At 38.0% G+C, this 144,179-nt stretch overlaps 9 protein-coding genes, 1 long non-coding RNA gene and 1 other non-coding gene across 25 annotated transcripts in view; 7 read left to right on the forward strand and 4 right to left on the reverse strand.

The window, feature by feature from the left end:
* Positions 1–9,059: 9,059 nt before the first annotated feature.
* LOC126857450 (uncharacterized) lies at positions 9,060–34,945 on the reverse strand. 2 transcript variants are annotated; one of them, XM_050606888.1, is made up of 5 exons: positions 34,668–34,945; positions 21,643–21,741; positions 21,366–21,479; positions 19,247–19,428; positions 9,060–11,234 (listed from the first exon to the last, which is right to left on the reverse strand). In XM_050606888.1, exons 3-5 carry the CDS (start codon positions 21,415–21,417, stop codon positions 10,317–10,319), a joined length of 1,152 nt encoding a protein of 383 aa, XP_050462845.1. In that variant the 5' UTR covers positions 21,418–21,479; positions 21,643–21,741; positions 34,668–34,945; the 3' UTR covers positions 9,060–10,316. The 2 variants fall into 2 exon arrangements, with proteins under 2 accessions (XP_050462845.1, XP_050462844.1); XM_050606887.1 differs by having other exon boundaries at positions 19,247–19,434.
* A 1,143-nt stretch (positions 34,946–36,088) lies between these two features.
* LOC126857436 (DNA primase large subunit-like) lies at positions 36,089–38,328 on the forward strand. The gene is made up of 7 exons (XM_050606858.1): positions 36,089–36,326; positions 36,406–36,743; positions 36,823–37,050; positions 37,128–37,265; positions 37,351–37,729; positions 37,802–37,969; positions 38,044–38,328. The coding sequence occupies exons 1-7, from the start codon at positions 36,179–36,181 to the stop codon at positions 38,310–38,312; spliced, it is 1,668 nt and encodes a 555-aa protein (XP_050462815.1). The 5' UTR covers positions 36,089–36,178; the 3' UTR covers positions 38,313–38,328.
* Positions 38,320–42,201, reverse strand: LOC126857451 (L-threonine 3-dehydrogenase, mitochondrial). Its single transcript, XM_050606889.1, has 5 exons — positions 41,800–42,201; positions 41,112–41,375; positions 40,351–40,611; positions 38,871–39,137; positions 38,320–38,797 (listed from the first exon to the last, which is right to left on the reverse strand). Exons 1-5 carry the CDS (start codon positions 41,945–41,947, stop codon positions 38,637–38,639), a joined length of 1,101 nt encoding a protein of 366 aa, XP_050462846.1. The 5' UTR covers positions 41,948–42,201; the 3' UTR covers positions 38,320–38,636.
* Positions 42,202–44,079: 1,878 nt separating this feature from the next.
* Positions 44,080–54,702, forward strand: LOC126857419 (protein artichoke). 3 transcript variants are annotated; one of them, XM_050606819.1, is made up of 11 exons: positions 44,080–44,302; positions 46,429–46,635; positions 46,701–47,871; positions 48,063–48,769; positions 49,558–49,882; positions 50,117–50,383; positions 50,757–50,910; positions 51,088–51,300; positions 51,595–52,369; positions 52,618–52,979; positions 53,316–54,702. In XM_050606819.1, the coding sequence occupies exons 2-11, from the start codon at positions 46,472–46,474 to the stop codon at positions 53,807–53,809; spliced, it is 4,632 nt and encodes a 1,543-aa protein (XP_050462776.1). In that variant the 5' UTR covers positions 44,080–44,302; positions 46,429–46,471; the 3' UTR covers positions 53,810–54,702. The 3 variants fall into 3 exon arrangements, with proteins under 3 accessions (XP_050462776.1, XP_050462777.1, XP_050462778.1); XM_050606820.1 differs by having other exon boundaries at positions 51,604–52,369; XM_050606821.1 differs by having other exon boundaries at positions 51,610–52,369.
* LOC126857454 (26S proteasome non-ATPase regulatory subunit 7) lies at positions 54,499–56,268 on the reverse strand. Its single transcript, XM_050606898.1, has 5 exons — positions 56,001–56,268; positions 55,755–55,847; positions 55,488–55,666; positions 55,196–55,399; positions 54,499–55,101 (listed from the first exon to the last, which is right to left on the reverse strand). Exons 1-5 carry the CDS (start codon positions 56,173–56,175, stop codon positions 54,790–54,792), a joined length of 963 nt encoding a protein of 320 aa, XP_050462855.1. The 5' UTR covers positions 56,176–56,268; the 3' UTR covers positions 54,499–54,789.
* A 260-nt stretch (positions 56,269–56,528) lies between these two features.
* On the forward strand, positions 56,529–59,701 carry LOC126857464 (inosine triphosphate pyrophosphatase). Its single transcript, XM_050606917.1, has 2 exons — positions 56,529–56,625; positions 57,151–59,701. The coding sequence occupies exons 1-2, from the start codon at positions 56,621–56,623 to the stop codon at positions 57,719–57,721; spliced, it is 576 nt and encodes a 191-aa protein (XP_050462874.1). The 5' UTR covers positions 56,529–56,620; the 3' UTR covers positions 57,722–59,701.
* Positions 59,702–60,386: 685 nt separating this feature from the next.
* On the forward strand, positions 60,387–68,104 carry LOC126857418 (uncharacterized). The gene is made up of 16 exons (XM_050606818.1): positions 60,387–60,512; positions 60,921–60,959; positions 61,619–61,917; positions 62,009–62,149; positions 62,217–62,390; positions 62,475–62,617; positions 62,694–63,071; positions 63,308–63,636; positions 63,789–64,408; positions 64,646–65,526; positions 65,702–65,831; positions 65,905–66,141; positions 66,236–66,586; positions 66,868–67,186; positions 67,301–67,592; positions 67,670–68,104. The coding sequence occupies exons 1-16, from the start codon at positions 60,398–60,400 to the stop codon at positions 67,857–67,859; spliced, it is 4,638 nt and encodes a 1,545-aa protein (XP_050462775.1). The 5' UTR covers positions 60,387–60,397; the 3' UTR covers positions 67,860–68,104.
* Positions 68,105–68,483: 379 nt separating this feature from the next.
* Trnan-guu (transfer RNA asparagine (anticodon GUU)) lies at positions 68,484–68,557 on the forward strand. The gene has a single exon. It is a non-coding gene; the product is annotated as a tRNA-Asn (tRNA).
* Positions 68,558–69,097: 540 nt separating this feature from the next.
* On the forward strand, positions 69,098–70,798 carry LOC126857459 (protein l(2)37Cc). Of its 3 annotated transcripts, XM_050606909.1 has the most exons (5): positions 69,136–69,223; positions 69,532–69,566; positions 69,627–69,727; positions 69,810–70,231; positions 70,341–70,798. In XM_050606909.1, the coding sequence occupies exons 3-5, from the start codon at positions 69,640–69,642 to the stop codon at positions 70,647–70,649; spliced, it is 819 nt and encodes a 272-aa protein (XP_050462866.1). In that variant the 5' UTR covers positions 69,136–69,223; positions 69,532–69,566; positions 69,627–69,639; the 3' UTR covers positions 70,650–70,798. The 3 variants fall into 3 exon arrangements, with proteins under 3 accessions (XP_050462865.1, XP_050462866.1, XP_050462867.1); XM_050606908.1 differs by lacking the exon at positions 69,532–69,566 and having other exon boundaries at positions 69,098–69,223; positions 69,623–69,727; XM_050606910.1 differs by lacking the exons at positions 69,136–69,223; positions 69,532–69,566 and adding an exon at positions 69,234–69,348 and having other exon boundaries at positions 69,623–69,727.
* Positions 70,799–71,145: 347 nt separating this feature from the next.
* On the forward strand, positions 71,146–73,882 carry LOC126857474 (uncharacterized). Its single transcript, XR_007688518.1, has 4 exons — positions 71,146–72,387; positions 72,517–72,752; positions 72,848–73,067; positions 73,151–73,882. It is a non-coding gene; the product is annotated as an uncharacterized LOC126857474 (long non-coding RNA).
* A 38,770-nt stretch (positions 73,883–112,652) lies between these two features.
* LOC126857443 (transcription factor Sox-2) overlaps positions 112,653–144,179 on the reverse strand; it is a 264,526-nt gene continuing 232,999 nt past the window's right edge. For 7 of the 10 annotated variants that reach the window (XR_007688507.1, XR_007688511.1, XR_007688506.1 and 4 more), the window contains one exon: positions 112,653–112,813. Coding sequence is in view for 2 of the 10 variants with exons in the window: in XM_050606873.1 (XP_050462830.1) it covers position 112,813 (1 nt within the window). In the remaining 8 variants the exon portion in view is untranslated. Of the gene's footprint in view, positions 112,814–119,716; positions 119,844–144,179 lie in introns of those variants that run through there. The other 3 variants (XM_050606872.1, XR_007688509.1, XR_007688504.1) reach the window with 3 other exon arrangements.

Below are 144,179 nucleotides of genomic sequence, written 5' to 3' on the forward strand. Positions count from 1 at the left end.
GGTTCTCCGTCTCGCGTAAAGCGCGTATATACGAGTACGGTGTGTAATTAATAGACGAGTAAATTTAGAGCGAGTCTGGTTTGTTGTGGAGACACAGCGTTACATTTTCTCAGGATTTCATATCCTGCAAGCGAGCACGTATCGCGCGCTTTTGCGCATTCTCGGCAAAATGTCATCTCGAGAGGAGAGAAGCATCCCCCCGGATGACGCTCGGATTCCACGCGCGCTTCTCCCTTTGTCTTCGCCAGATTAGGTGTCACCGTAGACGTCACCGTATCTTTCTACCCGCGTTTTATGTTAGACGATCCCGGAGGTTCGTTTCTTTTATCGACTGCCTTTCCACCTACGACCCTTAAAACTATCCCGTAATGCCCTTGTCGAAGGAAAGATCTCGGCGTCAACGCACGTGGATGTAGCTAATTTTAGGTTCGTCCGCTTAAATTAAATTTGTACGTAAGATTATGCGAACCTATTCTATTTCAGAGCCATTATATTCCGCGAGGTAGTTTTGAATAATTCACGATTTACATCAGATACGCAAAATCGCCATCAAAATTATATCGCTAGGATTCAGAGAGAAAAGTCTATTCAATACGAGTTTATAAAATTAAGAATAATGATAAGAGAGTGTTTGTCAATTGTTTCACGAGAATTTAATAATTTTATTTTAATTCTTAAATTTAAGCTTTTTTGTCGGATTTTTTATCGGATTTTCTATCGGATTTTCTATATCTTGTGATATCCTTTATAATCAAACAGAGAGTTTTCTATAATTGCTATCGATGGAGGAACTGCAATTAATAAAAGCAATCGTGTGTTTAACAAATGTTGCTGTAAATTACATGGGAACTCATCTATTTTCAATTATCCGTCTGCAGAATGAATGATGTAATATTAATTTCCGATCAAAGTGAGCTAGTGTGTAAAATGGATAAATAGATGAGGAAGATACAATGATTACTGATGGCAACATAATGGACGGAATATTTAATCAATTTAAATCCATCAACATTTTATACTATAATCTCTCTTTCTCTCTCATTTTCCTCCATGACATTTAACGGCATAACGTGCTGCTGTATAATTAAAAAGGATTATATTGTTACATCGAATAAAACAAAGATCTATGTACGCGTTAGCGCATTAATTATATTCCACAGAAATTAATTTTTTAATATAACGACATAGATTATTTTCTTAATGTCACAGCTGCGCGAGAATTTACTAATACATGCAAAAATCGGATAAATAATTTTGAAGTCCGACTTCTTCGTTGTCGCTTTCTCGTTAATTAATTCAAGTCATTAGCCAGTCAGTCGCCAGACGAGATTTAATTCCTTTCAAAGCTCTTCATTACTAATTCTTTTAATCGGCTTTTTTTTGGCAAAAGAGTTTTATTTCCAGTCGAGCGTCGAATTAAAACTTGTAACTTGTATGAAAAATGTCTATTCAAAGAGTACAATAGAGTGTTTTGGTCTATCAGTTCCGTTAAATATACACACAAAGCGGTTAAACTATCAAAATGTCTTTCGACACAATACATTTGTCGGTAAAAAGCTGACGGAAGCGATCAATGCACAGCGCTATCTCAAGCTTCCTTTCGGAATAGCGGCTATAACTCACTCATCTTCGTACAACAAAAAAGCAGTTGGTGTGCCTTGTAACGCTATATTCCGCATTCTCCGCCGTAAACTTTTAACAAGATATAAAGAACGCTAGCTAGATCTATCTTGGATCCCGTCTTCGCGCGACTTGTCAGAAACGACGGCATAATTCTGTTCATTCGCAGTCCCCTTCGCCAAGGGATGAATTGTCATCCGCCGCAGTAATTTACGGGCTAGAAGTTCACGCGTCGTATAACTTCTAACGTGTCGAGATCAAGACCTAACTCCGCTGAAAGAATCGAAAGCCTCGATTCCCTTCATCGATAAAATCCAACAATTCTTTTCTCTCTCGTAGAAAAAATAATTATAATTATAAATATAATATTGTAATTGCAATTATAAATAATTATATTGTAATTATAAAATATATAATTATACACATACACGAATAAATAATTTTTAAACGTAGCAGCATGATAAAATGGAAGTACAATGTAAGTGAAATAAAATGTTTTTGGAGTGCCATAAATTGATTGTTGATTTGGAAATGATATAATTCTTATTCTGAGAAGGAACAGAAAGAGAGAGAGAGAGAGAGAGAGAGAGAGAGAGAGAGAGAGAGTGATAAGAATCTCCGTTCTAAAATGGTCCGCAACTTCATTAAGAGTCTGTGTCGGAAGCCAATGGAGCTGTCTGATGAAATTTGTTAGCCCGTGGCTAACGAGCTAACGTAACGACGTGACGACTAAATGAAATAGTTTCAGCGAAAGGGGCACAAGCCACGTGCACACAAGCTTCGTTTCCCAAATTTTCATTTAGACCGCAAAGAACAATACACAAGATCTTTAATATTTTTCAGCATTTGGCAAAATATTGATTTTAATTTGAGCGTAGTATATGTCTACGGATGGAGTAGTGAATAATCCTTTTCGGGTACTCTGCGTAAAACGCACGTTATGCATACAAACATTTTTTCCGTCTAAAATTTTCTACTTCGCTCCAACGCCGCTTTCTTTAAATAGTTGAAGTGCCCAACTCTTAAAAAGCTCAGTAGTGGCCTCAGGCTAATGAGACCAACCGCTGAACGACGTCAAATAAGCCTAACACAGCGCAACGTGATGTGCACATTGCGACAAGTACATTTTGCCTTAAAGTTGGGGTTTGCAATTGAATACTTGACATAAAAAAAAAAAAATCTACCATAGAAAGTTATCTTGTGTCGGAAAAAATTTCGTACGCTGGGGATGAAGCGAGCATCGTTTATAAAGCCACGTATATCTACTTATTGTTAGATATGATGGACTTTAATATTTACAGCAGAAAACAAAGCGCGTGTGCGATGCATGGATACAATTTGTATCTTCAATCCGTCTTAGAGAAATCGCGCAGATTTAGAAATGGAATTTTATATTCCGTAGATGGGATTGAGGGTTAAGTATTTCGTGCATCGTAACCCTCGGGAATTTACGTTCTCGGTGCGCGAATTGGCCATCATCTCGTCCCAGTCCTATATCCCGTCATCTTTTTATTCGTAAGAGCGAACCGTAGCGAAGGCATCGTTGAGAACAGGTTCGGCTTCTTGAGTTGGGTGTGTTCCTTCATTTTATTCTCTCCTTTTTTCTTTCTTTCCTTCTTTTCAAGAAATCCTCTTGTCAGCAGCGCCCACGCCTTTCTCTCCTATAACGATACGTTTCCCTTTCCAAGACAAACATTTTCCTGTTTTTTGGTCAAACCTGCCCGGTATTTTGTAAAAATAAAAATCATGACATTCGCCGTGTGAAAACGGAAAAATGCGAACGATTTCTATCCTTAAACTTGGCGAAAGTAGAAGAGGAAAGTTAAATATAAAATTAAAATTATGTAACATATATATAAAAAAAAAATATAAAGGCACTGCATGAAAAAATTGATAAATGTAATTAATAAAATTTTATTACTTTTAGTAATAAAATATGATTTCTCAAAATAACTATTGAATTAAAATAATTTATATAAAATAAAAAAGAATCATAATAAATTTGCAAAGAGATATTATTTGACATTAATAGCTAATTGACAGCTACAGCAATTGTAAAATATTTGATTAGCAATATCGGATATTATGATATTATGTAACAATATCGGAAGTAATATAGTTAATCCTTGAACTATTGGATATGAAATGATGTCAAGGTGAGACGTCGTGTCCTTGAATCGAATCATATACAATAATCTTTAAAAGGAGGACATTATTCCGTCACCATCGCCATCATAAATGCCCGGCCTTCATAAATCATATCTATTTCATTGTCAAAAACAGAGCCTGAGATTATTTCCTTCCATCGTTGCCGCTAACTCGCCTAATTGTGTAATATAGCGCGGGAACTGTCTTCGGGTTAAATGAAGGCCACTTTACAGTACGATATTTACTCATGGCGATACAAATTTTATGTGCCCTATGCTTACTTTAACTTTATTGTTTTTTGACTGCATTGAATGATCTAAATCACAAATAAGATAGCTTCACAATAAGTCGTAAGTAGCAATTATATAATATTTGCAATGATAAGAACTTGGCGTATGCATGCATCGCAAAGAAAACTCTTAACTCTTATCTGGACCAAGTTTTAAACTAATAAAGTATCGCAAAATCAAAAATTCTTTATGCTAAATAATTTCTTAAATTTATAATCCAAAAATGATATATAAGAGAGAAAATAAAAAATATATATTTATTTTTTTTTTTAATATCAATTATAAACGAAATATATCTTCTCATAAAGGACAGAACTACGAAAATAATATTACGAATAAACGTTAATAAACGTTAATATTATATCGCAATATAACAAGTTGAAAAATTTCTACTAGTATACCTGAGTATCCTTCTCTTTTTCTTTGCAAAAGAACCGCCAAGTTTAATAAAATGCATGATTTAAAAAAAAAATGACTTACCTTCCAGAAAAAGAAGATCTTCTGGGACATCTTCTTTTTAGTCGCTATTTTGTATCCTGTCGCAAATGTTTCCACGAAACTTTTAATAGTTGCCAGCGAATTGTTTCTTTGCCAAACCCTCATCTCGCAAGTTTACCTGCATCGAGGCGCTTAGTTTTATTTTGCCATTTCCTTTGACTGCAAACCGCAACAATGAAATAGTTGTCCTAGTTTCCAATTTGTCCGAGAACTGTGAGGAAACGGTCTTAAGTAAAACGTGCAAAGCCGATTTTATTCAGTCCACGCGAACTCTTGATCCCTCTTGGATCACATGCGATTCGAAGCACCCAGTGAAGATCTTACAGCTGGTCCATCCGTTAAGTATCTGAGAAAACTTTTAAATAACTGCAGAGAAAACCGATTATCTGCACGGGACAATTTTTTTTTTTTTTATTTTAGTTAACTAATTCAAGTTTTGCAGAATTAACAAAATTTCTGAAGTACATGTGTGCAAAATTAATAAAATGATTAGAAGCAATTTAAAAAATAAAGTAAAGTAAAGATTACCGCGTATTTTTAATATTTTACTAGATATTTTGTTGCGAAGTTAAGTTATAAATTTCTTAAAGCTCTGCTCAACGAGGAGAAATTTTCACGAGAATGTTAACTCTAATGATAATCACACAGCGTGTTACTGCCAGCCTGTGTTATCTTACCAAGCACGGAATGTGAAATATTCGTTAAATTTTCGCGAGATAAATAGATGAAAGTCTGGAGATAAAAAAACGGCTTCAGGCACTAACGCTTTCCAGCCAGTCGAATGAGAAAACTTTAAGTTTAAAATTTAATTAAAATAAAAAAAAAAACAGAGAAAAAAACTATTAAATTTCTCTACATAATCTATTTAACAAAACGGATAATATAAATGAATAAAATAAAATAAAAAATCAGTACAATGTAATAAATGTATTTTTAATGTGTTCTCATATTCTTTTAATTCATATACAAATATTTTTCTTTTACGTGTTTCATAGAATCGTAATCGCTGAATCGCGCGGAAGCAACGAGCGTTTAAAAAAAAATGGAAACGCTTCTCGGTAAACTATAGTTTTGCCACGTATTATGATACATTGGGAAGATATCTCACGATAAAAGATAAAAATGCGTCATATTGAAGTTAGAGAAAAGTATCGCATACATCGTTTAAATATATTGACGTTTCGTCAATAATATTGATAGATCGTATTAAACACAGTTTGAGGCTTTCTGTTTCCTTCGCGTTCAAACAGTTTGATCGTAAAGGTAATCCAGGTGTCGACATTCAATCGATATCGAACTATCACGCTAACAATAAATATAATATGAAGGGATAGTTCAATTGTGGCAGTTTTCAATTGAGCCTCCTTACATATGAATTAAAATCCAAAACTAAGCGCAAACAGTTTAATGAAAAAATGTTCATGCCTGAATTTTAAAATTTGGAGAATTGGATGGAAAAGGGTGCTCTCCTTCCACAATAAAATAGCTTTATTTCGTTCGTGTCTCTTTAAAAATGCAGAGGTTTAAGGATAACGTGTCTCATGATCATTATAGGCGCAGTGCGGTCTGCCGGAATATTTCGAAATTGAGGGCTTTTAGGAAAATTTCCGGTTAACGGAAGAGCCACTGGTTTCTTCGCGAAGCCTGTGCATTACTGTTGCTGCGCCGCATTTTAAGGAACGATAGCCACTGGGCAATTTGCCCCAGCTGTTGGTGAAATCGTACAAGCGTTTATCTCTGGCGTGTCATTTCGTATCCTTTGGAAATAACAACGGAGATAAAATAATCTGTGGAATTAATCTATTAGCGACCACCACATTTAAAAATTGTCGCAATAACAACACGCGAGAGAGAAACTCTTTTATATTCTCCATGAAATTTAAAAAGAGACATTTTTTTAAAAAAAAGCTTTTATTTCCGATATCGTTTCAAATCATGTTTATTGTACAAAAGTCATATCCGTTATTATAACATATTCATAAAATTATTCTCCCCTACAATCTAAAAGTTGCACACTTACAAAAATTATTTAAATAGTTAAAAGTATAGAATGGTAAATTGTAGGAAATAAAAGCTGATGATTAATATAAATACATATCAGAGTTTTATGTTTGTAATTACTTTATATAACAAACTCTTTAAAATGATATGATTAAATAAACGTCCACAAAACATAGCATATAACATGATGCATATATGCGTTAATATTAATGCATGTAATAAAAACATTTTCATTCCAAATCTCATTTATTCGCTCGCTCTGAGTAAATCGAAGTTCTTTTTTAATTATTCATGCTTTCATACCAAAGCCTAGCAATATTCTCATTCATACTTGATACTTTGGTATTGTATCCTTCTTGCAAACTTTATACACGAGGATAAAAAGAAATAAGAAAATAATTACACATAAAAACATCCATTATTTTCGTAGAAATTTTCAAAAAATTTCGAGTGTCATATCAGAAATATTTCTCACATTACTGAATAATTAAAATTATTTAGCAATCTCTATATTTGAAAAACAAATTTACGTTCTTCTGCTTGTCAAAAGAGAGATTTAATAAAATAAATGCAGAACATTATTTTTCAACTTTTTATTTTTATGCAAAAAATGCATATCTAAGTTTTACGTCTCAACACTTATCGGACTTATCGGACATCTATGAAAAATACATATATCCTTAGAATTCTTTTGATTGGAACAGTCTGAGTCGAAAGTTTCAAGTAAGAACATTGTATTAGAACACGTTTCAAAATGTGAAGATGTCACGAAATTAACGTAATCTATAAATAGTCTTTACTAATCTTTATATTATTTAGTCTTAAATTTAAAGCTTATATTTGGTCTGAATATGACTACATGTATAGTGTATCTCATTAATCTACGTCTTATTACTGACTAATTAGAAGGTCCCTTTGTCAATGAATTTCGATTCTGAGGGAGCTAACTATATTCGATAAAATTTGATAATAGCAAGATAATGCACGCGTCCTTTTTTTCTCGCGCGCGAAAAATAGTATTTTATTTTACAAGAGTATATCATCCCATAATTATCATCGATCGGTTTAAGATAATAACATATTAATTGCTGTAAGCATATTTTAAACATCCTTAATGCTGAGAATTTTTTAATTATACAATTATACAATTGTATAATTAAAAAATTAAATGGTGCAATTAAAAAAAAAAATTGGTGCAATTATGCCAGAGCCCAAATTAAAGTATAATTAAAGTATAAATAAATATCAGCAAAGATATTTGCACTCTCAGTTTTATATGTATATATAAATGGGCTCGAAAATTTTACAGTAATTTCTTGCTTATAAAAACTGTTTTCTCTGCGCTAGAAATTAAACATGCCTATTTTTTTCTTTTTGTATGATGACTTTGCTGCAATCTTAACTAAATTGTCAAAAAAAGAGAGAGCAAAAACAAAAATCTTTAATAAATTCAGAAACGCTCGCTTTGAGCCTATTAAATCTTTTATTTCTCTTTTAATTCTCTTTAGCAAGTGACTTTTAGATTGAAAGGAGATAATATTTATATCAGCAGTTCAAAAGTGACATCATCTCGTTAATTTCGAACGCTACCAAACACTTATACGATTATTAATCTTGCTGAAAATCTTCTAGCATCGAACGCAGCTCTTGTATCATATATATATATATATTGTTTTTATATCATATATTCTTCAATATCGAAGAAACTAGATCTAAGTAACCTCATTAAGAGTGAAATGCTCGTCTTATCTCGACAGATAAAAATATGTAGGCTCTCCGAAAATATCTGACATTATTATTTGCGCGCATATATGTATGTACATATGTATGTACGTATGTGCATATATATGTAAATCTATCATTTATTCAAAATATGTCATTATATTTTGTTATATATCGTAACTCGAATATTCGTGGATATGACGGCGAGTATTATTTGTTTCTCTATTGCATACAATGGCTTTAGAATAGATATATGGTTTGAACGCTTTTGTACTTTACGATAGCATTAAATGACGGAGAATGACATTTCCGCAAAACTTGAAACGCAGAATCACAAATGTATTAAACAATGATACTTAAATAGTTGTTAAACATACGATCGTAACATGTGCGAAATACGTGTCATATTTCGCATATTAATCGGGCTATAAAGCCCGATAACGAGTGCCCGACTGATGTTAATCTGTATTCAATATCCATTAAATTAATAAGTTTACTGTTTAATGTAACGATGTTTAATATGTTAACTGCCGAATACGAGTTAACTCAACTCGATCTTTTGAAAGAAAAAAATATAAAATTTTATCATAAATGTTGATGAAAAATTAATATAACTTTATAAATAGTATATTAAAATAACATGCTGATATCCACAATTATATAGTAATTATACAGCGGCAATCAGTAATGTTAATCGCGTGAAGAACTGATTTGCTTCATGATTCTATATTAGTGTGACAGACTATTTTCGACGAGTGAAGATTTTTTAATAATCCCTGAGCACATGTCGTTTCTTTCGTCGCGTTGATGCTCGATGACAAGTTGACAAGTTTCATAAATCGCACGAGCGAATTTACGCTGCTTCGTGTGCAGAAAATTTGTGAGAGCCTGTATATACATACGTTTACGAGTAGAGAAAGTGCGTATATGATATCTCCGAAGAATAGAATAATCTCTACGACTTGCATTTACGTGGATTACATTTCAAGGAGAAAGTGAGAGAGTGAGAGAGAGAGAGAGAGAAAGAGAGGAGAGGGATCTCCGCTTATAATTATGTCTACGAGAATAAAGAGAGAGAGAGAGAGAGAGAGAGAGAGAGAGAGAGAGACAGAGACAGGAATAAGGAAAAAATTGATCAATCAATTTTTAAAGCTCCTTTTCCGTAGGATTAATCTATACGCTAATTAGGCTTGGCGAATTAAACATTCCGAGCCGCTTCAAGGCAAAAAACGATCTCGTTCGCGATCGCGATAATTCCGCGCACGTATTTGCTCGTTATGGAACGGTGTTACACTCGCGGCTATATCCCTTAGAATTCTACGGCTTCATTATTCGGCGCAGAATTGTCGAAAATACGGTACGGTTAACGAATCGCCGAGTAACAAACGGAAATTTAACGGCGCTCCCCTGGCGAATCCATTCCCGTCATGTATCATTCATGAGGCGGGCCGAATCGAAACGCGGTAGGTGGCTTCATTATTAGCCTGCAGCGGAAAAAAAATAACAAAAAGAAAAAAGAAGATTACAACGAAAAACGCCCTTTGTCAATCGGAGCGAAGCGCTCCTATTGCGTGACGCGCCTTCAATTTTTGCGGAATTTTCAAGATCCAACGCGTTTTCACGACACGCGAAATATCTTGAGGCGCGAAACGACGCTCTGACCGAGAACAGATGTTTCTTTCAAAGCGAGCCCGAAATCAACGTTTATCGCGTCAGAGAAAAAACGAGGGAAACCGCCATTTGGAAACCCCCCCTGTAACATCCTGTTGGAGGAGATGATAGCTGCCGCACCCTACTTTGATAAGGATTTTCGGTGAGGGTATTGGTGGCTGTACTTGGGGCCGGTGCTCTTTTTTACAGAAGAGAAACTTATAAAGTATATAAGAAATATAGGCGATAAAGATGTCGAGAGAGGCGAAGCGAATAACCAAAGGAGTTTTCACAGCCGTATTTCGTTCGAAGGAGATCCCGGGAACCGTTGTCAGAGAACATATAGCGTTATTTCCTTCGCTCCAAACGGTGTGGCTAGCGGGTGGGTTAAACGCACGTCGCTTTGTATCCGAGAACGACGTCGGGCGTCTTGCTGCATGATGGACGATCGTAGTGATGCACGGAGATGTTCCTTTCCATGATCGCGCTACATCTCACGAGACTATCCTGCCGGTTGTCGAGGGCGTTGTTAACGCTACCGCGAAAATCCCTGGGTGACAGGGATCTCCCCAGAGTCTCGATCTTGTCGACATTACTCACGCTCAATCGTCGGTCGCGTTGCAACGAATTCCTGCCGTACGGCGAATCCTCGTACCTCTCCAGGAAGTTGCACACGCTGACGCGTCTCTCCCGCAACAGAGATTTACCGGACGGAAAGATGGGCCTCGCTAGAACGTCCGTCCTGTCAAAGTGACAGACGCTATTGCCGCGATCTCGCTGCGGTCTCGCCAGAACATCCGTCCGGTCGAAGTGACAGATGCTCATGCCGCGTTCCCGCTGCAGCGTCGGTCTCGCCAGAACGTCCGTTCTGTCAAAGTGGCAGATGCTCATACCGCGATCCCGTTGCAGCGTCGGTCTCTCTAGAACGTCCGTCCGATCGAATTGACAGACACTCATGCCGCGTTCTCGCTGCGTCGGCCTCGCCAGAACGTCCATACGATCGAACTGATAAGCGCTGGATCGGCGCTCGCGCTGCAACAGCCGCGACGTTTCGCCGATGGATTTGAGGGTCTTTAGAGTATCGCCGTCGCGTTCCTCCTCGTCTATGCACTCCGCGTGGACCAACGACTGTAGATCGAATGCGCTCTTGGCGCGTCTAGGAGTTTCTTGGCTGGTCAACAATAGCGATGTACTCGAACCCACGAATACGCTATTCTGCCGCAGCCTGGTAACCGGTCCACCCGCCGGCACGCAGCTCGCCGGATGCTCCAGACAGTGAATATTGAATTTCGAGTAGCTCCGATGCTGCGAACAAAATCCCAGCCGGATCCTGACTGTCGCTATCTTACTGACATAGGTGGCTTACGATATCGTTATTTGTATTCACAAAGAGCGAGTTATATTTAGAGGATGAGAGAGTTTGATGAGAATACAATGCGATACGATATTATATATATATATATATATATATATATATATATATATATATATGTATGGATTAAAATTTTTATCTTATCAAGCGACTTTAAAAAACGCGTAATTACGATATGTCAGAGTCATTATCATTAAAACTATTTTTGATCTCAATTTTTGATAATACACTGATCTCATTTAAGAAAGGCGATGATAAATTAATGATGCAAAGATGAAAAAATATCTCATCGATGATTAAAAACTAAAAAAAAAAACCAAACTATAGATATTGCAATTAAGCGATAAAATGCTATAACTATCAAATTCGTAATTATTATATATTGAACGAAGCAGGACCGTCTATAAGCTCTTTTTCTTGCTTGAATAGCATACTAAAAATTGTAGATATATTTTCCTAGCACATTCTTCCAAATGGTTTGTACATATACCCATAGTTATAGTTGGGCGAACCCAACGGTGATATTCCCGTAGAAATATCTGGATCAGGGATGCGTAACAAATTACATGGTCGGGGTTGTTTCTCAGTGAAAATGTATTAGTAAATATGACTCGGAAGCACGGGTACATGCTTCCGGATATGTGCGTTGACATGACTTTTCTAGCAGACGAGGCGCGCATCTATTTAACGATCACGAGTATTGTTGTGATAACGAGAGGAATTTGTAAAGCTCGGTGGCTAGCATACCGCGGCTAATATTATTCCTTCGTAAATGAGATTTTCCCGCGAAACGTCAAAAGAATCCAGATTTCGACACGCGACATTGACATGATATCGATTGAAATAGTTTATTCTCTGGAATTCTGTAACACGCGAGGAAAGGAGATCTTGCCGTACAAGATTCCCTCGAGGGACGCAAATAGGGCAACTCAAGAGTTTGGATTTACGCTATCGCTCCATGGCGGAGCTCGCTCGACTATACAGCTCAACCGGAAATTCTCGTATGCAACGTGAGTACGTTATTCCAGACGTTGCGTAAGTCGATATCGCGTCGCGTTTTATGAGATAGGGGCGTTGCATCTTTCCAGATTACGGAACGGTGTCCCGAGACGGTTGAAAGAGCAAGGTATGATACTGCATTTACATGTATTATGCAAAAGCGGATGGAAACTTCGCGATACTCCAGTCAATTTTAAATCTTATGCCTTCGAAGTAATTCGATGCAGAGCGTATTAAACAAACAAAATTAGATATGCCGATAAAATGTCATACTATGATGACGAAAGTGCTCTCTTAAATTGAATCGGTAAAAATCGGATTAAAGCGGTGATGCAAGATTTCACCGAAGATCAGCGAGTATTTTAATTTTTTTATTATGCTAATAAAAAATATAAAGAAAAATAATATTATAATTAAAAAAAAAAAAACAAGTTTCCCAACTAGAAAAAAATATTTCTTTAATAAAATATGTTATTATAAATTCATCTCATATATAATATATTGTGTGATAATGTACATTTTAAAATATCATCGAAACAGCTACTATCTTTAATTAATTCTTTTAATGAGACTTTACTGGCATGCAGTGCTCTATTTAGAATTCATCATGATTATTCTCTGCTTTTCAGTAATAACATACTGATTCTATTTAAAAGGATAATTCGAAACGCTTTACAAAAATTTTATTGTAATCTAATTTTTCGAACAACGTTGAAAAATTTTTTTTTTGACCATACAACTATATATCGCATCCGCATCCGTAGTGGGACGATTTAGTGAAACTACTCAAGTCCTGAGTTATCTATTTCTCTAAATCCCGATCGGACGCTTTAATGAATTCTCGCGAGCCTAATTATCGGAAAATGTTCGGCGAACGGACGAAATTCGGCAATGAAACGCCAAACACATCGGAAGCCGTTAAAATGTCTCCTTCAATTTATGCGATGGGGATGGGTCATCTGTCATTAACTTCTCGCGTGATTTTCAATCATTCTACTACTCATAGAAGGAACGTACAAAATACCTCGCTGAATTTTATTGCATAATCGTGTCATTTATATTTAGAATTGGGACTATCATGATTAATCATTGCTTTTCAGTAATAATATACTGATTCTATTTAAAGGAGTAAATCAAGACACATTACAAAGATTTTATTGTAATCTAATTTTTTAATCAATGTCAAAAAAAATTTTTTTCAACCAACTATACCGCAACCGTAGTGGAACGATTCGTTGAAACTAATTATTCAAATCCCGAGTTATCTATTAGTCAAATCCCGATCGGATGCTTTGAATGAATTCTCACGAGCCTAATTATTGGCAAATGTTCGACGAGCGTACGAGAATCGGGAATGAGACACCAAACACGTCGAAAGCCGTTAAAATATCTCCTTCAATTTATGTGAGACAAGCCATCTGTCATTAACTTCGCGCGTGATTTTCAATCATTCTGCTATTCATAGAAAGAACGTACAGAATACCTCACTCAATTATTGCATAATCGTGTTATTTATTGCAGCAATGCGCCGGAAAGTAATTTCGCTTCTATTATTTCATATTTACGATTTACTTCATCGCCTTCTTTATTAGAGATCCCATCAGTACAGCACTAAACTTGACAGGAAAGCAACCGCGCGAAATGGATTTGCTTGTACGATCGAAAGTCACTGTAAGCTCTCTGCTCGCGCCTATAACCCGCAGTATCCTCATCAATCATGAAAATTACACGAGACAGCGATATCGCTTATAATGCGGCTGCATCGGATTACGGATCCGAGAGCGCATCGGGATAATATTTTCTAAATGAAAGATCGTATAATACATATATATGTATAACACTGCGCTAACGCTTTGATGGAACGATGTAAGTGCATATACCGCCCTGAGAATGACAGATTGCGCGTTTCATACGCAGGCGTATGTAGTGTCTGACATATTGCGTCATTATACAGATGCTGCCTTGAATATTGCATGTAATATCATACCATTAGTCGCGACATAATTGTCTCACCTTATATAGGTTCGAAGACTTAAATCTAAACTACGATCGACTATTATTTCGATAGATTTAATTTTAGGTTCTTAGAATTTTTTTTATATAATGCGTTTCAAAATTGATAGCATATTAATTAATTAATTTATTTATTCCCAAGTGCACTTTGTGAGCAAAAACATAAATTGTTACACTCTGATAATTCCAAGATCCACGGATCTACAAACACGGGAAGAATCCGTGAGATTTATGGATGTATTCCGAAATTTGCTTGATTGAGGTGGGAAGATATTCGTTTGCGTAGCGTGGAATATGTATGACAAATGATTGTCCGAGGTGTTAATATGCCAGTCTGTATGTACGCGACACAGGGTTGCCTCTAGAACCACTGACTGGTGGATTGTAATCCCTCGAAAGCTCACTGAGTACACTCGAACAATTTAGAGAGAACAATAGTAAATCCCATCGCACACATCCCAATATCGCAAACGAGCTATCAATTCTCCTTTGAGTATATTGAATCGAATATTTGAAAGTTTCTCGCCGGCTTCTCATTCCAAATTCAAGAATCCCGCATGAATTATATTTTGATAATTCATCCTGGGATCGATCCCGCGCGTTCGAGTATCCGTCTGTGAGTTGACGTCGGGGCACAAAGTCTTACTAATCAAGAACATTCAGAACGATAGTTTGCAAGCCGAAACAGTCGAATCGAGTTACCCGAAGTGCGTTTTCCCCGAGAGAAGTTTTCATCTAATTCATTAGAGTATCGATAATTAATTGGCTTGTGAGCGAAACTGGCTTCAATTTTCTACGTCAACAGTAATTAATTAACGCGCCATTAAGCTCAATTTTTTATCGATAATTTGCATTGTATCTCTACCTTTTTTTTACCTCATATTATATTTTATGACATTTGAGCGCCAAAATTTCAAGTAATTTTTTTTTTATACGTATTCAATGCAAATTAAAATTTAAACGCACATACACGCTTAACTTTTCTTGAAATTTGTCAACAAATCGAGATTTTAAGATATCTTTGATATTATATCTTCGATTTGATAGAATCGAGGTCAGCTGTTTCTGACATGCCAATGCAATCAAACGTTTTCACGATTGAATTACCATAGACGTAGAAATACATATTGACGAACGATGATTCCAATCTAAAAGTAATTGCTCGGAATTCACGGACGCAATTGTTCGTGTAACGTTGTGTATGTGCGTCTTCCTCTGTATTCGTACCTTTACAAGCAAAAATCTCCTGTACTATCGCGCAAACATTTAATGTATCTTTTACACAAAGCCCCTGGAATTATTATACCATCTATGAAAAACACCGGTACAATTAATTGATGCGATAAAATATCATATATATGTAAATATTTTACATCGAAAAGATAAATTTTACGTAGAACAAATGGATGACATACAATGAATTTACAATTCAGTCGACATGTACCACGGGATGATCGAGATCTCGTAAACCTTGTTGAACATCCATTTTGCCGGACGTTTCCCATTCATGTCGTGATTTATATATTCCGTTGTACAGGTAAATCCGATACGATACGATTGACGCCGCGAAAATATTCGGCGCATTCTATGCCTTTAAAAATATGCCGATGCAATGCATTGTTCGCTCGTGAAAAAATGTCACTAAGCCGCATCACATAAATAATAGAATGTATATGTCAATGCGATAATATAGTAAAAAAGAAACTGTCTCAAAAAAATTGCAATATTGCACTCGCGCATCATCTCCGCGCATCAAAATCCGCAGAAAGTCTGTAAATTTAATTCGGGTATAAATAAAGAAATAAAAAACGGTTCGCGCTTTAATTAAAATCCCATTCATATATTTTCTCGTTATGGTTGAAGCAAATATATTTGCAGCATTGTAATCTTCGAACCGCTGAAGCACATGCGTTCGTATCATTTATAGATTTATTGTAACACATGCTACAATTCGTAGTCTCATATTTTTCTGTAGAGTCCGGCCTGATATATTATAATATGTTTTTTTAATGTCCCCTCCCCCGAGAAAAAAAGTTAAGTGAGATTAAATCGAAGAAATAAAGGCCAAAAAATTGATTTTCCATGCCCAATTCACCTATCCAGATAGATATCATTTAAGGGCATTTCGTCATGCGTTGACTTTATTGACTGAGTACGTAATCGAGGAATAAATTAAGCATTGTGACTGCTAGAAAAATAAAAATTGAATATCTCGGAAACTATTAGTTGTAAAACACACGTATTTTAATATTTTCTTTCTTTTGTTGCTTTATATAATTCCATCATTCAAAAAATTGTCATTCGATTTTAAAAAATAAATTTAATTTTCAGATCTTTCTTATGCTTCCACCTATAACAAAATTATTGTTATCATAATAAATGCAACTCAAAACCGTAAAACCCTCTAGTTTCAATATTTTTGTATTGTTTAAAATAGCAGAAATATTTTTGATACATTTGAAAGATAGAAAACTACTCGTGTATTGCATACGTGTTGTATATTTTTGTTTTGAAATAATAGATTCCGGTTTAGAAATTCTTTAGAAATAATCCGTGAAACGCGAATATCAATTATGCTGTTACCAAACAGCAACGTAGCCGATCGATCGGCGAAGATCAAGTAGTCCCAGGACGCTTGCAATAGTAAATCGCTTCATATTTGCGCATTGTTCTCCTTTGTATAACAAAATCCTGAAATATACAGGATATTTCATTAATTCCGTTATCCGCCATTTTTTAAAGAATTATTGAAAATATCGATATAATCTTTTATTCAAAATTTTATCACATAGAAAGCTCTTTCGTAGTAAAACAAAAATAATAAAAAATAAAATTTTAAATTTATTGTAAGGGATTATTTATTATTGTAAGAAATTATCAATTTCTTTATTTCAGTAAATATTCAAAATAATTTTCATTAAATTCTAAATATTTATTGACGCGATAATAAAATAAACTCGTTATTATTTATTATATTTAGAATTTTTATTACTACCGATGATAGCATTATTATTAAAATTTTTTTTAGTAAAAAATATCCAGCATGTATAAGAATTTAATCCCATGTGGCCTATATTTAAAATTTTATAGTTGTTCTTCTTTTACTTGTCTTATAAATAAATTTAAAGTTTTGTTTATTACATAATAAAAGATCTTTTTATTCAAAATTTATAAAATTAGAAATTTATATCGATATCTTTAATCGTTCCTTAAAAAATACGTGTAATGAAATTAATGAAACATCATGTATACAGGCATTTGAACGAGATTGAATGATGTTATAAAATATACGTTATGATAACATATATTATCTGCGGTCGCGATAAAAAACGCCCATTTCGGCAGAGAAAGAAAGGGAGAAAAAAAGAATATTGGAAAGATATTTCATAAGAAACACAGAGCGCATTAAATCTTTGCTTATTTTGATGATCTTCCCATAAATTCTCTGACAGAAATATAATTTGGTTCGGTTCAGTAAAAAAATACTATATAATATAAGATTCAGGAATTCCAAAATACGCGGTTGAAGTCGCACGCCGGTAGTTAACGATATCGACGGCTTTGAATTATTGCATCTGCATTCAATTTAGGGTCACTACTGACGTATATAAAGTATCTTTAGGTGGTGATTCATTTAACGCCCGTTCGAGAAAAACTAATATTTTACAGAGATAAAAGTCATGACATTTCTTGGAGAATTAATTTCGATTTTTATTACTTTTTTTTTTATAATTGGCGTCTCTCTTTATAAAACGCGATTGCACACTGTTTTGTGACGATCTCGATTTGATTCGCAAAAACGGCATGATCCGTAAGCTTGACATAAGATACACCATGAGAATCCGATGAAAGATAGTGAATTTACGCTCGTCTACGTAAAGCCAACCAAGGTTTATCGTCTACGGAACCGGCGCACGTAACGCATAGAAAATGCGTTATTTCTCGCTTTGGTAGTGTCACGTCCGAGCTATATGCTGATACTTATGCCGTGATATATGGGACATCGTGTATGCATGTCAGGTTGTAAATCTCATCGGGGGAGAAAAGATTGCTATAGCGCAAGTGACTTTATCTTTTATAGTATTCCCTTAAAAAGAAAAATCTCATTAAATGGTTTGATAGATCTGCGTTATTTCTACTGCAAAATTATATCAATACACTCCGGAACTCATGTATGCAATCATTTTGGGTATACATCCTAAGCAGGTTTATCACTAGTCTCCACGAGTTTACGAATCCCTTCTAATGGCTGTTTAACGTATAGCGCTTACGGCAATATATACTACAACATGCCGTATTTTGATAATTAAATGGGAAATAATCAGAGTACTGCTACCTATATATACTGTATATACTATAAACTGTAATCTCCATCACGCTAATTGCAAAATTTGCTTCGTGGAAGACAGTGCTTGATTTACGTATCGCAGAAATATTCTGCAATATTGGATTTAATTAATTAAATGATCCGTAATGAGCTGTATTAATACATCTCATGAAATTATATTAAGTACGAAGAATCAGCTGATGAGGAAATATTAAATTAATCGTGATAATTGTAGAAACTGCCTTGCTAAAGTAAATTTAACTTTATTAAATAATCGATGAAGATAACGATCCCTCTCTCTCTCTCTCTCTCTATCTCCATCAAAGCATTTATTAAAATTCAATACATTTAAATGAATACTGATTTATTCTTGTTTGATAATCCATTAGTCGCGCGTGTCTCTGATATTTCGAGCTACATGTCCATGTCTGGTAGGCAGAGAATTCTGTCGCGCGTTTGATCATGTCATATGCTAATCGGACGATGCATATGTCGACGGAGTGTGCAGACATTTCTGTATATTGACTATCCATGCGAAATAAAGGGGGGTTCGTGGAGAGACAGAGGGAAAATCAAATCAGCGAGCGCGCAAGAGCGCACACTTACCTGAAGTGGAGCTGGATCGACTACGCTGCAGCTTTGTCTATGTTGCTGCTGAAATTTCGGCTGGTACGGCTCGAGCATGCGAATCTTGCCCCATCGATTGAAAAATAGAGCGATCGCAGCCACCCACAGGACCAAAACGAGAATGACGATCAGGGCCTCCTCGGCACGCACCACTACCGCACCTGTTCCTGCGTGCGTATGTATGATCGCTGATTAAATTCGCTCTTTATCATTGCCAACGTAAAATGTAGTACGAGTAGTTGACGGATAAGATCAATACAAGAGTTTGCATTAAAAAAAGATACCTATTAGTGGTATTAAAAGAAAGAGTAGGTAGACAAATATTTGCACAGAAAAATGTCAACTTTAAAAAATAAACCCGATGATCGCGATATAACGTGACCTAATTTTTCATATGCGTCCCATGATCTACGAGCCAACTGCACGAACGTGCCAGACCGACTGTATAGGTAACGGAGAAAATAAATCCAAGAAATATCGCTCAGGAGTGCCGGCACAATTCGATGCTCGGTCATACGTGAAGCTTTGTTGGCGATCCTTCAATGCCGTCTAACGATTTCACAGTGCGCTCGCACGGGGTAGACGATCGAACTGATAAATTGATATTTGTCGCCGTTATTCGAGATCGAACCTTTCGAACAGAGTGCTCGTAGATATGTAGCATTACATGGGGAATCAAAACAAGAGGAGGAACTAGATGGATTCCATTATGCAACGCTTGACATACTTGTTCCTGGCGACCGTAGAATACACGGTTTCTTTTTGTTTCCTTTTTTAAGACGACACATTTTTCTATACATAATTTATATACTGCTTTAAATCTCTTTCTTCTCTCCTCGTCGCTAGACGACAGGATATTTCACATGCCCTTTGCATTTCTCAGAATGTTAAACTTTATTAAAGTAACTTGAAAAACATAACACGCTACAAAAAGATGTATTACATTATATGCAAGACACGTTATGTTACGAGAGAGTTCCCGCGATATTCCCTTTTCTTCATTTCACACAGTATATCATTGCACAGATGGCATATGGCGAATTGCATCGCAAGTTCGCCAAATTTACGCGAGATTTTTTACTTTTTATATCCTTAAAGAACGATTGTACGATCGATTTTCTGTCATCAACGCGTATTCTCTGAAATATCGTTACGATTGTATGCACATTCGTTTATAAACGTAAAATCAAAATAAAGTGCTACGAAATATATTCAAACTGCGGATTAACAACCTAATGCTATTAGCGAAAACAGAGAAACGCACTCGACATACGTACTCATTTCGTGATAATGAATTATTTATCACACACGTATAACATCCGCATATATTTACGCATTGAACCGTTACTCTGTGACATTCGCAAGCGTAAATTTTGACGGAATGTGAAATCAACCGTTCTGTGAATAACATTCCGCTGATTGATGAAGGTAAAATTGAATAGACGCGAAAACTCGAAAAGTAAACACCGGGCAAACGAAGTTATCCCACGGGTCATTTCTTTCCCTTTGTCGCGACAGGGAGAATCGACGCGTCAAAAATTCAGGGCAAAAAGACGCGAATATATATGAAAAATCCCTGTAGGAATCCTTGGAAATTGAAACATCATATACATGATCAATGTTTCATAGAACTCGTCAAACTTTTGGCCACTTTTTTTTCCCCCAATCGCGTCCCCTCTCGATACTTGTTATTGATGGAAATCGTGATGCCGATAAGGATAATATCCGATGCAGAAGTTCAATTTAACTTCTAATTTAAAGCACAATCATGCGGCAAATATAATTTACTTGTTTTGTAGATGTGTAACTCTTTTCGTGGATATTTTCTAAAATTGAAATATAACATCGGTTCTTTCAATTTTAAGTAAAAAAAAAAAAAATGAAAAAGAAAAATTACGGAATAACTTCATAAACTCTACCGTTAATTTTCATTGCGTTCTTGGGAGAGAAAGGAAGGATTGAAGGAGAAACATTTCGGTATGAATCTTGCTTAACAAGATTTGGCAGAGAACATCATGAAACACGATAAGGTCCGAAATAAACAAGGGTTACAGTTTCTTTCTCTTGTATTATATGAAGAGATATTAAACTCTCTCACCGTCGGGAAAGGTCGAATTGAGCTCGTTGGCGGCTTCCAATTCCGATGACATGGATCCGACGACGATAGCGTCCGGTGCCTCCCTGAGCTCCACCTCGATCTTTGTCACGTTATCTGTTAAGCGAAAGTATCCAGACCTTTAATAAATCTCGTTACTCATCTCGCACTGTCATAATTATGTGCCAATATTACACAGCGGTAATTAAAATTGAATTTTAATGAGATTTTCGCATTTTTATCAGTTCTCTCCCCATGTACATATACATTCCACACATACCGCTTCCATTAGCATCGTGACGTTTGCTCGACGTAACATGCCCATGTCGTCTGGGTCGATCGCTTCCCTCCACAATGGGATACTCTGTGCCGTAACAATCTATAATCAGATAGACGAACGTTTGCTAATAAAAATATTGCATTGTAATTAAAATTATAAAATTTCTTTTTCAACGCGCGATTTCATCTTAATCAAATATAAATAAAAATAACTCGTTTTATCAGTTTTATTTGGCTATCTCCAAGAGAAAAATTCAATTTCCCAGAGCTGAAGATAATGCAATGAAAGATATTCTCAGAGAGGCAGACGCATCTATTATTTGGACAGGCGGATTTACCCAGTGAAAAATATCGCGTTGCGTTTGCGTGACGCAAAAATAAGAAACAGCGATACATGCATCTCGTGGAATGTAAAAAAGGAAGCACCAGTGATGTTGAAAATGTGCCTCTTTCTCTCTCATGCATTATTCAGAAATCCATGCGTTGCATATATATATATATATATATAGATCTATATATAGATTATATTTCTCCATTCACGGTTTCATCGTGAATGATCGCGACGGTGACATTCGTTTGCACTTTCGTCTATGGCGTATGCAATTTCGACATTTTGATGTAACGCGACGCGGTAAATCTTCCGACCGCGTTCCCCCGATAAAGCGACTTTGAAATCCGCTTAAGTTTCGCCCGCCATACGTTTATCATCCACCAAGAGCGCGTAGCATAAATCACGCATCACCGTATGCCTATTAGACTTGAATAACACGCGATTAAAGGATCATCTATTATTGGCTTCACCCCCACGAACTCTCATTATTCTTCTCGAAATTGTCACCACGTGACTTTCGCGAATTGTCAAACGCGTACGCCGTTAATAATGAACGTATCGACCGTGCTGCAATTATGTAAATAATAAACGCGACTAATATATGATCGCATTTACCCGTGCTGTGTATCTATTAAGGCGATTGCCGTGAAAGGAAGGCCTGGCGATCGGTTGTACATTCTCGAGAGGCGGTTAAATGGGCGTCATAAAAAGCCCTGTAAAAAGTCACGTACTGCGATCATCGCTAAATAAATTTAAGTTAAAGAGTGGAAACTTGCGCCCGATTTCGTGAAGCGACTCTGCAAGCCCGCGATAACAGCCGCTTGCAGGTCGGGGGGGAAAAAAAAATATTCGACGAATCTCGTGGGGTCTCGTATTTCAGAGTGAAGACTCGTTTACCGCTAAAAGCTCCGTAGACAGTGGATAAGGGGTGAGAAAGTTGTGCCGATGACACAAAAGCAGGGGTTACGCGCGAGGGTAATTACATCTGGGAGATTCTCTTCTCTCTCTCTCTCTCTATCTCCATCCCTTTTTACTCATCTTCTCGTAGCATCTCGTAGCATCTCGTGCTTCATTCTCCCATCGAGGCGACGATGATAACGGAAGACGAGATAATCGCGACGCTTAAGCGAAGCGCGAGATTTAATGGAGCCGCAAAGTGGCAAGTGTTTTTTTCTTCTTGTTGTCTTCTTTAAAAAAAAAAAAAAAATTACGACTTTGGAATTATATAGTGTACACAAGTGATAAAAAACTTGGGAGATCAACGCGCATTTATTCATAGATTATGGCTTTTTACTTTGCGCCGCGCGTAAAGTTCTGCGTATTATTATACACGACACTTTTATTCTTATATCGTTACGTATTATTTCCAGGCTACAATCATGACATAATTTTGGCTCGCCTACTCGTATGTTTGATTGAAAATATAATCTGCTAGATAAATTTATTGCGTGCTGGAACTAGCTCAATTACATTATGTAAAGTCGATGCGCATAAGTCGATTAGATAACAGATAATAAGCAAGAATAAGGCGAGGCCGGCTTTCAAGCATACACGCTTGAGATGCTTTCAGTATTTCTGAGCAAAATTGTCCTCCTTGTTTTCTAATCAATAATCGATAAAATACAAATATGATAATGGAATGAATATACAATCAACACTATAATTCTCATAAGCATAAAAGTGATAAAAACCTTTTCCATCGCTATATATTTATTGTCAAAAATGTTTATTATCATAAATATATATATTTTTTATTATTAAAAATCTTTTATTATTAAAATAGGTCTATTGTTAAAATCTTAAACGCGTTTAGCGTTTAAGCACTTTATGATATTATTATTATTATTTCTAAAAATTATATATTCATGAGTAAATCTCACTGTCTTGGTATTCTCATTCCATTATCATATGTAACTCCGGCACAGAGAAAACTGCAAATTGGGATGCTTCCAGGTAGATCCTAACCGCGGAATGTATATGAAACTCAGAAATGTAGGAATTCTGTCGAGAACAAATATGTATGAGAAAAAAAAAAGTGAATTCTTTCACTGAAATTGTTCCTTTTTACAGAAAACGTATAAAACGTGATTTTTCATATAAATAAAAAAATAACAAATTTTCTTCAACGATGTTGAAGATGCAGATTTTTTCGAGAAAATTTATTCTTGGAGAATGATAGTCGAGTCTACAGATCGCTGACTTATTTGAACGTTCTTGCGTTTTTTGCTCCATAAAATTTATTATAAAAAGAAGGAACGAAAATATTTTATGGAGCACGTCTCTTTTACAGACATTTATTCACCTTATCTTTTAGAATAGAAATCACCGCACGTATAATAATGGCAGACACTATTAGCAGAAAAAACTCTGACACATTTTTGTGTAGGAAGAATTGTTAGCCTATATAAACTAAGGCTTTCTTCCCCTTTGATGAGTATTATGCTAGTTTATACTGACAGTTTTTCAATATTTCACCACGACAATCTTGAAAAATTTCATAAACGAAGAAAAATAAAGAACATGACGATGATCGCCAGAGCTAAAAAGATTCCACTGACTGTAAGTCTTAGTAATTGGTATACGCGGTAATGAAGATTTACATGCAAGAAAATACTGTATAAAATCAGCATTACAGACCCCTGTCCCTTATTCAACAGGAGCGTTCTTTTCACGAAACTGAGAAACGGATACTCTTTTATTTCATGGGAAGAATATATAATCATTAGAGTCATTGTAGCTTAAAGAGAATTGTGTGACTTTTTATTACAATGTTATTAGCAATTCTCTTCCATTCATAACGGTAAGATCCATTAAGCACAGAACTGGACATTAAAGAAAAAACGATAAAAGGATTAAAGCTTTTTAAATCTAATAATATAAATGACATTTAAAATGTAATGTTTTTTTCAAATGTATTCTGAAAAGATACGCGTTTTGAAATTAAAAACTCAAGTTAGAAATAATTTTTGCAATCTTCCTTTATATTAAATTTTATAATCACAGTCATTGTGCGTGCCATTCAAAACCGGGTTATTAAAGCGCTGCCACTATTACGTAGCATTATTCACCTTCAACAATAATGTGTACAATACAACAATTTGCTCTATTCAATGAAATATAGGTGTCTAAATGCGAGAATTTGCGAGAATAAATTGTAGGCGAAAGTTTAAACGGGTGCGATCACTACTTAGCAAGGAAGTGCGAATAAATATCGAAGTCTAATGAAGTGCGGCGTACATTCCGGGGTTATCAAAGTTTGCCGCCACACAACGTGCTTCGGTCACAGACACGATGGGTGTGTCTTGCGGTAAAGTACAAACATTGCTACGTCCCTTGGGAAATGCGCAGTTGTCTCGCAACTCTGATAATTTCACAGTATTATACTGAAGAAATGATGCAATTTTTAAGCGCATTGATTTTGATCGTGAATTAATCAAAAGCGAAGAAAGAAATTAATCCATGCGATTTTCTAATTAATTTTTTTTAATATTATTATATCATCACTTCTAGCACTTTTAATGATAGACCGCAAGATGATTTAAATGTATCAAGAAACTTGACTGCGTTCTTCAAGATTTAAATATTTTCGAAAAGATGTGCATTTCAGTTTCAATTTAAAAAATGATTATTATTTTTAATGGATGAAAAATCATATCTTACGTTTGTGTACAAAATTTTTTCACTACATAAGCTCCATTAGAGTTTTATTCAAAGTAACATTTTAGATTATGTTTGCAGAGTGAATATAGATGGTCGCTTCTCTTCGAGTTTCAATATTTAATTACTCGGTATGATGTCTAAAATAAAGCTGACAGATTTTTTATCCATTTTCTAAAGATAAAATTATGTTGAATTTTATTTCAATTATTTCAGCGTTTTTGTATCTACATATTTTCTCTACCTCTGGTAATATTTGTTTATTGTAAATGTAAGATGAATAAAAGATGACTGATGTGAAAAGAGCGTTCTTTTCTATTCACGTTGTAATAGAATGACGATTATTTCAGTTAAATATCACGTTGAAAGAGAATTAGTTAATTTACAAGCAAAACTCTTTCCAGAACTGCAACCTCACAAATACGGAGAGTAAAACGAGTAATTACTCCGAGTTTTCCAACACTATGATGTAGTATAACATTAAAGTTGTTATTTCAAGCATGGCATAACGTGATTTATGTCAAAATCACTCGTCTTTTTATAAGAATAAGTTATTAAATAACAGTCGTGTAGTTTAAAGAAAATTGCAATTGGATTATAAAAGATAAAAAAATATTTATAAAAAAAAAGAGAGAAAGTTTTCAAAACTATATAATTGTTTGCAAAGAAAATACTGCTCAGAAAAGAAGCTTCCAAAGCATTATGTCAGATTATATTTTCTCGAACATCTGTCATAAGCATGTGCCAGTTTCCGTGATGAGCTTGTTCTCAGCGATGATATCTTTCGAATTCTATAAACGGTCTCATGATTACGACTCCGTTACGATATTTTTACGTAATGTAACGTGTGTATGACAATGAAATCTACGAGTGAACGAATTGGATCGTGCGCCCTCATTCTTTGGAAACAATACCCGGGTTGGAATATATCTACTCTTAAAAAACAATGGATGTCATTCTGTAGCATCGATTCAGATATTGCTAAAAACGTCACCTTATCTTCGCGTTTCGAAATCTTTCGGTTTTATTGTTGACCACATCGAGTAACTAATTCTTGAAATTCGAAGAAAAACGATGATCTATTTTCGTTCTCAATTCTCTTATTTAAAATGTCATTTTAAACACAACTCTAATAGAGTTACAGAAAATCGAGAAAATATTCGCACATTTTGTTATTGACATAATAATATTTATATAAATGAATTTCTATTATATTTAATTTCATTTTATTTATTTAAATAATAATGATTATTATTAATATACGACATTGTTTAAATCTGATACAATGTTATCATATTCTTCGAGAAATGTGCGGGATAAAAGTCGCAAATAGAACGCGCATTCGACTATCCCGTGCTTATCTTTATATCCGGTTGGTTTACGAATAGAATAGGAAAAGATAGCGAATGGTTGCAGAAGCTATGTTTTTCTTTTCAATTTCAGAAAGAGCGATCGGAAATGGTTTGTCTTGAAGCGGAGGAAAAGAATCGCGAGGAACGATCCGGATGAAACGATGCGCGCGAAAGATACACATAATTTTTTTCTGTCATCTTATCGGTCAATGCGGGAATCCGCGAAAATAAAAGCGAGATCGCAAACCTTGGATCAAAGTGCCTCTTTGCACTTCGCTTGTGTTTCACATCTCTCGTAAAACACTTTCGCGCGAGGACGATTCTATCGCGAATTGTTCGATTTAGCGGAAAAATACCGCTAAAGACATCGGCGTTGTCGTGAAAAATAAATTATTATAATCCATCTATTTGATATACATACACTTTCTGAATTATATTCTGATGTAATTATTTGTAAAATTTGTATAAGCTTAATATTGTCGATATAAAATATGTAAAAATATAGACAACTTCGATTTTAATAAAAAATACTGCAGTTGAAGGAAAGTTTAAAAATAAATACATTATATCGTTACGTTGAATCCTCAATGTATATTTATGGTTTCTCAATCTTTTATAAAACCATTGAAATATCTGCCGTCTTGGAGAAAACGTCAATATTTGCATCAACTCTGTTTCTCGCTTTTTAAACTCACGATTCTATACGTATCGACGTTTTATATTTTTTTTCTTTTTCCTATCGTTTTTTATGCAAGGTTTCATCAATTGCAAAACATTTTACAGTCTTCAGTTATTTTATAGCAGGAATGGAACCGTTATTTCCATGAACTTTATGTGGTACTTGTTTATGCCTATGAGTTAATAAAATTGACTTGCGTTCTCGTTAAATGTTAATGAAAATACTAAGAGAATTTAATCAGCTTGCTTGATCGAATGATCTCCAACACGTGTAGATATTGCCAACAACGTGACGAAAGATCGATGGTACTGAAGATGCAAGGAAACTGCGTAGTGTCAAATCTTTCGATTGCTCATCCCTTAGCTTTCTGTATAATTAATCGCACGTCACGGAACATAATTAATCAATAGCAAATCTTTATTAATTAAGAAGAAAATCTAAATGCGTCAGAAAAGTTTTTGCCCCACTTACAATTATAGATATCATAAAGATTCTTTTTACACGCATATACTCTTTACGACTCCTATAAATAACGATACCAGTGTTGGTGCAGATCTATTGAAAACTCATATCGCAAAATAAAACTCTTTACGACTGCGATAAATATAACGGCCGATTAATGATGATACCTAACGTCGACAGGAAGCGCAAAAAAAAAAAAAAACACAAGCACCGTCAGAGAGAGTTATCTGCGTTTAAGGTGGGTCTTTTTTTTTATTGGAGGTAAACAGAAGAAGATGAAGAGAGACATGATAGACAATAATTGATGGAAACTGATTACGCTTGAGGGCATTCCGACTTTTTTCTGTTCTTTTTTTTTTTGGTCGCAAAAAGAAAAATGTTAGGTCAGACTCTTCTTCCCTCGCTAATTCGATCCTAATGATGCAACGGAAAAGGAAACGTGAACAATCTCACGGTAATACCCGCAATTATTAAATCGGGATTTACACAAGAAAGGAAAAAAATTAATAAGATTGGTCTTGTTTATTTGTGCAATTAAATCATTTTGACAATCAGAGCCGAGCAATTTGCATGAACGTAAAGGAAAATCGATGCCACCGGAATCTACCGATGAGAAATTTATGAGATCTCGCAGGTTAATCCATGCTCTCGTATCCAGAGATAACGAAGATGAAGGTAACTTAAGTCCAGAGGGGAAGATATATATATATATATATATATATATATATATATATATGTAATAGAGGTATGTATACTCCTAACTGAATTCTGAATCTCTCGTAATTACATTGAATTTGATTTTGCATTACAGCGCGACTTCGCGCTCAAATTCAAACATCTGTATAATTAGCGACAATTCCGCGAATAATTTATTGCAAGGAAATAAATTGATGCGTTAATTAAAGCGTAAATGACGGGATTGCAATTACGAATAAATTAAATTTCACAAGTCTAATTCTCACGGTATCGTAAAGAACTTTAAATTAACATAAAAATCAACATTGTACTTTCATTAATAATTGCGATCAAGAGTTTATTTCACAAGTTTACGTTTAACAAAAGCGTGTTTTAACAAAAGCGGGTATAAAACACGAGATTAACCAATATTGACTATGTCTTTGTACGTTACTTGGCTGAGCAACGAGGGCTAATAATAGTTTCTTCGAAAACGAGGGAAAAGGTTGTTAGTTTAAAGAACGAGTGAAATTGAAACGGTACCGCTACAACCAACAAGACACTGAAACCATTAGACGAATTCTTTGATGAAATTAAATAGTAGCGAGTCACTGTGAATCCTCTATGTCTCCCGCTTTTTCCGTTTCTTATCATTAGAGCAGCTGGTTGCTCTGAAAACTTGCTTTATCAAAACAAAGTTTTATCCTATCCATTTGCGTGAAGCTGTGTCACAGTTTTTCATGACGCAAATTTTTCTTCGCGGAAAAAGAATGGAAAACTAAATGGCTTGATAATGGAAATTAGTAATAAAATTCAATTTTTACCGAATAAACAGCGATACAGTAAATTTACGGGAAAAGATTAATTGCTAGAAAGAAAGAGAAAGAATTATAGTATTAATAATATAAAAGCTTGTTAAAATGATTTGTGTACATTTTGCTGTCATTATTGGGGAATAATGAAGGCTAAAGTATTTATGTCTATTTAATTTTAAGAGTTTGTGAAAGTTTTAGCGGTAATATTGTCGTGACGTTGTCGGTTGGACCAATGTAGTTATTCTCCGGGATACTAACAAACTTGTTACGAGAAAATGCACTTTTAGTGGCTTCCACTTTACTGGCGCCTTTCTATCTCTTTTTGCCTTGAAACGCCATTAACGGAATCTGAAGCGACGTGGAAGCATGCGGTTTCTTTGTCATTCGCGAAAACAGACTCGATCTTTGTCGAGCAGGAACTTGAAACATCCAAATCTAAAGAGCTAATAATTCCTTAAAACTCGTTATATATCTGGTTGGTGGAGAGAAAAGAATTTTTGGGAAGAAAACAAGCTGGAATTACAAAAATTTCAATTCATTAGCAATATTACTTTTTCGTATTACTTCTCGCTTGACAAAAGAGCAAGATGTAATACGATGGAAATGTCTTTCATTTTTATCCACTCGGGGGGGTAACGTGCGCTCATTCTTTTTTATTTAAAACCCCCACTATCGCTCGGAGAAATCCGAGAATAAGTGAGATTAATGTGTTTGCTTTGTGTGCCTTGTGTGCTCGCGTAACTAATCAAATTATTTGTAAGCTGAAGCAATTTGCTAAATTCCAATGCCAAATAAGATTAATTTCTCGAGCGTGCAAATGTATAAAGTGCGGCCGACAGGATCATGATTCGTAGAGACGTGCTGCACGACCGTGTAAACAATTGGTCGTGGCATTTATTATTTCGAAGCAATCGATGGCCGATCGACTGGCCGTCGAAAGAAGAGAGAGGCGCCATCGACGTAATGACTCGAATATTTATGACAGCTGAATTTGACATATACACATTTTTAACGACTTCTCGCATCATGGATAATAATGTCCTCTGCGCGACGATTAATACGGCAAACAGATCGTATAATACGAGGATAAATGTGCCAAAAAATTATTGATCGCGATACGAAAATCCCTTTAAATCCTTTAATTATCAATTTTACAACAGAGTAATTATTGCACTTTATTCTCCAATTCTCGCGTCACTATCGCGATTAAATATAGAGTTTATTTGCAGCAAGGGTTGGGTTTATTGAAATTACATCGGTTTCACCTTTGCCTGAAACGCTCTTATTTCCACGAAAAAATCGAACGTTTTTACGTCATATCGGTCATAGTAGCCGGGCTCATAACATTGCCTCTCCTAACGGGTGATCGAAAGTAATCCGCCGTTCTGCGAAATTGCGATTCGAGTCTATTTTTTATGAGACACAAAGTTCAATATCTCTTCGTCTAGCAACCTAGACGAAGTTTTATATGCAAAGTTTTGCGTCGGCCAATTTTCTATAGAGCGCCGTTTTTTTAACGTTATTAACAACTCGGATCCCACAAAGGGACTTCAATATCAAAGCGGATGTTGCGTTTCACCCGTGAGTGATCGCGTTGAAAGGGGTAAAAAATTTCTTTAATTGCGCAATTGGGTGCACAAAACATCCAATTCTCTTACTTTCCAATCCTCCTTACATTTAAATGTGTATTTAAAAATATATATACATATATTAATTTAAAATGTCTTAAAAATATTTAAATATATATATTTAATAAAATGTCTCAAAAATTCGTCCTTTTAATAATAGATTCTCTAGCCAATCGATTTTTCCTTAGCAAAAATATTGTTTTTTTTTTGCAATTTCTTCCCCGTCATATGTTTTTGTAATTAAACTTAAAAATTCAAAGTAAAGCTGGAAGTAACTGAAGAGTGTAGTTTAAACCTTTGGACTTTACAGAGTTTAATTGGCAAAAAGCTCTTCTTTTTCAATGATTTATAATTCGAAAATTATTGATACTTTGACATTTTTGCTAAGAAAAAGTCGCTAAATTAATTAGATAATCGATTATTTGAAGAATACCTAATAGTTTTTAAATATCTTTTTGTATCTTTATGTATATTCACATTTTTTTAAATAGTATAAAATACTCTTGTAAAAATTTCCATGTATAATTCTTTTTTATATCTTCTTTTTATTTTTTTTTATTTTACACTTTCGATAATCAAGATTGTCTCTTTGTATTATATTTTTTATTTTACACTTTCGATAATCAAGATCGTCTCTTCGATAATCTCTTTGTACGCTGCAGAGATTTGAAACAATCGATGAATTGCAACACCCTTGAGATTTCGCCGGTTCGTTAATCTCTATCGGGTATCAGAGATCATCGCAAAGGATCGGGAGCATCAAATATCTTGTTCACTCACATTTCGTTGTATCATCAGATTTCCCAATAAAGCACACACATATCTCGCTTACGTTCGCAGTTTATGGATTATAAATACTTATCGCTAAATTGGAGTTGTAAATGTTGTTTTAAAAAAATTCACGCGCGTCTAACATCAATCTATGGAATGTTGAAATTTGGAAAATTTTTTAAATTCTTATTAAAAAAAAACAAACGCTTTTCGAAGAAATTTTGTAATAAATGACATTCTTGCAACGAATGACATGTGCATTTTTCGTACATTAAGTTTGCAATAAACTATTTCGATTCATCAATAACTTCGGCAATTTTCAATAAAATACATTCTAATTACACGTCCAAATTGAAGAGCTCAAAGAGATTTGGTTACGCAAACACAAGAGAAAATGTCGAAAACTCGCCGTTTGACGAATGCTCGCAAACACGCATAACACGAACACAGAGAAACATGTTCGCATGTGACGCGCAAAGGAAGTTTTCCTTTGCCTGTTCCTTTCGCTATTCGCTCATGTTTGATTCGAACTTCGATGTTAATCTAACCCATGAAAAAAAAACAATATTGTGTTTTTTTACAAAGCAGCGTTTATCATCGCCGATAATATCGAGAAATATGTTTGTGGTTTTATGCCTCTCTTTTCTCTCGGGCTGCAAATATCGCGTTGATATAAAAATCAAAATTTTAGATTGGTTTGTTGCATACCATTTCGTAATTACGTAGTAATACATCATATTGTTGTATGTATCGTTTATTGGGGATATTAATTGAGAGTACGGAAAGTAACAAGCCAGAATATAAATCTGCTGTGTATCACGCGTCAATTATATTAATTGGGGAATAAAACTAATTAATACGACTGATGCGTATATGGTGTGACGCAACAAAAATATTGCTGGTATATCTCGATTTATAAACTATCGTCATTATGAGAGAAACAACGAGAAATTTTCTAATTAATTAAATTTGATTAATTTACTCTTAAAAATCATACATGGCTCATTTTGATTTTATGTCGATATTTTAACAATGTATAAGTATATAAGTAATCAATCCAAAAAAATGTTAAAAATTTATTTTTTAACTTTTATCGTATATGATTATTTTCTACAGGTGTCAAAAACATATATGTCAGCTTTGTAAAATTTTTCAAGCACTTTGAGACAGCTAAAATTATGACATGATATTGTAACTCATATATGACCAGGAACAGAGCAAAAAAAGTGTGACCTACAAGAGTTAGTAATAATTCTAATAGTAAAAAAATTTAAAAACATAAATTGACGTTGCATGTCGTAAATTTAATCTGAAAATTGCGTAATATATATATAAAAATATAGATTAAATTTGCCATACGTTTCTATATTTTATTAATATGTACGTTAAGGTTGAATAACAAAATATTGGATACACAGTATAACCCGCGTTATAACTTTCAAATATTAAATGCACGAGGAATTCTTTTCAAAGACTTTTTCAAAGAGATGTAATGAGATTCGACAACAAAGTTTGTTGTCATAAAGCAACGCATAAGAGTCGTCTAGTTTATATTGTTACAAGGAGTTTTCTGCTTCTTAAAATATCATCTACTCACGAAATAAGCCAGCAGTCGTCCCAAGATACAGTGCCTCTAAGAAGAATAAATGGCATCCATTTCCGAAGAAAAGAATATTGTGAAAATCGCTCATTTTTCTCTGAAGTATTTTCGAAAACCTTCAGCTGTAGTATCATCTTAAAACTAAGACGCGATAATTTAAAAATAAATGCAAATTACGCCTATTTATATACAAGTTATTATAATATCAACAGAGAGAGACATAGCATTTTTCATGATAACATACTTTTATTTATAATCTTATATAATTTTTTTTATCAATATCACTAAAGATCACGTACTTGTATTAAAATTCTAACTGTGCGTTTAATTAAGAAATCTTAAGAAAAAATTTAAAAAAATAAGACTTTTAAAAAAATAAGACGTGTAATGTAGATAAGACATTTCCTTTTAATTTTTCGCGTCATTCAATTATAATTTCACGTCACGTCCGTAATTTCGCTTTTATTAGGAGAAGGATTGCAGAAGATATGGCGAGTTATGCACGCGCAATAAATTAGTATTATAAGATATGAGATCTCTGATTGTATGAATAAATCTCTTGACCAACGCAATTTTTGCAACGAGAAGCCGAAATCTAGAATAAATTTAAAAAAAAAATGCATAAAATCGATAAAAAATATAAACAACATGACTACTGCACTTTTTTGTAGATTTTATATCAACCCACGAGACGTTGCACTAGGTAGACTGTCAGTAAGCACATCGATGTACATTGTATTATTCAATACGGTAACTAAGTTCCATCGGACTGAAACTGTTCCCAGGTAGATATTAGATTCCAAATGTAGGCGCTCTATGTTGCACGATATCGACCGTGTATATGTGTCTAGTTTTACAGTACATTCTCGCCCTTCAAGATGATAACGCACTTATGTCAAGTGACATATTATCCTGCCTATCAAATTCTTATATTCTTTAAACAAAATTAATTTTTGAATTTCTACAAGCCGCAAATACATATAAAATCACAATTTAAATGCGAAATTTTCAATCACAATAAGACAGTGCAATAAGACAGAAAGATTTTGTCTTTACCTCGGACTTTAATTTCAAAGATGCGCGCTGATCCGTGTTGAATCCGACTGGCTCTCTCGATGCGGGTCCCTTCCACTTTGGCTATCGCTAAGGGATTAATCGTAATACCGAGAGAAAGGAAGGCCAAGAGATAAGGGAACGCGATCCGTACCCGCGAAAGCTCACCACGTGACTGGCGGGAATAGGTGAATCCCGCCGCTGCCGGGAAAAGCCAAACAGAAATCTCCTGCAACGCGCAGACTCGTTAACGGATGAAGTATGTCAAAATAAAACAAGAAGTATATGCTCTTTAGATCTGTTCATCTTAGCTGTGCTATATCTGAAACATTCCGTTTAAGTTAATTTCAAAAAAGTATAGTAAGTATACACGACAAACACACACGCAAAACAGACTGCTGATAGTACATTTATAGTATTTCTGTGAGAAAGGATTTAATCAATTTCGAAAAAAATTGTGGCAAAATTCTTATTTTTCAAGAAACATAGAAAAATATTGAACACGACTTAATATAGAAATATTTTATTTTTTTGAAATTATTTTATTTTATCAAATCTATATATTACGTTGCGTATAATAGAATAAATTAATTTCTGACAAGTCGTTTGACAAATAATTTATTTTTAGAATAAAATTCTTTCTCTCTCCAAAATAAGTATTTCAGGTAAATTTGTCGCAAGATCCTAAAAAATAATGGGAAATGCAATAATTTTTTAAATTTTTATTGTTTAAAATTTTTATTGTTTAAACATAATATCATGATATCTACATTTAGAAAAGAGAGGTGGAAAATAGCTGATTATAATTTTAGTTATTTATAATTTAATAATTTAATATTCAACTTGTCAACATATAATAAATCACTTATACAATATCATATTTACGCCAAATTTACAAGTAAAAATTCTTACTTTTTATTCTTCTACGCTTTTTTTTGTTATTATACATTTAATTAAATAAAAATTATTTAAAAAGGTATTAATCTTTTGTAAAAAATGATCCTAGTAAATTTTTAATTTATATATATATATATATTTTTGTTTCACATTTCAGCAATTTATTATTTATTATCAATTATTACATATATATATATATATACATATATATATATATATATATATATATATACATATATATAATAACATATATATAATAATAATAATAATAAATAATTGAAACAAATGGCACATTGTATGCATAAAGATTCCAATAATATACATCATAACATATATTAATATTTACAATGTGTTGAAATACAAAAAGATCACGCGCAACTAATTATGAATACAATACGGATACATGCGTACTAATCGATAATTTTATCGACATTATCGATAAATGATTGCGACTACATAATTCCAGCTTTTAAAATGAATGTAGATGACGGCACTAAGCAATGTTTGATACTGTGATAAGTGTTCCAGAGAAATGGCGGGAAATGCTTTTATGTTCCTCATTCTTTCTGTTAGTGGCATGTGGTGTAAAGTATGATAAATTGTGAAGGTTGATTACGATGGATTACAAGACACGTAAGCGTCATACAACTGTCACAGATGCTCACGAAAATGATTATCCTCATGATATACAAATGTATGATGTGCCCCCAGTGGGTGAAATGTCATTGGAAGAGTTTCAAGAGTTGGGATTTGACAGATTAAAAGGTGACTTTTCGACACTATATGATTTTGCACATGCAATTATTAAAATAATAAAGTTAAATTATTATCAACTTTCCTATAGTATTCCGATTGGTCGAGACAACAAACTGCAGAGGTGATCTGAAAACATTGGAAGAACGGAAGAAAGCTTTGTACGATTCTTTGAAATCTGACGGACTGAAATACTATGCGAATTTATTGTACGCTGATGGATCTAATCCACAGTCAGAAGAGCATTTACAGACCAGGAAAAAAGATCACATATCACATTTTATTTTGAGACTTGTTTATTGTCACGATATGGAGCAAACTAAATGGTTTATTAATCAGGAGGTTGAATTCTTTAAATTAAGATTTAGTTCTTTAGAAAAGAAGGGCATCGAACATTTATTGAGTATTAGTAACATGGATTGTATACCTGTATGTTTTATTATATGCTCTGTGTTTATAAGATTATAATGTAATATATATTCTAATTTAGCAATTAATATTTCTTAAGATTTCACAAAATGAAAAACTAGAGGTGAAAGAAGAACTTAGCTTATCATCTGGGAAGGTTACAAATATAGATATTGCAGATATTTATAAAGTGCCTTTTGAGAAAGTCATTGATTTAGTCAAAGGACGTAAAGTCTATCTCAAAGCAGGGATGGCATATGTTACTCATATGGATCTGAGTTCAGTATTCATCTCTTATTTTAGAGAGAATCTAATTGCAGGATTAAAGGTATATTTATATTTTACAATATTTTAATTTTAAAGAAAAAGATTAAACTCAATTAATTTATATTGTATGTTTTGCAGAGCGCAAAACTTTTTTACGATAATATATCTGATGATGAAAGATTGACTAGATACTTAACAGGTCTTCCTTCAGCTTTCACTGGAATGGCACGTGTCGTGTGGTCAACCACAGCTACGCCCATTGATAAACTCCATGATGTATGAATTTAATTGTCATTTGTTAGAAGTTATGATTTCTTAAATTTGTCCGATTTTTTAAACATGTGCATTGTAAAATTTTCAGTTATCCAAAACGTCATATCCTTTATGTATGCGAACACTTCATGAAGCACTTTATACCAACAGTCATCTGAGAAACTCAGGACGTATGCAATATGGGTTATTTCTAAAAGGTATAGGTGTGACTTTAGAAGATGCTCTACGTTTCTGGAGAGATGCATTTTCGAAAAAGACAGATGGGGCAGCATTTGATAAAAAATATGCATACTCTATTAGGCATTACTATGGTAAAGAGGGAAGGCAGACAAATTATACGCCGTACGGCTGCCAGAAAATAATATCGAGCTCTGTTGGGCCTGGAGAATATCATGGATGTCCTTTCAGACATATGGACCGCGATTCGTTATGCCAAAAGTTAACTAGTTATGGAGTATTTGCTTCTAGTAAGAACCTAATTAATTTTCTTTCTATTGTAAGGTATTCTTACATTCAAAACTTACATTAATATATGTTAGATATGACAGAAATATTAGACTTGGCTAAGGATGGACAGTACCATTTAGCATGTGCCAAGTATTTTGAAGTTATGCACAATAAGCCAGCAAGCAAACCACTTTTACATCCAAATGCATACTTTGCTGAAAGTCGTGAAATTTTAACTGAAGACAATAGTAATGGCAGAGGTAAACAAAAAAGATTGGAAGAAAAAATTGTATGCAGAAGAATAATAAAAATGCTTATAACATTTTACTTGCAGATTTTGACAATAAAGATAAATTTTCTCAAAATACAATTGGAACTCCTGGAGGCGTATCTTTAAGAAAAAGTGATAGACATTCTACGCCTTCTAGAAATTCAGATTTTACTGGCACGCCAAAAAGAAACACAATCGACACATCTTTGAGAAAAGTCCAGAAAACAAATCATTATACACCTTCGAAGAAAACTAAAATGACTCCAGTAAATATCGCAGAAATGCTAAACGATGATTTTATGGATGTAGACCTAATGGATCAAAAAAATTAACAAATAATTGTTCTGTATTACAAATTTATTTATACATGTTCTTTGAATCCTTTGCAGAATTTTTTCAAATATGTATTTTTTATCTTATTTATCAATATTTTTATTAATAATTGTTCAACTATGTTGATTTCGTAATAAATACTGTGCTTATAATTTATGTAATGGAAGGACACATCAAATGTGCGTGTGCGTGTTTGGATTCTTACATAATTGACAACATTAACTACTGACCTCTTTCGATCAGTATTTCAGTAATTCTATGAAAGTTCGCAAAGCGTGTGCACCAATCGAAAGAAGTCATATAGCTACATAAATCTTATGTAATTATACGTAGCTATTGACTTCTTTCAATCGGTGTTTCGATAAAAAATTGGTGCTAACATCTTGTATCATCGATTTCACCAGCCTCTCTAAATCATACTTGTTCTGCCAGCCCCAATCCTGTCGTGCTTCGCTATCGTCGAAAACTTGCGGCCAATTTTCGGCTGAAATAACGCGTCAAGGTATAATCAAATTTTTAATATTTAGATATCTCTTTACATATACATACATACATACCGATATACTGTCGTTTATCTGGCTTATAAGTAATTTTTAAATCTGGTATATACTTGAGAAGTTCGTCGAACAATTCCTCGGGCGTGAAACTCATGGCTGTGACGTTATAAACTCTCCTACGGAGTAATTTGTCGGGTGTGTTTAAAAACTGAAAGAGCGCCGACAGACAATCTTCGATGTATATCATCGGCAACCTAGTGTTAGGCTCCAAGTAACACTCGTATCTCTTGTTTAATAGCCCTTCGTGGAATACCGCTACAGCGTAATCTGTGAAAGATATAAAACACAAGGGAAGATTTATTGTAAGAACGTTGAAATATGCAGAATACGATGTCTGTTGGAAAATGAATAAAACGAGGAATGTAAAACTTTTCAAGAGACGGTATATCAAAATTTTAAGTCATTATTCTTGAAGAAACTTGTAGCCATTCTAATGATTTATTTAGACTCCATCTCGCTGAATGGAATCTACATTTTCATTTTTCTTATTATAGCGGTTGAAGTTTCTCTAGAAAGATAATTCATGAGAGATAATGGAAGCTCCTTTCAATTTGCGAAGTGTTCAATGAAGATGAATGAATAAATAATGTGTTTTTATAAAGAAACATGTTTTTACAACAACTTGTCATTTGCGAATGCTGATTTTTTTATGCATTGGACATTAAGGAAAAAAATAGTTAAGGAAAAAAACAGTTAAGGAAAAAAACAGTCACGAACCAGAGATCAAGACTCGATGCATTATTTATGAATAGTATTGTCCTTGAAAAACGATACACGCACATACGCAACTCAATGCATGTTTGTATGCAGTTAGCTTAATCACGATTAATGCTCTAGTTCTTCACAAACAAGGTAAAAACCTCTATCAATTTTCATATATCTGCCTGACAATATTAAGCGTTTTCTAATGAACATGATTATCCTATTATGCTATTCGAATCGAAAAATTTGAACACGCAAGATTTTTAGTTGAAAAACATCTCATTTCAATATTTAAATACGTAAACATGTAATTACGTTGTCTGAGAAAAAAAAATTATATAAGACAGGACATCTGTTTTTTTTTGTTTTCTTTAACTATTGATACATGAAAATTATTATTCACATTAATTAACATTGAGACAAAAGCCGGTAATTCATAGTTCTTATATTTAAGATTGTCTTTTAAGTAGTGTGGTTTTAGGTCGTCTTAAAATCCCATTCAACTAATGAAACTTACTTGTCATGATCTTAAGTATAAGAATGGACTATGAATACCGATCAAAATGATAAAAACATGTTTTTACAAAAACATGTTATTTAATTCAATCATCTTACACGATTTATTAAAGCGTTTCTTAACGTTGCCTTTGATAATTTTAAATAATTTTATTTGCTTTGAAAAAAATAGTTTCAAAATTTTCATGTTTAATTATGTTTTAATTTTATACATCAGAGATAGTCGCGTGAAATGTGCGATAAGAAAAATGAGCTTCCTCACCGGTAGTACCGCCGCCGGGTGGATCACAGCTGATTACGCCGGGAAATCGAAGGCACCGAAAATCGAGACCGAATCGATGATGATAATATTCTCCTAGGAGCTCGGCATGGACCTTGCTGACGCCATAAATCGTACGCGGTCGTTGTACCGTGACATTCGGAGTCGGATTCCTCGGTGAATCCGGTCCGAATGCACCGATCGTCGACGGTATGAAGATCCTTAGCTTGTATTGCTTCGCTAACTCGATGACGTTATGCATTCCTGTCCGTGTGCGAGAGAAAATAATAAATTTTTGAGATATCTGATATCGATTCTAAAACATTTTTTTTTGTTCTTCAAGTATGTATGTCTATAAATCGTAGAAGAATTCGCGATATCATCTATCACGTTTCAACTACGCTTTCTCTCCCCGAACACTTTCTTCCCTTCGCGGACGCGTTAGAATTGTTATCGTAATGACAAATTCACTCGTCACAACATTCCATTTCACTTGGACGCATGGCGCGGAAAGCCGAACATTTCACGCGAAAAATGCGAGTTTCGTTAAATAATGAAGTAAAAAAAATAGAAATATTATTTTTAAAATTTAAAAATAGAAATTATATTTTTTTATTTAAATAATAATAAGATGCCAAAGACATTTTTATGCACGCACTAATATGTCAAAAGCTTTTCTTTTTTTTTTTTAATTTCTTTTATTCCAAGCACTGTTAAATTTCAAATGAATTCTACTGTCCTGTTTACATTTCAACTCCTCTCACCTTCGATATTGACTCTCACTGCTAGCGGTACGTTTTGTTCGCCAACAGCACTAAGCAGAGCGCTGAAGTGGATGAGCCAGTCGATTCTGTAGTCGACGACGATTTTCTGTAGACCTTTAAAGTCAAGGATATCGGCGAAGATGAAGGGCCCGTTCTCCAGGCTCTCTTCCGTCGGCTTGATAATATCCGACAGTATGATATTCTCGTTACCGTAATTCCGACGAAACAACTTCGCACATTCCGTACCCAATTGTCCGAGGCCCCCTGAACAAAAATCATATTTTTACTCGACGAATACAAGTTTTACAGTTTTATTATAAACGCGAGTAGAGTATGATGTTACTTTGTGTAATACTTTTCGATAAATCTCAAGTTATGAAGAGAGAAACAAACACATGATTTAATTTATGAAATATTATTTTTTTATTTCTCTAATCTTCTTTAGATAAGATATATCCATATAATATGATGAATTAATGAATTAAAGCCATAAACTTTGTTTAATAATTGTTATTTTTTCAATGAATTATAAAATAAAAAATGCGAGTATATAATCATCGTGCGTTTCATCTTTTAATCATGGCATTATATATTATCAATTTAGACCAATTTGTCGAATTAATTTATTGATACATTAATTCATTGAAAGCAAATATATATAATATTATTTAATTATATCAATGCTTACCTGTTATCAGTATCCTTGGCGGTTTTTTTGTATTATCGCACTTGGCACTATCGTTTTCTTTGTAATTGGAATTTCCCGACATGTGAAAGCTCCTGCAAACGTTTCTCGTGAGGCAATACGAAAATCGAACGATATTTTTACACAACATTATTTTATGCAATAATGCAACACGATTCGCAAAAGGTAACAGATCTTGCGATCACAATGCTATTGATTTGATTGTATCTTTTTTTGTGATTTTCAAGTTTTTCACAAATCTTTATTTAAGATATCAGAAAAACACATAATGTGTATGGTAAACAGAGTTTTTATTACAAATTGTAAGTCTACTGTATCAAGAATGAATGATTTTATAGAGCGTTTTGTAAGAAATAGAAGGATTTAATCCCGCTTCGCTGATGGTTGATAAATAACTGATAGATCCTTGAGCAATAATTCTATTAAAACGACTCGTTCTCAAAACCAGTTAGACCAGATGCTGCGTGTGATGGCTGCGTGTGATGGCTGCGTGTGATGGGCGTGTGTATCTGTATATTATGTAAGAAAAATTTTAAACGTAAGATTTAATCTTGTTTTCTCAATTCTATGCATATATCGATTCTTTTCTACTCTCTTTTAATTGCAATTATAAAAATTCGGGCTTTTTTCATTTATAATAAGCTACATCATCGTACTTTAAAACACGATATAAATGTGTTTCTACTTATTTATAGATTTATTTATACGTGATATTGATTTGATTTATTTATCACATTTTTATATTTTTTATGGTACTTCTTACTTCCTTAATTAACTTTTAGATTTTCTAATATATCTAACGTAAATTTTGTGTAAAAAATGATTTCATTGCTGTCAACTATTTCATCAAAGTCATACGTGAAAAAATGGGATAATGATGTCCAGCAATAAAAATGGATTTCTCTATAAATTTCTCTTAAATACACAGTCTTGTGTATAATTCAATATATTTCTATATAAATTTCTCTTAAATATTTAGTTCAATGTGTAATTCAATAAATTGTTTTCATATTATTTTCCATTTGTACTCGATTTTAATCGATACAAAAATGTCATCACATTATATTGATAAATTAACCTAGATCTCTACTCTATTTCTGTCTGTCGTATTTGTAAATATCTGTCGTCAAGTATTGTTAGTTTTTTTTGTCGGAAAAAAGCGAATTGGAATCGATAATACTGTTTACGCGTCATTTACTTGCCTATGACGTTTGCGTTTACGGTAATCGACGGAGGCTTGGCAATAAGAACCAATGGCGAGACGATGTTTTTCTTATACGATTCTAAACCGGTTATTGCCATAAATTCCACATCATAATGATTAGAATAAACAAGTTACACTTGTATTCTTTTATCGAGATATTTATATAGCCTTCACATAAGTGAATGTTATATGAATATTTCGATAAAAAAACTTTCCCAACAACGTACACCTCCTATCGAATGTCCTTCCTTCCATAGGAAAAATTAGAAAAAGAAGAAAAAATAGAAAAAATTCTTGTAAATGTTTATTTACAAATGAAATAATAATGTGGCGATTTAAATGAATGCATTACTTTAAACTAAATAGGTAATGAAATTCTAGAGTTTAGTCGCAACATACTACAGGATTAGCATAATCAGTTCTGCGACAAGTGCAATTCATTAATTTCATAATTCAAAACATATTGATCACAAATTTTTTCTATGCTTAATATATACATAAATAATATTTAATTAACATTAAATGTGTATTAGTATTATATAATCGATAAATTTTATTATTTATCTTGTTCATATTATATATATGTGTTATATCACCTCTCTTTAGCTAGTCTACTTTTACTGATGATTGTATTACATGTCTGTGCATATATGCATATGCATTAATTTATTGCATTTTTAGAAAGCGTACATTGTATGATTAATCAATGTTTGGTTTCACAATTATCGAATATTTCTTACAATTGGTTCTTTTTTTTTTAGATTCTTTCTATTCAATCGGGATGCGTTCGATTCTAGTTGTTTTATCAGGTGTGCGAGAAGGAAAATGAAAGGAAGGAGATTTTTCACCGACGCCGAATTACATTCGGCGATCGGTGAGATTTGTGGGGAAAGGGAAGAATTTCCTGGAAGCGTGTCTTCACGGTGGCTGGACACGCGCTTCGCAATTCTCTTTGCGTCCTTCCCGCCACACCACCGTCATCTTCTCCCCTCGAGTTTGTGCAGACCACCATGCTTTTGCGAACAGCCTCTTCGGTGCATTTAGTGTGTGCCCGTAACGAGATCACGAAGAGTCGCGCTCTCCCAACCGGGAGGTATCAATAACGAAGTAAAATAAGTCCGTAACGCACCCCTCGAAAGAGAAAACACTTTTATGCGCGAAAAAATCGAGTGGAACTACTTTTCTTTTTTTTGTGGAGATATTGTTTTTATTAAAAAAAAAACTAGGTTTCTTCAGGATTTTACAGAAGAATTAGTTTGGCAAGCAGCGCTGATGTAAAAGGTAAAGAGAGAAAAACTTTTATATTAAATTTGACATCTTTTTTAATTAATTTTGATAACATGGTGATAGATTTATTTGAAGAGTAAATCCTTCTATATAAATAAAGATTTTAATAGAAGTAATTAAAAGACATTTTTTACAAAACGTAATTAGAGAGCCATTACTTGATTAAAATTCTCGTATTATCAATGACCCCCATATTGCATTCAATAGTCGCTTGAGATATATCTTTATAAAGGTGCACAATCTTCGTGCAATTACATAATGACATGAAATTATCATTCACGGCAGAAAATGAGATGCACATATGTTCAAGAATCAGTGACGGCAAAATATCAAGGAAGTGGGAATCACTTTCACTGAAATTACGTCTTATTGTGCCTTATTGTTTGATCAAAATTCAGGATTATGACGATAACGAACTGAATGGAACTGAAAAGCAATTAATTGCCCTAGTTATTAATTCTTAGTATACTTTTCCAAAGTAGTAAAATGCTTTCGTAGGTGAACATCATATTTATATATAAATCTGTTAAATGTAACTTTATTGCTACCAACACAAAAAAATACTTCTTACATCATGCGTTAAAAAAATGTTATATAAATATGAATTGGGGCGATTAGAAGCGATTTTCAGCTTTCTAAAATTTTACTCTCACATTTTTTATTTCATGAGTAAGTACTCATAATGCAAAATATCTGCTTTTCTCGACGAAAACGCGTATTTTTATAGCGCACATAATTAATTTTTGTTTTATTATCTAAGTCTGAAAATGAAATGATGATATCAACATACTCGCGGAAGCTCTCGAAATGCGGAAACAGATGTGTCAGAGAGAGAGAGAGAGAGAGACGTTTCTTTTCATTGATGCAACGAAGCACAATCTCGAATCGTTTATCGTACATATCGACGTTTTTCACATGCGAATGACTTTTCAGGCCGTCCGATTGTTTTGCTTCTTAAAGACCGGTACATTATGAAATCCTCGCGTTTCCGCGTAACAAGATCTCCGTAGTGAGCGTCTTCCTTATCTTTCTACACACACACACACACACACACACACACACACACACACACACACACACACACACACATACACACACACCAAATTGCAATCTTTTTTTTTACATTAATCGCGACTTGTTCTTCTCACATGGCGATTATGCAAAATATTATATCCCAAAATATTATTTGCTAATTAACTAAGCAGACAAAATAGAACAAAATATTATTTCATAATTCTTTACACAACTTTTTATACAATCATATAATTTTATATTTTATATTTAACATGCGACTTAGTCAATACCTTATTAAGCAAACGAGCGCTGCTTATAAAATATGCAACAATCTCTCTGGCTTTCTTTTTTTTCGAGGTGCGAATTTTTAATTTTTAAATCGTTCTCCGCTTCTCTATTCGTCGTTACTATATAGACACATCAAGAGAGCACTCGCGCGATGGCAATTATTACGGACAACGATTGTCCTAGCGGTCTTTAACTTTGCTTACGGTACGGGGCATCAATTTTGTCGTCTACGACCGTGACTTGTGTACACGTTGACTTGTATACAGATGCTTGGGACGTCGCACCGAGGATACTAAGGCATACCGTGACGTCCGTGAAGGGCTCTTAACGCCTAAAAATCCGACAATTATCGGTCGTTGTTTCATCTCGCCGTAGACGAGGAAACGACGTAATTATTTTTATCGCGCCTCTCGTCACATATGTCGAAACTGTTATTTTTTTAACGGTCTTTTGACATAAATTATATACATTCAATGCGTAAAATGCGCTCAAAAGAGCGATCTCGTAGCGCTTCTGAGATTGAAGAAAATTAGGAAAGAGCTCGAATGTGTGTTTTTATGCTGTTTAAAAATAATTATTAAATTATTTAATATATAATATAATAATTATTAAATTTAATAATTATTGCATTATTTAAAAAATAATTTAAAAGAGTTTTGAATGTGTAAGATTTAATTATCAACTTTTAAAATGTATGATGTACGATCCATAATTGATATATCGAAAGTTTCGATAGATTGATATATATTCAGCGTTCAATTTCTTCAATTTTTCTCCAAATTTGTATTTGTCCGTTTGCGTGCAAATGCATTTTTCAGAAAATGCGGAACTGTTGCTCGTAGACTACAGTCCAAATGCGCGATGGTCAGGCCGTCGGAAGGCGGTGGGCTTCTGATAGTCGGCTGGCTTCTGGCACTCCGTTCCATTGGTGCCGGTGCCCAGTTAGATTCCGATTACGGATGTCCGCCTCAGGAGAGAATATTGCCCTGCAGATGCTCGACGCGCGATATGGAGATTCAGATATGGCAAGTCGATGAGAGGCTATTAATCCCGTATGCTGAACAAAATGCCATAATAAATTTATGCTCAGGTGTAGCCATAGCGAGTTACCGAAAGTGCTGGAAGGCCTGAAGGCGGTGAGTCACTACATGGACCAACCGGTGGACGAACTGATCTTGGAGAACAACAACTTACCTAGTCTACCCGGCAAGGTGTTCGCGACTTTGCGAGTTTTGCGTCTGATGCTGCGTAACAATCGGCTCGAAAGGGTGTCATCCGGCTGGCTGGAGGGTCTGCATGATTCCCTTCTGGAACTGTTTATTGTCGAACCCGATCTGCGGTCTCTGCCTATGGACAGTCTGGAGAATCTGCAGGGTCTCGAGGCAGTGACGTTGCAGAGTCGCGTGATGAAGCGATTGCCCAGGTTCACCGGTTTGCCGAAGCTGAGGTACCTGCAGATCAATTCCCCGGCCTTGCTGGAACTCGCTCCGAGAAACTTTCGCGATGTTCCCAATTTGGAGCAACTGCATGTATTCGGTAGCCCGAGGTTGACGAAACTAGAGGCCGGCCTTCTTCGTGGTCTTCCTCGATTGGAACTGATCAACATTACCGATTCCGGGATTCACTGGATTCATCCGCGGGCCGTGATCGATTTACCGGAACTCAGGGAGATATCGCTGGTCGGAAACGCTATAGTCGATGCCAATATGGTCGGTCGGGCGTGCATGGATCTTCCGTCGTTGTCAGTGATACGTCTGGATCAAAATCGCATCAATCGCCTCAGTGAGGGCTCCTTCGTCGATCTCCCTGTCTTATCACGTATTTATTTGTCGCGCAATCACATTACGGAGATATTCGCCGGGGCTTTTCAACGGGTGCCGGCTCTCAAATCCGTGGATCTGAATCACAATCTGATCCACCGCATCCATCCGGAATTCTTTCCGCATCGAACGGGAAATGCGTTAGAAGAGATATGGCTGATTAATAATGACCTTAGCCACGTGGCCGAGATACGATCAGTGCTTGAAGCTCTGCCAAGGTTAAAATTTTTAGACGTCAGTCACAATCAGTTAGAGGAAATACCCTTCGGTGTTCTAAGAGGCCATCCCACTTTGGAGAGGCTCCATCTGAACCATAACAGGCTAGCATTTTTACAGAGAGAAACGTTTACGGCAATGCCGGCGCTCAGGGAGCTCAGACTGAAGAATAATTCCTTGTCGAATCTCCTGGAAGCTCCTTTCTGGAATCTGCCAGCGTTAAAAGTAAAGATTTTATTGCATTCTCTAAACATTAGTAATAGAAGCAAAAATTAAAAATAACATATTCTTTAGATTTTTTATAAGTAATTTTAAATAAAATTTAATTCTTAGAAATCACACACTCTTTTGATTGAAGCATCAATCAATATCAAAGATATTTCATCATTTTCAGTTAATTATGTCTTTGATTTCAGGGTCTAGATCTTTCAGAGAATTATTTCCGTCATATAGAGCCGCGCTTATTTGATAATTTACCGAATCTCAGACGACTGGATCTTAGCGGTAACGCCATTGGACTCATCGAACCTGAGTCCTTCCTCAATACTCCGGCGCTGGAGCACATCAACGTCTCCAGGAATGCCTTATCCGTTCTTCATCCCTTGACCTTCCGACATCTGACAAATCTATACGAGCTAGACGTCGGTTGGAATCGTATGCTAGAAGTAGTTCCTGGTCTGCCGAAGGACATCGAGCACCTTCACATGCCCATGAACCGTATCGTCGTTTTGCCGGTCGTGTCCTCTCAGGATCTAGCCCTACCTGCCCTACGATCGCTGGATCTAAGCGCGAATGGAATTGAAAGAATTCTGCCCGGCACGCTGGCCGATCTGTCAAACTTGAGAAAATTAAGTCTAGGCTATAATACCCTGAGAGTTGTAGACGACGGCGTTTTTGACGGACTCTCGAGATTGGAGCAACTGGACTTGAAATATAATCGACTGGTAACATTGCACGGACGAAGTTTTCGCCCTTTGAAATCGCTAATGGACGTGAATCTTCGGGGCAATCGAATGGAAGTCCTACGACCGGATATATTTCAGGAGAATGCACGATTACAGAGGATTGATCTGAGCAGAAATAATCTTGCTCAAATTCCTCACGCTACCTTCGCTAACACCAGGTAAGAATTTTAACAGATTTCATATAGAGAATTTAGAAAAATATATATTTGCAATTTATTTTTAAATACCTTAATAGTTTATTATTTAAGATATTTTATATATTTGTTTTTTTTTTGCATACTCACACACACATATACATATAATTATATTGTATATATATCATCATGTAAAAAAAATATCAATTTATATTTCAATTTTAATTCTTAAAATTTATATAGTGACAGTAGCAATTATGTATTAACAATGGAGGCAATTTTCCCCTCCTTTGTTACCTCGTGTTCTAGTGAAAAAGCAGTTTCACTCGTGGTTACTTGATTGCATCACTTTTAAATTAGTACCTAGAAAGTTCTTCATGCACACGCTAATATCTCTTTCTTGTCGTTGTGTAGCATCGGCCTGGCATGTCGACTAATTTGGGAATAACTTGGTTCACTTTTATACATAATTTTATTTAATCTTGTCCATCAAGTTTAATTTCATCGTATCGAAACATGCTCTTTCACAAAAAGCGTACTCTAATATAATATACTTTAATTGAATTTAAATGTAGATATATAAAATCCGAATAAGACAGATAACTTTTTAATAATAATCTATTTATACTAAATTTTATTTACAATAAATTTACGATACACCTTTCGCTCAAAGTTGGTTCAAATAACGCTGTAAAGAAAAATTGAAAAGGCATCCTAATCTTTTATACATTTTTGAATGTCTTTTTGGAAAAGAGAATAGATCGTTTAATTTTCATTCCCCCACCAAATGACAACGATAATGTTAATTACAGAGACCTTCGTGAACTATACGCCTCGCACAACACTTTGACCGAGTTACCCGGATCGCTGCACGGCTTAAAAGTTCTTCGAGTTCTCGACTTGAGCTTCAACAAGCTGAACATTTTATCGCCGGAAACGTTAAGCAGCCTTTCGTCCTTGCTCGAGCTAAAACTCGTTAGAAATCGCATACGAGAATTACGGGAGGGTGCGTTTGACGGGTTGCCGCGGCTATCTCTGATCGATCTCGAGGATAATGATCTTAGAGTGATCGAGAGGAATGCGATCAGAGCCTTACCGGAACTACAGGCCGTCAGACTCGGCAGGAATCGATTGCAGGTAAGATTTTTAAAGTATTTAATTTTTTAGAGTCTTATTCAATAAAACTGAAATAATTTTTGTTTGATCAAAATAAACAAAACTTTGCCCCTTCATTAAATTGAAAAGTTTAAAAAGCTTCATATGTATGATCTATAATAAATGCATAATATTATTATCTGATTTTTATATAAAAAATATTTTATATATAAATATTGAGTTGAATTAGCTGGGATCCAATGCGTAATTTTCTAGTCTATCCCAAGCGGCGCTTTCACCGAACTACCGCTGCTGCAGAGTGCGGAATTACAGGAAAATCGAATCCAGGAAATTGCTAGTAATGCCTTCATTAACGTGCCACACTTGCTATTCCTTAATCTAAGTCATAATAATCTGCCGGGATTGGAATACGTCGGCTTGGAGAGTCTACACTCGCTGGAGGTTCTCGATCTCAGCTACAATCGTTTATCAAGAGTCTCAAGCAATAGTCTGGCAGCTATGGAGTGGCTAGTGGAATTAAAGGTATAATAAAAAAATTTTTACAATTTAAATTTTAAGACATAAAATATATCACGTATCTGTCTCGCTCCAATATATATAAAATTCGTACTTTCAAAATATTTGTGGGTGTGTAAAGCGACTGCGCAATTTGTGAAACGTTCATTTTGTGCGAGAGGTAATCTGTAAAGAATTACAAATGAAATGGTTAGAGCGCGAAAAGCGCTTCGCTAATAATGGAGAATACTTTCTCGTCGAGAGTGAAACTCCTTGCGTGAACCATGGTGCGAGACGAGCCGTTCTGCTGGCGGAGCAATTATTCGTATACTTGCATCGTTAATTAGGGGAGATAGCCGAGGCCGCGTTTTACATAGGCCGTTTTCCTTTCTGCATGCAGATGGACAACAATCGGATTTGCGCCGTGCACGGTTCGCCTTTCGATGACATGCCGAGATTACGGGTACTGAGCCTGCGAAGCAATCGGATGACCGCGGTTTCCGAAAATGCTTTCAAAAGACTCAGATCGAACATTGCTGTTTTGGATATCGACGGTAATTCGACATTAATTGAATAAATAAAAATAAAAAGAAAATTAATCAAATTAATTATATTTAAGATAAAATATATCGATTCGCAACGGTTTCTCTCAATAAAAGCATCGTTTAATATTTGCATATTTTATCATATTTTGCCTTTATATTTACATCTTTCTCTTATTTCCGAGAAAGGAAATCCATTATCCTGTTCTTGCGGCATGCTTTGGCTACGAGGATGGCTGCAACAAGCTTCCTCGGAGGGTCCTAGATGCGCCGACGGTTCTCTTTTTAGAGAACTTAGATTATCGCGTCAGGATTGCCAGCGTGAGAGATACGTCGAACCGGTCCATCCAGGATGCGAATCCGAAATGATTAACGTTGCAACGCCTTCGGTTTCTTCATCTGGTAAGCCAACTAATAGCTGAATAGCTAAAAAAAATTAATCAGAAAGTAAATTCAGAAAAATTAAATCTCATATATCTATATCTCACATTATCTATTATTTAAAATATTTAAAAATCACGTATTATATATTTAAAAATTACGTTACAATGATGTGTTTTGTGATTACGCTTTAACTATTTTAAATATAATTCATTGATTAATTCTGTGTGATGTCATCGCATTTAAAAATTTATAACAAATAATTTTGCCATATCTCATTTTTGCGGTTTATTAAATTATATTGAAACTTGTCAGTGTTTGGAGTTACAGAGACGGTGCCGTTATGGATGAATCTAAAGGACTCGTCGACCCAGAAGCCTTCCATTTCTCAGGATTCTGACTATTTATATGAATACGTGGACTATCACGACAATGGAAGCGACACGAGCACATCCACGCCGTCCAGCGTGTCTACCATCAGAGTGCCCACTCAGACCGTAAAGATCATTCCTCCACCACCGCAAACACAAAAGAATCAGATCCAGAGGAACGAAACGTCACCGGTGAAAAAGAACCCTATGATGCCACCGTCACCCAGCAGCTCCGGCTTCACCTTCTTTGGTCTACCTCTGCCGAGCATGAGTTTCGATTTGTGGGGAAATTCGAAGAGGAAAGCCGAGAGGAAGGAGTCCTCGGTGTCATTGGGTAGGCCCAACCGAGGACGTTACAGATCCTTTCCTCCCACGGAACCGGAAATTCACAGAGGTGGCTTTGTGCCGCTGCCGCGTGCTCAGAGCGGATTTGTGCCGATCGCCGATCCTAGATTAATGTACGAGAAACAGGAAGCGAAGCGCGAGAACATTTCAAAATCATTGAATACGAGTAATAATACGCAGATGCCGGAGGAACGTCCACGGAAAAGCGGAAACAGCACTGTCACCAGGGTGGAAAAGATCGTCTCCAGGACCGGGAAGCCTCGGACGAGTCTTCGGGAACGAGAGGAATTAATCACTGCACCGACATTCGACCGATCGACTAGTTCGAACAACTTCAACTCTCGTAAGATCTTGCCCGACGTCAATAAAATCAAGTAAGTAAATCGTTCAAATTACTTTTTTTATAATATTCTAAATTTAACATAATCCGATAAGAAAAAATATTTTTCAGACTCTTTGTCACAATTGTTTAAATTAATTTTTATTAATGATTTATAATTTTAAAAAATATACATGTATGTATATCTTGACATTTAAAAAATTTTTTATGTTTAAACTTGCTATTGTTACCGATATTCGTTCCTGGCTAAATTCTTTAAATGTTATTTTTTTCTTCCTTTAGCTCTGATGTGTCCAACGCAACGAAAAGTAGTGCATCGATAATTGTGGAGGAGTCATCACAGGAAGCTCACGAAACGTCGGTGTCCACCGAGATTTATGAGGATGAGAGTCTAGAAATAGACTCGAAAGAAGTTAAATTCATCGAGAAGCCACAGATGGAAATTGCCAGTAGAATAATTTGGACCACACCTAAAACGATAACGACGGGAAAATCTATAATTACCAAGGACATTGTGACGGCAGCGATGGATGTGGCACCGTCACCGAAAAGCAACATCAAAGATTGGGATATTGAGATATCCGAATATGAAAAAAATTCAACTCGCTTGAGCACTACTACAACTGATTCTTATGATGAATCTGGTATGCTAATTAATTTTAATAAATATTTTGAAATGTTTAATACACTTAATATCAGATACATTTCATCATTAGATCGCTTGGTTGTTAAATTTGTAGTGGTCTGCTAAAATAAAATCTGATCTTTAAATTAGCAGACAAACGAGACAATTTTGCTATTGATTTGTGAATTTTTGATCTTAATTAATGAGACATCTAATGCTAAGAATCCGTAAATAGAATTTTATATCAATAAAAAATCGGCTCTAAATTTTTATAAAATCTCGCGACTGATATAAATAAATTACAAATGAAATAAAGAAAAGAATTTTAATAAATAAAAATTTGTTTATATTATAGACAATCCACAAGTGGTAAAAACAGATGTGCCGCACTTCTCCGTATTCACGTCCTCCACATCGAATCCGCGCTCGAGAGAAACCACGACTTCTCGAGAAACGGAAGCGTCCGCTTTGTCCGCGCTTCTGGTCCCAGGGGGACAATTATCATCTTCGGGATCCTTGGGAAATTTACGTCCGCTCGGTAGATCCACGATAACCAAGGTCGCATCGCCGTATCTTAGTCACAATACCGAACAATTGCGGGAGAGACAGAAATCGGCCGCTGCTCAGAGAAGCGCCGAGATCGTCGATCACACGACGACTGAGATTCAGAACGAGGCGTTCGTTATCGATGAAGAGGCCAGAGTGCTAGATGACAGTCCTTTCAACTGGTACTTTCAACATTATAATGATACGAATTTGGAACCTTATGTAGGTATAGCTTACAGTGGTGCCGCAAAAATCGATATGTATCGATGGTTACTTTTACTCACTCTTAGAATCCTAATATAAAGAGATTTGGAATTCTCTCATAGAGAAAAATCTATAAATAGATTTTATAAATAGACAAATTTATATATCGCTAAAAAAATGACGAAAGAGAGTTCATAAAAGGTAACATAAAGTGTAATGTATCTTAATGAATAGAGCTATATGTCTCTCAGATCACAAATCATACATGTATAGGCATGCTGTAATAATCCCGTGCAATGTATACAGTTGAACTATATATGTATCTATATATATTTTGTTCGAGACGTATTATATGTACAAAGATCATGCTCGTAGATGTATTTGTGTTTATATATATATATTTTTTTTTTTTTGGTAAGATATATCTAAAGCATTTCTGATAAATTAATAAAGCAATCTAAGCAAATAATCATTTTATTAAGAACATAATACTTTCTCTTTTTTAATGGAACGATTTGTCTATTTTCTCAGAAATATATTATTTATGATATCTATCATAAATGCTGCTGAAACTTTAATTTATTTCAAACATATCTATGGTAATTTAAAAAAGATATTTCTGTAACATCAATTAATCTAATGTTTAGGAGAATTAATGAATGGATTGAAAACAAATATGGAAAATTGTCTCTTTTTTATAGAGTACTATTGTTTATATATATCAATGAATATTTGTTAATTAAAACACTGAAAATATAATGGTTAGAATGATATTCTATAAAAATGTCTTAATCCTAAATTCTTCGGTATATTTACTACACCATTCATTACATTCAAAATATGGAAGTGTTAAGTTTTCTATTCTTTTTTGTGCCTAATATTTTAAAAACTCACAGAATTATGCCGGAACAGTTCAAAAATCACAATATGCTGTTGTAATACATATTTAAACTGTCATCATTATTTATAAATTGGATGTAATTCTGTACAAATTGTGAACAGACTTGCTTATTACACACAGAATCGATAATTGTCCTCAACTTTAACAGTTCCAATCTTGTAACTGAGCAATGTTCCAATCACTGACTTTTAGTTTTCGCCTTTTCCTCTCCTTTTTTCTCCTCTTCTTTTTTCTCTTCTTTTTTTGTATCCTTCTTTCCATCCGTTTCTTTTTTCTCAGCATCACGATTAGTCAGCTTGTTGTTGATCAAATTGTGTAATGCCACTATAGACCTAACGAGAGCTGCTAGATATACAACCAACATTTGATCATTTGTCTTTACATATAGTGAATCAACAAAGCTACTTTGAGTCATGTCTGGTAATAAATTGAATATATCTTGAAGCTGGTAAACAATTTGATGATTTATAGGTAATTTTCCACTGCCAACCTACAAAAACAATTTATTTCCGGATTTAATCAAATAGTTAATTATATCAATTAATAACTAACTAAATTATTTTCTTCCACAGATCAATATATACCTGAAGCAAATAATCTCTAATTTCCCGGATTTGTTCGTGAAGACCTTTCAAGCCAAGTAATTGATTGGTGATTCTTTGACTGAGTGTACCAACTGTGGTATCTTTGATATCTCGCAATAAATGCTCCACTCCTACTTCTTCTGCTTCTTCAGCTCCAATTTCACTTGGGATGTGTTCAAATGTTTTGGAAGTAGGGGAACCATCCTATGGATAGATTTTGTTATTATATATTTTTTTAAAACAGATAACAGATAACATATAACATAATGTATATAATGTATATGAAACATACATCGTGTACTTCTTCAACCGCTTGATACGCCTCTGTAGGAAGTCCAAGATCCTTTGGTTTGGCATCAATAATCACCAAGACTGAATTGGCGCAATATCTTCTTATTAATTCGTTAATGGCGACATCATTCTGATGTAGCTTGGGTCCAGTGTGGTACCAGCCTACCACCTTTTCACGAGCTAAAAATCAACAAATGTGGAATTATAATAAAAAAATCCTTTCATATAAACTTTATAGAACTTGCACACATTATTCACAAGTCTTTACCATTGACTTTCTTGAACATTCCGTACATATTTTCCAGATAATCATGGTCAAGGAACCATACACTTTTATCCTTGTCATCCTCATCAAAGGGCACTGAAACATTAAAATTTATTATTCAATACTGTAAACCTTAAAAACATTTGCGATTCAATTTTTGACACACATTTTTACACAAAAAAGATCTTTATCTTATTGTATATACAAAACATTTCAAATAACATTGCAGATTATCGTGGAAATCTTAACCTGCAAAACTGTTTGATACATCCAAGATTCCCTTGGCTCTCCAGCAGCCTAAAAGTACACCAACCACTCTCTTTTGATTTCCGATTTTTCCCATACGATTAAAATGATCCACCACGCTTAATAGTACCAGCGGGTGAACCACAACTTTCGTTGTCACAACCTCTTGACTCGGCATTTTTAGGAGCAATTCTGAAAACGATACACAGAACAGAACACAGACCGTGAAATCACCAGCCGCCACTAAACGCGGTCATTTGAAGATGACAAGAGTGGCATGTGGCTGTGGCATGTTGTACTGTCAAGTTCCTCGAAAAGCGCCATCATATACAGCTGAAGAAAAAAATACGAACATCTATATGTATATTTTTTTTTTTTTAAAGAAAAATAATGAGACAATTTCTTATATGTAAAACGATACACATTTTATATTATTATATAATATAATTTCTCATTAATTTATCAATTCAATTTTTGATTAGCGGAAACTTGTCTTTCACGTCTCGTTTTTCGTTAAATAACGTTGGTAAGCATGGATAAGCATGAATGAGAAAACAACATACTGTCAGCATTGTCGACAAGTTAGAAGTAACAACAGGTTTTAGCGAAAAATATTTCAATTAATGAGGTAATACATTTTTGTCACGTATCAAAATATATACCTAGTAAGTAATTAATTATTTGGAGCACGTGTTTGTATATTTTTTTTAAATTAATTCATATTAATAGAAAGATTTGACAAGTCAGATCCTATAATGTAAGTCGTCACTAGATGAATCTTAATGCAGATGCTACCAACCTCTGAAGAATGTAAAAAGCGCGAAATTGGAAAGATATATAAACAGCAAAGATAAGATCTATAAAAAAACTATGTAATGAATACGAGTATAAAGTATAAGTAAAAATATGTTATTATAATGTAATTATACATAATCGAATTTTTCAAGAATATTTAATAAATTGGAAATATATTTAACAAAAGTCAATATAATGTTATGTTTTATTAATTTTTATATGAAATGATGTGCTACAATTATTTTAGTAAAATGAGAATTAATTCTAGAGTAGACTTTCTCAACGATGTGGCTTATTGACCAAGGAATTTTTAATCGAGATAATACATTGTACTTATATAACATTCATGTTATTGCAGGATGTCGAAACCCATAGTGTTCGTGACGGGCAACGCGAAGAAGCTAGAGGAATTCACCGCCATTTTAGGAAAGAACTTTCCCCGGCAGATAACGAGCAAGAAGATCGATTTGCCCGAGTATCAGGGCGAGATAGACGACATATGTCGAAACAAATGTCGAGCCGCGGCGGATCTAATCAAGAGTCCGGTAATTATTGAGGACACTTGTCTCTGCTTTAATGCATTGAAAGGTCTTCCGGGGCCTTATATCAAATGGTTCCTCGAAAAACTCGGCCCCGAGGGTCTTCACAAAATGCTCGATGGATGGGAGGACAAATCGGCAGAGGCAGTTTGCACGTTCGCCTATTGTTCCGGCGAAGCTGATGCCGAGGTCCTTTTATTTCAAGGTCGAACTCAGGGTACCATCGTGAGTCCACGGGGTCCCCGAGATTTTGGCTGGGATCCTTGCTTTCAACCACAGGGCTATGATATGACTTACGCGGAATTACCGAAGGATAGCAAAAATAAGATTTCTCATCGCCGCAAGGCGCTAGAAGTATTGAGAGATCATTTTATAAACAATACAATTTAATTTATATTATTTCTGTGTAAAAAAATTACCGTTTCTTTTACGTATTTTTTATCATTTTTGTTTTTAAGTTTCTTTTTTTCCGAAAATATATCTAATATCGTGCTTATTATAATTTTTTAAGAGAATAACAATTTTTCTGACTATGTTATATCTTTGCAAGTTATAATAAACATCATTAAATCAAAAGAAAGGTCAGTCATCTTGATTATAACATAGAAAATAAATCTTACAAGATGTAAAAAAATGTGCTTCTATAATTATTGATATATTAATTATAATAATTATTATAATTATTATAATTAATATATCATTAATTATAGAAGCACATTTTTTTACATCTTGTAAGATTTATTTTCTTCGTTATAATCAAGATGACTGACCTTTCTTTTGATTTAACGGCGTTTATTATAACTTTTAATCCTGAGCAGAGTATAAGTTGTTTTGTCTTTATTTTATAACTTGTGCTCTGACCTATAATGTTAACGTTCGATATCCATTCAATTTATCAAAGGTGATTTTTTTCCGAAAACAACATATGAATTTCAATGTCTCATTACGATGATAGTTCGAGTCGCACCGGAAACATATGGAACAATTTGCTGATGAACTTGAAACTACTATGGTACCACACGATTGAAGATCTGATAATTTTAATTTCCACAAATCACGCGATGTGTTTAATCGACGACTTCCATCTTGCAAATCTTACGTGACGCAACAAATTGAAATATAAAGTCATAAATAAATATATTGTAATCGCTCAGTGGAAGATATTGTTAATCATACGAACCGATACCTCTCGTACACACATACTCATAATTAGAACTGTAAATCGTGTGTATATGAATAACTCGAATCATTGTCGCCGTTTATATTTTTTATTTAAACAACATGATTACGATTACCATTTATACGTATGTAAATAATTTAGAATTAAATGCATGAAGAGTTAAAAAAAGTAATCTTTTATGAAAAAGGTAGATTGGAGAAATGTAACATATAATATCGCTTTCTTAAAACATCAATCTTAATAATTTTTATGACATGTATATATTTCAAATTGCTGGCAGTACGCAAATAGTGTTTAACACAATTTTTACATACATATAACATTTTTAATAAGATTTTGCATAAAAATGTTTATTCAGTTAAAAGATTTGTGTACCTAATATATTACTGAAGAAGTTAAACTGGTTGTTAGTAATCGGTATCAATATAAATAGAAGCCAAATATATCAGCTAATCATTGAACGTTTAAAAAAGTAATATCTCCCGAACGAAACCCGACCCATTGAAGAAAATCATTGTAAATTGATTTTAATACATAAATGTATAAAAATGTATAATTTTGCATAAGTTTTTAATAACATGTCACTTGAAAACTCGATATAATTCAAAGAAACTATTAATATATTTAATATATTAATATATTTAAATTCCACTGACAATGAGAGACGATTATATATATTTAGCCAGCATAACGAGAAATGGAAATAATTGTTTCCCGGTATAATTATTGTTTAATAAAATGAACAGCGTGATGCTTGCGAATGAAACTACATATAACATAATGATAAGCATATATAATATATATATATATTATACGCATAACACAACGAAACGCGACAGATAAATGTACTTTGGCATGTTGTTACGTGAAAGCACTGGTAAACAGACAATCATAGTACGTTTTCTTTTTGTATATTGAACTGCCCGATAATTATTTTTAATTTATTTGGTATTAATGGAAATTGCTCATTTAATTTATCGTAATTACTCATTATCATTTAATGCAGAAATATTTGGCAAGAGAAGAACAGCTCTCTCAAAATTGTTGAATTATTTTGCAGTACACAATAAAAGATGCATTGAAAAAATAACAGAGAATATGACTGTATGATAATTGAAACGAGGAAAATTGCTTTACGCTAAACCTGATCCTCTCTATTTTCTCTGTTTTTTCTTTTATGCTAACAAGAGATAATAATACCTCATATCTTACGTAAAATCGCGACGGTGTTCTTTTAATAGCGATTCGCGCTTTGAAATCAACAAATGCAAGAAAAAAAACAAATCTTTCTACCGAACAGCTGCAATCTCTTGTGCACTTTCATCTCGGCTATTCATATCTCGTTATTTTTGCGAAGTCGTTTTTTTTTAACAACATTGCTCTTTGCAATATTGCATGCACTTAGTTGCATCTTATGTGATTATCTCATAATCGTCGAAATATTTTCCGACCGTTCGGATTACAGCAGCATCCGACTGAAGAAGTGTGCGGCGATCGTTTCTTATCGTTGCATATGAATCACAGGTGATGCGATTACATGGCATGCAAACAAAGATAAGATCGCTAAATAATTATCTCGAGAAAAAACAAAAAGAACTAACAATAAGTTTTGTCTGTACGAAAAATAAAACGATTGAAGAAATGCAATGACAGGATCAATCGCGATCGGACGGAGATGCTCACGCCCGATATGGCGAATTATCTTTGACATAAACGCGCGTACGTTTTTATGCGTTATGCGTTATTAATATATACAAGCGCGACAACTGTAGAGCCCGATGGCCGGAAGGGTTATCTTCTTGATTATACCGGCATGATCTTTTTTTTTCTCTCTTTTTCTTTACAAGCGCGGCGCATAACACCCTCCTGTTGCCGGGTTATCGGCTATGCTTTTGCATTTTACCGGCAATTGCAAAACTTCTTGCCCTATAAAAGCGAGAGAATCGCGCGTACGCTACCAGTTTCGCGACAGGGGCCACGCTACGATGAATGCCCTTACTGGTAAGTCACTCGCCGCAAAGAATGTGTCGCCGAAAAGTGTCTTCGCGTTTATTATATCGGTCCCGCAAGATGCGTTTCAACGAAATTTGTCCTCTCTCCTTTTTTTCGCAATTTTGACAGTGTTCTTTACATGAAAAATACACGCGTTTTCTTTTGATTACACAATTTTAAAAACGTTTGGTGATAAAGAAAAAAAAAAGAGATGTTTATTTTGTGAATTTCGTAAATTTTCGCAAATAAATAACTAAAATTAACTGAATTTTTATACAGCTTATTCGAACACACGATATAATTTTACAATTTATTAATGAAAATATCATTATGTCAATAAAAATTGTATATTCTTTAAGAGAATACTTTATGTTTTTTTTTCTAGTGCACAGTACATTATATAAATTTTGTTTACAGTATTGCTGCTGTGCGTAGCGGCCGCATGTGCGGTGCCAGGTAAGTTACATTTTATATTCTAATTTTATGAAACATTAGAAACAAGATGTTTACAAATAAATGAATTTTATATTCAATAGTCAATAAAATTATATTATTTTATTTCTTAAAAAATATATCCGATTTCTATATACAAAATAATTTACGGATTAAAAAGTCAATTTAATTAAATAAAGATTATTAATATGTTACGCAGAAATTTTTCTTTAGCAAGATTTATTTTCGGCAACATTATCCAAAAAAATTTATCTTATCGTCATATGTTGTGGTATATTTTTTCTTGTAATAAAATTTAATTATATCGAATATCATGCTTGGAAATATTGAAATATTTCTTTAGGAAAGCTCAACGATTTCTGTATATTAATTCACTACTTCGTAGATTGCATTGTTTTCTATAATGTAATTACTGTATATGTAATATAATAACCATAATTGTTTAATACATATTTTAAAATAATTAATAAATACAATTAATATTATTAATTCGAAATATTTTTCAATATCGCAGAAGTTACGAATTTTTTAATATTTAATAATAATCAATCAAGGGCATCTTGCTTTAATTAATAAATAACTGTTATAATTATGGATTATGTTAAGATATATAAATGTAGAATTAAATATACGTTAAAATTTATAATCTCATTACATTTTAGTGCACTTCCCTGCTGAGAAAACGGTGATCTACAATTACTATGCCGATGTTAAAGCCGGGATTATCCAGCCAACGCAATACGCTTCCCAGTTCGCTCTCGTCGGACAACTTCACATAAAGAAGGACATCAGTGATCCGACTTTAAACAATGCCTACTACGTTAAATTGAACAATATAAAGTATGGCATGTACAATGGTATACTCGTAGATCATGAGCCGGTTGAGGTGGTTCACGAGCTCGGAGAAGCCACACAGCAAATTCAAGAGCCATTCGTGATTGTCTATGACGATCATGGCAAAGTAAACGTTCAGATTCTTAAAGCAATAGTGTAATAAAAAAAATTTATTATTTGTGCAGAAATAATCAAACGGTTTCATATCCTGATTTCAGTTCCAAGGCATCAAAATGCTGGAAAGCGAGAGCGTTTGGTCGAAGAATATGAAACAGGGTATCGCCTCGATGCTGCAACTGGATTTAGCGCACATCCAACTGCAAACCCCGATAAAGCCGCATAGTTTCATCACGCATGAGGTAGGTAACGACTGATGGGAACATCCAGCGAAATGGGTTTAATGTTCTCTTTGGTTGTTACCACTAGAACACCATTCACGGTACCTGTCAAGTCGCTTATGATGTTCACTCGGCGAACCCGATGAATCCGGAAACTACTAACTTTGTGGTCACGAAGCTACACGACCTGAGGAACTGCAGCCACTTTGTTCAGCGTGTCTTTGATCACGTCGAATGCGAAAAATGTCACGTGGAATCTATGGTAATTTCCTTGTCTTTAAGAATTCTGTTCATTGAATGTTTTATCTAAATTCAAGCTAATTCTAATTAATATCTTCTTTTTCAGAATGATATAACCACAGATGCCAGAAGAATTTTCCAGGTCGAACGGCAAAACAATGACATTCTCATCAAGCACATGGTTGCTCATTCAGTTATCAATTACTTTCCTTTCAATGCTCAATCCGAAGCTCACTATCTCTTAACCAAGTAATTATATGATAATTATTGCACGCGCTATACTAATCGCAAAGGTGTACTATACTAATTCTATGTCTTACTTCAGCATTACTCTAGATCTGCATTCCGTGGTGCCATTGATGGAAACACCTGTGTCGAGCATAAATTTCCAAAGTGTGCCTATAATTCGCGATATCACTTTCAACAAACCTATGGGAAATTACGCTCTCCATGCCGCCGAAGATCTTACTCATGGTCGACATATTGTCAAATTAGATGCGCTCATTCCCAAACTTAAGAAAATGTTAGTTGAAGCCGCTGATTATCTTGAGGAGAATCATCTGGAGGCCAAAGAACCCGAATGGAAGCATGGACAAACTATAAACAGGCTACAGCATACCATGAGTTACATGGATCTAGGTTCACTGGAACAAGTTTACAACGCCATTCAAGATCCAAAGACACCGAAAGAAGTCACGATGACGTGAGTAATATATACTTATCTTTCATATTATAATGAAATCAATTAAAAACAGAAATGCTATAAAATGATATAAAAGAATTAATTATAATTTTTTATATAATAATAATGTAATAATATAATATAATTTTATATATAACAATAAAAATAAATATATAAAATTTTATATAATATAAAAATAAATACATGATTTTATAAGAAAAAAATTGATTATTATAATTAATATTGTAATTTTAAAGGAACATTTTCCTGCGAATGGTTCCAACTGTGGGCACGACCGCTGCCTGCCACTTCACGCGTAATGTCATCCGCAAGCACAAAGTGACCGATGCGACCGCCGTCGCAATGTTGGTTAAATTACCAATGCATGTGAAAGTACCATCCGAGAGATTGCTTTTGGAAATGGAAGAGCTGTTGAAATTGAGCAACAACGTGTCATCCAATGTCAGGAAAGCTAGCATCCTCTGCTTCTCGATTTTGATTCGCAAAACATTCATGCATCAGCAAAGCGAAATCATCAATCCTCTTCTCGAGAGATATCTTCATCGGTTTCTCGATCATATCAAGAGTAAGTGTTATTAGCTTTGATTAAATGCTGAAAAAAAATTATAATATAAAAATAGATTTTAAGTTATAAGATTTGCATTATATACATTATAGATTATTTAGAATAAATTTTATAAATTATATAAGCACGCAACATTTTTATAAATGTTTTAGACGACCCATCATACGAGATGAAAGTGGTGTATCTAATGGCGATGAAGAACGTTCAAGTGGGCAACATCGAGAAGCTTCTGGAGCCAATTATTCGCGGTGAAGTTATGGTATCCGAAAACCCGCATCATATTCGCGTTCAAGCGATCTGGGCGATCAAGAAGGCGGTCGCCGATAAAGTCGAATATACTCACAACCTGCTCTGGCCTATTTTTGCTGATGTTACTCAACCATTACCCATCAGACTCGTCGCTTACGACATTTTGATAAGCCAGCTGCCGAACATGCAACGACTCATGAACATCTACTGGCTCATGGTTAACGAACAGAATGATCATCTGTACAATTATCATTATACTACTTTGAAAGGCCTCGCCAATTCCGTGGATCCTTGTCTTACGCCAGTTCGCGAAATGGTCAGGAAAGTTTTGCGCTATACAAAAATCAGACCGGTCGCCATTGAACTTTCGTCCAAACATTTCGTCGATTACATAGATCCTGTATACGAACATGGTGAATCCTTCAACACTGCTTGGGTTCTTGATGAATTGACTGGATTGCCGCACGCTGGATACCTCGAACATCGCGTATCAGTAGCTCGTAAACCCGTCGAGAAAATTGGCGTAAGTAATATGACAATTTAGCATGATAAATTCATAAAATATTAATTAATAATAAATAAAAAATAAAATCATGAAACATTAATTTTATCTCCTAAAAGCTTCAAAAATGAAAGAAAAACGTTTTGAGTTTTTATATAAGTTTTACATATGTATGATTAAATATATTTTTGTAGAATTTGAAAATAGCACGAGCGCACAAGCAGTTTGTATTATATTTCTATACATTCTCTGTCTTAGATCTACTGGAATGCTTATGGTTTGGACGACATTATGAAGGTGGTCAAGAAAACATTAGTGGGCACAACGGTGGAAAATCTTAACAATAAGAATGTGCAGAACATCTTAATCCGCGCCGCTCAAGATATGCCGGTGAAGAAACCTGTTCACATCGATATCTGCATCACGCTGAACGGTCATGTGATTGTTGTCAATCATTACGATCAGAATACCTTCAAGAATGTGGTCGATGATACGTTCCAGATGAAGCAGACGATGGTCAGTAATTTCCAGGAGATCATATACGACACTCTCTACGAGATGCAGGTGCCTATCGACATGGGTTTACAAGGAGTTTTTACCACCAAGATGCCTCATTTGATGTCGCTCAAGTTTAATAATGTTCATACCGAAGTCAAGAAGCCGTCCATCAACATGAAAGCCGAGGTCGACGCTCGCATCTGGAGGCACGGCGAATACGTTATGTCGATCTACAATCCTATTGCTGACGTTTGGCATTCGGTTCGCCGTGCTACCGTTCAGGACGTTGCTGTGCCCATAGTAATGAATTTCGGTTATAATCACGAGACAAAGAGTCTCAAGGTCACCATGCCGAGATTACCGACCACCAAAGTGTCGCACACTGGTATACGATATCACGCGAAAAATCTGGTGACCATTACTGAAGACGAGCAGGACATTCTCAAGACCTGCTGCGCTACCTGCCATCACCACACGGTTGTAAGCACTGGTGAAAAGATAAACCATCATGTCGCTGTGGATTCCAAGGACATGGGCCTCAAATATAGTATGTCGATCTTTGATTGCGAGAACAAGGTCACTTCGACGAGCAACGTCCAGGAATGGCATCGTGCGATGTCTTCGGAACATAAAAATACTTGGTAAATATATCATGCTAAAATATTATACTCTGGTTGTATCAATCTATTGAATCTTCCTTTTGGTTTATATTATAAAGAGAATAATAAGAGCTAAACAGATTAAAATATAATTTTATAATAATTATTAAAACAACTTTTCAATGAAAAAAGTTATCGTATAATTTATTTATGTTAGGGATTCGAAGATCGTTCAATATTTTATGGGCATTCGTCAAAAATTGTTCAACGATTACATCTCACCGGCAGCGGGTAGTTGCGGAACGATCATCAAGATGGAACCGAGTATCGTTTATCCTACGTCACATGTCAGTAGTCAAAAATCTTGTTTTACGAAAAAAAAAATTGATTATGGCGTTCTTTTCTCATTTTGTTTTTCAGGTTGATCTGAATGTAAGAATCAACGTAGACGATGTTGATCATCTTCACGATAAGATACATATTTTTAACAGCAAAAAGATCAACGTACGCGGTACTCTCGACGCCAAGGCGGCTTCCACGAGCGAATCTGTCCGTACGTGGGACGTAAACATGAATATTGATATGTCACAAGGACATACGGTTAACAACGTCAAGATTCAAATGACGAGAGAGACGCCAGGAGAAAAGAAACTGAAGGTCAAATTGCAAATAATAAATGAGATCTAATAAAGTTTCTAAATTTTAAATAATATCATTAATTATATATCATATGATTGCTTTCTACTTCTAGGTCTGCGTAGATGTTCAGAAGAGCTACCCGGTTACCGAAACGGATCCCTTGAAACTCGACACTACAAAGGAAGAAACAAATACGAAGATGGCCATCACCGCGGGATTCACGGACGACGACAAATGCGTCCGCGATGAAATGTCGATCGTGATAACTGTCAAGGGTGAAATGACGGAGGAGCAGAAGAAGCAGATGACGCACGACAGTGTGCACGGCTCCTGCATCAAGGATATTCAAAATCCGCAATTCCAGACTCAACAGGGACACATTCCAAAAACTATGAATTGCATACGCGAGACTGTACAATATACGACTATGAAGAAGTATACCATCAACACGTTGTACAAGAAGGTAAGAGAAAAAAAAATATATGTAATACGCATACATAACATATACATACATTTCTTTTAATAACTTGAATTTATTGCAAAATTTGAAAATATACATATATAGAGAGTATAAATATTTTAAAGTCATTTAACTTAACTTATTTACGGAGAGATGATAAACATAATTTTTTTAAACATTCATAAACAAAAATAGATATTGTGTTTGGTATTCAGATATTAAAATCACGGATAGAAAGAAAATGAATCTCTCTTTTCTAAATAAGAAAATAAATGTAACTTCAGGTACCTATATCTGTGCTTTCGCATCTCGCCCTGATCGAAGACACCATCCGTGCATCACATTTGTCACATGTGAAATACATTACGGATCGTGCTGAGAGCGGCAATGTGAAGGTCGTCGTCGAGTTCTCCTCCGATCTGAATCATGTGAATGCAACTGTCGTCACTCCGGTCAACGGATACGAATACGTCCAAGTTCCTTTGCGCCAACAACTTTTCGAGGGCATGACTGAGGGTGAGCCGCCGGTAGGGTGGCACTTTGTCATGGACAATACTCGTTTCTCCGTAGCATCATTGTACAAAATGACGCAAGGCCAGTCCAGTAAGTCATTATCAAATTCCGTTCAGTACGCGATTAACGCTTTTATTACTTATGTATTAAACATCATTGTTCGGAAAATTTCACACTATTTCATCGAGTGTCTTTTTCTCGCAGAAATCTGCACTGTCTACCCTCAAACTTTAGTCACCTTAGACGAGAGCGTGATTCCATTCGTGATCAATACATGGACTCTTGTATCCGGCGACTACATCGACCAGACATATGCCGTTTTCGTGAAACCTGTGCAAAGTAACACGTTAGCCATCAAGATGTACATTGCCGATCACGAGGTAGTGATCGTGCCGGACGAATATCATGTTGTCGTTACGGTTGATGGCAACGTGGTCGAACAACACGAGAAAGGTGTTGTGGTGCCGAAGGACGAGCCGAATTCTTACGCAATCAAGTAAGTGCGCTGAATGATCGATCGATCGATCACTGAGTTTGCAAAAAACAATCGCAATAAAATATGTTTTTGCGTAGACTCACCGAAAACAACGAGCATCTCGTGATCCAATCTCAACGGGTGCCGATAACGGTAATGTGGACTCCCAGTAGCGTGACTCTGATGTTGGATACCGTTCTTCAAGGTCGCGTGACCGGCGTGTGTGGACATATGGACAATATGCATAAAGAGAAACTTCCCAAAATTTACACTGTCACGACTCTTTAATTTATAATATAACACGTTTGTATCCACATGTAATTCTTTTGTTATCAAAAATTTAGTCAAATATTATTTTAATGTACTACCATACAAATCTAAAGCACAAATTCTGTTTAATAAAAAGATATGGTAATATGATAGTGTAAAAATAGACACAAACACACACACACACACGCACACACACACATACACATACGCGCGCACATATATACACAGAAAGAGAAACAATAAAAATCTTTATTTTAATTTCATTTATCTGAGTTAATGTTTAATTTTTTCTTTGACTTAACAAAATATTTTTGTTGTAAGAGCATCAAAACAAGTATATCTTTTCATAACATTTTTATTTTTATAAAATTCTTATATAAATGATTTTTCAACATTATCAATTTCTCATTTCCCCTCTCACTCTCTCTTAATACTACACACTCTATCCAGTCCAAGTATTCATATTTATTAATCATGGAAAATTCTATTTATCTATATTCTATATTTTTCCATGTTCGTGATATCTATGACATTTATTATCAAATCTTAAAATAAATTATCACTGTCGAACTAATAATTAAAAATCAATAATTTTTTTCACATTTCACTTATATAGTGTACAACACGATAATAAAATAAGACGCCTCCGTGGCGCAATCGGCTAGCGCGTTCGGCTGTTAACCGAAAGGTTGGTGGTTCGAGCCCACCCGGGGGCGTTTTCTTTTTACTACATTTTATGATCCTTACCGATAATATTATCTTTTTATATTTTTGGATAATATTACACACATACATATGAAACCCAGATAATGCTGAACAATTCTATAATCTCATTGTCAGTAATATATAGTTTTATAATTAATATTAAAATATATATTTAGTATTAAAATTAATCAAAATCTTGCAAAATTTTAATGTTCTACAAGGTTTTTATAATTTGATTTTATAACTTACAAAACAATAATCACAATCAAGTCAAAGATTGGGAGATATGTATATTATCAAAAAATACTATGCAATTGTACATATATTTATAAATTTTATAATTGTTTCACGTTTATAGGTATATTAGTGATTTAAAATTATTGCGCAAAGTTTCGATAAAGGCTGCCGGTCGGGAAGACACGAGAAATTCTTCGAAGCTTTTAATTGACTATACAGGACAAAAAGAATAAAGATTTGTTCATTCTCATTGGTTAATGCAATGCTTCGAAGCATTTGTAGCGTTTTCTTGACCGCTACTACAGTATATTCAGTCTCAACAGACTGTGGCGCTTATATCGTATTCTACTCAATCCACTGGCCATTTTCTTCTTATCAACGCATGAACGCCACGCGAGAAGAAAACTGATTATTCCAACCCTAAAGTTCCGATTTATTACGTAAGAATGCTTTGTTCTATTATAAGCAATTATTATCGAGTTTAATTCGATTTTATACTAATGGCGTGAGAAGGGGAAATTGAGATATTGAATCAGCCAGACGTGTTTGGTTCCAACCGGCCGACGTACTATTCCATTAAAAAAATATATGATAATATATAAATTTCCCGAGTGTGGTTGTGTGTGTGTGTGTGTGTGGACATATATAATTAAAATATAAAATATATTTACTATTTTATTATCTTTTTTTACTTTTGTATGTGCAGTTAAATTCAAGTATTCCAAATACATTTTTTTCAAAATTGTAGGTTAGAACAGTGTGTAACTGCTTGGAATTAGCTAAGTTAATATATCAGATTTCATCATATTATGCGACATATATTGTTTGATATTTTACAGATAGCATATACTTAAACATGGCAGTACAATTTTTTAATCGAGTGGGTCAGCTTGGTTTGGGCATAGCTCTGGCTGGTGGTGTCGTTAACTCTGCATTATACAATGGTACATTTAATCTTTTATTTCATGTGATATGGCCACCAAAATTATTTTTTTAAATTAAAATAAAATAATTTTTTTTTTTCAGTTGATGGTGGTCATCGAGCAGTTATATTTGATAGATTTGCTGGTATAAAGAATGCCGTGATAGGAGAAGGAACACACTTTCTCATTCCTTGGGTGCAAAAGCCAATTATTTTTGACATTCGTTCACGACCGAGGAATGTTCCAGTCATTACTGGAAGCAAGGATCTGCAGAATGTAAATATTACTCTTCGTATTCTCTTCAGACCAGTACCCGACTCTTTGCCTAAAATATATACAATCCTTGGTGTGGATTATGATGAAAGAGTACTACCATCTATTACCACAGAAGTACTAAAAGCTGTTGTCGCACAATTTGATGCTGGTGAATTAATTACGCAAAGAGAAATTGTATCTCAAAAGGTCAGTGATAGTTTAACGGAAAGAGCTGGACAATTTGGCCTTATCCTGGATGATATTTCCATTGTAAGTACATATAATCTTATGAATTATATATGTGCTTACATTATTACAAAAAGATATACTTTATATTTAATGTACAAATTTTCATTATGTGTCTTGAAATTCTTTTTAGACACATTTAACATTTGGTAAAGAATTTACCCACGCAGTAGAATTGAAGCAAGTGGCACAACAGGAAGCGGAAAAGGCTCGTTTCTTGGTCGAAAAGGCTGAACAACAGAAGAAGGCAGCTATTATTAGTGCCGAGGGTGACGCGCAAGCCGCGAACTTACTAGCGAAATCGCTAGCCGAAGCGGGAGATGGTCTGGTCGAGCTTAGAAGAATTGAAGCAGCGGAAGACATTGCTTTCAATATGTCTAAATCTCGTCAAGTAGCATATTTGCCAGCAGGTCAAAATGTGCTGCTCAATTTACCGCAGTAAAATAAATAAATTACATGTGTTTACATGAATTGTGCATTTACATCATGAGAAGTTTGATACTATAATAGAGTGTAAAAAGGAAAACAATATATGTAATGATAATTTCCCTGAAGGTGTTGCATAGCAGGAATATATAGTATTTCATAATATTCATGCTTTGATTTATAATAATATAAATTTGTAGAATTATATATCCTTATTTCTTTTATGTATAATTATGGAAACTGATATTAAATAGCTATGTCTTTGTGTTATAACAATTGATATCTGTTCCTCTAAGTTTTACACTGTGAAGTGTCCAGAAAATTTGGAGGGACATCTAGGATATCATATATTTAAGAGAAATAGTCTTCCAAACAATATTATTCTTAATAGTATTTTCTTTTAAACATTTATTTCTACAATTAATAATAGCACATATAATATAAAATATGTGCAACGCAATATAAATGCCTATATATATATATATATATATATATATATATATATATATATATATATATAAATATCTTATAAGATTATTTCTCTCCCAGATTAATGAAACAAGAAGTAGAAATACATAATTCTCACATGTGTCAAGATGTAATGTAAATTTATTCACAATCGTACAGATCCTTGTTCTTGTATATGTAACAAAGTATCTCTTACTAGTTTAAACATTTCTTTTTAAGAGTATAAAACATGTTAGTAATCTTTCACTCGATCAGTATCTGAGATAGAATTTAAAAAATGCGAATTTAACTTAGTCATAAACTCAAAAAATATTGATATGCTTTTTAAATTTATAACGAAAGTCTTCGCGATGGGAAGATGATGCGGCTCGTTTGTTCCGGACGATCCGTTCGGATGAACCGTCCAATGAACGCCATGATCAATCAGGAAGTCGAAATTGGTGGAAGATTATCTCGGTTGGGGTGCTTACGTCTCGCCTCTGTCGGCACAAACTGTTAATAGAGAAAACAATTCATCATAATTTGGCGGCCGCCGCGGGACGCCTTTATTCATGGTGGTCCACTGTAAGAATGTAAAGTTTACACGATGATGTCGGTTACTCTTACATGCGTTTCGGTTACCGGTATTAATGCCTCGACCGATTTATTGCATACCTATCTACGAAAATGAATAATCAGCGAGCCAATTCATTTTTTAGAGCATCGTATTTTTGATATTTTTCAATCCGTTTTTTGAAAAGTTACTTTTTACAAATGTTATTGATCGATTGTAAAGAATATATAATTTGCGTTTTTTAAACAATTAAAATTATGAAAAAAAGAAATCTTTAATGAAAAATTTCACATAACACATTAATTGAGAAATATTACTCCATCCAATGATATTAAACATGTATCGTCACAAAATACGGTGGCACGGTACGCGTATAATATAATATAATTTCCGCAAAATATAATAATATAATAAACTACAAACAGAAAAAGAAAGAGAGATGTAGAGAGGAAGCACCAAGGAGGGTTCGCGGTGGCAGCAGCGAAAGCAGATTAGCGTGAATAATGAAGACACGACCCCGTGAAAGCCTAAGCGGGCCTCCTTAAGTCTGTTCCTTCGAGTAGAAGCCGAAGCCGGAAAGAGAGGATGCTGAGGAAAGGAGGTGGAGCGGGCAGAAAGGACGTAGAAGCAGTTAATTACTCCTCCCATCCACGGGATAACGACTTCCCCTTATTTGTCGAGAGGCGCAAACAGCCAACCCTCTGCGAAATCCCTCGCCAAGACGCTTTCTCCAGTGCGTATACACGTACACATTTGACTTCATATCTACATGTATATATACGTAATTTATAGATATCTACATATATATATATATATATATATATATATATATATATATATATATGCATGTATGTGCGTTTAGGCATCAAGGACCATCCGGTCTATCCTGAAGTACCGTTTCGCATCGATCAGTACTTCGCGACGAAGAGCCTGATGTCATCTAGTTACGAAGATGCAGTCCCTTAATTCAAGATAGATCGAGTTCAGGACGCTGGTTAAACGATCGAAATGCAGGATATTTCAAGAGAAAGATAATTCAGCCAAACCTAGAAGAGATCTGAGTCATCTAAATGTTATGAAAATGACGATAATAAAAAGGTATGATTATTTCGATGATAACAATTAGATAAAGTGAACATATATGACACTAATTAGAAAACTGATTAACGTGTGATTCTTTTTCTTATTTTTAGAATCGAATGCCGAATGGGAACTAGATCCATCTTTCATCTGACTTCATCTGTATGATATATTCTCGCTTCAACGGGATCATTTCAAGATACAGGACGCAAAGTCATCGTCAACCGTCGCTCGCTAAGTCGAGGAGCCCATTGACAGCTACAGGACGAAGCGGTAACACATGTTACGCCGGGACCGTGCACGGAACATGCCATGCAACGAAACAAATGTTAGGTACGTCCGAAAACACGATGCGAAAAGAGTGTGAGAGAAAGAGAGAGAGAGAGACAGACTAATTACGAAAGAAATCATAATAGGCACACATGCACCGCGGGCGATGTCGGGCTAACGATCGGGCTTCCTCCGCCGCATCTGCACCTGTTACTCGGATCCTATGGTCGCGTCGATGCACGCGAGCCGCATATGCCGATGGCCTTCTTCAGAAACAAACCGCCTAAGGCTCCACTCCTCCCTCCAACTTCCATAGATCCTGGAGCCAGAAAGGTAGGGTATCCTACATTCTACGTCTTAACAATTCGTAAAAAGAAAAAGAAATAGACGCGGATTAGAAGAAACCAATTAATTTCGCGAAATTAAATCTCCGATCATTGAAATCAATTAAATCTAAAAACGCATTCGGATTTCATCAATAAGTCTAAAGGAAATTAATTGTCCCATTATAGAGATGTGTATAAACGCAAAATATAATCGTTCGCCACGCTCGAGCCTCGCGAGGGCGCTCAGATAATTGCGTAAATTATAGATGCGATTAGTTTTATTAGAGAGAGAAAGAGAGAGAGAGAGAGCTAGCTACATCATCGATATTAATGACACGATCTATAAAATTTTCCATCGATTAGGTTCGCCGTGACGGCGCAACCTTCTCCCTATCTCCAGGAGAGTCCGTAATCGTAATTAACATCTCTCTCTTTCTCTCGACCGTTCCGTTTTATCGCGTTACTCCGCTTAGAGAAAAGTCGCCGACAAGTCGCTCACGCACGACGAGTCAGCGTAATAACGGCCGCTTTGAACTGACCACGGGCGCGAGATAAACGGACGGGGGGTCCTACTCGTTACAGAAAATCTCGTTAATTAAAGCGGAAAATATATATATATATATATATATATATATATATATATATATATATATACACACGAATGAAAACCGCCCTGCGCAACGCGCGTTGCGCCTAAGGCACGAACAGTCTTTTTGTCCTTATACGGTTCGCGGAGCATCATACCGCTGTTTGCTACATTATTGCTCGTCGACGACGAAATTGGATGAATCGCGATTTTAAATATGCGCACTGACCACTGCCCGTATGTTTCGGGACTCTCTTCGTTCCGCCGACGAAGTCGTGCGTATGATTACTACTCCGTTTGTCATTCTCGAGTAATCAACGTCCGCAGATATTTAATAATTACGTCCGCGAGTTTCGACCAACAGCTAATTGCTCCATGATGAAAGATAAGCGCAGCAAAGGGAAAATAACATTATCGTTAGTAATGAGATTCGAGTAGAAAATTAGAATTAGACGATAAGCGACGAAATCATACATTTTCGATAAAAATGATATCTTTTTTGCCCAAACTGTAGTTTTTTAATCAAAATTTCTCCGACGATTTTTTCGGATGATTAAAGTTGGCCAATTTTAAAGATTGGCCTGCTTCTAAATTAAAAACTTTATATAAAAGTTTAATATTTTCTCTATTAGTCTATCTTTTAATGTTAGTAAACAATGCCGTGTATTAATGTAAACAACTTTCAACTATTGCGAAAGTGAAATGTATATCTCTGTCTGTTGTTAGTAGTCTAGTTATAGGCGAGTAATAATTTGGAATTAGAAAAAGAGAGAGAGAGAGAGGCAAAAAGAACATATACGCCTTTTCTAGATACTCTTCCGTAAAAATTCCCTCGGGCTGAAAATTTTATTCGCCTCGGCTCGAAGCGAGGCCCCCCGTTGTAGCAATTTTCGTCATGAACACCGGATGGCCGGAGTGTGAAGATATTACCCTCTAAAGTGTTTTAACCCGTCAAGGCAAATGTGCGGGCCGTTCGCCTCCTGTCCAATCGTAATTTTGAGAAGGCTGCCTAGTCAGATTTTTCCTTTTTCTTCCCCTTCCTCTCTCTTCTCCGTCTTCATTCGAAACTTTGCACGCGAGGAATAATTTTCAATAAGTGCACGCCTTGCCGCGTTGCATCTCTTGTCTTTGACGAACAACCTTTTAGATATACAAGAATGGACTAGCTTTAAAAACATATATCCCGAAGAATTGCTAAGCTGATGTGATCTTGAATATCGCGAAAAATCACGAAAATAAGTTTCGATCCCCAATTTTTTCCTTTCTTTCATGAAACTCATATGCGATCAAGCGAAAATTCTAAATTTTTCACTCTCAATGCAAAGAGAGATCGAAACTTCTTTCTAATATACCTTCTTTACGACTGACATATACTCGGTGTACTTGATTGATATGCGAAACGATCGTCGGAATCAAACATGGTAGATGTTTTAAAATAATTATGTATTGTATTTTTCTATTAGTCTTTTCTATTTCTATTAATCTTTATCGATTTAATGAAACGAGAAGGGGAGTACGCAGGTGAGAATCGGAAGGCGTCTTTCTCAGCTCGGCGTACTTAACTCGTGATTGATTTAGATCGAGGTAAGTTCCAAGCAGGCCCTATAATCTCGTTGGCACGCCGGTACGCACGCAAACATCCCCTGGGGATGTATCAAAAATCCAGGGGGAGCAAGGAAAAACAGAGCTGCAAAATCCAAGTCCTTTGCACTGATGGGGATGCGCGCGCACTGAATTAGTATCCCTCAAATTTACAAGATTCTTGTCAAAATCGGTAAATGAGCGACGATTTTCGGTAAAATAAATTAGACGAAAATGTGCCTATCGTGCTTGATGATCCGATATATCCTAAGATAGAGTATAAGAAAATCCAAGAAAACAACTGATATAATGAGAGAGAGAGAGAGAGAGAGAGAGAGGAAATTCTAATTTTTTGTAGATATGTTATCGAATATGTTATCTTTGTTTTATCTAATAATATAAAACTTGTGAAATACTCTTTATACGTATCCTATTTGGCGATTATATAAATTGTACGTCGTTAAAGTTAGATGGAAATTTGTGGCCGGAAAGTAGGATGGTGCTCCCGTTAGGAAGCTCCCTCCTCGCGAGTATCCTCAGGAAGTACCGAGGTCATCGCGTGCGGACCCGTATGAGAGACGATCGCGAATTTCCATTGTCGACGGCGTATAAAGAAGAGAGGTTCACGGCTACGGCATATGCAGGGTCAGGTGATGACACTGGATGTCACCGTTAGTTGGCGATCATCTCGCAGCGCGAGTCCGAGTGCGTATTCGAACGAAACTAGAACAGTAATCCGTCCAGAGTCATTATTCTGCTGCTAAATTGAAAACTTGGGGAAAATTATTCAATTAAAAATAGCAAAAAAATTTTCTAATAAGTCAACTTTATGATTGTCCCTTATGTGTGTGTGATTTTAATATATAATTTAATTGATATATACAAAAAAATAAATACATTAATATATTCATTAATATTAAATTTAATATAATCACAATATATTTATATTATTTTTTTCACTTTTATTTTAATTTAATTTAATTTAGATTGGAAGAACTCGAGAAATATTTTTTGATTAATTTTAGAAAAATCAGGGGAAATTCCGATATCGTTGCAAAAAATATATACTCTCTCTCTCTCCCTCTGTTTTATTTTCATAATTGTAGATTAATTTTCGAAGAAAATAATATTTGAGAAAAATAAAAAAATGTTTGTAAGGTGAAATTTGCAGATTATGTGCGTAGCATGCGTAATATGTGCGCTCGCGATTCATATAACACGCACAACGTGCAGTATTCGCGTGACAAGAACGATCGACACATTTTACGCGATGTTCGGCTAACGGTCGGGTTTTCTTACTGGTGTTTCATGAAACATACGCGACATTTTATCTCCTGCGTGGTAACCCGGAATGCTATTTCTTTGTCCTTTTCTCCCTCATACGAAGCGGACTCGTTTCTTTCGCGCCTTCGACATGTCACGCGACTCTGCTCAGACAGGAAACGATTTTGCATTTGAGGTCAATTAATTTGTCGATTGTTGGTCATCGCATATCTGCAGCACTTGCTTACCTCGATCTTTTTCCACAATTCTTTTAAGCGTAAAAGAAGGAATAGAATTTAGCTAAATATATTAAATGGAAATTGAAATGCGAGGAACGTGAGCACTATACAATTTTATCAGACTTATATATAATCACATTCTTAGAGAGCTTTAACGATCGCTTCTAATTGCTTATTAATACGTTTATTGAATTTTATTATTGCCAACACTTGCTACCGCCATTTCCACGGTGGTCTCGGTAATCTTCTCGGCGACGACCTCTTGACGAGCGCGACGACAGGTAAATGGCGTTCGCCGTGACCCCGATGATCAACCGGCGGCTTCCAAGATCGGAGGATGACAAAAGCTGGGGTAGCTCGGTTCCCACAGGAGCCGCTCTTCCGTGCTGCCTTCGTACGAACGTTAATTCGTGAGAGGGAGAGGTCGCGCGGGCCGGAGGGACACATCGCCTGTCGGAGGATCATCGCCGATGTGGAAGGAGACCGGTGGAGGCAACATATGTGTAACGCGAGGGGCGTTTCGTGGCTGCGGTCCCGTCCGTCCGTCTGCGGCAAGGAGAGCCCGGCGAACGTAATTGCTACATCCTCAGATGCTGGCATCGTGTGTACGCGCGGGTTGCGCGTTGCATTGCGACCGTCATCAGCACCACCACCCGCTGCCAAAAATCGTCCCATTGCCACGGCCTCGTATCCGATGTAGCGATCTATCAGGGACGGCGAATTAATCATTTGCGAAAAAATCGAAAAATCTTATTATTAGTAAAAAATATCAATACTGATACCGTATGAAGGCATTTTTTTTTTCGTATGTTGACACTTTAAATCTAGTTAACAATCATAACTGTCGAAATGGAGAAACGTAATACATATAACATATATCTTACACATCTATAATATCTACGTATAATATTTAATATATATGACGCGAAAGAATGCCTCTCCAAAAACACTTTGTGCAGCTTTTAAAATTTCACTATCGAAAAAGAAATTGCATATCTGTTTTTATGAAACAGGAGGGTCCAGTCTCTGCCGTCCCTGCCGTTTGCTCTGCACATACGTGCATGTATAAAGTGTGCAAGATGCAAAATATACATGTGTGTGCTCGCGAGGCGCTTCCGTCACGCGACCGCGCATCGCACGTCCTTTCCTTTTCTCTCGGCAAGCTTTTTTTCCCTATTCTTTTCTCTCCCAGGACTTTGTGAGGCTATCTGTCGTGGATTTTGACGGACGGTGACTCTCGCACGAGAAGACGAATTCCCGCGGATGCGGGATCCGCAGGAAGGACGGATGCGCGGGGAGAAAATTGCCGCTTAGAATGGGATTAATTTTCTTCCCTCTTTCCTCCGTTTTTTTTTTTTTTTTGCGATATTAAAAACATCTCTGCGTGCGAAACATTGCGAAAACAATTTCTTAATCTCGATTAAAATTAATCATGAAATGATAGCATTACTTAACTAACGTTATTGTACATAATAGTGCTAATATATTATTAGCTATTATGATGATCGATCATTCATTGATAATTCACGTTAGATCTCCGAGCAATTAGCGAACGTTGCGTTCTGTCATTTTAATGTCAAACGGCCGCTGGCGGTAAAGGGAGACGTTTTTCGCGTTATCTCGGTATCTTCGCTTTGCATGATGGTTGTTAAATTTCTCGCGACGGGTGAAACGAGACGCCCGGCTACTTCGACCTGAGAACTTAAACGAAGAACAATCCGCCGCGCCGACTCTCTCCCTTCCGGCCTTAACAATGTTTTTGTCCGCAGCGTAATCCACGATTTTGCCGTAGCTGACTTTTTACCGCCGCGTAACGATACCGGCGAGATTAACCGGCAACGTCAAATAAAAGCGCCGGAGACGAGATAACGTAATAAATCTTCATTAGAAAGGAAAAAGCGCCGGGCACATATACACGCAGATAATACGACGATAAATGACCGCGCGGCGCCCGAGCGTTTCCTCTTCTTTCCCGGGAAAATCGCAGGCAAAGGTAAAGATATCCGCCGCGAAGAACGTAATTTGCAAAATTATCCGTTAATCTCATAAAATCGCATTAATCGCGAAAATAACGCCGACAATGAAAATATCTCAAATATTTAAATATATTTAAAGATAGTATACTTTAAGTGAGTAAAATTTTTGTGAGATTTAAATCTTTTTCACCTGCGCGAAAAATATTTTACATTAATAAAAGAAAATTGCAATATATTGTGAAGCTTTTAATGCGAAATCACGCATAAAGAATGCGGAGAGCATTATTTTTTTTTTTTAACAGAAGGGGATACTTTGAAATAAAAGGGATCCTTTCGCGTATACGTGTGCGTATGTGTTAAGTAGCAGGTCAACTTGAAAATTAATACCTCCCTCGCGAGTCCTCAGAATCCTTCTAATTTAATTATGTCCACAACCACATGTGTACACCCACGAGAAGCGAAGAATCGACCCCAATTTAAGTCACGCATTTCACTTGTCAATCATTATAGTTTAATTCTTGAGAACCGGGTTCCGATCGTTTCCGCTACCGGCGGAAGTTGAACCTGTAATTTTCCGCATAATTTGAACGGAACTTTCGCCAAAATCCGTGAGGGAAGTCACCCTTTAATGATGTGTCTCTTCCGTGTATTTTCCTCAAAAATATACTTTGCGATTGCCCTGACATTCTTAAAAGATATTATTATTTATAAATATAGTCATAGTCATACATAAAATAATAATAACTGGAGAAGAAGTACGGTTATTAATTGTTGTTATGCATCATTTACATGATTAGATACCATTTTCATATGATTCAATGACACAAAATTGATCTTAATTCATCTTCTATTCATTTTGACAAAATTAACTTGATTGAATATCAATGACCTCATTATATAAATATTTCGCAATTTGATTAATCGTGTCTCGATTTTGAAGTATTTCATGAAAAATATAAAAAAAAAATTCATAAACTATGGAAATTTTCCATCTACAATATACATATCCTCCATTCAGTAAGTCTCGTGTCGATTATCGCGCTTGAGAGACGCAACCCCTCGACATGCGCGAAGGCAGCATCCGCCCCCGCTCGCGCGTCTCACGCCCGGCGGCGTAAAAGTAACGACGGGATTTACAGTGGCGCTTGTAGGCAATAAGTCATGTCTGAGGAACATGTCGCAGACCTTCGCGCGTGGCCCGTGGCCGCATACATAAAGATGATGCCGGGGATGAAACGCGATACGGCCACTCCTCGACGATAATATCGCGCCGTTGCATCTTCGGGACGAGCGCGATTCGTAACGCGAACGTTTTCGCTACCGTTGCTGTAAACCTTCGTTTAATCTGCGGAGAACGCACGTCGTTCATTTCTCACACCGTCAAAATAATCACGCTAATCAATCGGATCGATGCTCAATTGCGAGATTAGCCGTCGTCGGAAGAAATTGAGAAATTTCGTAGCGAGACTCTATTTTTTTTTTTTTTTTATGATATTCTTCTTGATATTCTCGAGGAAGAATCTTGGATCTTGGTATAAAGAGATTTACTTTCGAGATATTTAGTTTTGCCTTATTTGAAATTAAAATTTATTCCAAGCTATATGTCACTATTACCAGTACACACGGCCGATTCTCACTTCGGCTATACCGCGGTATTCATCGACCATGACGCAGCATATATTCGTATCGTAGACCCCTTGTGATTTCCATGTTTTAACGAAACGGCTCGAGAATTTTACACGCCTTCTCTCTCTCTCTCTCTCTCTCTTGTTTTTTTTTCTCTTCTCATAGCGATCTTCCGTCTCTCTCGCTCGCAACCATCCATCGCATCCCGCTGACGATATTGAGTAGAAGATTGCGCCGGTGCCTCTCGGGGTATGTAATGATGATTGTCCGGAATAATTTCGGTGGCGCGCCGCTCTTTGAGTGTCACGCTATTCGGGACAGCGGGCCTGCGACCGCATCAAGAGGTAGATGAGAGAGGACGAGGGGAAGGGAAACCTCGGCCAAATCTTTCAATGTAAATTTTCGCCCGGTACCTCTTCCCGCTTCCTTCGTCCTCGACGATAAAATTGACTGGCGTGTAATTTTTCGGTAATTCGTACGCCTGATGCCGCGCCAACGTTCGATTTTGCATCCGCTCGGGATTCTTTTTGCTCCGATTCGACAAACTCTCGTCTCCACTCGCGTGCGAAATTTCGTAGCCGTCGAAGTTTAACCGTTCGTCGTGCGGATAGGCGGATAGAGAGGAGAGTCCGTCCTGTATCTGATACAAGTTCGCCGAAATCGCCGAATAATCATAAAAATAGCGAAGGAAATTTATACTATGTCAAAACTTGATTAATTCTAAGATTAAATTCTAATAAATTTGAGGAAGAGAAAAATGTCTTTGCGTCTCGAGCGATAATCTTAATTATTACAGAAGTAATCGTAACTAGGATATAATGCGATAATAATAATGAAAATATTAATCCTATATGATTGAGCGTGGAAGATAAAATGTTCGAAGCTCGAGGTCTAAATGATGATCCTAAACGCAAAATTCATCCCTTTTGACGAGCCAAGAAAGAAAGGAGCATCATCTTGCTCTTCCGAGATCTTTCTTCGCCTCCCTCTCCTTTTTCCCCGCGGGAGAGCTCCGATATCAATGTGTCTATCTTCTTCAGCTTCCAGATCAGTCGGATACTCAATATCCCGATACCTTATCGCTCATATGATTTCTGGACCGCTTGTCTTGGTATAAGATATATATACGTATATATATATTGTAATATATATATTCGAAAGCGGATGTGTATCCGTGCCCGGCTAACCCGGCCTCTTTCCCTTCTGCCTCCCCCATCCTCTCGCTAGTCCTCTCTCGCTCGCTCGCTCGCTGCCCGTCCGTGGCTCTCGCTCTCCTCTCGCTTACCATCTCAATAACGCGAATGACTGAATGGTCGAGTCTTGAAATCCCGAGATAACCTTTATTGTAATTACAATGAAGCATTATATACGCGGTCGGCATCCACGGTCGGAGGTCATCTCACGGCTGAGGTCTTCACTCGGCTTTGCTCGCCGCGTCTTACCGTCTCTCCCGCTTCTCTAATGCGTCCGTTTTCATCTTCTACGTCCGTTGCCGCTAGCCAGCTTCACATCCACGAGATGATACGCGAACGATATTTTTACGGATAATGGCGTACGAGCGGGAATAAAAGATGAGAAATCAAAGAGTAGCGTTGAAAAATCAAAAATTTCTCTTCCATTTTTTTTAGACTGTATATAGGAGACATTGCGCTTAATAAACATTATCTTTTTAAGTACTTTATATATAGATACATAATCTCTTTAAATTTATTATTTTTTTATTTTAGACCATCTAAGACATGCTTTTTAGTTATTATTATCTGTCACTTTATTATACGCAATTAATAATTTCGCAACAAGACTTATATCGAATTAATTCCCATTCGTTAAATAATACCATGTCCATGTCTCATTATCTTTGCATTCTGCGAACGGAGGACGAAGATAACGGAAGAGAGGCAGACTTGCCTTTTCAATTAAATTGTTTGCGCGTAAACGCCTCTTCCTGCCGATGATTTACAGATTTTCGTTCGATGGCTCTCCCCGCGAGCTCACGCGTGTGGTGCGTGAATCGCATGTCTCTTACGCGTGAATCTCACGAACGAGACACCAACACGATGTACTTTGCGTAATCTTATCTCGAATATCGAATTAAGGCTACCGTGCCATTATGGTTTATTGTAATGCCCTCGTGCTTATTGTAAATTCTATGGCATGCATTATTCCAATAACAATAAGATGAAGGAATGGGAAGAATTAGATATGGAATGGGTTCAATATATTTCTGACGAGGAAATATAATCTCCAGCTTGGTGAACGAGCATTCGTTTTTTTTTTTTCAGCACTCGATTTTTCAACACACAGATCGTATTTTGGATATAAAAATTAAAAATGCGCAATTAAATTTTAACATCGCAAAATAGGCGATTAATATCATGCTTGCTGATAGCTCGCGAAGAAATATTCCTTAGAGAATTTTAGCCGGACTCTTTCTTGGAGTCCGCTTGCCGGACAGTCGCCGAGGTATATAATTATCGGAATATTAATAATTCAATCGCGTATATGATTATTAGGCGCCGCGATCGGCGAATCTCTCCTTCTCCTTTTTGCCTTTCCTTTTCTCCACCTGTACAGGGGTTGGTACTCGATGAAGGCGGTACCGGCGACCACACAAAGTGCAGATGAGAGGCATTTGAGGATTCTGAAATTACTTTATACGGGGTGTTCAACGGTATACGTATACATACATATATATATATATATATATATATATATATATATATATATATGTATATATATTGTTCGTTTCCTTCAATTGTATTTGGGTACGAAAATGCATGGACACAAAGAAACATATTAGATGTCATTAATTTCCTTTTGTTTCTCTTTTCCATTAATTTGCCTTTCCCTTTTATTCGTTTGTCACATTTGTGAGAATATAATTTGATATGACATAATCTGACATAATATATATTACTGTTCAGTTTATTACATCAGAATTATTTATAAAAATATATCTATACATAATCGATGCGAAAGCTTTGTTATAATTTCATTAATGTCTTAATTGATCCGAACAAATTCGCGTTCCGCGATTATAAACGTGACTGATTGGATTCCTTCGGCGGATAATTAAAGCGATCCCACGTCACGCAAGACGTTCTGATCGAAAGAACGGAAACGCAACTGCACCACACCGTCCATTCTTTCGTGTACGGGTTACACCACCCGTTAGAGAGGCTGTTACCGCGCCGGGTGTGATTTACGCGTCCCCTGATTTACACTGATTACGGGGCCCCACCACGTCGCAAAAGCAAATACGGCCTCCCCTCGCTCTGTTCCTCTCCCCTCCGCTCTCCGGGCCGGCTAACCAACCGGCCGGCCGGTTGCAGGTCGTCGTTGTCGAGCACCCACTCGTCCAGGCCAACATCAATTCCCGCTGATTGATTTTACTCAGGTATTAAATTAATCCCCCGGAGACCCCGATCCGTGCCGTTAAACGCTTTGCCGTTCGCCGCAAAGGGGCACCCGCGAGTGCGCTTTATTTGCGCATTACCGCCTTATTATCGACGGCCCTTCGAGCCCTCGATTATTTTAATACCGTATTACATACGTACACGCAACTTGTTCTCCCCGTGCTTGCAATACGCTTTTCTGTGCGCGATAAAATGTGCTATATTGAAAAGTAAAAAAATAATTGAATAAAAAGAAATAGCAACAAAATTACGAAATCCAATCACAAGTTTTTTTTTACCTCCGTACCATATTAAATATATATATATATATTTTAATGCTGACATTACAAGAATGTTATAGGATTATGGAAAATTTTCATTTATTATTATTTTTCATTTTATTTTATTTTTTTTTTTTTCATAACATGTGCTATGTTAATTTGTGCAATTAATTTTTCAAAAATTAAATATTTAATCGTTACAGTAATCAGACAGTTTCTTACAAATAATTAATGAAATTGGTTCAAAACCGATGGTCGTGACGAAAAAAACGAAACAACAAGCAGTTCGATCGATCGAAAGTATCGGCGAACATTCCAAATTGCAACCGGTTCCACACACACATGAGATTTCCGATCTCGATTCTTTTCGATTTCCTCGCGTCCTTCGAACGTGGTGACGATACTCGTTAAGGACCGATCCTCTCATGCCTTCGTATCAACGTGTGCTCGTACAGCCTGGCGTTTATATCCGAATCCATCTGGTATTTATCACCTCGTAGACACGCCACGGCAAATTGGTTCGTGAGGCATTTAAGAGCCTCCGTATGTACGAGTTTTTTTTTCCTCTCTCTCTCTCTCTCTTTTTCTCTTTCCTTTGTTTCTCGATCTCTTCCTTTTATTATTTTTCATTATTCACTCTGTTTACCTCATTTTATAATTCATATCGTTTACACATATTTTTATATTAATCTCAAATTAATAATCATTGCTTATTATGTGATAATATTATAATATATTACGTGATATGAAAATAATGACTTATTTATAGCAAAAATCTTTTTTTAAAAAAATTATTTTGTCTCTTAAAAATCAGCATCGATCGCGACCGATAAATCATAAATTTATTATTGACAGCTTTAAAATGTGTCTTCGCATTTATCGTGTCACAAATATCGATCTTAAAGGACGATACTAAGACGAGATAGACGAGCGGTCTACCTCGAATTCGCCTAATATTTATCGCCCCGTGGACACGCCGTGGCAAATTGGTTCGCGAAGCGTTTAAAAGCCTCCTTGTACAGGACACATCCCTTTTACATAGCTTCACCCTTTTTTTTTTCATCGCTCCATCTCGCTTTCTCTCGTTTCTGTTTTGGTCTACGTCGCGCGTTTCGTCGCTCTTTTTGCTCTTCCGGACCGTCTTCGAGGAGAAGCCCTCCGGCAAACGTGACCGGACGGGCCCCAATCATAAATTCCGCCGGGTAATGTAATGTCCAACGCGATTATTTACTGATACTTACCCGACGGCCAGGAACCCACCGGCGCTACCTACCTACCTACCTACCTACCTACCCGTCCGAGACTTTTCCTGGACCAAGCGCGACATGCCGGGATGATAACGTATATACTGAAGAACCACTCGCACGATATATGTGTAATATATATATATATATATATATATATATATATATATATATATATATATTGAAGTTTATTTAGATCAAGCAATATTTTTCACGATATTTTTTTCCAAATTGTACTTCAAATGACATATTAAATTTGGAGAATGAAAAATTAATAATTTATAGGAATAAAAAAAATTTTATTATTTTTTTAATCGCATGTACACGCAAAAATGATACATATTCGAGACGCGTCTCTCTTGATAAAATTCACCCTCGCATTTTGTAAAGTTCTTACAAATTAAACCGGGTATAGCTTTTAATAATTCGCGAAAGGACGTGAACCGACGTATGATATACGTCCCAACTTTGGCTTTTGTGTCCTCCCAAGAAACGACGCTCTTGTATTTAGGGGAACGATAATGAACGGCCTGGACTAGACTAAACATTCGCAACAACATGATTAGGGAGGATTCGAGAGTTCTCCTTTTCTCACTTATTCCGAACGTATTTTTGAATTTTAGATTTCTGCGAAAAAAAGAAAAAAATCCAAAAAGATCGGTCAATGTATCGTAAATAATCTCCGATATATATTCGTCGAGATCTCACGTGACTTTCTTGCGTGCGTAGCGTCCAAAGATCAGAGAGACACAATCAGGACGAGTGCGCGCACTCCTACCTGGAGCAAGTTTTGCGAGTTGGAGTCGCTTTTCGGCGAACGCGACCGTTGACTGTGCTTGGATGCAGAGAAGGTGGATAAAAGTCGAACATACTACACGAGAAATGAGACTCGTCTCTCGTCTCTCCTTTAGAGTTTGCCACGCGTACTCCTCTCCCTTTTTTCCCTTTCCCATTTTCCTTTCCTTTTTATCCTTCTCTCTCTCTCTCTCTCTCTCTCTCTCTCTCTCTCTCATTTTCTTCCTTCGCGGGCAAACATACAGACGCGCAATTCGCAGTATATATTTCGCGGTAGGAAGAAGGATAAAATATTTCGTAAAGAAAAGCCGGAGAGTCTCTTCCTCTCCCTTCGTAAATTCCTCTCTCTACACCACCGCATCCCCTGTCATCGTTGCAGCTCCCGTGCCCACTCGCCGCGCAAATGAGGTGGAAAAGATAAAGGCCGCGGCGGGCGATCATTAACATGCACGCTCTGCTTTCGAGGAGTCGCTGAAGGATCGGTTGGCTGGGTAGATTTGGAACCGCGGCATAATTTCGCGCATATATATATGTGTGTGTGTGTGTGTGTGTGTGTGTGCGCGCGCACATATATACATATAGATACGCAAGAAACGGAAAGAAGCAGGGCGTACGAGGGATGGATAGAGAGCGGAGAGAGGATCGAGGGCAGCCGCGGGTAGAGATGCCAACCTAATGGCGGCAGCAATTAACAACAAACACGCTCATTAATCGAGAGAGAGAATCTTCGCTTTCTCCGCCATTCTTCAACGCTTGTATTCCTCTCTCTCTCTCTCTCTCTCTCTCTCTCTCTTTCCCTTCCTGCTACCAACCGCCCACCCTTTATCGCGTTTTTCTTGCAAGCATCGTTTACCCCTTTCACCGTCCTATCTCCCTTCCGTGCGCACGACGTAAAGTTTCCTATTAAAAAAGAGGGGGAAGGAGGGTGGGGCACAATAACACCGCGGTCTTTTCATAAAAACGATCGATGTATGAAACCGCGTACCGTGCAACAGCGGGCGTGTTAGATTTACAAGGGATGCGCTTCATTTATCCGCGAGAACTGCTTAATTCGGCGAGGAAGACTGAAAAGCTCGGGGGCTGCGAGCAACGCGTCTCGTTATGTGTCGAGTTCGCGAATGACACGCTCGATCCGATAATCTCGACGAAATTCAAACGATGCGCATAATAAACAGTCATACGTAAATGAGGAGAGGAGGTACAAAACGCTCTTGCAAAGTTTCATGTATACTTTCAATACTCATTGCTCAATATGAAATAAGCATTTTTTTCTACGGAAAAAAAAGAGATAAAATATATCTGTATAGCGATCTGAAACAACCGTCTTCTCGAATTTCGACTCTTAGAATATTGAACATTCTCAGCATTGTTGATAACTACTTGCCACATACAAGTCTCGTAGAATTTCTTTTGATATTCTCGATTCTCTTAGAAACTAGCATGGAAAGAGCATTATGTCATTCTCGTAAATTAAATGAAATTATTCCGGCGGTAAACGCTATTGAAGGTGCCGAGCGAGATAATAATCGTCGAGAATTGTTGCGACACGAAGGTACACCTCGCGTGTGGCAGAAAGCCTCCGTCTCGTCTCCGACCTAGTCGCATTCTTATGATACTTATCGTGGAAGGCTAAGTTAATACGGTTGATAAAGTGTGTAATATATATATATATAAAAAAAAAACATGAATAGTCAGAAACGTATGTTTTGGTTCGACAACAAGATTTGCATATTGTAGCTAAGATAGAAAGATATGATAGAGATATGATGAGATAAGACAAATTTTAGACATCGGGGATCACGATGCGCACTTTAACTCATTTAAGAAAGATACAGAAATTATATACTCCAGGTTAAATTCGGCACCGCCCAGTTGACTTGAGAGGGTGACGCGATCAGACAGACGACACGAAGAGCCTCGGGCATCGAGGTGGAAACCTGACGCTTCACACGTGACGGTGCCATCTCCTCATGCACGTTTTTGCGTAAAATATTCGTGGGGGACGTGACGTTTCCACATCATGGGGTGATGTGAGAAGATGAGGCAAGGGGAGGGAAAACCGCGCGACGAAACGGAGAAGAAATCGTGCTACCAGACGAGAGAGGCGCGAAAAAGGAACGGGGGAGAGGGGGACACCAAACTGCGACAGGACATGCGAGCCTAAAAATGAATCCCGATCACGCACGGATTCTCCCCCCCTACTTCCCTTTGTAGATCCTCCTTTCCGTCGGTGCCGCCGCGATTCTCGGTCGTACCTCCGATAATTGGAAATCGGTCTGAATATAAATAACCCTCCTCGCACACGCGCGGACGAACGGCCCGCACCCCTCCCCTCTCTCATCATCGACTTTTAACCCCTTTGCGCACGAGACGTCAATTTCGCGCCTATGCGAAGGAGACTCTCTCCTCTCCGATTAGCTGCATTCTCATTTGCATAATGATTATTCGCGGAAAAGATAGATGACCGAGAGTGACCGCAGGTCGGGGCCAATCAGATTGCAGGAAAATAAAGTCGTGACAAAATCACAGCGAATACAAGAACGACCGACAGATTGCAATTACACAGAATCGTAGACGGTGGTAGGGAAATAATATTCAATAATTTAATAATTGTTGATACAAATATATCTACAGAGTGTCCGGCGTCAATCGCATCACCCGTCGTGTGCAGGTAGAGCAGGCAAAACTGAGAAGGAAAGTCCTGTACCATTTTTTTCGATAACGCGAAATAAAAGAGTTATTATTGAGTGAAGTCTGGCAATTCAGCGCCGACCTTTAGCTGGACGCACGTCAATGAGCCGCGCCCCCAGCATGTGTGCATGAGCGCTCAGCTGTTTACAGCGTCTCACTGACGTGCGTCTGGCTAAAGATCGGCGATGATTGGCCAAACTTTACTCAATAATAACTCTCTTATTAAGCGTTGATAAAAAAAAATGGTACTTTTCTCCTCAGTTTTATCTGCTTTATCTGCATACGACGGGTGATGCGATTGACGCCAGACACCCTGCATATTTTGTCATTAATAATAGAATAAAATTTATATAATTGTAGAGGAAAAAATATCTTTTTAAACCGTGAAGGTTTTTAAAGATGGTGAAGCCATCATTTTTTTCATCTCGCCACGTTATTCTCCAAGAGACCAAGTGGGCGGACGCCAGACTTGAGCGTCGGTGCATCCGGTGACAAATTATGCGGAAAAATGCGCGAGAAGGATCCCGACTCGAAGACGACGGCGCGGCCGCTGACTGCCGCTATTCAGGAGGACGTTTCAATACGCGCATACACGACGAATAGAGAAAAAGAGAGAGACAAAGATAGAGAAAGAGAGAGAGAGAGAAGTGGGGGAGGGGACTTGTTTAATGAGTTTCGCGCAGGCGAGAAGCGAATGTAATTTGCGAGGATCGTGCCACTTCGCGAGTCCGATGAAGTGTCGCGGCTAGAGAATTTATGAAACGGTGTCACAGAAACGTCAAGAAACGCCGCATTTTCGACGCGGTACGCTGCGTCAAAAACGCGAATTCAATTTCCGTGAGGTAACTTCGTCGTTCTTCGGTCGCGCGACTTCGATCGTTCATTTCGGTACAAAAGTACAGGACGTGTACTGTCAAAGTGTAACCAGAGTGAGAAAAGCGAAGCTCGCTGGCTTTTACATCGAATGGAATCTGGATCGAACGAGGCCTGCGAAGAAATTTGTTTAGCTAAAGAGACATTTTACGAACGAGTAGAATTCACAGAAGAAGATAAAGAGAAGTAATATCTCTATTTCTAAATAAAAAGTTATTCTTCTTCGATTTTTATATCACTGTATTAATAATATTTGTTAACTTAATATATCGTGTCTACTTTTGCAGTGCGATATACTGTTCTGATTTAATGTCAATTAAAATACAGATTTTATCTCTTTTATCTCCGGTTCAAAACATGGATGTGTCTCTTCCGACACACAGGGGGTACACATCTCCGGACTTACCGCCGCGCGGTATCCACTCGAACGATTTTTCACGCGGGTACAGACGTTGTTTCCCCCTTTGCATGCAACTTTACGCGCAATCCCGTCCCACAGAGGCGGATAGGAGGCGACAGTGGCACGGATTTCGAGCAGCTGGTCCAGGGGGGTTGCCCGGGATGTAACGTTGTAATTTCAGATAAGCGTCTCCCAGGAGACACGCATTGTGCGCCGTTAGCCGCCTCCACCCTCCGGCTTCCTTCGCCGAGGAGAAGCGCGTGTCGCCCGATGTTCACGCACACGCACGTAACTAACCGCGCGCCACGTCACGTCCCCCTTGTTACCGTTCATTACGTGGCGAATCGCGATATCTCGCTAGGACACCACCCTTCCGACATCAAGACTTCGAGTGTCAGGGCGCAACTTGCCGACTACACACAATCGTGAATTAATCATTACTCAGGATGACAAAAAATCATTTTATTTCTTATTTGGATTCAATATTTTTTTAGGCGATGAAAACGCGGAATAGTAAATCGCTTCTTGCGTGAGTCCTCTTAGTGACGCAAACTTTTGTTCCTCATTTACAATGGACTTGGACAAAATTTTAGTTCTATTTAATTTTATATTTTAAACGATGAAAAATAATTTTCTAATATATACATACAAATATTGAAATTAAATAAATAAGATATTATATTAACATCACAATTACGGTTAATCGTACAACTTTGCGCCGCTTTGTGAGTCGTTCAATCAATTTAAACACCATCTCGTGTTTCTCATCATCGCCGGTTTATGGGGGCCTGCCTAGTTTAAGAGAGACTCCATGTCCTCGCCCTAAACGAGTCGATGCGATAAAGATGGGATAGAAAACGAGAGGATAGAAAGAGGGGACAGTGACAGAGAAAATGACGAGCCGATGATCTTCCCCGGGGACGATGGAGCTCCACGAAGCGTGCGGACGCCCACGCGTGAGGACAAGACAGAATGGGATTCTTAATTAATCTTTGCATTTCCATTAGGATTTACGATATTGCTCTCGCCCAGCAAATCAATTCCAAATAATCGGCCGGAAGAGATAAAACGCTATTCGTTCATTCCGTCGATGTTTCATCTCGATCCGCACGATCCGATGCTTCCTTTGTCGTAGGATTAATAAACAAATCAGAGTAATAGCGTATTACTGAACAAATGTAAATAAAAAAAAATTCTCAATATTTTCTTGTTAACTGAGAATAAAAAAAAAATAGATTTATATTTTAATCTCTCGATTTATATGTTATTATAAATTTATATTATATTAATATCTCTTGATTTTCATTAATTCAGTGACTCTCAGGCAATGATCTAAGAATTACGGAACATGGAAGTTTTTAAATCTAGTGTCACTCCGTTTTGCTTATCACTGCTTATCCCGCCGTAACGTAGCGTCACGGCACGAACTACTCGAAAATACAACATGCTATTTGCTGCTTGCTGGGAGGAAGACTATAAGTGCCCTTCGGTATCCGGTACCAATTGACGGACCACTTAACGCCGCGGTTTAACACCCGTAACGTTAGAAAACGATGTTTGACTTCTCAATGTGTTTAGGTGGGCGGCGCGTGGGCGAGAGATCCACAAGCTTCTTACTTATGCATTCTGGTTAGCGCGCGGGGAGAAAATTAATGCCCGCCACTCGGGCTGTATGGGATATACCGAAAGCACCGTGAGCGCGCTGGCTGCACTTGCCGATGCGATCGAGACTTTGCATTTGATTCCTTACGTGAGATTAATCTCCGAGTAGAAAGAGAGAGAGAGAGAGAGAGAGAGAGAGCAGCTCTACACATTATAGGATAGATTTACATTTACTTAAGCAAATAAAGATACGAGTAAAAATACAATACAGCATACAATCTCGATATTAACTGTATCGCAAATAGTATTTTTATATATTGCATGTTATATAATTGTCATAATTCTAAAATTGTTAATATTTTCCTATGTAATAGCAAATGTAAATCTATTTTTTTTTTTTATACACAGTTAACAAGAAAATATTGAGAAATTTTTATTTATTCATTGTTCAATAATACTCTATCATTATTTATGCGATTGTTTATTCTGGTTTGTTTATTAATCCTACGACAAAGGAAGAATCGGATCGTTTTCTTTAGAGACTATTAATATTTTACGTTCCAATTACTTTTAACTCCAAACGCACGGAGAGAAGAGAGATTTATTTTTAGCTGAAAGTGTGCTCGAGGTGTTGCAGTTGCACGCGAATTCGTTGAACTTTGAGTTAATCGCAGACTGAAAGGCTTTAAGACAGACTAATTTGCGAAATGTTTTAAGCGAATTGCTACAGCCGATTCGTTTGATTTTGGAATATCTCGAAGGGGGCGTGACCGACCGGTCATTTAAACAGGAAAATAATTAAGAGGCTCCCCCGTCCTTCGTTTCATCCGAGATTACGGCGCTATATGGGGCGTGAATTATCCTATGATATTGCCCGATAAATTTCACCTCGCTGATTACGAAAGACCTCGAAACCAAGTGGACGAATCTCGCAAAGAGGGAAGAAATTTTTTCAATTTAACTTTATATTTCTTTCATTAAAATTATCTTTTTTCTCAGTTCGCAAAAATGATGTCAAAAATTTTGAGATTCCAGCGCATTTTTTAATTCTTTTAATATAATTAAAAATACATTTCTCGTCTTATTTTCCGCAAAATTAGAAGCATTTTAATCAGCAAATATATAGTTTACATTTTTATTTAATTACATTTTTTTTAAATTTTGTTTTGCATACTTGTTGTGTATATAATTCGCAAACATTTATATGCAGTTGAAGATTTTCCTTTCAAGAGTGAAAAAAGTAACGTTTCTGAGAACTAAAGTATACATTATTTCATTATACTTAAAAGTACTTGGTTCTCCTCGCGATATATTACGGGCCGTGGTTCGACGCACCTGCACGCGAGTGTGCGAAGTCGTAGGCGATCTCTTCGTAAAGTGTGAGGCCACGGGGCCACCTATGAGGATCCTCCCACCCTCCTCGCCATATCATATTTTTCTTTACGCAACTCGCGCCAGCGGGCCTTGTGGAATGCGAATCGAAGGTGGTTTTACTTTCTATTTTACCGCGACGTTTATCGATACTTATTTAGGCGAGACGGTCGCGTTTATTCGTGATAAAGTTTCGCTGCGGCGTTTTATATCTCCGCGCATTTTGCAAATAGTAGGCGTAATAGTTGCTAATGACTCGCGGATACGCACGCGCGTATAACTACGCCCCGATCCTTGCCGTTGACATTTAACGAAGTGGTTTAATAAGTATCCCCGTGGAATTTCTCCAAACATTCTGCATCTCTTTTTGCGGATGTCTCGTTAAAGAAATGTCGCGCTGCAGGTTTTCGAAATTGCCGAATAAAATGCGCGAGTGCGAAAAAACGCGCAAAGGTTCCTGGAACGTCGGTTTTATCCTCGCTAATATTATTCGCGTAAGTTAAACCGCGCCGTTAAACCTCCCGCATAATTCGATTTCATCCCGAGGTCACACTTGAAGTGGACCAGATCGAGAGCAGCTGCACGGGAGGAAAGAGCCCCCCCACGTAAACGTAAGGGGTGTTTTAGAATCCGACGACGGATAAAAGCGGGTGGCGGGGAGGTATGATGCTGGCGTTGGAGGGTAGCAAACAACCACCAAACGTGCCACCCTCCTTGCAATACGACCACTCCGCTGGCTCCCCGCGTTTCATCCTCGAGAGGAATTTGGCTTCAAATTAAAAGATCTCAGCCCGAGCTCCGAATGAAATCTCATCGCGCGCGCCAGGGGTAGTAGATACGTCCGCGAACTACGATCCACTATAATCTGTGCATAGGGTGTCCGAAATTTTCGTCCGCAAGCGACGTGAAAAATTTAAGAACCACAACAACGATCGAGAAAAATCGAGAGGAATAAAAATTATATAAAATATATTATTTTATCTATATTTTATCAGATTTAATATAGAAAAATATAATTCTTTTTGATTTGTTTTTCTTAAGTTATATCGCACAGATAAATCGCGAAGACAGTTGATAAAATCGATATAATACGTTGCTTGATGTTATTACGCAATGAACGAGGAATGAATATTTGAGAGGAGAAGCAGAAAGGATTATTTGGCACACCCTGTACGTGAACTGTACAACGACGGAAAAATACCATCCGTCCTCGTGGGCTTAACGCTACCAATATCCCAAAATTAAAACGCGCCACCGGCTTCGCAAATCATTCGTGCGACAGTATACCGCGAATAAAAGTAACAATGGCCCCGGCGAGAAAGAAGACGGAAGAAAGGAAAGGAAAGGAAAGGCAGTACACGTATCCCTCGTACATACATACATTGCTGAGTGTTGCGCGTAGGTCCAATGCATCGACCTCCGACCGTCTCTTTCTCTCCCTTCCTCTCTCGATGTCTGCTCTTCTCTAGCGTTACGTGATCATATATTTTGTGTGAATCAGTTACACGAAGAAATGTTTTCTGCTACGTGTCGGCGTTACGAATCGGATCACTCGCACATTGGCGTGCATCAACATATAATTTTTCAAACCTCCCCGTATATTATTATTAAGGTCCGATTCCTTTAATGTAAATCAATCATGACTGGGGATCATTTGTCTCATTTTAGTGAAAGGAACGGAATTTGCAAGAAGAAAGATAAAAAATTCGTCGCAATATTCGCGAATCCTAGAATGATAAATAATCTGAGGCAGTGTGATAAGGAAATTTCGATTCGGCGATCTCTCGACCAGACCACCCTCGATTCGACCGTCGAGGAGCTTAAGAATTTCAATCTGCGGTCAGGAGGGTGGCGTCGACGAAGGGTGGATAGAGAGACGACTCCCGGCAGTACCGTGCCCCTTTAGGGTGCGACGTGATTTCATTGCCGCCCCTTTGCCACCGAGATCAAGTTAAAAAATGATCCTTGCGGTAGAAGCCGCGCCAATTGTTTTCTCCATCGGGCGAAGGAGCTAATGGAGAGATCGATTCCGTACGGTCCGCTGACGATGAAAACGATTCGCACGCGAATGAATATATATTTTTACTCTTAATTAATAATCTTGTTATATATAAAATTCAACGATCTTGAAATAATCTAAGACTGAAGAAATATATGAGATGAAATAACAATTGGAAATACTGAGATAATTATGATTCAAATATATATGTTGAATAATTTCTATATAATTTGCATTAACATAAAATATAAAATTTAGAAAGAATGCCTAACTTTATGAATTAAAGCAACAATATAAATCTCTTTTATTTCTGCTTTCTCATTTAATATTTAGGTATGTTGTTAATGCTCATTAGCGATCGATTGTTTAGCGCTCGCGTACAATACGCCATGGAAATCCCGGAAAAGTAAGGATTCGGGAGGAAAGAGTGGTGGACCCGACCGACTGGTCGCGACGATAGCAACTATCGGAGGTGGCCAACCGGCCTGTTGCTCGCTGACAAGCCGAATTTACATTTCCTCTCTTTCGTGTATATTCCGAATTTCAGGCTTATTCGTAAAAATAATTACAGAGAAGAAGGTTGACGCTTCACATGACAACTGCCTGAATTTTTATGATCAAGTGTGTTTTTCTCTGATTTTTCTTTCTCTTTTTATATCAATTTACACGTTATTCTGATGATTATTCTGATTAAAGGAATACAATTTCCACATCGAATTATAGGAAATGAGACATATTTCTTTGAAATTTTCTCCAAATTTCAATTTTTGTTCAAATGCTTTCGTCGATCGATTTATTTTATGATATGTCAGACTATGATGAGCTCCGTGGACGGTTCATCTTCGACCGCGATTTCCTAAGCAATTCCAATTGGATAGCCCACTGGCTATAAATCGCGTGACCATCTAACCGCCGAATTCTCCGGCTGTACGAAAGCAATGACCGGAGCGGAGACGCTCGCGTGTTGCGGCAACGCTTCTGTTTAACCATTCTTTCACACGTGAGCAAACAAATAGGCGAATAAAGAGCGAGCGGTCGGTGCGCGTACGCGAAACGTCCAGTTTAGTGTTGTTTAATGATATACAAAAGAGACGAGAGAAAGTCTTATATATTATTACTGAAACGCATTATGCGACGCGTAATGCGTACCGCGCGTGTAACTCCGTTTCTTTTTTATTCTTATACTATACGAAATCCATTAATTATTGGCCGTACATGCATGCGTTCCGAACGCACCATGCATTGATTTGCATGGGACCAAAATATTTTCTTTTACTTGTAAGAATTATCATAGTTCATAGTATCACTCATTTTGGATCGGAAAAATATTGTAGAATTGGAGGAATGTTTATATTGTATATTAAATTCAATAGCTATTAATTTATTATATTTATTATATTAAATTCAATAGTTATTAAAGATTACTACGCGCGATTCTTTAGTACGCACAGTACAAGATTATTATGACTGCTGTGCGATGAATAAATTAGTTGTCAATCGGAATCAATCGCAATTGAATCCCTCGCGCACAGATCGCTACCGCCTTGTATCGTCGAAGAGGAAGAAATAAATGCAGAGCGGCTAAATGCCGAGAGCAAATCGAGAGTGCCATTGCGAGTGCTCCCAACACGCCGTGTTCCACTCCCCTGCTTCCCCCTCCCCCTCCCTCTCCCTCTCCTCTTTCTTCTTACGAGGCGATCCACCTTAATTAATGAGTTTATCGGAAACTCTCTCGCGATTCGATGTTGGTCTTGGCGGAGCCGCGCAACCACCCTTCCCCCCGAGGGCAGAAAAAGCGAGGAAATGAGGGTATACATAAGCGGCGGATGCTGCTGCTGCTGCTGCTGCTGCTGATGTTCCGGGCTCGGAGGAGGAGAAGAGTTCTAGACGAGGCCACCGACTCGCTCCGTCACTCCCCGCCATTTTAATTTCGCGAAGAAACTTTCTAATTACGAACTTTTCTGATTAATCACAGTAATTAATTAGTAGCCCTCGCGGAAAGAGGGAAAATACGAACCTCCGGGGTGTAGATGCGCCTCCCCCCCCTCTCTTCTCTTTCCCGCACCCTTCCTGCAGCTTGCGCTCTCCCAACTACTTTCCGTCCATTCTCTCTCTTCTCTCTCTCTCTCTCTCTCTCTCTGTCTATCTTTCGTTTTTTATTTCTCTTCCTCTCTCACTTTGACAAGCCCGATTCTCCCGCGTCGCCATTTTGTTTTCTCACATCACTCCGCGTCTCTTTCTCTCGGCTGAATTCCTCATAAATGAATCCCGAAGGGATGGCGAGCGATTGGCTCGCGCGCGGAGAATACTTACGCGCCTCTTGCCGTTGCCGTTTTCGCGACATGCAATTGTACCTAATTTGCGTCCCGCGTTTTATCGAACCGTTGACTTTGATGGATTTATCCGGACACTTTATTCACAGCCGCTTTATTCGCGGGATCTTAAATCGTTAATTATAAGAGTGACGGGCGGAGGACCGACCGGCTCGCTAAGAGAGAGAATTATGAAAAGAGAGACGGTGAAGGGGACGAACGACGAACTAAGGGGAAAGGAGGGGGTGGGAGGGGGAGGGGGGAAGCAGAGAGACGACGATTAATGTCCGCCAAAGCGTACGTCGGGCCGGTGATTAATTTACGGAAACGCGCGTCTTATCTCGAAAGTTGCGCGACACCGCCGCTCTTTATTTTTAGCAAATTTCTCCGATTAACGGATCTCAGCGCTTTTCGTTATCGCGCTCGCGAGAACTTGGGACCTTCCCAAGCGAAGGCAGCGGAACCTTCCGGCGCCTCTGCCCTTAAGGGATGAGAGAGGCTGAACTTCGAACATCGATTTACTTTCGCGAGTAACTCCCGATTACTTTTCTAATAAAAACGCAGCGCCAGGAAAATCCAGTGATGGACGGCCGTTAATGCCGGAAGAAAGAGCAGATTGCTCGAGAAGCATAAATTAAGTTGATCCCAAAGAATCTCTTTCTCTCTCTCTCTCTCTCTCTCTCTCTCTCTCTCTCTCTCTCGACATCATTTTTACGGGATAAATATGCGGCTTTCGTGCAAATAGATTTCGCGTAACAAACTATTAGAATCTAAAAAAGCGTTTAAAGATATGGATAAATACATAACGAGAATAAATCCTTCATTTATTTCCATATATATTTTCTTGTGAAATTTCTCTGAAATATTCGCGTAGTTATTGGAATAATAAATATTAAAGATACGAAAAGAGAGAGAAATATCTAAGTTCTCCATCTAATCTTCACTAGGCATCAACTTTTCAAATTGGTCAAACTATACATATACTGGCACAAATAAAAAAAGAATGAATTCACAGAGCACTCGAAGCGTCTGATTAAAAGGCGACGAGTATCTCTCCGCTATTCGTCTTTCCAGTTAGCCCGCTTAATGAAACGTTTCGTATGGTTAGTCGTCGGGTTTCGCGCCTCGTGATCGCAAAGTTCTTCGCACCAGGTAGCCGATGACTCGACGATATAATCAAATACAGTATCCTTCATAGACGGTTCGGCGGCGATTTTCAAAACAAACAATTATTTTAATAAATAAGTCACCGTGACGTAAATTTTCTCGTATTCTTCTGATACGAGAAGAATTCATACGGAGAAATTTATTAATAATTATTTACATTTTGCCGTGTAACGCAAGAGATTATATTATTAAGTACCGTCTGGAGATATTTGGACGTTTATTAACGGGGACTGTACGTATCTCTGACATGGGTCTTCGAACCATTCGAAGAGAGCCACAACTGTAACTGTATCGTGACTGGTTCTAATTCGGAAATTGCTGGTTTCTTAACGGTCAGGATGGCGCGACCAGATCCATCTTGATTTTATCTGGCAGTCTAGTATGCACGCTGAGCGAGTGTAAAGCTATTTATATCTAACACAAATACGTACCGCTACCTACAATTTTGAAAAATGACGAACGAAATAATTGCGAAATAATTATTTTTATAAATAATTTTTAAAGAAATAGCAATTGTGTGTGTGTGAAATTTTTTACGACTAATAAAAAAAGTTTGAGACTATTTTATGATATCTCGAATTAAATTTCTCAGCTGATATTCGGAATCTTCGAATTTTTTAACTTCTACAGGACGGTCGAATCTCTCTTATTGGAAACTCACTCTCGCACAAACAAGAAAAGGCAGCACTTTTTCGAATATCGCGGAATCCTACGTCGAAGTGTACTTTATACCCATTTCTACATTTCTCTTATTCTCTCCCGATCCCCACGGGATCATCCCCCGTCACCGCCCTTCCGTCTTCCCTGGGTGTTGTACGATTGCCGAGTCATCGTGTAATGACGTGCCGGCTGTCAGATCCCGCGAGAGGCGAGACGGCACGATTCGAGCCACGAAACGATCGGCATCGCCGGCCCGAAGAAGACGAAGAAAAGGATACGCGCGAACGAGATCCGGCAGAAGGCGAACGAGAGTGAGATGGCGCGATTGAAGGAGAGGCCGAACCTCCTAAGGACTCTAATATCTCGGACGTCATCTCCGAGGCAAACCGGACGCCGCGGACGCAGCTTCTCGGAATTTTCGCGATTCCAGACTGTATGGAAATCAATACAGGCGAAAGATCCTCTCTATTTCACCTCTAATTATTTGATTAGTTTTATTTGATTTTTCCATTTATTTTCCGTTTTTAGTTTATTTTTAATTCTGTTTATATTTCTCTCCTTTCTCTCTCTCTCTCTCTCTCATCTCGTATATATTATTATTTACGATACTATACAGAGTGAGCCTAAACATTCCAACCAGACACTTTGCTATTTTATAGAAAATTTAATTTTGAATAAAAAGTTTTCGATAAACATGGATCAAAAAATGCTTCCTTAAAAACTTAAATCGGTTATTTTGTACATTTTTATAAATATCAAGGAAAGAGCGCTAACTTTTTAAGGAAGCATTTTTCGACCCATGTTTATAAGGAAACTTTTTGTTCAGAATAAAATCTGAAAATTTGGCTTTGTGAACTCATCCTGTATATTATTTAAAATCCTTACACAATTTCGAGGATTTCTTTAGGATAATTTTGTCAGTTTTACAGAATATCCATAATTTTCGGACACCTTGTACGCACGATCTACTCTATAAATCTACTCTCTTTATATCCTTGTGGCTCGTGCGATGCGCGTTATACAAGGTTATAAGATATTCTTTTGATTCCTTATACTCGGCCGGCGATGTCCTCAACCGACGTCCATCAGAGCGTCTAAACACCTTATAAATCGTTTTTTTTTTTTTTTTTGCCAGGCGGAGCGTTCCTAATTTAATCGGAGGCGTGTCCAAAGATCGGATCGTGGTATTTATGTCTACGAACGTATTGTCCGCACGTCATCGCTATTACGGGTAATCGTTTTCAGTGGTCTCCGAGAGTATATAGATTTAGACTGTCAGCTATATCTATAAAATTAGAATATAGAATTATATACGCTTCTAAGATTGTTAGAAGCAGTAGGTGAACTAAGAAAGAGCTAATTATTTACATCCTATCTCTTTTTACGACCTCTTCTTTTTTATTTTATATTTTTGTTTAATTTATATCATATAATATGCATCCTGAAAAAAAGTGAACCTGTACAACTGCTTTCCTCATTAGAAACATACATTGCTGAAATTCAATTCGTTAAAACGTTATATAAATACTGGCTGGAAAGAGCATACTTAAACATAATTGAACGGCATCTTTTAATTTAAATGCTTATACCGGAATTATAATTCTAATGATGTACGATGTCGGAGCTTGTGTAAGATACAATCCAGCACAAAGTGAGTCGCTCGATCCGAGCGCGCATACTTTCCTCTCGCGCTGATCGTTCACGAGAGGGTGTCATACGAACTCTCGAAAGCGAGAAAGGAAGAAAGATAAAAGGAGAGAGAGACACACGGAGGGATAGAGACGAGCGGGTCGCGTCCGAGGAGTCACGATAATTCGTGTGATCAAAGCGACCGACTCGGTGGTGTCTCTCGCGCGCTGGCATCTCTTCTCACCTTTAATAAAGCTATCTCGCATCTCTAATATCTCCTCGTGCCAACGTGCGAGAGGTAGACAAAGACGGATGAGAGGAATGGTCGGGGTGACGGGGGAGAAGAGGCATTCGGGAAGGAAGGGAGGTGGCAGAGAGGGGGCGGGGAAAGGAGCGGATCTCTCTCGAGGCTCTTTGCTCGCGCTGCCCCGACACCTTTCCGACAACGAGGCCTTGTTCGCCAGGAGAAAAGACACGTCAGCCGACACCACGTACACACCTCGTCTCTTCGGGGCCATCGATACGAGACGAGATTCCTTCATCTCTTTCTTTGTACCATCATCTGTCTCTCTCTCTCTCTCCTTCATACGCTTTTACATCGTAGTCCACCTCCGGTATATCTCTCGTCTCTTCTCGTTCTCCCTTTCTCTTCCCTCTTCGTCTTCCCCTTCGCGGCTGTCTCAACTGGAGATACCAACATACCGCTAGCCAAGAGACTCACGAAGATATTACACTTACCATCTCGCAGCCACGCGGCGATGCTTATCGGCGACCGCCGTCAATTAAGCAATTATCGCCACCTCCGCCGAGCGAAACGCGCGAAAGATGCACGCTGGGTCATGCTCGTTTCTCGGGGATACTCTTACACGCGACGTGTAAATGGTAATGAACGACTTGGTGTTAATAGGAACTTTGTTTTCCTATCGTATACACGTCGTTTAATCAAAGCGCGTGGCATTCTGTCTATCCTTCGATAGGGGTGGTCGTCGCATTCCGAAAGCGCTGGAAATTTTTGAATCAATCGACGAGAATGATGATAACGGAACGCAATTTTTGCCACAGAATTGAACACTGAATTATTGATGAACTCTAATGACGGCCAAGTGTTCGCTATCCTCTACGAAGATTCTTATCAATGTTCAATTGAGCGATTAGGCGATTATCTACTGAATGTTGAGAGTCATAGAAAGGATCTTTGATCATCTCTAATGCACACTCGAGAATTTATAAAAAGCTCTCGGTATTATAGTTTATCGATCGAATACTCAAAATTGTAAAATATTTCATATCTAATTATATAAAATATAACAAATGAAAAAAAATTTGAGAAAAATAACTGCAATTAAAACATCTGTACAATTGGACATTAATATATCTTTATTAAATTATGGCAAAAGATGGTGAAAATTATTTTCATTGGCAGTAATACGCGTTATATTTAATTACTTCGAGAACTGGGGATGTAATAATTAAAAATCGAATTTTATACATAATTTTATATATATTTTGATAGTAAATCGCGTTATTCTTCGATGGCGCAGCGATAATATAGAAGGACGAGGGATATTATATTATTCGGTACCATTTTATGTTTACGATTCCCTTCCTCATGGCATTTCAATTTCTGATAACACCGTCTCCTCGACCACGAGGAAAATCGTTTCATATCATCGCGAGATGGCTTCGCCTCATACCACTTCGCGTCTCTCTCTCTCTCTCTCTCTCTGTCTCTCATTTCTCTCTTTCTTCTCCCCCTTTCTCTCTGCCTTACCTGCCGTTGCAGGCGGTCCGACACACCAGATCCATATACATGTAAACGAATTCCAGACATAAATTTACCAACTTCCGTTCCGCATTCAGCGGTGGAGAACGTGTCTCGGGGTTATCGATATATTGGGACGATACTTCCGGCAATTCTCGGAACTCCTTTCTATATCACGCCTGTATGATAAAGTCATCGGAGTCGCGTGCGATAAATATCATTTTGCGGTCTCCTCCCGCTGCTTATCGCTATATCGAATTTAAATATTCAAGTTACTTACAGCCCACGCGACTCGATTTAAGCATTGCAGCGCGATATTTCCATAATAATCCGTAATTTATTTAATCATAGTCCTATATAAGCTACTCGATATTAATATTACGAAGAGAAATATTTCTTTTATATCAATCTCGGAGTGAATCGCTAATTTCTTTCTGTTAAGTAACGTATAAGACACCTGAGATAAAATATTTTGTCTACAACTCCGAGCGTTCCAAAAATAAATCTCGAGAAAATGCAATGACAAATCGCCAGCGACAAGATAGGGGATCAAACGTTGAAGTTTCACGGAGGCATTCACGATAATTAATCGACAATAGAGCACTCTGGATTTCGGAGGCTCCTCCTGGGGTGCGCGAGGAACCCCACCGCGGTTCCGTCTTCTTCTGTTATTTATGTTCCGGGATCCGAGGAGACGGTAAGGCTTCGGAACACGCCCCGTCTTTTCAGGGAAGACCATAATTTTGAAACCGCTACCGATTAATTAAATGATTATTCAGAGGTATTTCTCTCGCCATTTTTATATTACTATCTGTTTTTGTCGATAATTAAAGTAATTATCGAAATAAATAATTAAAATAATTTGATAAAGGACTATTGCAAAAATTAATTCTATTTCGATATTTTATTAATGTCCATTTTCCTGAAATTTCACTCGCGTTCTATGATTATACAAATTGCTTAGTTTTAATAAGAAATAATCATAAATCATAGTTTAAATATGCGACGCACATATGATTTATAGAAGAAGACGCAGTCAAATCTAAATTCTCGTATTTCTAGAAATTTTCTCTCATTTATGCATACTGATTTGCGAAGAGAACAGCGCACTTAAATGCTTTCAAGCGAGCGGCATGAATTATTTAAATGCCTGCGCACTTGCTGCAGGTGCGATAATGATAATTGACGATGCCGAGTAACGATAATCGCATGCAATCTTATACATGAGTCACAATAATAACAATTATCATCTTCATTTTTCACAAAAAAAAAAAAAACATAACATATTCTAATTTTCATTCAATAATACTTTTTACGAGATATCGAAAAATTTCTCGAGGCCACATCAGTATTTGAGCTGCTGATATCTACAATAAAAATATTTCACTAAATTCATCTTTGTTAATCACGTGAAAAAATAAATAAAGTGGCAAAAATAATGTATAAAAAGAAATTCTTTAAAAATAATGTTGGACAAGTAATATATATTCCAGAAAAATAATTTTACGAAAATTCGCGTAATTCGATTTCTCTCTCGCTTGGACCAATATTCCTCAGCGTAAACGACGCGCTACCGGAAGAGCGGGCCGAGGTAAACGTGCCTGATCTGCATCGCAAGCGCGAGAACCGCAGAGCCGGATCTGTACAATCGAGTTCAGTAATGGTGCATCCGGTGCATCCGCGTTCACGAGGACACTTCGATACCCATTAATTTCTTTACACAAGAAACGTTGAACTGTATACAGAGTCAATAACGAAATGAACGAAAGCAAGAGAGTATGCTTTTCAAATATTGTAGCTTTTCAAATTTGATCTTTGAATGTAAGGACACCTTGTAGTGCTCCCGACTGTACACCACCGTAGGTAGGTTCGTATCCACGGCATTTCCTCTCTCTCTCTCTCTCTCTCTCTCTCTCTCTCTCTCAGTCTCTGTGCGGCGGTGGCATAACAGGGTGGACGTTTAACATATGAGTGGCTACCAGTGTTATTAATGCGACGGTAGCGTCGTGCCCGGTTTCTTCCACGGCGAGAGCCCACGTACCGGGCCTTAGATCCCAGACGGCGTACAGAGGGACTAGGGGCCACCCGCGGGTCTTACGGACCCGCGCAGGGAGAGAGCGAGAGAGGGGCCCGGGTAACACGACACTCGGAAACCGCGGCACGACCAACGTCGTGCAACGGCCTCGAACCATCCCTGAAGGAGTTATGCCTTCCTGCCCGGCACGCCGCCTAATTAATATGTGCTTAGCCCCGGAATGCCGCTCGTGTCTTTGGGGAGCTACGCACGTCCGGGCTTTCCGGGAGAAGGGAGATAGGATTGCGTACCTCGGACATCGATCGAGATGCGGTATAATATTTTGTAAACATCGGATTTATATATTTATATGAATAAAGATTCTTTCATCATTATTAGATTAATTATTAAATAAGATTTAAAAAAGACAATGTCTGTATATAAAACTTTCATTTGGTGCGATTATAAAATCAATCAAACTTATTAATATACGCGCTTGTTTATGGAAAATATTTTCATCATTTTAATCGATAAAATGACTTCAAACAATCCTCTTGATCTTGACTGAAGAAAAATACTACAGAATAAAATCTAAGATTTCACATCGCGCTAAAATATAATTAAACATTATAATATTTAAAATATATAATTCATTAAAATATCGTTTCACCAACGATTTATGTTCGATCGCAACTCACACTAGGCAGACGCACGTGAGAAAAATTCGTCGTGGGTGGGTGTGCCCACCTGTTCCAGAGAGAGAGAGAGAGAGAGAGAGAGAGAGAGAGAGAGAGAGAGAGAGAGAGAGAGGAGAAAAGTGCAGCCAGCCGGACAGGAGACGCTACCGCCTCTGGTATCCGCCGCGATCGCGGGCATATAGGCAAATATCTCTCGCCCGGTCGAGGGACATTAGGAGTCCCCCGGCGTCCGGAGGATTATAAATCCTTAATACAGATCGGCACGCGATGCCCGGCTCGTTAGGGTGATGCATGGCCGACTCTGGTGTCCCGGGGTGTACGGTAGCCGGTACCAATACGCGCGCGCGTACACGCACGTACAACCGTTTCCTGCGAGGACTACACCCGCGCGCACATCGGCAGACGCCAGGTAATAATGAGAGATCGGAGATACGACCCGATATTAATTGTGCGCATCGAGTGTGGCTACGGCTGCTGCTGCATCCGCACCCGAAGAGGGAACACAGGCCGAGCTACCCGGCTTACACCGATCCTTCGAAGCGATACGTGCGATATACGATACGCAGGAATACATGCGTGTGGTGGATCTGACCTCGCCGGTCGTCCTCTCTCGATCCTCGTCGCGGCGGCGGTCGCGCGAATAAAACGCGCGAAAAGATTTTTCAGAAGAATCGTTTATACAGCGTTACGATGTACGGACACAATCGAGAATGGTAATTCATTTCGGTAGGCTGCACTGTCCGGAAAACTTGTCTTGAAGTTGTGGGATTTAAAGACTGACATAAAGAAACACGTTTGTTTTGCAAACTAAATATTTTTTATTTTAATTAAGTAATATCTGTCTGTCACATTCGCGGTTTAGAATAAAGGGAAGAAACCGGGATATCGAGGTAGACAAGGGGACAGCCGCCAATCCGGCTCGTTTCGTCGGTGATTACGAGGAGTGGACAGATTGAGACGGTCTTAGGGCTCCTCCCTTTCGTCCTTCTCTATGCGGGTGTCCACGACCCACGCCCAGGACATCCTATTTCTCGTCGTGTGCACCGGAGAGAGAATATTCCCTCTCTCTCTCTCTCTCTCTCTCTCTCTCTCTCTCTCTCTCTCTCTCTCTCCCTTGCCGAGACCCACTTTGAAGATACGATCTCGAAACAAATTACGAGTGCCTGCTCTCGCCCTATCTGGCTGAATTAAAATAATCGCGGACCGTCAGCGGTCGGTCGTGTTTTTAAATCGGTCTTACACGGATCGGTTCCCTCCGTGGAGGGTTTTGTCAAAGACTGCGATACAGCCGTTCATCTATGCGTTCGCCATTCAAGTTGCACGTATATAAACGCGACAATAACGATATTTCGAATTAATAAGGATAACCGAGGAAAAATGACTATTCTCTTTTATAAATCTTGGTTGTATCTCTTATATTTTGCATATCTCCTTACTATTCTTATTCTTTTTAGTAAGAAATGCAAACGTATCAAAGCTCAACGTTTGGAGTCCGAAATTACGTTAATTTTGAAATAATACTAAAATTGGACTTACAATGATTATTTTTCTAAAATTGAAACCGAGTCGGATATTTAAGACAGCGAGAGAGAGAGAGAGAGAGAGAGAGAGAATGGATGCTGCAAGGACCTAGGTAGATTACATGTACATACATACGTATATATATCGCTGCAGTTGGAAGATGCGCTCGGTCGCTACTCTCGTCTCAATCCGGATTACGGTAACACCTGACCATCCGCAATTTTATCATCCTCCGTTCCGGAAGGATTCCAATTTTCTTCTCCCGTCGCGTAGCTTTCTTTCTACCTCTCCCCTCACCCTCCTCCATCCCTCGCTCTCCGTGCGCTTTTTTCCACCGTCCATGGTCTCAATCTGTGTCTCATCGCGGATTATTGGGATTTCGCGAGGATGAGGAAGAAGAGAGAAGACCGAGGCTCGCTCGACCGTCTGAGCTCCCCGAGATCGAGAGCTGAGAGCTCCTGAAAAAGGACTGCCGACAAGGACGAGTCTTTAATGCTTTCCGTCGTCAGCCGTTCTTCTTTTCCCAGATTAGACGAATTCGACCGATTACTCGTGGATATGAAATAGATAAATTCGCGAGAACGACGAGTATATTAAAGTTCCGCTAAACTCGACGGGTAAATAAAAGAGAGAAATGCAACGACGGATATAACGATATGGCAGGAAAAAATCTCTCCGCGACCTACTTACTACGATGATTGGACGATGATAATCCCGATTGAAATGTCCTATCCCCATGAGATTATCATAATCGGTAACGAACTCGGGCCAAATGCAGAGATGCGCTCGATAAACACATCATTTCTCTTGTAAGGATTAATAAAAAAAAAATTGAAACAAAAATAAAATAGCGAATTATTAACATTCGCTAATTAATTAAAGTGTAAGAAAAATAAAAAAGTTTACACAATATTTTTCTTTGACAATACGCGCGCATCTCTTGTACTTCTATTAATATTTTATATATGAGCACATCTCGATGCAGGATCACGAGCGTCATCCAAATCCTCTTACGCGGAGAAGGAAGGCGAGTCCGCGGTAGGAAATATAAACCACCGTCGATGGAACACGATGAAAATAATGATCCTCGCAAACGTGAGATAATTGGTGCAAGGAATTTGCGCGTCACGCGGAGGCAGGGACACAGAGGGAGAGATGCCCCGCGAGATCAAAGGACCTTCACCTTCATCCCGTCGCTCGTCTCGATATCCCGGAATGAAGGGAGGAGGCTCCTTTTTATCGTTTCTTCCGCGAAGAGGAGTTGCAAGCGACGCCGACGCACGAAATCGATCCACGATGATTAATTTTCAATCGCAGCTTAATTACGCCGGGCGGCTAAGCCCGATTGAAGAGGCGTCCCCGGATGGTGAAAGGACGGTCTGTGTAGTGCAAAAAAAAAAGGAAAAAAGGAGATCACGTGAAGATAGATAGAAAGAGGGAAAGAGAGAGGAAAAGGGAGAAAGCGAGAGAGATCGCGTCCTGGTCGTCCCTACGGTCATCGAATAAAAGGCTCTTCGTTCTCCCTAGAAGAGGATTGTGTCCAAGGATGAGGATACGCTGACGGGGGGATGAAAGGGGTGACGGCTCGAGGAGCAGGGGCAGCGAGGATCGACGAGCGGGACACGATTGCCAGGAACACGTGATTAGATGGCCCTCCTTCCACGCGATTCTCCAGATTGGACACCCCAGTCGTTGGGAGACGTAAAAAAATGCAATCGGCTCTTACCGTAATGAAAAAGTCCCGACCCCGGGTAATACGGTACTGCAGAATGAGTTTGTGTGTATGTGTGTGTGTGTGTGTGTGTGTGTGTGCATACATGTGCGAGTGCGCCTCTACGAATGTGCCCGCGCACATATTCGGCATCGTCGCAATCGCATCTGCCGCGTTGAGAATGATGGTACATTTAAAACATGCTCCCAAGATTCTAATTTTTAGAAATAAAAAGTTTCTGAAATTTTTTAATTTATTAGTACTGTCATCGAATAAAAAAAAAAAAAAAAGACAGGCTATAACATTAAAGTTATATATTTTTACACTTAACGACTTTAATGTGTATTTTTATTTTCGTTTTATAAAAAAAAATCTAATATAATAGATTAAAACGTTTAATTTTTTTTTTTGCTTTATTTAAGAATATGATCTGTTAAGCAATTACGGAGAGAGAAACGAAGACGCGGGGCATACTTATTGACCAAGAAGATAAGAGAGGCAGGAACGAGCGTATTAGTTTTTAGAGGAGGAACGAAATCGTCGAGTTTAAGAGGCCGTAGGACAAGATACAACATCATCGGGAGAGCAAGAACCCCGTTACTCCCGTGATTCATCGGTCTTTTTACGCTGGGTGGCCAGAATAATTCACCCTAATGCCCTATCTAACTGCCTCCGACCCTCGTTGCCCGATTGTTTATTGCCAAAAAGCATCTCTTTAATATATATCATCCTACCTCTAAAGAGGATCGCCTCCTTCGGTGGAAAAAGGGGGGGAAAGCGAGAAGAGAGGAAAAAAAAGTAGATTCTGGCACGGATCCGGCGAGATATTTACCTTCGCGAAACCTCAATTTCTTCCCCGGCGAGTTTTCGCGAGTGAAAAACGGGACAAATAAAGAGAGATAGGAAGCGAAAATTTACGAGTAGATTATTTTCTCATCGTTGTAAATTTACATCTACATACATGAGAATTTGTCGAGAACATTGGCAAATTTTTTAAAAACTATATCTCTTATCATGCATATTTAAAAGATATTATACAGAGATTTTGCCGCATGTTGTGCCCTGCGTATGTTTACTTTCGTACGTGGGGAGGCATAGAAAGGGTCGAAAAAAATTATTAGCTCCAGGCACTCGAGAAGTCATCGTCCGTGTGATCTGTATCTTTTCGCCGCTAATTTTTTTTCTAATTAACAGTTTAACAACCAAATTGCGTCCATCTCCATTAATTATGTCCGTGAATATCGATTCGCTCGCTAGCATCGAGGAATACCTTCGAAAAATATAGCTTCCTCTTTTTCATCGACGATCGTACATCGTCGTACATCAGGGCGGATGAGGGAGGAGGAAGGGAAGAAAGGGAGGAGACGGTACTGTCGAATTGACGTACGATACGAGGTATATTAATTAGCGGCGGGAGAAAATTGCGACTGAGCATAGCCTACGGGGTTGAAATCGTTATCGAGGGGTTTACCTCGCGATTTTGATTTAGCTCCGGCCTTCCACGTCAATTCTAATTGCGTTTGACAGTAATTTGGCAAGGGAGAGAGGGCTGATTGACGGCCGAGCCGCGGCGGGGCCACATTCGCATCGTTTCGTTCCTCTTACGTTTTCTCTCCATCCCTTCTTTTTTTTTTTACCGATCTAACAATAATAACGCGTATGTGTGTTTGCACTCGCGTTACATGGGCTTACAAGAACAGTTTCAAAACATATCCGATATAACCGCAGCCAATTAAATTAATGCAGATGTTAATTAAATCGTACGCCTATCATATATCATATGACATGTACGAAATATGCCATCATCCTGATCATCATTATGGAAATTCGAATACTCATCGCTAGAAATCGCGTAATCCGGATACATCTGAGAAAAATAATCTTTGACATACACGCTGATATAAACGGTTAATATCATTTGCGAGAAAAGCAAAAAAATCAGTGATCAAAGACGTAAAATGACATCCGCTAGTATCTATCAAATTTATTACATTTTATTTGGATAAGTTACCGGAACATCAGAGTGCAAAATGAGCGACAAGTGGCATCTCGAGGAAGGTATTGAGCAATTTAAAATGGAACAGCAGAAACTGGCGAGATGCCTGACCGACCTCCGACACGACGGTATTAGTACATGGCGAATTAATTAAGCCATTAGCCGGTGCTGATGCACGCCTGTTAATCGTCAGTCACTAATTATGCTAAGCAGCCGGGATGCAGCGGGGACGTACGGTATGCAGGTGAACGCAGTGTATTACAAGGCCGTAGCACGTGCTGCATCATCGATCCGCAAGCGAGTATGCAAGCGCGACGCAGTAAGGTCGACGCGCGATTTTGCACGCATATTCGTCCCTTCTTGGGCCCACAGATATTCGCATTATGAGATAATATTTTTTTCTAACAAACGTAAAGGTCTCTGCTTCTTTGAACATCTCTTTAATATAGAAAGATTAAATATTATTTTATTATTTATTAATCTTTCCTATGAAAAGAGGCCGCCAAAATTCACGTAATAACTAGTGAACTTTCTCCGCAATATAATTTTCTGATTTTTTCTTCCTTTATAAAACAGACCGAAATCTCATGAACCCGTTCAATGACCCGGACTTTAAGTTGGATACCCTCGATACCCGCCAAGGGTGGTGGCTAAAACAAAGGGCTGGTCTCGGGTTGGTCGATAGTCCACGGCCGCCAATCAGGCGAGACCTCGCCGGCAACCCTCGTCCTTGCGATCCTCCGCGACGACGAGGGAGGGTTAGATTCCGGAGAGGGTTCGCTCTCTCGTCCATGTAGGAGACAGACTCTCCGAGATCGAGAATCCAGGAGAACACCCATGGCATCCGCGTCTCCACGGTGACGACTGGATGGAAAAGACGGGCCAATATCTTCCCTTCTTGTACCGAGCGTTCGCCTTTGTTGGGTAGATCGCGAGTAGCCCACTCGAGGCTATCGAGAAAACACGCGAAACGCATGTCGCAAAATGAAATATATATTGCCATTTTTGTGATTTAACGCGATGTATGATTTTCAAAAATATTTTCGAGAATAAAATTTAAGATAAACTCTGTCTTAGAAATATATAAAATAATGTTATTCCTCTCTATCAAGAAAAATCTATCGATATGATATCACGTTCCATTTGAATTGATACTTTAATAAGAGAGAGATATCTCATAATAGAAGAGCTTGGTTTAAAAATGTATAAAATTTATCTCGCTCTCTTTTTGCAAAAATTTTAAATTTGAATATAAAAAGCAAAAGATTCTCTCTAATTAAATATTATAAATTTCTATTCAAACAAATATATTCTTGTTTTACTTTATTGCAAAATATTCCTTCGGATCTCAAAGCTACACGCGAGCATCAAGTTTCCGGTGGAGCAGCCATACTCTCATCTCCACGGTGACGACGCTGGCAGAGGAGACGAGCCAAGATCCGCCTTCCTTCCTTCCTTCGTACATCGACCCTCTTCGCTCGCATCAGAAAATTAAACGCGGTCGGCCATTCGTCTTTATCCGAAACATGGCGGATCTATCGAAGAGCTATGATCTCTTCGAGAAGGTATGTATCCCGATTCGCCGCGAATTCATTTCCGCGTGCGAAAATCCAAAGATGCCAATTCTCTCCGATTCGATAATCGCGAATCGCCGCAGAAAGATTGTAACGCGATTCCTACTGATTGCAGTTAGAGAAGTTAAGGAACGAACGTGGTTATTTAGCTATCTAGTCGAAGCATCGTACTTTCCATTCGAACTTTTCGATCATAGCATTCCGTTGTGTACGTCTAGCTTTGTTTTCAATTATCACGAATATTTATATTTTAAGTATCAAGATTCAAATCGGCAATAAGAGACTACGCCGATTTAAAATCCGAGAATATTCAATACGTACCGTTCTCGCTGCAACGAAAAAATCACTGACGGGTGTCTCAACGTATCTCGTTTATTCAACACTTATTTTTATTATACATCCTTACGCGTAAGATCTACATAAAAACTTATTAAAACGAGCTTAATCATATGTTCATAACTGGTTCTGGGCTGGGGCAGCTCCGCGCGGCAGCGTCTCGATGCGCAGCGACTCGGTTCTAGAAAAAAACAAACGAAAGGTCAAATATGATTTGTCGAATTATTATTCTCTTAAGATTATTATAACATAGTAACGCATTGTTGAATAATCAGGATTAGAAAACAAATCAAATTAAAATTATTTATATGGTTCAGAAAGTAGAGTAGGAATGAGAAATATTTTTTAACAATCAGAGAATAATAAACGATTAAAATGAAATATAAAAATTAAAAATATTTTTAATTTAAAATTCGATTCTACTTTAAATCTCATATTATAGTATATGTTATAATTACTATAACATACACAATATAGATGTATTAAATAAATGTTATGTAATACATCATCGCATTACAAAGCAATTAAATTTATATATCAGTATGTAAGTATTAATTAAATATTAATTATCAGAGTAATCGCTTTTGTGGCAGTGAAATGCAAAAAAATGATCCATATTGGAACGTGAAATATTTATTTGAAACATACAGCGCACATCCTTTTATATTTCAACAACTGTTGTGAAATGACATCAGTTGCTCCAGTTATGAGATACTGATATATATTTACCGAGCCGATAAAATTCAATAGCACGTTGTACTTGTTACGCCGAGAGTTGTTTAAAGTTGGGGAAAAAAGGGTAACGATCCGCTTTTGTGTAAATGGCGAACAAAAACCGAATGTAAATGGCTGTTGACGAGCTGCCGCGTTGATGAAGAGGGTGGCATCGTCGACGAAGTGGTAATATAAACTTACTGATTGCAATTGCTACCGGTCCTTTGGGGATTTATATTAAAAAAAAAAAAGGAAAAAACTGACAGAACACACAGCGAATCATTGTTTCCGCAGATCGATGATTGTTTGTCACTGCGTGCCGAAGCGAAGCGTTTGCGAGCCTTTTATTATTAACCCCTCCCCGCGAGTGTCCCGCGAGCTTTCAACATTTTTCTCGCGCGCGTTCACGCCGCGTGTATTATCTTGTTAATAATCACGATTAATTATCTGATGCAGCATCTCGCAATATCCAATATACTCTGGAGCTTTATACGAGAAATGCCTTTCTTGTCGAGCACGATTGATCCCAAGCAGAGGGGAATCTTTAATACATTCCGAATCGAATGTAATATTCGATAAAATTAATATTCTAAATAATAAAATGATGATTCGTATAATTATTTGTGTGTATGATATAATATTAAATATATTTTAATTATTTGAATAAATGATATCGATTTTTGCCGCAATTCGGCATAAAATTTTGAATATTTAAGCTGTGGAATGAATTCGCATTTTAAGAATACAAGGTAGGAAACACGCAGTAGGCATTTCCCGTTATGACTCGATAATTTTTATCAGTGTCAAGCTTATTAAGCCGTCCGTTCGTTTATCCATCCGTTTTTCACAATGGCCGTCGAACGGATGGAAAGCCGTGAGCGAAGATTCGCAATATCCACCAGTCCTCTCTTTCAGTGTAATTATTTTTACGCGAGTCGAGAGCTCCTGTCGATGACAGCCACGACTGCTGGAGGAGACGAAGAGATGGAGACGAGACGAAACGAGACGAGACGAGACAAGACGAGACGAGACGAGACGAGACGAGACGCGACGCGACGGCGACGATCGGTCCGGCGGAGAGGCGACATTGGTTTCACCGAGGAGAGACGAGACGGCGGCGGCAGGTGGAACCCGGGTCGGTTCAGGCTGCTGCACAATTCGCTCGTGCGAGCTGCAGCAGCGGAGGACAGTAGCGGGAAAACGCGCGACGGATGGGAAAAGGTAGGAGGCGAGCTGGCGCGTGACGGACGCGGGTGGGACAAAGATCGGTGTCATTGGCAGCATCTCCGCGGGCTGGAAACTGACAGGCGGGACAGGAACACCTGGCGAGCCGATGGAAAATGTGCGGCGGGCTATGAAGCCCGATATAAACGTCCCCTGGTGTCGACTGATTTTGAGTCCTTTTAGAGAACGAAAGGCGAAACGGAAGTCTTGTCCTGGAGATTTTTCATGTTTAAAAATAATACATATATATATATATATATAGCAAGACTTTCATTTCGCCTTTCGTTCTCTAAAAAGACTCGAAATCAATCGACACCAGGCGATATATATATATAGTATCTCTATAATAATATCTCTTTGTAGTACGGCAACGTTTGTCTTTTGCGGAGAAAAGGTGATTGCTCTGAAAACCATATTTCGTAAAATGTGAATAAATAAAACTCGTTGAAATTAGACTTTACATACTACGAATGGAAGCAAGTCGAGTTGTTAATTTAAAATTCAAATCATTGCTATATAATTGTATCTTTAAAAAAAAAAAAAAAAAAATTGAACAAAACTATCATTTGCAGGCGAAAAGAAAGAAATACATCAAGTTTAATAATAAAAAAATATTGCAAGACCCAGAAAAATCAATGCCACCCGTGATCTTTAATCTTTCTCGCGAGGAAAATCGATCGTATCACCAATTTTCAATTTCAGTTACGTTACAATACGATTTCAAACATCTTGTTGATGTAATAAGCAAGTATTCCGAATAATGGCGAAGCGGGTTCAGTCGCGCGAACAATCTTATGACAGTATAATCTTCCGCTTTGCGTACAGCTTAATCCGATCCTGGAACGTGGAGAACTAGCGTAAATGATTTCGGGAGGGGAGGGAGGGGAGAAGAAGGGTGAGTGAAGGAGGGGGAGGGGGAGGGGAGGGAAGGGAAAGAAAGGCGAGGTGGCGATGAGGAGGTAGCGGAGGATGACTTTGCGAGAACCGACGCGCGGCCAGCCAGAGCGTTCTCTGCCCGCTCTCTGGTTCAATTTCTGGCGTCAATTAAAAAGTGATGCGGACCGAGGAAAATCAGAAATTAACGAAGCAGGCCGTTCCTGCCGCGCCGACGTTTCGCCGATGCCCGTTCCTTCCCGTTCTCGCAGCGAATCGTCCTTAATCGGCTGTCATTGAGAGATCTCGCGAAGAGCCGCGGGAGAAACGCCGATCTAATTTCGGACGAAAGGCTCCTCGGGAAAGAGAGCGCGTGCCTCTTCTCCGAAATATTGCCACGCCGAAAGAGAGAGCGTCGTCTTCCTCGTTGCATTTTCAAGACGTCCGTGAAAACGAAAAGCAGCGACAGTAACGTGAAGATTTTCTGTTAGCCTTTAATGATTTCCTATTATATATTTACAGGACATTTTCGGGCGCGTTTCGATATAAATAGATTTTCTTTAACAAAGAAGATAAAGGGAGACAATTAAACGAACGATAAAAGTCGCCTTTTCTTTAATCGCAGCGTGTGGTTAACGATTGTGGATTTCTCGAGGGTTAACCGTGCTGACGACGCTTCTCTCGAGCAAAACTGACCCTTGATCTTTCCCTCAAGGTAACGATCTTCTTCTTACTGCGTCGCGTTTTGCAGCTAGCCGTGATTCGGATTCGACTCACGAGAAAGGAGGCTTTGCTTCGTCTCGAACTAGCACCCGGCTGAAGTTCGTTATATAGCGTGACTCGGCAAAGCCGATTTCTCGGACGATCTACCTTGCCTCGCGCCTTCCACGGATACTCTCTTTCGCGCGCGAGCGCGCGCGGACCTTCCTTCTTCAGGTATGAAGAAAGCTGTCGCGAGCTACTCATCATTAGCGGCCATAATTGCCGAATTCGCGGTCGCGCGATAGCATTTAATCGCTCAATCATGCGATTGTTAATTCGATCGAGAGAGAAGAATCTGCATCACAATATTCGCTGCTTCTTTTATATGCGTTGAAAAATCGATTATAAGAGCCATCTTTGAATTTAATTCAAGTCCTTGTTAAAGGAATCGAATTGAATTACGATAATTACAGTTAATGTATAGAGTATTAATATTTAAGACGCGAAGCGTTCTGTTGCGAGTTTTGTTTTTCGATTGAAAACGGACTGTATTTTCCTTTCCTCGAATCCCGGCGTCTTCGATTTCAATTGCAAAATGTGGAACAACTATGTTAGGTGCAACTAGATCCAAGGTGGATAGTCACGAATTCTGTTGCGTCTCTGCTGCAGCAGAGAGAATTTGCCATTATCCAGCAGGCATTCTGCCAATGTTGACTATGAAACTCCGTAACAGTGTGTCGCAACTGTGAAAGGCGCCGAGAGCTTCGCCATGACTGTTGCAATTTACCCTCCAGTCCCCGGCCTTCGTTTACTACTACTACGTTCCCTGAATTATAAGCATGGCGAGCCGTGCAGCAACGCGAAAGTGAGTCGTCGAGAGCACATCGGGGGCTGACTAATTAAAGAAAGTGTCCACCCAGCATCTTACGGAGGGGGGAAAAAAAATAGCGATTAGTCCCGCGTGCATGCGGGAGAGACGGCGAGGAAATCGGACGGAAAGAGAGAGAGAGAGAGAGAGAGAGAGAGAGAGAGAGAGAAAGCCCTTCGCGTGGAAGGAACGACGACCTCGGCGCGGCTAATTACCTGAAATAACCCATTAGTCCTGTATCCACCGGGAATTACGAGGCAACTGCTGAGACAGAGAGGGCGCGTCGTCTTTGACGTGTTAATCTCACCCGAAGAGAACCCGCGCGTACCTTCCAGGACGCTCTGCGCCTTCCCCTTCTCTCAACCCCCCCCCCTCCCCCCGCTCCGCCGTTTCCATGAATCAGCACTATCGCACCTGAGAAAAATCGCCGGCGCGAAACGAGCCGCGATGCAGACCCGCCGAATCGATTATCGGCGTAATAAGCCGTGCCATTTGGGCGATTCGCAAAAACTATCAACACGCGACGAAACACCGTTCGTAATGTTTATCAAAAACTATGATAAATCGCGATCGTAAGGCCGCCGCCAGTCAGATTGTAAAAACATAAATTAAGCGATAGCATTTTCTAAGCATTTAATTCTGCAAGGAGAACAAAGGCCAAAAAAATTGTATATTTTATCAATTTTGTTCAACTTATGACTGTTGTATCATTACAATATCGTTACATTATTTTAACATCATTTTATATATCAAACGTAATTTCGTATTTCAAAAATTTCTATTCAGATTTTTCTCGCGAGACTCTTGCTGTATTTTTCGACAGAAAGAAGAAATTCAGAGGGAAGAATTGATCGACAGTACCTTCGGATAACTACTTGGTGGAGCTTCGAAGATTGGGGGCTACAAAGTGAGAGGAGCAATCACGAACGATTTCATAGCTGTCACCCTCGATGGAGAACTTCGGGGGTTCCATTTCGAGGTTCCCGGTACGGGAAGATCCGTGGAATGACGGGGCGCATTCCCGTCTTCGCCTTCGAAAGAGGAAGCTTTCCCTCTCGAAAAAATTCGGGATACCCGAGATGTCGGTGCGACGCCGCGTATCCCGCGCGAGCTCATCGACCGACCACCTGACGTTTCAATTTTTAATCGATCGCGTTGTGTCGCGATACGTAACTACAAAGAATGAAAAATATAAATATTTTATTTGAAAATCGCAATTGACATTTCTAATTATCTCAATCGTTCCTTAATCGACAAAAAAAAAAAGATTATTTTTAAACTATAATATTTCTTTCATTATTAAATTCACTTTTCTGTTCGAGCTACTATCGTAAAAATAAGAAGCGATTAAAAATTCGAAACGGCTTTCTCCTTCGCGTATTATCTCCAATCAGTCAACGCACGACATCGTATAGATGTCGTTCATTATGAGGGATCGTCAAGGATCAGTTTGGAATCGGTTGGTTCCACATGCTTTCCCGACTTTTGCGCCCCGCCTATCCAATTTGCTCGTTGGACGTTGCTCAAAGAACGACTCATTCCCTCCGTACGAGCAGCGATGTGTCGGAATTGGAGCGAGGACCGGCATGTCTTCTCGAGAGGGAGCGTAGAAGCGCGAGTTTACTCGTTTGAGCGCGACGAAAGGGCCCGTTCTTGCCGAGACTGACGGCGGCGGAGATTTTTTCGCCGTTTTTTCTCCCTTCGTCCAACTTATTTTTATAATTAGAACGACTGCCACGCCGGCGACTGGAACGATCGCGGTGACAAGGCGCGCCGATCGTGAGGACGAGATCGATTTTGGCGATACGGAGAGCGAATCGATCGATCCAACGAGCGATCGGCAGACCATCATAGCCGCCAATCGCCTAGTTTGCCTGAGCGGAACAAACTCGCCGTGCAGATCGGCCTGTCAAGTGAAACTGGGGCAAAACATCTACGTCCCGGATTTAATCCGGCGGCCGGCCGCGGAGGAATCGAGTCGGAGGATCGGTCACGGCGTGAGAGAGCTCTCGCTCCACTCGTTGTAAGAATCGATAGGATGGATCGATTAAACGAACGAGATAGAGATCGCGTTCGCCGAGGTAGATAACGCGAGCCAGTCGCGCGGCCGCGCGCGCGGATATAGATGCGCAAAAAACGATTCTTCGCGTATTTTGCCATACTTTCATGGACGGTTCGAATAGCTGGAGTCGAGTCTCGGAGCCCGTTCGCGTGGGTACTCACGTGAAAATCGGCTTTCTACGGGCGAACGAAAAAATTGACGCCGTCACGCCCCAGATCGTCGTTTAACTGGCCCCGATCGTTATATCGAGTCCATTAAAATTCTAGCAGCTCGGACATCCGTCGGCAAATATTGAATGAAGATCGAAATCGCGAGAAAATATACTCTTTCGATTTATATATATATATATATATATATATATATATATATATATATATATATATTTATTTATTTATTTATTCTTTTCCGGAGTTTGTACAGCGTAGAAAGAAAATCGAGCGGTGAATATTTACATTTAAATGTAAAGAACGCCTTCCCTCACGTTCCTTACATTTCAGATCTGGACGTCCGCGGAACACCCAGTAGAGAGGCCCCCGCGCTCCCAGCAGAAGCAATCAATCTCGAGTGTCTAGTAAGTTTCACGCCTTGCTCTCGATTCTCTTTCGCTGGATCTAATCTTCTCAGGATAAAAGAAGACTCACCGTAGCGCGCGAAACAATCAAGGAGCCTGATCCTTCGGTGCTGGAATGGTTCGACATTGTCGCGGCGAGAGTCGTTCACGTCGGCCAGGATTCCTGCACGCGTACGTTGCCCGTCGCGTTCCAATCCCTGCAACACACACCAGAACGTGCGTCTGAGAGCGAGTTCGGTCGCCTCCATTTCTCGGCCGTTTCCGTTCTGGCGAATTAGCCCGCCGTTTCGCATCGCGGGAAACATGCCAAATTGATATCAACTACACTTAACAACTATGGTTGAAAGAGGTCTTGGGATTTGACAGAATCGCTATTGATAAAAGAAAAGAGAATGGAACGATGTCGCGGGCGCACACATATTTACAGTGATCTTGTAATAAGAATCTAAACTAAAACATATCTAATTTAAAAAAAAAAATTATGTATAGAGAAAATTATGTCAAAGCGATTACATCACTCATGAAATATTCTCGTTATTGATGGCTTTTTCAAAAGAATTTCAAGCGGAGCAGGTCACGTGGCACGAAGGAATGCCGCGTGATATATGCGAGTATCACGCGTGAGTCAGGCGAGGGCAGTTGATATTAAGATAAAGCGACGATACATTATATAAAGACGTCTTTCCGAATTGTTATTTGCTTATATATGCTCATATATAACGTGTCTCTATTTTAAATTCAAAACTAAATTGCTCGTCTTCTTGATAAAATAAATATATTACAATCACACAGCAATTTTTGATTAATTATACTATATTTATTAATAGCATATAAACACTTTAATTTTTATCATTTCAAACCGATCGTAATTTATTGAATAATCGTTGCGAAACACTTATTACATAATACTTTTGAGTTTATCTTGTTGTTCCTTCTAGATATCTATCGATATGAATAATTCATCCTTACTTCTTTTCGCCAAGTTCAACACTGCCGTGTCGTCATTGCTAACAGCGTCGATAAACTTCGACGCGATTCGCAACGTCTTAAGAGAAGTGTTACATCGCATGCATGGGGATGTGCCTACACTTGCGTGTGCGCGCGCGCGCGACTAATTCGCGAGTTAATTTTATGCAGCGCGACATGCGACAAGTCGACGCGGCGCGGCGCGACGCGACGCGACGATGGCGAGGCTTATCGCCATCGTCGCGTCGCGCAACCGTCTGCGACGCACAATTGCCGCGTTTCCTCTCCTCGAAAGCGTCTCGCGTTCCTATCACTCCGAGATGTGAAAATGACGGATGGCCGTAATGGGGCGGGGCGAGGTGGAGGTAACGGCATTATACGCCTCGATGAGCGCGTTTCACGCGTCTATTACGAGGCACGCATCATTAACGAAGTAATTAGATGATTATGAATAATTGTGGTTTTAATCAGGGTGTCTACTCAGATCTTATAAAAGAATTTTCCCTCAAAATATTCCCTGAAAATTCCCTGAAAATTCTCTGATCCTCCACAGGTATTTTTCTTCAAAATTCCAGACAAAGAGAATATTTTGAAGATTTTTAGAGACAATTCCTTAAAATAAGTTTTTTTTATTGTATGCATTTCCTAATGCTTTTCACTCATATAAAAAAAAAGCTTTTTAAGTTTCAAGGATTATATTTATTTAATGTACTGAAAAAATTGAGTAGCTTTAAAATAAAACTTTTTAACTTTACATAACACATACCTGCTTATAAGAGCTATTAGTAAAAAGAGAATTTTTTTTTTAAATTCATGATTTCTCCAGGTAAAAATTCCTAAGAATTCCAAGTTTTCTCTGTTTTTTTTTCAGGGAATAGACAACCTGTTAATGCGCGTTTTTTCTCGTCGGTATCATCTGCTTCACTGTATTAAAGTCTCCTACATTCAATCTTACATAATTCTCAAGTTATTAACTTTTATAAATAATTCGAATTTAAATTGTGCTTTATAATCTGTTTCTAGTTCCTCGTCTCAAATTATATGATCGATGAGAAAGTAAGTTTTTGCCCATGCCTTATTACTGTGCGCGAGGCTTTTAATTTCGATGACGCAATCGCGAATCGTAACGCAATATCGAACAAGGTGTGTACAAAGCTTATCGTTCTCGCGGAGGTGTGAAAATGACGAATGACCGTAACGAGACGATCCAAGGAGGATAGCCGTCCCGGACGATTCCTCTTCTCGTTTCCCTTCATTTCACGACGAGTGACACGTGACGACGAGTAATGAGCTTGGTTCGTTACCTGCCGCCGCGCGAGGCATTCCACGCCCACGCGTGCAAGAATACGACGGATGAGGATTGATTTAAGAACTGTCTCATATTTAACGTACGATTCCGTAACAAAAAAATTATATATGCAATAAGATTCAATTATGTGGTACACTTCAAACTAGTGCGAATAAATTTCTCAATATTTCATAACTTTATGATGTCTGAGATGTTCCAAAAAAATACAAAATTTTTTTGGTATTTTTCGCGAAATAAAAAATAGCGATGATAGATCGATTCTTATATTTATGGGGAAAAAAAGGAAATTTGAATGAAATATAAATTAAAGACTGCGATATGCGTGCATATAAGTATATAAAAAGAAATGTGAGAAAGAGAGGAAAAAAGAAATAAAAGATCGAGAGTCAAGAGACAAAATAACTGAATAGCAAGAATAAATTGCGGATAAAAACGCGACGAGAGAGCGAGAAGGGAGTGAGTTCCTATCAACCAACCCAGAGACTAGACCGACTAGACCAAGTCCGAGCCAACCAATCAGAGCCATGATTCAACTCAATTGTTACGCATTATTTGTGTTCCCATGAACATAGACATGATTAGCATCGATAATGAAAATTAATGTGCAAAGTTGCGCAAAGAGAGCAGCAACAATTAAAAATAAATTTAAAAAATTTATATTTTCGCAAACATTTTTGCTTTATAATTATCGCATATTTGAAAAAGAAAGGCGGAGATATTAACTCCTTCAATACGTTCAATACGGATTTTTACAGTTAATTTTGCGATCCCATTCGCCAGTCGTACTGGTAGATAAATCTTTTGCGTGGCAAGATCGCGATAAATTTTCGCGTAAATTCTCGCACGGGGGAAAGCAATACCATTAGCTTTCGCTTTGAATGGCGACACGAATTACGTTCAGTCGGGAGAGATTGAACAGTATAAAAAAAAGGGTTGCTACCCTCCATAATGGCGAGCACGAGCACTGATGGCATTGTTCGAAAAAAATTAACCCGCGATTTTTATTTACTACCGACTCTTTTGCCTCCGGGACTCCAGCCCTGATGAGATGATGATCGATTAATCGAAAACAACTTTTTTTTTTCGTACAACCAAAAAAAAAAATTAACTCTAAAGAAACCTCATTTAAATTTTCAAAATGTTTCTATGATAAAATTTTGTAAAATTATTCTTCTCCACAAAAGTTCTTTAGAATGACGAATAAAAATCTTTCACGTACACTTTAGATAGGCATGGTCGGAGAGATTGATACCGGGTTATATCATTCTCGGTGGGCGTAGCCGCTCCGATAATCATTACGGCGCGATTCGCGAACGATTAAGGCGAAGTGGCGGAAGCAAACATCGATCGGCAAGAGTGCACCGAGGGAATTAGTATGTACCCTGACAAGGTTCGAGCCCTTGGCTAGCTCCAACAGAAGGCCCGAGCGATGCACGGGGAAGGGCGGCGAGCGCGACGCGGGGATGGCACTCAAATATTTACCGCACCGCGCAAACAACGCCGGCATTGTTCCACGGCGATACTATGTGTAAATTTAATCTTCCTTGGTGGCTCAAAAATAAAGCTTGTGCGCGCGATTGATGAACGGGGCGCGCGCGTGTGGTGCGAGAAGAGATGTCGATCGAGCACATGCGAGGGTTGCGTGTTGTAAATTATACGATTGCGTATCTCGTATATTATAATTATAGCCATTATCGGAGCAATTGTGTCCCCTATCTTTCAAATAATGTCACTCATAGTTCAAACTTAGTATAGTACACGATTCGGCAACGATTGTATACCTTAAGTTAGAGAATACATATATTTACCGCGAATTTTATATCGTTAGTTATCTAGATAGTCATATACAAGGTGGAGCACTTAACTTTATGACCTAAATTATCTCTTTCGCATTCAGTTAGCAAAAATGTTTTTAATTAAAGTTTCACAATTTCATGCGGGAAATATGATATATGTAATAGATTTTTTAAAGTGTGCATTTTTATATTTTAACATTATCTTCATTTTTTGAACCATATATTTTTTGTTACAAATTCTTCTCGTTATTTTATATAGAAAAATATTTAGATAGAATTATTAAAAGATCAATAGATTATGAAATATGAATAAAATTTCAGATTTAGTTTCACTTCACAGTCGCGGCGGCAATCTCTACGAAATATTTTATAATTTATTTTGTTATGACGTAAAATGTGTAACACCTAAAATAATTACTTTTCAATCATTTTATTTTAAGATTTTAGCACAATGAATAACGAGCTGAATTTTAATTGATATAAAAAATATATAATTGCATTTAAGAAAAGACGTGCAATTAAAGCTTGAAAGTATATATAAGGAAATGTATATATAATTCTATTTACAGAGATGGAGATAATATTAAAATATTACAAAAAATGTATGAGGACTCTGCTACGCCATTATATTTCCCTCCTAAAACTATGAAACTTTTGTTGAAAACATTTTTTTCCGTGTACAAGGGAGATAATTTAGGTCATAAGATTAAGTGACTCTCATCCTAATTTTATAATTCAAAAGTAATAGTTTATATTTCACAAATCTCGCATCCGTGGCCGAGTCGAAAAAATGTCGGAGAAAGGGATGAAGTCGTCATGATGGTTCGACGAACGAGGAATTCGCTGACTCGCCGCGACTCCGTGGCCAGTCTGACGGTGACATCTCCATCTCCTCTTCCTCTTCTCCCCTCCCTCCCTCCCTCCCCCTCTTGTCCTCCCTCTTCCGTCCTGTCCGTCGAAAAAAGAGGTCTAGACCGTCCTCCTTCCACGAGACCTCCTCGCAAGTCGCCCCCTCCGGCGAAACGACACGATGACTTTGCCCGCTGTTACGTGCGAGTGGCCCTCTCGAGTCCTTTGTCGGTCTATCGCAAGAGACACCTGGACGCCGCTCGGCTTACCTTCTTCTCTGCCACCCCGAGGTCATCCAGAGGGTATCCTCGATCTCGCGTCGATCGCGAGGAGAGGCGACTCGGTTGACACCATCGCGTCGTCCATCTCTTGTTATGGTCGTCCGATGGTTGGATTCGAGGATGGATACGATGATTCCACCTCACCACGACTTTTCTCTACGATGCTTCGCGAGTTTTTCGTATCGCATTTTTTTCTGGCAATCGGTCATCTGGCTTTTCGATTGAAAAAGTGCTTACTCGTTCGTCGCGATAATCGCTTCGACAAAATCTTTAATAATTATATGAATTTAGAAATAATCACATATTGAGATATAATTATCAATCTGTTCACAAGCAAATGACGTTTAAGTGTCTTCCCTACTCGCCGCAGAAAGACACTAGAATATCTAGATTCCCGTCCGCCGTATTAGTGGCCACACGTGGCAGCGTGAGAATTAATGCGCACGGGGGCAATGGGAAAAGAGGAAGAGGAGGGGATCGAGGTAGACGGAATGACCAAAGGAATGCGCATCATCGAGCCGCCACGGTCCACCTAGGAACGTAGCTAATGGGACCACTTAACGTCTCAAGCATCTCACACGGACCGCGTTACCGCGTGGTCCATCTTGCACCTCTGGTACGACGTGGCCTCTGTCTCCCTCTTCTCCCCCCGCCCTCCATCACCTTTTCTAAATCCTCAGTCAGTCCGTGGTCCGCGTGGCAAGTTAATAATCGCCAATATTTATTCCGGATTGGTCACGGCTCGGTCCGGAGAGTGATGAGGAGAGGCCCGGGCTTGAGGAATGACGTGACGGCCAACGGTTCGGGGCCACGACGGAGCGACCATGCGCGCATTGTAACGCCCGAGATTAATATTTACCGTTCGCCATTACATCGCGTCGTCGCGTCGTCCCCCTCGCGAGAAGGACTCTCGCGCGAGCGAGCGCGCGTAAAGGAATTCTCTCGCTTTCTTTCTCTCTCTCTCTCTCTCTCTCTCTCTCTCTCTCTCGTCGAGGGTGAAAGAGAACGGCATTGGGAAACCGCGGCGTATTATACACCTCGACATCTCAACAGTTCGCGGTCGCGCGATGATATATCGCGTCGTGTCGTGCACGGATTACCGTGCCGGATGAACTATTTTCGAAGCCCGTGCGCGTTATAGTTGGAGATTGGGTAACTCGGTGAGATATATATATATGCTAAAAAATTTTAACATTATATCTATTTACGTTTATATTTATTTCCTTTATTCGTGAAAAATATGACGCTTTGATTTTATTAGATAATATACATGTCGGATTTTCTCGATGACAAACCGTTGGGTTACGTTGAATCAGCTGACCGGAGCGAACGTTATTAAAGGACGACAACGTTATTAAGCGAATTAACTGAAACGCTAGCGGAAACTGTCCGCGGATCCGGCCTAACGGACACTCAATCCGCGACTAAGTCCGTGAAGAGCTAATGAGCGTTGAAACTTAACGCCAGAGATTACTGATTTAATCCTTTTAACGAGCGATTCGCGTGTCTACGTATCTTACTTAATAATGTCTGTCTGTATCCAGACGTGCGTCCACATAAGATTACGTCGACGGATAGATAAACCTAATCATCGCATCGTCAATCGAACATCGCATCTGTCGATCTCGCACTTCGCGCAGCAATTATCCGTGATATTCGCGTAAAACTTTTCGAGTAGAGTAAAAGCTCAATAGCGGATGATTGATATCAATGGCTCGACACATAAATATTCGATATCCATTTCGGCCAATTTCGCGTTATTGTGTCCCGCTTGTACGCGAGATGCGCTGCAAACACGGTTTTACGCGTTTTCGTTGCAAAGTTCTAGATCGGCTCACCTGATATAAAAAAAAAAGATGCAGCGAAAACAAGCGAGTATCTTTCTCTGAGAGATGTCTCGAATGAATTCATTTGGCCGAGACCGCAAAAAGAGAACGAGCAAAATCCGGTCGGTTAATTTCTTCCGAGTTACTGTTTCAAGGCGGACGACCGGAGGAGGAGGAGCGGTCAGGTGATACGGTGCTGTCGTTTGTATAGGACGACATCGAGGAGACTCCTGGGGGAGGCGCGGCCGCACAAAAGGGAGGCGAGGATGAATCGCCTCCGGAGAACGCGCGCGGGGACAAATGGGGACATTAAGTCGCCTTTGCCGCCCCCGGTGGCAGGGCGCTACCGGCGCTAGGTAGATAGGTAGGTACCCGGACCCAGCGCGGTGCTCTCTCACACCTAACCCGAGCTTTATAGTGACCTATAAATGCGGCTTTGTCTGCCTCCGTGTATGCACGCGTGTACATAAAATTTCAGTACCGGTGTTTTCATGCACGCGCCTCCCGCGCGCGAACCGTCATCATCTTCGCGGCTCGTCGCATACCTACACGCACGCATACACACGCGAAATACAAATATACTTCGTGTACATATTGTAACACAGGTGGGTAGGTAGGTAAATAGGTAGATGTGACGCGCACAGTAGCGACTACAAAATGCCTAAGAACTTTTCAAGCCCGTTTTGCTTTTCAATGTCAACATTGGATGTTGGCGCTTGGGATACTTTAAATCAACACTATCCTTCGCTTTCTTCTCGATACTTCGTCCTTCGCAAAGCAATAGTGAGATGCAGAAGTTTTCTCTCTCTTCAGTAACAATGCTAAAGAAAACTGATAATCTTCCTTTTTTCCTGCAGCAAAAAGTAACAAAAAGCAGGGACTCTACCGTTATCTCTCAGATTTATCGTATCATTTCGTGACGTGAGCAGCGCGCTTCCGTGCATTGACACGTGTCGTGGAGTCGTTTACGATGAGAATTGTTTACATGTATCCGCGTTGCACTGCCATGAACATCGTAACGATCGTTATCGACTTCCGGCGGAAATGTAGTGCCGTGACTAGTCGACCGATCTATTTTATTATCTTTTTGCCGATGGAAAAACTGATAGATTCTCCGATATTACTGTTGTATGTATATTTATCACACATAGTGAATTTATAATATAATAATAACATTTATATATATATATATATATATATATATATATATATATATATCTCACACAATTTCATATTTTACGATATTTTTTTGCGATCAAATAATTCATTATTTTTTCATCTACTAGCAGGCGACTCCATAATAATTAATTTCAATTATTGCTCGCGGAATTTAACAACCAAAGAAAAATCGATATCTTGCTTTTATCGTATATGTTCATTTTCGATCATGTATCGATATATTTTTTCGTTCGAGTGTTTAGATTAAGTCGAAATCGAGGAGAAAAAGTTCAGGAACACCCGGTAGATGGTAGCGCAAGGCCGTAAGATGGTTTTTCTCAGGGGTAGGAGCAAGGACCTGTCACATTACCGAGTGGAATTTATGCCCGATGCCCAACGGCATGACAAGTTGCCTCTGATGAACGGCCCCACTGCGCACCTCTTGGCCCTCCACAACGAGGATAAGAAGGGAAAGATAGGGAACGGAAGAAGGAGAGGCCGGAAAAAAAAAAGAAGTCCTGTAGTTCGCGCTCGTCCTTGGCCCTTTCTCCAAATCTCATCATATTCTTTCTGCGATTTTTATCGTCACCCTTTGCCTTTACAATTTACCGTACCTCGCGTATTCAAATTGCGAAAATACCGCAGTTAAGAAACGATTTCTCCCATACAAGTATACGCAATTTGAAGATTTTTTTTTTTTTTTCAAATATAATTAAAGGCTTCTTATAAAAGATGCAGAAAATAAAAGACATTCTCTGAATTTATCTGTTTTTTATTTTTATATAAATTAGATTTTATCGTTGTCGTACATTTCTATTTAATCTCTCGCGTTCTTTCTTTTCCCTTTATTAACTGATATTTTCCAAGGACAAAATCGGTTATCGTTTCCGGAAATGCGGTCTTCCTTCGAAGCGGGCGGAGAAAAGATGCGAGGAAAAGGCGCAGAAAGGCTCGTTCCGCGTAAGTTCTGTAATTACCGTTGCTACACGAGCCGGGGAGCACCGTGAGCGTAAGCATTTCACGGCATCACTTTCTACGAAGCTCTCGCGCGTTGACGTGGGTGTAGGTAAAGCGTAGGGTGGCGGGACGGGGGGTCTTCTCTCTCCTGCGGTCCCCGCGGAACGTGGAGTTTTAAAAAATCCCATACGATTTTAACGCCCCACGCAAGAAGTCGTTCCTCGTGCACGGCTCGGTGATAAACACGCCAGGTTACGATTTCTCGGAGCTCGGCGCGCCGTGTGCGAGCGGTTATTAGTGGTGGTGCCTGGGCGTTTCGTACCGTCTACTATTTTTTTTTTACAAGTGGCGTAAGTCGAACTTGGCAACAATTTCGCAAATGGACTTGAATTGAATGCGAATTTATATTATTGGATGCGATTAGCGGAATCCAATTGAGAGGGTGAATCGAATATAAAAGCTTGAATTCCCCAGAGAATAATCAGTTTCGTCCGTCGCGAGAATTAATAGAAAATAATAATTACAAGAATAAAAAGAGGGCGGAAGGAGAGGGGGAGTAATGCAAATATTTTTTCTAACGTGTCATATGCAATGTCTATAATCAGTGATTATAGACCGGTTGATAAACAGGTTGCATCCAAGAGAGACAATCACCTTGGTTTTGCACGAGACATCGGCACGTCTGTCAAACACATGATGCACATATGGCTTTTACGAGGGACAACATTCTTTTAAATCTCATCACCGCTTTCTCTCTAAGTCCTCATTTTTTTTGTAAATCCGTATCGGAGTCAACCGAGCACGTCCACGAGATATATGTTGGCGATGGCTCCACTCCGTCTTCGCGTCGTCTCGACGCACAGTCGACATTCGGGTTACAATGGCGAGACGTGGTATCGGATACCCGTCTAAACGTTAACGCCGGCACGAGCGTCACCTTCCAGAAAGTCGTCGAGTTCTTACGGCGACTCGAGTTTCCACGAACGGATACCCCGACGTGCGAGTAAAACACAAAGTGGCGACGACGAAAGGGACCAAACTTGCCCGGTCAAACTTTGCTTGTCTAACAAAATTGAAGGTGATCATTTGAGAATTTTCACGGAAGTAGAATTGTCTTATATAAAAATATATGTAGATATTATCACGTTTTGTAAATGTATTGTTTGATTGAAAAAAAAAAAAAAATCAGAGTTAAAAACGTCGATTAATTTTCAAATTGATACAGATTTTCAGTAAATTAAGCTTCGAAATGGCTTTCACTTTGGAAGAATTTTATTTGACCTTGCAATCAAAGTCTGACTTCACGTGCGATAATTAAATAGAAAATTTAAATAGATAATTAAATAGAAAAAATTTCTGATTTTCCCTCGTATTTTAAAGCTTATTTGTACCAAGAGACTAAAGATTGAAAATCCAAGATATCCAGAATCGAGACTAATTGATGCAGCATCCCGAAATATATATATTTGGCACATAAAAAGGGCTTCAATTTGCAAATTTTTAAATTGATTTATATTTTAAATCGAGCTTCGAAATAATTTTCACTTTGGAAGAATTTCACTTGACCTTATAGTCAAAATCTCCACTTCACGTCACGTCAGCCAAGAATCATAAACTCACTACATGCAGTATATGGTTGCAATAAATAAATAAAAAATTTTATTTTCTCTCGTATTTCAAAGCTTATTTATAGAGACTAAAAATTTATAGAGACTAAAAAAGATTAAAAAAATCCAAGACGTGTAGAATCGAGAGTAATTAATTCAGCATCCTGAAATATCTACTTATATATATGGCACGTAAAAAGCACTCGATTACACCGATGTCTTTCTAACGAGGAAAAGAAAAAAAGCCGCGAATAATTCCACGATTCCGTCCAATGTGCGCCACCACAGGAATGCACATCATGGCGAATTCCATGGCGCGTGTATATCATTTTTACAACTCGATGCTATCGAAGTTACGACCGCGCGAGGATCGAAAACGTCGAAGGGTTCGATAACGCAGCCGGCAACTTGTCCTCGTGCCGTTCTTTCGCGAAATTCCTGCGTACGAAATTCGCATGTCGACAGCTCGATACATCACGACGTAAACTTCCGTTCGACAGATTTTCGCCGATTTTTCGAGTCCTTGAATACTCCCGATATTCGACACGATATACGGCAGGATTCGATATTCTGATTATTTTAAATATTTTTATTAGGAAAATGTGTTCTCATTAAATATTGCGTGGACATGTTTAATGTAAACGATGAGATTTGAAAAAATAAAAATTTCAAGAAAATCGTGAAGTAGTAGACTGCTATGCAAGAACTGATTTTTGTGATATTAATGTCATAAAATCATCTGCGTTTAATCTTTAATAAAGATTTGCAATTTTCATAACGTATCCGAGGAATTTTCATGCATCGAATTGATTTCGAAATAATTACCAACTCTCAGCATTAACAATAAGTTTTAACCAGATTTGCCCTGAAATTACTGTGCTTACGCTGAAGCAAACTTTCACGCTTTCTCCGAATTAACATTAACACAGATGCTAGCAGGTTCCTTCGGGTTCGTTAAAAGCACTCGTTGAATCTGTGTCGCCCAGACAGAGCGTTGCATAGATGCCTTATCGGTAAATATCTTCTCGTCAATACGCGACCGCGTTGCCTGCTTTTCAAACTTGCCGGACGAGGAGGCCGAGAATGGTTTGCGACGACGATTGTCCATCCTAATAAACGTATCGCGCGTCCGATTCGCCGGTGCATAATGCACCGAGCGCCGAGTTGCATCGATCGGCATCCAATCTACCTCAAGTATGCGTGTATGTGTGTGCGAATTTTAGCATTCATTTCAAAAATTATTTTACAGCCGTATTAATGAAAATAACAAAAATACATATCATTATCTGTCAACATTTTTTTTTTTTTCATTTCCCTTATCCCTTTTGTAATGTGAAATATTGGGCATCAACACGACGCCTCTACACATATAAAGAAATTCGACAAAATTTCCGCTAACATATTAGGCCGATTATCCCTCTCTCTCTAGAATTCCAAGAGAGAAACAGCTTAAATTCAACGTTAGCTAGATTCCAATTGTGCAACTCCGTCATCAACAAAGATTCGCGAGCGACGAAATGAAATTGAGCTATCGAGATCTAGAAAAAAAAAAAAAAAAGAGATGAAACGCGTATTCCAGCATATTCCGGGAGAAACGAAACTGCTCGCGCGATGAAACCCGGCGAGCCATGGAAACGCGGGATCGTGGGAGAGAAGTTTGCACGGCGGTAAGCGTACGTGCTCGGCCATTGGTCGGCGGTGGATGCGACGAGAGAGAGAGAGGGGAGAGAGAGAGAGAGAGAGAGAGAGAGAGAGAATGAGAGAAATCGCAAAGGTGTAGGTGGTTTATGTGTGTCTCTCTCGCGTTTCTCTCTCTTTCTCTCCTTCCCTCCATCTCCCTCTCCCGAGAGCGAGATACGAGAACGAGTTACTGGCTCGTTGTTACTGGCGCACGCGATCGGAATCGACGGGGACTCGTTATCGCAGCCGTTCGCGTTTTCCATTCGAAAATTTCGTTTTCCGCTCGAATACGATATCGACACCGGGTATCTGTCGGCCGGGGCAAGCGCTGCAGCTTTGCGGGGGCTCGTAGAAAGTGCCGAGGGAACCCGACCATTTTGCTCCCGGGAACCAGGTCGAGCGGCCTCTTTTACGAGGCTATTTTTATCTAAACGCATCTACGTCCCTACTACCGGATTCGAAATGAAATCTGCCCGATAACGAAAGCGCTAATACCCGGATCGCCGTCGGATCAAACACTCGCTCGCACGAATTGCGTACGAGGGGCGAATGCGAACAAAAGCCTCGACGTTAAAATCGATTAGCCCTGCCTCTTGGCAAAAATAAATTTTTCACTGCGAAAAAAAAGCATGTTATAGAAAATATAAAATATGTAAAAAAAAAAAAAAAACGTAAAACAAAATAAAAAGAAATAATAAAAAAACTCATATGCGATGCTTAAAAAAAAAAAAAAGAATTGAATTAATTAAGCGAACTTGAATATAATTTGCCTAAAATATTCAACTAAGGAACAACGACGGAAAGTTAAGTTTGCATGTATAAATGCAAAGCAGTAGGCATTATGAACAGAGAATATAATTGCGATCAAACGAAAAGTGTGACCTCGCGAAAGGAAAGCATAGAGGAAAAGTTGAAATGTTTAACTTGATACTGCGAACACAATCCCGTCCTTAAAAGGATCTGTTTATACCGCCTCATTCAAAACACTGCCATTCTCTCATCAATCCTACCTACTGTTTTTCAAACTTCTGACGGCCAATAAATATAGGTCGTCGGACAAAACGTCCATCTAAACTACGAATCGACTTCTCTCTAGTCCGTTAAATCAACAGATGTAACAATTCTCCCGAGGACCGCTATTCGTAATATGACGAGTCTACAATTATAAATCGTATATCGCTATGTACTTGGGAAAAAAAAAAATGTTTTAATGAAAAATTTTAACAAATTTTTAATGGAAAATTATATTAAATAAAGTTATATATACAATTTTGTAAATAGGATTAAATGAATTCAAAAATATATTTTCAGAAAGTTAATTAATATAATTATATATATATATATATCCAGAACGACAAGATTAATAGTCTAACTAATAAACTAAAATATTTATATCTTCCAAGAAACTATTGATTATTCAAAATCAATAGTTTCTTGAAAGATATAATTTATTCGAAATTTTTGTACACAAAAAATATTGGAAAGAAAATGTTAAAATTTTTAAGACGATTACCGGATATATCTTAGCATATTTTAGCAGAACATAGCAATTAACATTCGAAAGATTAACATATGTTATTTATCTAAATTCGCAACAGTGAAAAACGTGACAATACAAAGAAAAACAACGAGTCAGTGGAATTAGTTGCAATTGAGTATGCTTCGCATTGTGTATATCTTAACGTCACGTACCGATTAAACGACTAGAACCGGAAAGAGTGCGAAAAGGGCGGAAGAAGCTGAAGGACAGGAAAGTGCGGGAGAGGAAGACAGATGACTGAGAAAAGGAAGAACGGCAAAACATGATGAAAAACGACAGTCGAGCAACAATCTTACCTGGCTCGGTACCCTTGCCCTCCCGCCGAGTATTCTCGGCATAAAATTCTGTCATAAACCAAACATCGGCCATTGGGGTGGACACTTTTATGGTCGGCAACTTTGTCTAGCTGGGATGTAGTTTCCTTTCAATACAGCTCCCGCAGAGCTCGAGGATTTTCGATTCTAGAGATCAGTGCAGGAACTAACTAAACGAACGCGCAAAGGTCACGTTCGATGCATTAGTGGCAAGGGACAAAACTGAAGAACAATGTCATTAGTTCGAAAACAAAATCTGCGCCACGTTGTTCGACTACCTTTCAAACTACACGTGTAATGATACTTTTCGATTTAACTGGATAAAAGAACTTTAGCAAATGTAAAATTGTTTTTTTATTGAAAAATAAAATTGTAAATAATATAATATTATAGTCTAACAAAAATAAATGATGATCTATTATCTCTTTAAATATTTTCATATATATTGATTGTAATATATTTTAATTTTATTTTGTAATTTAAAGAAAGTGTTTGGAAACTATTTGTGAATTAAATAGAGTAAATTATTTATTCAAAAACTCTCTCTATTACATTGAAAAGATAAAATTATTTTAAAATTTTATTAAAATTTTTTTTAATATATCTTACATTATGCTAATATGCAAATCAAACAAATTAAGTTAAAAATAAAATTAATTTTATTTAAACTAATATATAAAAAAATATATGAATTTATTTACATATGCCAAATTTACTCTACAAATCTCAATTATTTTACTTGTATTTAAAACGTGTAAAAATAAAAATAACATGAAAAAGCATTTATCATTAGATGCCATCTTTTTTGTTATTTTATTTTATTTCAACTGTCATTATCTTATCATATGTATATTGAGTGATTAAATAATAAATTAAAATAAAAATTTCATTTTGAATAAATATTTAAATGTTTAAATTAATTTTTTTTTATTATGTTTAATTTTAAAAATGTCGCCAGTAAATAAATTAATAAACAAGTGTTTATACGACCAAACTGGCAATTTATTGTTTGATTATTATATCACGACGTTTCGACCACATGGTTTTGGTCCTTATCAAGTGAAACTAAAATTACAATACAATAAATAATGATAGTCATGTTACAAAGAAAAAAATAGGATTAAGCAACTTACACTACACTACAATTCTTACAATTTATTTTGTAAACAACCTCCGTTCTATTGCTAATAGGCAAACTATCCTTGCCGCGTTTAATCAGTGAATTTAATTTTTTAGGTATATTGTAAACCACTGTCAGTCCGATATTTTAAGTATATTTAAGTATAAACATGTAAGAAAGAGAGAAATAGCTGAAATGTTTTTTATTAAAAAATTTGACAACACTATTAATTCCCAAAAAGATACAGAGAATTTAAACAACATATACGATAAATTAATAAAGGTCGTTTAGTTGATCTCAGTATTCCAAACATAGTGGTTGACACAATGTCAGTTTGACATTTCGATTTTTCTCTTTCTACTTTTTAATTATAACGTAAGTTGCTTAATCCTATTTTTTTCTTTGTAACATGACTATCATTATTTATTGTATTGTAATTTTAGTTTCACTTGATAAGGACTAAAACCATATGATCGAAACGTCGTGATATAATAATCAAACAATAAATTGCCAGTTTGGTCGTATAAACACTTGTTTATTAATTTTTTTTTCTATTTTTCAAAGTAGTACATACACACACATATTTAAATTTTAGACAAACAATCTCTACATACATTATATATATTATTTACATAAATAAATAATTTTATTCGAGAAATTTTTCAAATTGAGACTTTTATCCAGTTAAAACAATCTAAACAATATCTTTCGACGTCGAAAGAGACTCCATGATTGTGGAGCGCATTATTCCGATTATCCTTCCGGTTAAAACTTTACCGGATTCTCGGAAAAGAAACACACGTAGCTCTACACCCGCTTCCTGCATCATTAGTATTTTTCCCCAGCATGTTTCCTTAGCCTCAGCAAGAGCTTTAATTTTTGACAGGCATTAAGACAGCGCAGGGGATAGGTACCGCCGACAGACCAAACGATCGTGCGCAACCAGGATCAGCAGGATCAGACACTCGGAGGGATTCGAACGGCTGCAGGTCCCCCCCCCCGTAGCGACGTACGGCAGACTTCAAAGGTCTCGGAGACTTCATCATCGATACGCGGAGTCCTGATCACTGCCGACAGATTAGACGTCGAGCATCCATCCCTCCTATCGTCTCTCCTTTTACCCCCGTCCCCCTCCCCTTCCTCCATCACCCTCCCCCACGACTTCTTCGATCCTCCGCGCGAGGATATAGACTCATCGATCCGCATTCTCATCGTTCTTAAGATTCTTCGATGAATCTTGCGAAATGTTCTAGTAAGACACAAGAGAGATAGAGATAAGACTTGTATCCTTCCGTTTCATTTCCTACTTCGCGATGTATACTTTTAATTTTCGATGATAGCAGACATGATTAAAAACATTGAAATTAATCGGGAAAAAAAAATGAATATTGATTTAATATCCATAAGATATTCTTATATTCGTATGAAGTGTTTGATTTAATTTCAGCAGCTATTGACGCGAAACGACGGCATACTTTCTATATTGACTTCCGGCATATATGCATATGTGCATTATGAGCATGGAATGCCGGGTTAAAAGTAACAGAAGATAAACGGGACACTCGTCGCTCTCTCGGCTTAAACGCGGGCCTATCGCGGATAAAATTTATTGCACGGCACATTTCGCTAGAGAAGTTTTCCGGGAAACACGATTGCCCGGCGAACCGCAGCTCTCGCATACGGAAATAAGTAGAAACCGAGCAAAAACGCAAGGGGACGCGGGTAGAGGAGGAGGAAGAGAAGTTTCACCCATACGGGAATCTTTCGCGGAAGTTGGCGAAAGAAGATGGGGAAAGTTTTCATTTGCGGGCTGCCTCTGAGGTCGGGGCCAACGGCGGCCTTAAATCGTTCGCAATTGAGAGGCGTCGGTTCTTACCTCTCCTCGCGAGGAGTCAGCCGGAAGTCGGCCAGCTGAAGAACAACCTGTTGACCCAACGTCATGTCATATACGAAAACGTGGAATTATTCCAAATTTATCCTAACGATTTGTTTAGATCTCCCTACAAGTATCTCGTCTCTATCAAGGAATTCTCGATTCTACTTTTCTACTTGTTCGCGAAGCATCTCTGTGTCTTTAAATTTAATCCAAGTTCGCCTCTCTTGAAACTTGTGCTATTTGTAATATTGATATCATAATTATGATGCGGCTAATGATGCTACGTACCGTAATTATGCCGGGATAGATATGCTCTACGACCCTCATTATTATTCTTATATAAGAGTCTCTCGCATTGGGAGGGCCATATTTCTCTCAACACGTTGCGGATGATTAAGATTGATGGCTGACTAAACTCGCCAGGTGTGTGTGCTAGTTGAGATGTGATTCATCCCAAAAAGTATAACGTAATATTTTAGGAAAAAAAAAAAGGGAGAGACAAGAATCGCGCGCGAGATGATGCAGCTAGGGTTGGGCAAATAATTAAGAAAGCCACAAACACCCATAAACATAAAAATAAAATATGTTTATCTTTATAATTATTCTTACATTAATTTTTTAAAATATTTTTTGTCACCAAAACTAATTTGAATTCTTTATTATTAAAAGTAAATTATAAAAAATTTATTATATTTACTTTTGTTTTCGTGGAATATATGCGAAATTCTTTTCGAGAAAAATATATTTTATTTATAATAAAAGAAAGAGCCAATTAAAGAGAGAAGGTACTTAGCGCGTGTAAAACGATATAATGTCTGATATTTGTTAATTAGAATATATAAAATAAATTTAAATTAATTCCAAACGATCCGCTTCGGATTCTTTTCAATGAAAAACAATTCTAATATAAAATTTGCATGAAAGATGCATACATGTTGTAGCGACAATTCTTGATCATGTCCGCAGACAACACGGTTTTATCGCATAATCAACACGACAAGAGATTAGCTCTTCAGCGTGAAACAAGGGTTAAGATTTTGAAATTTTGTTGTCTGTTATGCCGTGTCTAATCGGCTTACTTTCGTTATAATAGGACCGACGAAAACTTGCCGAACAAGTGCCTTTGTCCTTGAAGTAAATAAGACATAATAGTGTTTTTTGATTATTCCTGTCGCCATATGTTTACAACGAAAGACTATCGCCTGCAATAACAGGTTGTTATCAAAAATTGGAAACAGCAAAAACAGAAAATTTCTCTTCTCCTGAAAAGGCGATGCTGAACGAAATAATTAAAGTTGTACATGAAAAAGATAATTTTCAACACAAATATAATGTAAAAAATAATATTATTCAAGTTTATTCAATTGTTAGCGATCAATGATTTTACGTATAAGATTTCTCAAAAAAAAAAAAAAAATACTGGACATTTGCTCTAAAAATAAAAAAAAAATGGTTCGAAAAATTGTACCGGTCACAGACATCGCGCAAGATTAATCACGAAAACGGTAACGAATTCTTAAAATGGCGTGCAATTCCGTGAAATATCTTTACACCTCGCGAGGAATGACGATGCTATCTTAAGTGGACCGTTTTCGGATCATCGTCAGCTCATTTGGCCGACAAATGATCGACGGTTTTTCTCCTTGTTGAAACAATGATGTAGGGATCCGGGATCGATTACAATCTCGACGTCACGGGCGAGCATCGACGATTTTCCGGTGCGGCTCTTTTGAACCGTTTGTATATGAGTTTTTTTAAGAGGAAGAACCGCGATCAACGCATACATACATCCTAGATCTCGAGCATACACACTGAATCAGCGGCGCTCATGAGTGAGAATCGCACAAGAGATCTTCGCGTATTCATAACCGCGGTCGGCCTGGGTACTCGAAAGCAGCGAAAGCAGCGATATTTCGATGCATGCGCGTGCATGGAATTTTTTTATCTCCCCCGATCGCGCAAAGATATTATCGCTTCTCCGCATTCGCGAGCGAGAGTGGAATAAATAAGAAGGTTGAATATAATTTGACACATGGGGCGCGACAAAGGACTTTGGAAAGAGTATATTAAGAGTCATCAAATTTTATCGATATTATTTATCGCAATATTTTTTTAATACGTTCAACAATCAATCATCGATCTTGTTTCTAGAACAACGATTGTTTTAATCCCTCGACTCGCGCAGCACCGAGATATGAAATGAGTCACGATCGAGTTTTCGTTATTAGCGTCGCGTCGAGTCGATCGACGAGCCTATTCCCGCACCGGCCGACGCATAATTAATCACTCGATCAGTCGAAAGAGATCACGATTATAACACAAGTAGAACAGACACCTCGCGCGTAGAAACTGTCGAAGACGCCGGGGAGAATAAAACGAGAGATAAATATCTCGCAATTAGCGGAGCGTGACTGAGTGACGAGTGACAGTGCGCGTGAGATCGAAGCGATCGATTTTCAAGCGTCATTAAGGCCGATCCATGCCGTGAATGGGGGAGAGGGTGAGCGCGGGGAGGAAAATCGGAATCGCGATCTCCGGCGGCGCGTCCAGCCTGGAAACTGATAAATTGCGACTTCCGCCCGCGTTTCGATCGTGTACCACGTAATTTCCTGCAGAGGAGCCGCCCTGATAGGCGAGAGGAGAGTGAGGAGAGTGAGGAGGGGAGGGAAGGGAAGGGAGACAGAGCGGAGGACGGAACGATGGGACGGGAGCCAACGGCGATCGGAAATTGGCCCGATGACATTGATTAAAGCGTTTAGCGGGCGGCGACAATGTCGTAATTATTAATTGGTGACGACGCCACACCAAGAGATTCTCGATCACGATAGATGACGCTGAAATACGTTTTTGCTTAGGAAATTGAAGTCTGTTTAAATAGATGCGTGAAATAACGCGAGATGAATCTGATTCATTTAATAAATGCAGTGTATGGTGCATGTAATTACAAGATCAATACTTTGATTGCGTTTGCTTTTAATTATGTAACTGTTACATAGCAATTACAATTCGCCACGTGTATTTATGTATAAGAATAACGTTATTTTATTAATGAGAGATTATCGATAATTGTCTCCTACTTTAATCATATCGCATAAATTTATATTTTTTTGATAATTTTGCAAGACGACGATACCTTATCTTATAATAATACAATAAGATATTCGATAAGAAGAATCTCTGGCGAATATCTCTCGAATGATGCCATCATTCGGGAGACAATCTAACAGTATCATCCGTGTTTTAACATACGATATGAACCTTTCTATTTAAAAAATTGCCTATTTAAAGACCCTAACAACATAATTTTGATCGAATTGTATCCCGCGAGTCTCATCGTCGCTATCCGTTGTCGTGCAAGTTTCTTCCCGTTGTCCGGTACCGATGATACGCCGCGAGGGATCGATTCGACGGAATGCCGCTGCAGAAATAATATCGACCGACCGACGAAGCGAGTAAAAAGAAAAAGAGAGAAAGAGGGAGAGATATGATGATGCGCGCGCGCACGCACGACAGAGAAAGAAAGACGACGCAACAGCGGGAGAAAAAAAATTCTCTTGGGCAAGAAAAAAAGGAAGCAAGAGAGAAAAAGAAAAAAAAGAGACAGACGAAGAAGAAGAAGCCGTCGAGTCATCGAGCAAACGAGCCGATATTTTCGCACCTCGCTCGACCGGACGGACGCTCAGGTAAAGAGGAGGAGGAGGGGGAGGCTGCAATGAGAATTTCGCGCTACCTGAAGACGAAGTGACGGAGGAACGCGGTGGCGCGAGAGAGAGAGAGAGAGAGAGAGAGAGAGAGAGAGAAGCGCGATGCACAGTGATAAAAAAATAAAAGGACTACGACACGACTACCGGAGAGAAAGAGAAACGATAAGATAGAGGAGGAGAGAATACGGATGGGGATGCGAACGAAGGATAGCGGGAACGAGGAGACGAAGGAGCCACGTCGTTCGTGGCGATGGAGACCGGGGTCCGATTTATTGGCGAGTTTAAAAGAACTCGGACCCTCGACATAACTCAGCGTTCGCCTGATGTTGACTGAGTGGCCGAGTCGCTCGCGCGAGGCCGTAGGCGCGGATAGGCGCAGCCGTACCTGGCCTGTCAGCTTCGGTTATCGTCAGGCACCTCGTCTGCCAATCAAAGAGCATTCACCGGTACTAAGTGGCTCGGCTTAATTAAGCGCGAGAACGAGAGACCGCCGTCGCTGCGTTGGAGACGCGCGAGTGAGCGAGACCGCCGCCGCTGCGGGCCGCCGACCGGACGGACCACTATTCCGTACCGTTCCATCCTTGAGGATCGTTGCGTCGTGAAAAATATGTTTCCCTACGGTAACGCGAGAACCATTTCTCGGAAAATCGGAATGATACGGTCCGCTTTTGAACTTTCGACGATGCCGGCGCTTTTCGTGGAAAACTTTTTTCGAAAAATCATGCTCGAAGGACCGACTGCGCACCAGTCATTTAGACAATGTTTTGAAATCTTACCCGTGGACATCTCAGGCATCTGGGATATATCATGTATAGTACGGAAACGCAAATATATATCCGAAAAAACTTTTTTACGTTCTTTATATATATATATATATTTTTTTTTTTTTTTTAAATAATCGAATTATAAAGTCATGTAACAATAAGTATTACACGAAATTTCTATCAAATTTAAAAGATTAAAAAAAAAAAAAGATGCAAAACGTAAAAGAATAATAATAAATTTCTACTTCAAAAAAAAAACACCGGCCAGTAATGATCGAGAAGGATCCGGTACGATTCGCGTTTCTCGCGTATACCGAGAAAGTAACTGCCACCTACCTAATCCGGCGTGTCATTCGATCGTGCGGCGCAATAAAGTCGAATGACGAGCCAATAAAATATTTATGGAATCGTATGCAAGCACGAGCGGGTGCGCGGGATCGTGCGCCTGTGTTTTCCCCCCCGGTGGTTACACGATGTTTACCCCTCGGCAATTCTCTCTCCCTCCCCCCCCCTCCCGCTGCTCACCCCTCTTCGAGGACCGCACGCTCCGGCCATTCTCGCAAATATACGTTATTGTGACGTAGGACCGTAACGTAGAGACTCTCGTCAAAATCCCCCCCAACGCTCTCCTCCTCTCCTCCCCTCACCCCATTTTAAGAAACATCGCCTCTCGATCATTCCAGATCATTTTATGCGCATTGTCTTGGCAAACGAGACCCCTGGGATCGAATAAACGTGGGCTAAAAATACGCGAGAAAATCGATTAACGCTGCTCGTTATCTAATATGCCGTTTTCAATACGTTATCACGTTTATTCGAGTTCTCACGCTGTCTAAACTTGATATTCTCGACATTATCGTAAAGTTTATAGGAATCAACACAAAGAGAGAGATATTTCAGTTAGAGATTTCCATTAAGGTCGTTTCAACGAGACGTCGACCGGTGTTATTCTACGCGTTAAGACGAACGGATTGGACACGTTTCTCCATGGAATAAGTCGGTCGCGCGTCACGCCGGGCGAGATGATGCCACCTTTTATTTACGCGCACACGACGCCCCGCTCGATCGCCTCGGCAAAACCATCGTGCACGTTCAAGAGAGAATCTTATAATCGAACTTGGAGCTTTCGATCGACGTGTGTCGCGCGAGCGCCGAAACCATCCCTCGGATCCTTCCTTCAGCGTGCCATCCGCGATTACAAGTAACCCTCGTACACAACAACGCAGCTGGAGCTTGAAATCCCTCCTTTTTGCACAGCTGCCCTTAGGACTCCTGCGCAGGAACGCGAAACAACCCCACCGAGACGAATGTGGATCCGCAGTTAGTTCTATCTCTCTCTCTCTCTCTCTCTCTCGACATAATATTATTGTGTTGGACGCCGTAATCCTTTCTCGATCACGCTTTTGCGTCCGTCATGGACCTAACGTGTACCTCTTCGGGAAGCGCATTAAAATCTCATTGGACGTTGAGTACAGGGGTAGACTGCGCCCTTTCGCGATGACGCCAATAAGGATCAAAATATCGTGCCAGCAACGTTTAAAAAGTAATATTCTCGATATCCAAACGATTTAATTATCTAACAGCGAACATTTTAGTTATTTGTGTCTCTCTCTACTTGTGTACGATCGTTTGCGCCATCAGAGGAGAGAAGGTCTCGCACCGGCGAGGACCGCTGATGAAGGGATCGATAAGAGGACGAGGTGGTGTCCAGGTATCCATTAGAGACCTAACGCGTCTATTAAAGTGTTAGAAGAGATGCTTCGATGCGACGATTCTAGATCTAACCTTTTTCCTTTTCGACAAAGTTATTCTATCGGACATCTAATTCATCTTTATAGTGACAGATACGATGAAAGATTCGACATCTTCCTTTTTTTCCCAGATTTTCCAGATTATATTATTTTTATAGGAGGAAAAGAAACAGTTGTCAATCGCGCGTGTTAAATTAGATAAGAAAATTAATCCTTTCTCAGAGTTGATTTTTCTATTATTTTCTCGGCGAAGTCTCGTTTTTCGATTAATTCTTATTTAGCGTAATTTAAGGGAACGTTAAAATTGGTCAGCTTCGCTACAATGTGCGGAGAGAGAAAGGTAAATCTTTTTTTTTTTTTTTTATGCAACAATTCCATGCGCCGCGAGCTATGTTTAAATGAGCACAAATGACCCATAATAAGGTTGCCATCGAGGTTCCGTTCAGAATTCAGAGCGAGTATTCGTAAACGCGCGTGCATCCCGAAGATGAACGTTCTCGGAAGGATAAGCTCTAATATATGCAAATCCCTGGTGCGGTCGAAATGCGAGAAAGTAGCCGAAACACGGGATTCGCGGAATCGATTCGTAACTCGGTGACCATGGACAGGATGCATCGTTAATAGTTGCGATCCTTTAAAAAGAATGCCTGCAAAATTGTGATCAATGACAAGAATGCATTCTAAAACGAATATTTGTCAATTCTGCTCTTTGTTTTTAGACACAATTATTTTTACATATTTTTACTCTAAGATTTTTACTTATTTTCGTATTTGATTGATTCCCTAATGTATAATTGGACTTTTCCCTTAAAAAGATATTAAGTATAGATTATTAAAAAATAAGAAAATACGTTAGATTTTTAATTTCTTTCAAAAAAAAAAACAGAAACTATTAAAAATATAAAAACAGAATAAAATCTCGATGGCAATCTTATTATGTTCATTTGTGATAAACAAATGTGTGTCATATTTTACTGGAATATGCGTGAAATATTTTATAATGCAATATATGTTGCAAATTAATGTACGTCGGAA

This window comes from Cataglyphis hispanica, chromosome 21, assembly GCF_021464435.1.
Source record: "Cataglyphis hispanica isolate Lineage 1 chromosome 21, ULB_Chis1_1.0, whole genome shotgun sequence".
Lineage (NCBI taxonomy): Eukaryota > Metazoa > Arthropoda > Insecta > Hymenoptera > Formicidae > Cataglyphis > Cataglyphis hispanica.

Bases quoted from the DNA above. Each gene is read 5' to 3' on its own strand.
- LOC126857450 (XM_050606887.1), bottom strand. From the start codon at position 21,417: ATGTCATCGGAATTGGAAGCCGCCAACGAGCTCAATTCGACCTTTCCC. The intron at 19,435-21,365 runs GTGAGAGAGTTT...ATACGCACGCAG, and splicing joins CAATTCGACCTTTCCCGACG to GAACAGGTGCGGTAGTGGTG. The intron at 11,235-19,246 runs GTAAGTGTGCGC...TTTTGTTCGCAG, and splicing joins TCGATCCAGCTCCACTTCAG to CATCGGAGCTACTCGAAATT.
- LOC126857436 (XM_050606858.1), top strand. From the start codon at position 36,179: ATGGATTACAAGACACGTAAGCGTCATACAACTGTCACAGATGCTCAC. The intron at 37,730-37,801 runs GTAAGAACCTAA...AATATATGTTAG, and splicing joins TTATGGAGTATTTGCTTCTA to ATATGACAGAAATATTAGAC. The intron at 37,970-38,043 runs GTAAACAAAAAA...TTTTACTTGCAG, and splicing joins AGACAATAGTAATGGCAGAG to ATTTTGACAATAAAGATAAA.
- LOC126857451 (XM_050606889.1), bottom strand. From the start codon at position 41,947: ATGTTGTGTAAAAATATCGTTCGATTTTCGTATTGCCTCACGAGAAAC. The intron at 40,612-41,111 runs GTGAGAGGAGTT...GCACACGGACAG, and splicing joins AGTGAGAGTCAATATCGAAG to GAATGCATAACGTCATCGAG. The intron at 39,138-40,350 runs GTGAGGAAGCTC...TATCTTTCACAG, and splicing joins ACCCGGCGGCGGTACTACCG to ATTACGCTGTAGCGGTATTC.
- LOC126857419 (XM_050606819.1), top strand. From the start codon at position 46,472: ATGGTCAGGCCGTCGGAAGGCGGTGGGCTTCTGATAGTCGGCTGGCTT. The intron at 49,883-50,116 runs GTAAGATTTTTA...GTAATTTTCTAG, and splicing joins TCGGCAGGAATCGATTGCAG to TCTATCCCAAGCGGCGCTTT. The intron at 50,384-50,756 runs GTATAATAAAAA...TTCTGCATGCAG, and splicing joins AGTGGCTAGTGGAATTAAAG to ATGGACAACAATCGGATTTG.
- LOC126857454 (XM_050606898.1), bottom strand. From the start codon at position 56,175: ATGCCGAGTCAAGAGGTTGTGACAACGAAAGTTGTGGTTCACCCGCTG. The intron at 55,848-56,000 runs GTTAAGATTTCC...TTAATGTTTCAG, and splicing joins TGTATCAAACAGTTTTGCAG to TGCCCTTTGATGAGGATGAC. The intron at 55,102-55,195 runs GTATATATTGAT...TTGTTTTTGTAG, and splicing joins TTAGAGATTATTTGCTTCAG to GTTGGCAGTGGAAAATTACC.
- LOC126857418 (XM_050606818.1), top strand. From the start codon at position 60,398: ATGCTTTTGCATTTTACCGGCAATTGCAAAACTTCTTGCCCTATAAAA. The intron at 62,150-62,216 runs GTAGGTAACGAC...TGTTACCACTAG, and splicing joins ATAGTTTCATCACGCATGAG to AACACCATTCACGGTACCTG. The intron at 63,072-63,307 runs GTGAGTAATATA...GTAATTTTAAAG, and splicing joins CCGAAAGAAGTCACGATGAC to GAACATTTTCCTGCGAATGG.
- LOC126857459 (XM_050606908.1), top strand. From the start codon at position 69,640: ATGGCAGTACAATTTTTTAATCGAGTGGGTCAGCTTGGTTTGGGCATA. The intron at 69,728-69,809 runs GTACATTTAATC...TTTTTTTTTCAG, and splicing joins TAACTCTGCATTATACAATG to TTGATGGTGGTCATCGAGCA. The intron at 70,232-70,340 runs GTAAGTACATAT...AATTCTTTTTAG, and splicing joins TCCTGGATGATATTTCCATT to ACACATTTAACATTTGGTAA.